This window comes from Sinohyriopsis cumingii, chromosome 1, assembly GCF_028554795.1.
Source record: "Sinohyriopsis cumingii isolate HCF-2022 chromosome 1, ASM2855479v2, whole genome shotgun sequence".
NCBI classification, from domain to species: Eukaryota; Metazoa; Mollusca; class Bivalvia; order Unionida; family Unionidae; genus Sinohyriopsis; species Sinohyriopsis cumingii.
The window spans coordinates 16,587,455-16,699,882 of NC_142961.1; the positions used below are offsets into that span (position 1 = coordinate 16,587,455).

Genomic DNA, 112,428 nt, shown 5'->3' on the forward strand with positions numbered 1-112,428 from the left:
AACATGACGTCCCTTCAGTCGCATCTTCCCGTCAAATTGATTCGTGCCTTGTATGGCATCAGTCGAGAAAAAGATCCACAAACACGAGCTCGTGTCTTAGAAGCTAGTCTCAAAGAAGTCTTACGATGGTTCACGGTGACGGCACGTCAATTACTCCAAGGACTCATTCAGATTCCTCATCAAACCAAACGCTTTTTCGATCGAAACAAAGTCGCTTTGGTCCAACTGGCCGATCCCCGCATCGACACTCAAACCAAAAAACAAATCATTTTGAAACCTGGAGGGAGCGGTACTCTAGGAGGGGTCATCATTCGTTCACTCTTAAGATGGGATCCTAATGCCTCCAAAGTTATCCCCAAGACAAAAGTCCAACGAAGCCCCAAGAAGAAAAAGACCAGGTCCCCAAGAAGAATAACTTCTCCAGTGGCAGGACCCTCCTCTTACCAGACACCACCACCCCGGAAAAAGAAAAGAAGCCCCCAGAAAAAGAAACAGAGAAAAAGTCCCCAGAAAAAGAAAAGTCCACAGAAGAAAACTAGTCGCAAGAGAGGCACTTCGGCCAGGACACAACCTTACACTCGCAAACCACGACCTGCCACGGCAGTGACTGCGTCTCCGGCATCCTCACGTTTGTCCACTTCTCCGTTGATGACAGCAGGAACTGAAGAGTACTTGGAGACGTTGATCACACCAAGAACTTCTCCGTTGATGACCCCCAAAAGAACTTCCCCAGTGGCAGGACCTTCCAATTTAGCGGCAGTGGCTGCTGCTCACAAAGTACCTTCTCCCAAAATCAAAGTCCATGAAAGATCGGGCATGTTACAAAGTTTACTGGATTTGTCCAAGCAAGAACTGGCTCGATTTAGTCCGTTACGTACCCCTGCACGACGTGTCATGCCTGTCCTCAAACTGATACGACGTAAAGACAATCAGTGGCGACGCGTTCCAGTATAAAAAGACCTGTGACCAAGTCGGGGTATCAGTGAACTTGTAAAAGATGTCACCTCCAAGAAGCCACAAAAGAAAGAGACAAAGGCAGACGCGTCATCCGACAAAGCGCTTAGCCAAGCATCGACATTACCCTAAGAAAAGACACAGTCGTTCCAAGAAAAAGAGGCGTCAACAAAATGGAGGATTCCTTGGCGATTTTCGAAAAACATTGTCACCTTTATGACAAAGCGATAGTCCCCAAAAAAAAGATAAAAGGGTGTGCGTTAAGTCATCGACGTTAGTGTCTGTTCGGTGAATGTCCCGGAACCCACAAGCAAAAAATGTCACCCTCCAGAAAACCCCAAGGAAAGAAAAGGAAAGGACTACCACCACGTTTAGCCAAACATGGGGACATGTTATCTGTCCTGTCCAAAGCTTCTCCACCCCTACGAAAGAAAAACTCATTCAAACGGCCTCCAAAGAGGTCATCGATACCGTGTGCGAATGTTGTTTGAACGTTTTGAAATGCACGATCCCTTTGTCCAAACACCAGAAACAATGCTTAGGCAAACATCGTCACGTTCTTCGGAAAATGGTTCAAAAGAAAATTCCCATTCGTCAAATAAAGAAGATGTTGGTCCAACGTGGAGGCATTTTACCTCTCTTGTTAGGCCCCATACTGAAAGGAGTCTTGGGAACCATGTTGGGAGGACTGGTGGGAGCAAGATAAAAAGGCCTCGGAAGTCCCAAGATCTCAGAATCCACCCCTGACAACCCCATGGAAGGACGAAAACTAGCTTTAGTGCCTTACAAACGATGGATGGAATACCATCGGTGGCAAGAACAACGCACCCCGCATTTACCTCCCAATCCCAATTTGAACGAGATGTCCCAGTTACAACACGAATTGCAGTCCTTGATGGATCGCCAAGATTTGTCCGAAACAGAAAAATCGCAAAAGTACGGTGAACTCTTGCAACGAATGCAACTCTTTCACCAGAAAGCTTTAGACGAAACAGCTCTACCCACTCTGAAAGATTTTAAGACTTTGATGAAAAGTCCAGCACCATCATCATTACCACCACCACCACCACTACCATGCTACCCCACGAAGGCCTGAGGAAGAAGAGATGCGAGAAGTGTTTCAAACACCGACAGCAGCTCCCATTTCGAGTAAGATTGCAGCATCCTTGTTGACCCCGTCCCCCACACCCCAACGAGAAGAAATGAAAGCTTGGGCTAAAAAGATGATGTCCACTCCTCCTTCGACAGAAGTGAAAAAGAAAGAAGGGAAACCAGAAGTGAAAAAAGAAAAGAAGACCAAAGCCATTCCATTGCCACCTCCACCTCCACCACCATTACCTTCGACTTCTACTCCCGTAGCCCATCGGACACGTAAATCCGTTTCCAAACCACCCTTTCGACCCACCCAAAGTAGCATCACCGAAGAGTGGGTGACTTATTAACACACAAAAAATGGAAAAAGTCTTAGCCAGCATTTACTACGATCCCTCCCATCCTGCAGGTTACGCAGGAGTTCAAAAATTGTATCGTGCTGCCAAAACGCGACTGAAAAGTCTCCGTTTACCTCAAGTGCAACGATGCTTACAAGAACAAGCTACCTACACTTTACACAAACACATTCGACGCAAGTTTGCCAGAAGTCGCACCCGAGTGGAAGGCATCGATCATCAATGGCAAGCCGATTTAGCCGATGTCTCTCATTTGGCCAGCTACAATCGTGGCTACAAATATTTGTTTTGTGTCATCGACGTCTTTTCCAAATTTGCTTGGGTCGTACCCTTGACTTCCAAATCGATCAGCGAGTTAGTGCGAGCCCTGCAACGAGTGCTGAAACAAAGCGGTCGTCACCCTCTTCGATGGCAAACGGACAAAGGCACCGAATTTCTGAACCAAGCTTTCCAAAAAGAATTAAAGAAACGTGACATTCATTTTTTTACCACCGAGAATCCCGAAACCAAAGCCAGCATCGTGGAACGTTTTCAACGCACTTTGAAAGAACGCATGTGGAAATATTTTACGCATCACCACACTCTGAAGTACATCGACATCTTACCGCACCTGGTGCAAGCGTACAACCAATCTTACCATCGAAGCACTGGACGTGCCCCGCAAGACGTGACTCCCGACAACGAAGTGTTGGTGTTTGAGCGTCTGTTTGGTACGTCCCCGACGAGGGCTGTCCCCGAGAAAAGTGGAATGTTGGTCGTAGGAGATTTGGTGCGCATTGGCAAAACCAAACGCACTTTCGACAAAGGTTACTTACCTAACTGGACGACCGAACTGTTTCGCGTCACTGGACGAGTGCATGGCCGTCATCCTGCCGTCTATAAATTGGAAGACATGAACGGAGAAGTGCTCAAAGGAACGTTTTATTTGCCCGAGTTACAACGTGTCACCAAAAAAGAAGACGACGTGTACGACATCGAAAGCATTCTCGAACGCAGAACCCGTAAAGTGGGCAAACGACGTGTCAAAGAAGTCAAAGTACGTTGGAAAGGATATCCACCCAGTTTCGATTCTTGGATCGACGCTTCGCAAGTCATCGACTATAAAAAGAAGAAGTGACCATCATGCCCTTTCACACAGCAGACGCAGCTACGTCGACCACTCCTTCTTCACCTAGTTCTTCTGTGCAAGATTTACAAAAACAACCCTTGTGGGTGTGGTGTGAAGAACGTGTGCCTAAAACGCAAATCGTCTTTTTCTGCCAAATCTTTGTGGTGTATTGTGTCATCGGGGCAGCCATCGCCAATTTGAGTTTGCAACAAGGAGACAAACAATTGTGGACCATTTTATTGAGCAGTTGCATCGGTTACCTGCTTCCCAATCCCTCCCTGAAATTCTCCTCGAACGGGAACGTTGTGTCAAGTGCCAGTGTCAGTCACCACTCCAACAACCACAACCAGAACCCCATTTTGGGCGGAGACACGCCTCTGACGTCCAGTAATATTCCCTCGGACAGCCACAGAACTCTGGAATTATGAGTCACCAAAACCAATTTTACTTAACCTTACCCAGTGACAGTTCCATGGAGGTGTTTCCCCACAACACGTTGTGCTGTTACACGGCCAAATTACCTCAAGCCATCCCCTTAGATCACGAAGCCCATTGGGAAGTGGCTTTAGTAGAAATCATTCACCCGACCCAAGTCCTCAATGTCTTTCCCAATCAAAATTATTTTATAGTGCAAGTTCATGACGAGCAAGTGCAAAAGTGGATTGATACCCATAGCCAATATAGCAATAAAAGCCCTAACAAAGAAAATCCAAACTGGACCGACTATAAGTTGTCCATTCCCTCAGGTTATTATTTTAGTGGTCAACATTTGGTCAACACCATAGCCACCAGGTTTAATGGTGTGTTTCTGAAAGCTTTGGAAAGTGTCAAAAAAAGTGTCACCCTGGAGTACCACAAAACAGCTCGTCGCTTCCTGATGAAATTTCCTGAGGGGTCTAAAATCATGTCTTTCTTATTTTGTCCTGAATTGTTTGACATGTTGGGCGGTGACATGGAACTGAGGAAGAAAGTAGAACAACTAAAAAAAGAATCATCAGTCATTTCTGACAACGACAGTTTTGGCAAGTTTTATCGTACCCCGCTAGAACTGAACCAAGGACTGAATTTGATGTTTGTGTATTCTGATGTGGTGGAATACAACGTGGTGGGACACACCTCCGTGCCGTTACTGCGTGTCATTCCTTTCAAAGTGGATTCTGCCACAAACGCTGACGAGTAAGGTGGAAACACTTACCACGTCCAGCGCGAATTTGTCCATCCTCACTATTTGCCTGTCAGCTAGTCGTATTTGGACACGATCAACATTACTGTAAAAGGAGATCTGGGACAAAATATTCCATTCACCAAAGGAAAAGTCACGGTGAAACTCCATTTTCGAAAACGGTTCTCTCACGACTCGTAAGTAAGTCATGTATCCAGTGTACCGAGGGGTTGCACGACAGCGAGGACACGGTTTAGGAGACATGTTAAAATCGGCCTTTCGTTCGGTGGCCCCGGTGTTGAAACCGATGGTGACACGCGGATTGCACGCCTTGAAAGATGCGGCACTGACGCAAGGCAAAGAATTTCTCCAAAATGTCATCATCGACAAACAAAATCCTAAAGAAGCCTTCATGAGGGCAGGCAAAAATGTCTTGCTGCAAACGGGTAAAGACATTTTAGGCCGATGAGACACACCTATAAATGCCGTGCACGCTACCGAGTCAGGCATTCAGCAAGGACAAGGCAGAAAGAGACGACGAAGAAAACACCCTTTCACTAGACTTCAAGCGAGAAAGATCAAGAAAAGAAGAAGAACCATTCGAGACTTAACGTTTTCGATTATTGAGAAAGAGACAAAAAAATGATGCACCGAGAGTCTTGCGCTTGTTCCAAGACGGAACTGGATCTGTTTGCCATGCCCCCCCCCCCCCCGATGATGACGATGCAAGAATCCCAATGGGTGGAATTTCTTCCTATCTCCTCATTGACCGATTCCGCTCCCATCGAGTTTGAAATCAAAGGACAGCCCGAAGATTACATCGATTTGAATAGTAGTTACCTATACTTGAAAGTGAAAGTGATCGAACCACCCAACACTAACCTAGACAATAATGATGCAGTAGCTCCCGTCAACAATTTCATGCATTCCTTGTTTAGCGAAGTGGACTTGTACTTGAATAACAAACTAGTCAGCAGCAGCATGGATACTTACCCTTACCGAGCCTACCTGGAAAATCTCTTGACGTACGGAAAAGAACCCAAGGACACTCATCTGGATGCTTGCGTGGTATGGAAACCTGACCAAGCGACTAGGTTCAACACCGTTACAATTGCTGGGGATGCTCAAAATTTATCGGGATTTGTAGAACGACGAAAGAAAATTGCTGGAAGTCGTAGTTTAGAACTGATGGATCGCTTGCATTTGGACATGTGGTTACAAGAAAAGTATTTGCTGAACGGGGTGGATGTCCGCTTGAGACTGAATCGCAGCAGTGCCACTTTCCATTTGATGTCTGGTGTTGCTGATGATATCCCTTTTTACAAAACCGTCATTCAAGAAGCCAGACTTTACGTGCGTCGTGTGGAAGTGTTGCCCAAAGTGGGAAACGACATCAGTCAGACGTTGAGCAGAACGACCGCCAAGTACCCGATCCGACGCGTAGAAGTGAAAACCTTCACCATTCCTGCTGGACAGCGATCCATGATGCAAGATCATCTGTTCCAAGGACAGTTACCCAAGCGTTTGATTGTTGGTATCGTCAAGAATTCAGCCTTCAACGGAGCCTACAACGAAAATCCTTTTGAGTTTAAGCATTACAATGTGTCCAAGATCGAAGTCAGTCGCGATGGCAAGACCTTGTGTACCCGGCCTTTCGAGCCTGACTTTGCCAACAAAAATTACTTGAGATCGTACTTGTCCCTGTACGAAGCTACCGGACAGTTAGCAACCAACACCAGTCACGGCATTACGTACGACGATTATACAGGAGGCTACGCTTTGTGGGCTTTCGATTTCACTCCTGACCAAGGCAGCGACGAGGGACATTTCCACCCTATAAAATCCGGCCAGATTCGTGTGGAAATTCAGTTTGCGAGTCCACTGGAAGCAGGGAACACAGTGAACGTCATCCTGTATGCAGAATTTGACAATACCATAGAAATCAACAGTTTGAGAGAAGTCATTCTAGATTATTAGAAGCCATGGAAGACTGTTATCCCTCTTTACCTAGTGGAGAAACTTTTTAAAGATGGAATGTGACGAGACTGTGGAAGAAGAAGTGATCATGATGAAGTCGAGATGGCCAGAACAAGAAGCCCATTTAGTCTCCTGTTTTGCCAAACACTTGGTGGAAAAAATAACGGAATTGATCAAGAAAAATTGCTATGGATGCCAAAACGATCATCCCAGTCAAATTCAACACGATAAATGCATGATGTTGAGTCAAGAAGAAAAATTGGATGAGTATCTGGACGAAGCTTGGAGTCTCATCTCGGACAAAGACGTGTTGCACCAGTGGTATAAAGACTTGCGTGAACATTCTTGTCCACCATTAACCACTCAAGAGATCCATCGTATCGAAGCTCTCCTGAATCAGAGTGAGGAAACAGAACGAATAACCGTTTATTCGTCAGACATTTTCAAGCAAAAAGTCAGGATCGAATTGACGACGTATTATTACCTGTGAAGAAGAAAAAAACCACACAAATGGATACCTGGGAACTTTATTACCTTTTGAACCACAGTTCGTATACGGCTTCTTGGAATCCTGTCGTCTGTGCTAAAGATGAACTCCCTCATCGCAAACCTAAAGACCATCAAGCTTACGTGATCAACACGGACGACAGTCATCTCCCAGGAACCCACTGGGTAGCCGTCTACTTTCCTCAAGAAGGATGTGTGGAATATTTCGATTCGTACGGATTGCCCCCTTTGGAAGACGATATCATCGACTTTATGACAAGAAATGCTCAAACCACCCGATTCAATAATGTGAAATTACAAGGCACAGATTCCTTGGTGTGTGGACAGTACTGTGTGTATTTTCTGCATCATCGCAGCCTGGGCTATTCCTTAGAACATTTAGTGACTCATTTTGATCCTCGTTCTTCTTCGAGAAACGATGTGAAAGTAGATCGATGGTTTTGTGACCATTATGCTTATCTTTTGTCTCAAGCTAGGAAACGTAGTGTCCATCAATGGCCTAATGATTTCCAACAGTGGAAATCACAATTTCATTCACAACGTTGTCAGCCCTGTTTAAAGTAGATTGTATTTGAAGGAAAATGTTGTGTTTTGAAAAAAAATTGTTTGATGTTATCATGTTGGATTATTGTTAAAAAATGTTAGAGTTGTTGTTGTTTAGTGTTAAGTGATTTTTGAATAAAAAATGTTGTGTTTTGAAAAAAATGCCTTTGTGGTTTGTTTAGCTATAAGAATGTTGGATTGATGCTCTTTGATTTCTTACTATCCCTCTCATGGCACTCACTGAACGTTGTGGCTCGAAAACCGTGTGGGGGATGTTTTCCTTCACGTCCGCGCTTTGACTTTAAGAACCGGGGTTGTTTCCAGTCTAACTATCCATTGTCGACTCATCCTCCTAAGAAGATGTGTTCCAAACTAGCTAAACTCAACGAAGCCTACGTGAATTTGCATAGGGTCAGACACAGTCTGATACCGAAGCCAGAAGAAATAGAGAATGTGAGAATGTTAAAAATCACTGAAGACCTGATAGAAGAGCTCTTCAGAGAAGAAATGAACTGGGAGAAAGAAGAATGGACAGAGAAGTACAGACTTCAGAGACAGCAGCAACAGCAGCAGCAACAACAGCAACAACAGCAGCAGCAGCAACCTGAAGCTGACAGAGGCTTTGTCGATTGCCGTATCGACACCAAAGAGTTCTTCTTCTCTTTCCGAAGAAGCAGACCTATCGCCAGAAAGTCTCTCCTCAGAGGACATCGCATTCTTAGAAACTAAAAAAGAATGCCATAGCAAACAAAAAAAAACAGCCCTTTTCAGGGCTACCCCAATACTCTAGAAAAGAAATAACGATCGATTTGCCAATGTGTGTAGGTAGAGTAGTGTGAAAATAAACACTAACTCTTTTTAAAAAAATGTAAGGGTATGTGTTTGTGTGTTAGTAAGTGCTTAAGTAAGTTGGTGTGGATAGTAGATTAAAATCATGTTTTTTTGGTGTTTGAGGTGTATATTTGGAGTTAGATTGGATTGCTTTGCATATGTAAATAGTCTATTGAAGTGATTTATAAAAAAGTTTAAAATAGTGATGGGTATCATAAAAAGTGAGTGAGTGTTTCCTTTAGGTCCGCGCGTTGTTTTTTTTTTTGGTTATGATCTAGGTAAGATCGATTTTATGTTATTAGGGGGATGTTTTCCTTCACGTCCGCGCTTTCAGAATAAATTGAAACTCGTTCGGCAGTCTAGCTACCCTTGTTGACTGATCAACACAAGAATGAATAGCAGAATTGTGAAACTGTTAGAACTCCAGATGCACCTGGAATATGCCAGGCGCATAGTAAACGAACTATCAGCGGAGGCTATCGTAGAAGAAGCAAGAATAAAGAAGGAAGAGGAGGAGAGAAGAGAGAGGGAAGAAGAGGAAAAGAAAAGAGAAGAGAGGATGTCGTTCAATATTCCCGAGACAGAGGATTGGGGTGCTGAAGCGAATCATCCCGCCTCTGCACTCTCAAGACAAAAAGTAAAAAGAGACTAGAGTCAAAGATGTGTGTGTGGCGCCAGGCCAGGAAGGTGCAACCATTAGATAGGTGCATCTGGAGTTGAAAAAAACAGCCCTTTTCAGGGCTACCCAATACTCTAGAAAAGAAATAACTATTAATTTGCCAATGTGTAGGTAGAGTAGTGTGAATATAAACACTAACTCTTTTTTCATTGTGTGAGGGTATGTGTTGGTGTGTTAGTGTTTATAAGAGATCAGGTATGTTTGTGTGAATAGTAGATTATGGGTTTATTTATTGTTTCTTAGGGTATGTGAAGAGTATAGTTAGGGTTATATTATATGAAATGAGAAAGTAGGGGGATGTTTTCCTTCACGTCCGCGCTTTCAGTATAAGAACCCACCACGTTCGTCGTTGGAACCATTCTACGGAAGAACCCAAGAAAATGAGTATTGAACTATTTAATGAGCTAAAGGATAGTTGGTACTGGATGACAGATGCAGCCTATGTGGTGGAAAGGCTAGAGAAGGAGTGGATGCATGAAGTTACTAAGGACTTTGTCAAAAGTCAAGTGACGAGTCTAAAACTTGCCAGGGATCTGATTGTGGACATGATTGAAGAGGAAGTTAAAAAGTTAAGAGGCTTCATAAAACTTGACTATGTGAAAGTAGATAAACTGAAAGAGGCCCTTGATTATGCTATTGAAGTGAGGTGTTTTTTAAAAGATATTTTGGAGTGGACAGAGTGGTCCTATGTGAAATGGGGTTTAAACCAAATGATGAAAGCAGAGGAGATGATGAGGAAAGTGATGAGAGAACAAGTCAAGATAATAAAAGAAAAGTGGTCAAAGGAAAGAAAAGAAGAAGAAAATAGAAGAAAAAAGGATGAATTCGAAAAACTGAACACAAACTGGATGAAAATCCAAGAGAAGTTCCGGGCCGTGGGTCACCCGGACTGGCTGCCGGAAAAAGAAAAGAAGAAGAAAGGAATGATGGACAAAATAAGAGGATGGTGGAAAAAGTTAAGAAGTTAAAAGAAGAAGAAGAAAAAACCCAAAGGCCCTTTTCAGGGCCAGCCATATTTCTCGAAAAGAGATAGTCTTTCCATTGCCTACCCCTTTTTTAAAAAAATTTTTAAAAAAAAAAAAATCCCATGTTCAATTCCCATTGTCCCTAAACAAGCCCAAACTCTATTCCCCATGTTAAATTCCCCTTGTACGTAGAGTGACCCACGATTTATCGCCATGTTAATTCCCCTTGTACGTAGAGTGACCCACGATTTATCGCCATGTTAATTCCCCTTGTACGTAATCTGACCCACGATTTTTCGCCATGTTAAATTTCCATTGTACGTAATCTAACCCGGGGGGGGGGGGGTCTGTAATGCTAATTCCCATTGTACGTAAAGTGCCCCCCTTCACTACTAATGTTTTATATTGTAATTGTCAAAAAAAAATTGTGTTGTCATTTATGTCAAGAAGTTTCGTTGGCAAATCATTTTCTATTTGTAGATTGCTCCTCAGAAACATTGACTGCTTGACACCAAGACTTGGGAAATAATTTACTTTTCGATCTTCTATTGTGTATTTTTTTTAAAAAAAACATTATTTCAAGTTTAATTTCACCATCAAACACTTTCCAGTTTTCTGGTAAATCATCTTAAAACTCGATTGAGTAACATCAGCCACATTCTCTGAGTGAATAAAAACCTGATACATGTACAGTAACACTGAATGAGTAACAGCAGCCACATTCTCTGAGTGAATATAAACCTGATACATGTACAGAAACACTGAATGAGTAACAGCAGCCACATTCTCTGAGTGAATATAAACCTGATACATGTACAGTAACACTGAATGAGTGACAGCAGCCACATTCTCTGAGTGAATATAAACCTGATACATGTACAGTTACACTGAATGAGTGACAGCAGCCACATTCTCTGAGTGAATATAAACCTGATACATGTACAGTAGTAGTACCACTGAATGAGTGACAGCAGCCACATTCTCTGAGTGAATATAAACCTGATACATGTACAGTAACACTGAATGAGTGACAGCAGCCACAGTCTTTGCGTGAACATAAACCACAGACAGTAACATTGAATGGGTAACTGCAGTCACATTCTTTGAGTGAGAATAAACCATATACAGTGATATTGAATTAGTAATAGCTGTCATATTATTTGAGTCAACATAAATCAGATAAAGTAACGATGAATGAGTAACGGCAGTCACATTCTTTGACTGAGTATAAACCTGATACAATAACATTGAATGAGTAACGGCAGTCACATTCCTTGAGTGAGCATAAACCAGATAGAGTGATAATGAATTAGTAACGGCAGTTATATTCTTTGAGTGAGCATAAACCAGATACCGTGATACTGAATGAGTAACGGCAGTCATATTCTTTGAGTGGGCATAAACCAGATACAGTAACATTGAATGTGTAACGGCAGTCATATTCTTTGAGTGAGTTTAAACCAGATACATTGATACTGAATTAGTAATAGCAGTCATATTCTTTGAGTGAACATAAACCAGATACATCAACATTGAATGAGTAACGGCAGTCATATTCTTTGAGTGCGCATAAACGAGATACAGTAACACTGAATGAGCAACGGCAGTCATATTCTTTGAGTGAGCATAAACCAGATACAGTAACATATTGAGCAGCGGAAGTCATATTCTTTGAGTGAGCATAAACCAGATACAGTAACATATTGAGTAGCGGAAGTCATATTCTTTGAGTGAGCATAAACCAGATACAGTAACATAATGAGTAGCGGAAGTCGCATTATTTGAGTGAGCATAAACCAGATACAGTTGCGTTATACATCTATATATGGATTATATGGAAGAAGAATTTTGAAATGGAGAAGATTCTGAATAAAAATATTACGGGAATGGGAGGGGGGGCACATACACGAGGGAGGCAACCCTTTTAGGATAAATAAATTGTGCTTATTGTTCCCCTTACTGGTATAATAATGGTGTAGGATAATGGCCTCCCTGATTTTTGTTTTTGCAACACGATGTCCTATTTTATTACAAATGTGCTTTATGATAGTGCTTCAAAAAATGCATCAGTTGCTTTCTTCAGCATTTCCTTTTTTATGTTGATAGTCCTTTTAGGCAGTTTGCGAGAGATGCAGTCTTTTTCGGGTTTTCCTGTATGTTCTTGTATGCAGATAAAAAAAGGAAAGAATAAGAAGGAAATGGGAAGTCAAAAGGTTGGTTTTCGAACCGAAGTTTTGTGGGCCACATATGGAAGTAATCTTGATTAATTAACAGGTAAATAAGGACCATGCTAAGTGTAATGACTGGTGAATAATAATAATAATAATAATAATAATAATAATAACAATTATAATGAAAAAAGAGTGACACAACTAGCTGAAGAATTAATCTACCTTGAGGCCCTCAGTTATTTTGCTGGATAACATTAACGAAAACTACTTCGCTGAGTCGGGCGTTTCGTTCGATAAGGATATTTTACTGAGTTTTACAATTTTCTAAATTAATGAAAAGGAAAGAAAGAAAATAAATTTGTTGAATACGAAGGATGGTAGGTAGGTCTTACAACTTGCTATTTTTTTCTTTCCCTATATTGAATGAATAAAGCTTTGGTGTCGGAATATATACCATCAAGACTCATAGACAAAAGAACAAGAGACACTGTCACTCTTCACCGCTAACTCATTTCTATTTTACCGCTACGGTGGTCTAGTGGTTAGAGCGTCCGCCTCGGATACGGGAGGTCGTGGGTTCTATTCCCGGCCAAGTCATATCAAAGACTTGTAAATAAAATGGTACTAAGATCTGCCTCGCTTGGCGCTCATCATTAAGAGGTTAGTGTTAGGACTGGTTGGCTTGGTGTCAGGGTAATGTGACTAGGTGGGACATCATGCTACATGTCTGCTGCACGATGCCCCAGTGCTAAACATCGCTATAAACTGCCACACTGCAGACATCGTAGCGATATGACTGAAAACTTGTTAAAGCTACTTTAAAAATCCATATCACACACGCACACATTTCTATTTTCTCAATATAGATGTTTGTGCCAAATGGATAACAGATATTCCTGTAAAGCATGAAACTGAGAGAGAGAGAGAGAGAGAGAGAGAGAGAGAGAGAGAGAGAGAGAGAGAGAAGAGAAGAGAAGAGACAGACAGAGACAGAGAGACAGACAGACAGACACAGAGGCAGAGAGAGAGAGAGCGTCAGCTCCTTGGATAAATATGACCTTCTTTGACCAACAATTTGTATCTCTCCTGCCTCCGTTCTTTTCTTTCATTCGTATCATTTTGTGAAGTCATATAGTTGGATGAATAAGACAAAATGATGACGAGGATCGGTCATGGCTTAGAAATGTTTCATACCAAACATTATCAGAAGCTTTTCTGGACGTTGTTGCCGGCCGAACGAAATAGATGTATGGGAAGCGACCATACCAAAAATCTCTTTTTCTAAGCTTCCATATACTGTACTAAACTTGTAGAGTAATTAATTTGTTTCAAAAAACATACTTATGAACGTTCACTCGCCTTTTGTATCGTATCTACTAAGAGTTTATTTTTCAATTTAATTATTTCATATTCCGAGGCGAAAGAAAATTGAGGGCATTAGCATCAGAAAAATTTGTACACCGAGAGTGTTGTAAATTAAAAGGATGTTTCCAGATAATCGTAGTATTTTATTCTTATTGCTGTTCTAAAAGACGAAAACCTTGCAGCGCGGAGGCAAAATGTTTTGCCTTTACAACTTGATTTGTGTAGACACCCTCCCTCTCCCTCCCTCCCTCCCTCCCTCTCTCTCTCTCTCTCTCTCTCTCTCTCTCACACACACACACACACACACACTAATTTTCGTGATGTTGATTATAAACATTTTAGAATTCTTGTGTCTCCTTTTCTCTTTGTTTTTTAAAAAAATACTGCAATCACATTTTGTATAGAAAGTTTGGTTGCTAGTCATCTGTGCTTTAAAAGCTACATTTGTTTGATTCCAGAAACTTCTGGTTTAACATATAGGGTAGTATCGTGATAAGAAAATGGTACAACGCAAACCTTCGGTTGAGAAAATTGTGATCCCAGTGTTTGCAGACTTTGTAAGTTAAGTGCCACTTCTGTAAACAGAAGATAGGCTTAATTCCTGACGTAGAAATATATTACCGTGTTAGAAATTAACAATAGAGCGCAAGCACTGTCAGAAATTTCTTTTCTTTCCCCTGCTTAACCTCATACATTTAAACAGTTGACAGTTATTCTTAACAAGGTACAGATTGGCAGTGTTTGTCTGTCTGTCCTTACAACCTTCCTTTTGTATGTTTGTCTCCATCTCTTCATTCATAATTTCTGTTTTCATTCTACCAGTGTAACTGTGAACGTTTACTTGTGGGACCTAAGTTTTGGCGGATTGACGGAAGTGGCTTGTATAACGTGGTTTAATTATGGTAAGATTGATTAAATTGAAAAATAATAGGTGCCCACATTTGCCAAAAGTGTCAAGTTTAGTGAATCTCTCTCTCTCTCTCTCTCTCTCTCTCTCTCTCTCTATATATATATATATATATATATATATATATATACCGAGAAACCTACATAAGTTTAAGTTCCCAAACGAAATTAGTTCTAAGGCTAATGCGAAGCCTACATATTTATGTTTGTTTCATCTAAACACCTTCCCTTTTCTATAGAGTTAAATACCAGCACTGCGTGCCATTGCAAGTATGTGTTTTATCTTCACCCTCACTTTATTCAAGCTTTACTGAGATTAAGAAAGCAATTATTCCACATACCTTGATATACTTCACCTCATTGTTGGGTTGAGACAAAAGTAAGCACGTGATATCCATTCACATATTCAAAGAGACGGGCGGTAATTCCTACATTTACTTAGGTTTCCAAACAAATGTGTGGTTATGAGAGGCCAGGGGTCTTAACCTGGCTAGAACGTAAATTTGTAACCCAACAATACTATTAAATTTAGATAAATACACAAAATAGTCTCCTTCTACTCAATTTATCCTCCCACGTGACTTTACACCTCGTGAGTGTTTATCCAAACACGCAGATATACACTATTTTTTCCCTTCCCTTCTTTTTACAAACGTGTTTAAAAGTATAAGGGAACAGTCGATATTTGCTGGGTGGATAGGTTTGGTGTAATTTCTCCGTTAAAGATTATAACACACATGTATATAAATGTGTCCATTTATTTGCAATATAATTGTTTGAAATTAATTAAAATTAATTAGCTAAGCTTTATGATTTTTACTTAACCTACTTTCCTTAGAGAAATTGTACGTATCCAGCACATCACCTATAAAGTAGGGGTTAGGGAGGTTTGGGTCAGGTTGATCGCTACATTTTCCCCGGATAAGCTGAAGTGTTTACGATCTGTCTATATGCACGGGATCAGTTATCTATGAATCAAACTAATTCGTCGAGGCATATCGATTATATATACAATATATAATGAAAAAACACTTGCTTAAGGAAAATAACGAGCTAAGATATTATGAGATTTATGAATCGTTGGAATGGTTTAAAACAACATTTCAACGTAAACACTAATGAGCTTTGTACCGACATGTGGAAACTGAAAATTTTAAATTGAAAAACTTTAATTTAGCAAGAAATACTTAAATAGTCATTATTAACATCGTTCATGTTGTCACTACTACTCTTTCTTTGTAACTGTTTTGCTCTACTGTTCACAGACGATAAGAGCTTACGAGATAGACTGTTTTCCGTAAGCCCGTTAGCACATGTTTGTTATCACTATTGCTACTAATCTACTTCGAGGATTGCCGTGAAACATCAGTCCATGGTCAAATAGGTCCTAAATTAAACCGTTTCGATATCCAACATGGCCGCCACAATGGTCATCTTGAAGTTGTTGTTATAGCCACTCCTCCCGAATGAGTGGTGAAATCTACATGGCATTTTCAGTAAATAATTTCCCATGATGTTTAGTTAGCCTAAATGAAAACAGTGATAATCTGAATTCTAATATAGCCGTTATAACGGCCATCTTGAAAATCTTATCGCTACTCCTCCTGAATGAAACGTAATATTACCGTGTTTTTTTTTTTTTTTTATTTTCTTCAGAAGGCTTCTTTTGATAACAAGTTGATCCTAAATGAAAATTTTCCCGATCTGAAGTCCAATATGGCCATGGTAGATGCCATCTTGAAACTATTGTTGTCACTACTCATCCCAAATGAATGGTTTTCTTAACGTAAGTTTTTATTACACAACTTCTAGAGATATCTGGTTGATCCTATATGAAAAATGTGCCAATCATACATCCAATATAGCCACCGCCGTGACCATCTTGAAAATCCTGCTATCACTATCTCTCCTAAATGGACGCTAATATCAACATGGGGTTTACACCAAAAAACTTCTTATAAAGACCAGTTCGTCGTAAAAGAAAACAATGCCAATTCGACTAAATATGGTTGTCTTAAAAATCCTGCTATCATTACTTCTCCTGGATAGATGTTTATGTCGGTATTGTGCTTTCACCATACTACTGCTTATGATGTATGGTTGGTACTAAATGAAAATGATGCAAATCTGATATCCAACATGGCTTCGATGGTACCCACACCATGGTACCCATAATGAAAATATTGTCATCGTCTCTACTCCAAAACGGAAAGTCACATCAATATGAGTTTTCCACTTGAAGACTTCTTATGGTAACAAAATAGTTCTTGTTGATTATTTACTCTCACATGTATCACTTATCTTCCTAAAATGCATTTAAATATATCCCTGTCTGACATCAACCTCTTTTTTTTACCTACAATTTATTGAAATCTACTAATTACATCCAAAAGAAAACTATTTTAAAAAAATGCCGTCTGAACGAGTTTTAAAGTAGTCTGAACGAGTTTTAAAGTAGTCTGAACGAGTTTTTCGTATGAAAGAAGTCTGAATCCTTTGAACGAGCTGCAAATTTATCTGAGCAATATAAAATCTCATTTAAACGATTTTAAATGTCATTTTGAATAGTCTATCAATTCTTTTATAAACGAATCTCTAAGTCTTTTTAACGAATGGGGAACTTATTTTAAGGCCTTAACATCTCGTTTGAAAGACTTTTCAAACTCGCTTGAATAAGTTCAGAATTCATTTAAACCACTTTAAATAGTTTATAACTCCTTTGAACGAGTTTTCTATAACAGTGTAATTGACGGTGTGTGTGTGTTTGCCAAAATAAATTCATTAGTAGGTTTGGACTAACGATCATTTTATAATATAACGACATTGCGCCCATTCGATATTAAAACAAATATAGAGGATGGGGTGGATGGGTGGATTACCCACAAATGACAGAGGTTTCCGAACAGTTTAGTATTTCTTAGCGTCTCAGGAAACTGTGATGTATCTTTGGTAGCTGGTAATATCTATTGTCACATTGATACCACAATACTAAATCGGTACATTAATCAACTTATTTCGGTGACATCGAGTCCCCAGATATGTAAGCACCAAATCGGTACATTCATTAAATTTCTTTTCGTGACTTTGGTATCAGTGGCGTCACGGGGGGTGGGGGTGGGGTGCGGACCGCACCGGGTGACACCATCAGAGGGGGTGACACCAAAATGACTGTCTATAAAGTATTTGAATTTTTGTGTAGGAAGGAGGTCCATGGGGGGCGACACTTTGAGCTACCGCATTGGATGACACCAACCCTAGTGACGCCACTCACTGGTATTGTAAATATATATGCACTAAATTAGTATATTCATTAAATTTATTTTAGTAACATGGATATCGCAAATATATAAAGCACCACATCATTCAATTTCTTTTAGTCTTTATGACACTGATATCTGAAATATACAAGTACTAAATCTGTGAAAGCATTCTGTTTCTTTTAGTGTTTATGACACTGATATCTGAAATATACAAGTACTAAATCAGTTTCTTAGAGCTGAAGAAGACGCACACGTTTACATTAGTTATTTTCTTCCGAATTCTCCTGTAAATATTCGTACGACAATATTTCCAGTAAAAAGTTTCTTTCACATTTAGTCTTGTACTTTATTTATCAGCGTATATTCTTATATATTCTGGCGCATAATGAGCCGGCAGATAAAACCTGGAAATTATAACTTGAGCTCGAGTTTGAGCTTAGGGATTTTGTTCGACTACTCACAAATGTCTTCATTTTTTAAAGGTCATTTCTGATTGGCTGATAGTGGAAATACAATCTCATACTCAAGCTCTGAGTTTTATGCTCTCCGTTGTGAGCTGAACAAGAGCTGGAGACCAGGTTGATATTAATAAAGGGCAGTCTACGGTCAGAGATATTCACGTCGACATTGGTAACTATCGCTTTATTGCTGTTACGACTCTATCGTCTTAAACTATGTTATAGAAAGAAGCGAAACCAACAAATTGCTTTGTAAAATCAAGAAATATTTTTTTCTTTCTAAGTGATAAAGTAGAGATCAAAGAGGACCATACAGTATTATGAATTAAGTCCCCAAAAGTCATAAATGTACTGTCACAAGTCTCAAAGTATACGATGATCAAAATGAATTATACTATTCCTGAATGTTTTGATGTATGCACAGTGATATACTCCAGAGTACGTTTAAATCCCCAAAGGAATATTTTAGTTCAAAAAGTTAATGGGCAGTTTTGTAATTCCAATAAATAATATATATATATATATATATATATATATATATATATATATATATATATATATATATATATATATATATATATATATATATGAATTTTACTTACCCTTAGGCACAATAAAAGTTCTGGAAAACCCAAATATCCGATGAAATTTTCCATCAAACAATAAACATGTTCGCTTCTAGAACATTCTAAGTTCGTAAATAAGGTTACGTCTGAACTCAGATTTGAATAAATATATTGCTTACTTTCGAAAACCAGGCAGGCAAAGCATGACAATAGTCAGTTATGCAAAAACTCTACTCTCCAAAACGGACAAAGCTCAAATACAGAAAATAAATTAAATAAACATAACAACTGAACTAGCTTTGTCTTTATTTACTCATATATGTTAGACGTCATCCAAATAATAAATACAATGTCAACTCAAAATATTGTAATTATAAATAGTTAATTATTAATCCATCCATTTTGGTGCAGTTCGTGACATTGCCGGGATCAACCGCAGTGTTTTGGTTATAAATTTGTTAATTACCGTTAAACACAAAGGCGTTAAACACGAATGTGATACATTACATTGTTACCAATGAGATGGAAGTTTAGAGACCATGGTGGGGAAATCACTTGGGTCCCAATACATGCGTTGATTATAGAGGAGAGGGGGCAAGTGAATTTGTTTTAAAAATCAAGATTAACTATGTTGATCAGATGCCACAAAGGCTTCGGTAATTTGCAAGTTCATTATGCCATGAAATCATTGATTTACATATTTAAAAAAATTATATGATGCCGAAATATATGCTAGATATGCAGTACCTGCAGCTGACGTTGGCACCGCCATCATCACTACGTCACATTTTATTAACGACATCATCATTGATTTAATGAAGTGTTTTCAAGAAATTATATATCTACTGGGTTTTTCAGCAGCGACTGGATTTATTTAAAATATGTGTTATGGGAAGATTTCTTATAACGTTTTATGAAATGTCTTTAGACCCCAGAATTCTTATTATAAAATATTTTGACTCACATGTGTCTTTCACACGTGGTCAGAAAGACTGATAGAGTTCACGTTAACTTAAGAGGCGTCACTCCAAACAGTGTACATCTTTTCCACATCATTTGGGGATGGCTGAGAGAAGTTCCGAATTGAAAGTAAAAATAGGTGGACTCTCATGAAGTCTGACGGAACGAACTTTATTAAATTTATTGATATAATCAATTACATTCTAGATATATAAATATATCTACATAACTCTACATTTTAGATAAAATAAATACATATAAAACTAAAATATTCCTTCAAGCTTACCATCTTCATACAATTCTAGAATATATGTCTTTTAGAAAACAATGTTAATAATTAAATATCGAATAAAGTAACAACAGCCGAAATGTTTGAAAATTCAATATTTTAGACTAATGCAACAATAATTTTGTAGAAAAGTATTTTACTGAACCTGACCTAAAATACCCAAAAATTATACTTTGTAACTTTAAGAATATTTTATTTGTAAATTAATTATTACTGAGCACGAGGGTGGACACGAACTCGTCTTTGCAATGGTCAATTCTATGATTACAAATAAATATAAATTCTTAATACAATTTAACTTTCCAATACATGATAATAAAAGAATATTAAAAGAACACAAAAATATTCCTTATTGGATCTTAGACTGAATTGCTACCAAAACACATCACCCTAACGTCTAAAAACATTAAAATTCCTATATTGCTACCCTAAAGAAAATCGTGAAGTCTGACGGAATAACTAATTAGGCAGAATCGCATCTCGCTTAACGTATCACGAAACAAGGATATCCCCTTTAATGCTTTGCTCATCTTATAATCGCTGACTGTGCACTTTTTCAATCTCCGCCTGATTTCAGAGTTCATAACCTTTCTAATACATGTTCTCTGGGTTTGCGTACGTCATTACAACAAAATTTCGCTGTAACATTTATTTTCCACGAAGCACGTGTACTTTAAATTACATCGTCAGCAGAAAGGAATTGTGCTTGCTCAATCAATCTTTGCATTAATGTTACTGAATCTAAATTTGCTGACTTAGAAGATAGGAGAAAATGTACAATGCGTTTATCAATGCGAGGGATTTTACAATTCCCACATACAAACCACGATCTTTATTGAAATAGTACATATTTGCATTTTTAAAAAAATGCTTTTAATACAAATTGCTATATAAAAATGTCAATCCTGACATATGAATTTATTTAAAAAGTTTACGTCATCCCACGTTTTCATGTTTTGGTTCCGTTTGTTTTCCAGTGTGACATATACCTTTTCGTGAACGAAATTTTATCCCCAGTAAGAGGCTCCGGGTGGCCGAGTCGACTAAAGTGTTTGCCTATGCCCATCACAGCCATCTTACTTCTGTCCACGTGACTTCGAGTCTCCGACTCCGTTTATGTGGGTATGTGAGAAAACTTGACAGTAGCTTCCAGAAGGTCGGCAATTCTTCTTCGGGGATATGCCGGGTTCTTCCTCCACCAGTTAAACTGGGCAAAATGTATAGGCTATCTAGTGCTGAAGAACGGTGTTAAACCCTCAAAAAAAAAAAAAAAACAAGAACAACAACAACAACAAGAAGAAGATTCAAAGTAACAATACTGTGCTCAGTGTGTTGTGTATATGTTTCATACAAGCGTTTGTATTCCTTTCCTATGATATATCCTGTTTGTTGTGTGTGTGTTTTATACATGCATCTGTATTCCATTCCCATGACATTCTGTGTCCTGTGTATGTGTGCTGTAAACTTGCATTTGTATTCATTTCCTATGACATAGTCTGTGTGCTGTGTATGTGTGTTTTATACATGCATTTTGTGTTCCAATCTCATAACATATTCTGTGTGATGTGTATGTGTTTTATACATGCATTTTTTTCCTTTCTCATGACACATTATGTGTGCTGTGTATGTGTGTTTTATACAAGCACATGTATCCTTCCCTATGACGTATTCTGTGTGCTGTGTATGTGTTTTACACATGCATTTTGTGTTCCTTTCTCATGACATATTGTGTGCTGTGTATGTGTTTTATACAAGCATTTGTTTTCCTTTCTCATGACACATTCTGTGTGCAGTGTATGTGTTTTATACATGCATTTGTTTACCTTTTTCATGACATATTCTGTGTGCTGTGTATGTGTGTTTTATACATGCACATGTATCCATTCCTATGACATATTCTGTGTGCTGTGTATGTGTGTTTTATACATGCACATGTATTCCATTCCTATGACATATTGTGTGTGCTGTGTATGTGTGTTTTATACATGCATTTGTATTCCATTCCTATGACATATTCTGTGTGCTGTGCATGTGTGTTTTATACATGCATTTTGTGTTCCTTTTTCATTACGTATTTTATGTGCTGTGTATATCTTTTCTTTATGTGTTTATGTTCCTCTCTCATGACATTTTGTGTTCTGTTTATGTGGATTGTGCTCTTTTTTCATGACATATTCCGTATGCAGTGTATGTGTCTTTTTATCTGTATCCTTCTAATGAAATGCTTCAATGTACTGTTTGTGTTTTATGCATGCATTTTGTGTTCCTTTCCTATGACATGCTGTGTGTTATGTGTGTTTTAAACATACATTTATGTTCATTTCCTGTGGCATAGTCTGTGTGCTATGTGTCTTATACATGCATTTGTGTTCTTTCCACAATTACATTATGTGTGCAGTATGTATTTTATACATGCATTTGTTCCTTTTCCATGATATATTCTGCATGCTTTGTTGGTGTCATTTATACATGCATTTGGATCCATTCCCCATTACATAATCTGCGTCCTGTGTCTGTACTTTATACATGCATTTGTGTTCCTTTCCTATAACATGTTCTGTGTGCTGTATGTGTCTAAGCATATATTTTGTTCTTTCCCATGACATATTCTGTGTGCTGCTTGTGCGTGTTATACATTTATTTGAGTTACCTTTCCATGACATATGAAATATAATGTATTGATTAAGACATTTATGGCATATCTTCCATGCCTCTATTCCTGAATGAACATTTTGTTCTAAGAATCGCCAACTATTTAAATACCAGCGAGAAATATAACATGCTTCGCATTCTGCTAATTCACAGAATTGTATAGTCTAAATATCGCACACATTGTTTAGAGATGGCTAAGTCCTTATTTCTATAGTTTGTCTTTCTTGCATCTTTTGCATTTTTCTCCTGTTGAGTAGGAAACCATGACAGCACTAGGGATGTTACCCAAATTATTTCACACCTGGGGAAAAAAAAGTCTCTTGACAAGTATGTAATAGTTCAGAAGTCTGGATGAAAATCCCTGATTCATGTGTATTGTTTATATTTTTAAAAAATCACTCTTAAACATATACAACGACCATATTGTGGGTAAATAAATCTACCTAATGGGCAACTAAGCTTTACAGCTTTAATCAACAGAAACGTCTTAAGTACTAAATTATATTTCATGACGCAATTGTTTCAAAACGTATTGTACGCCTTCAGATAGTCCATTTAGTATTAATGCATTTGATAACTAAAGCAGCTGTATTTCTTTAGTCGTCTTGTATACATGTACCATTCAATAATCAGTACATACTAACGAGACTACGGGAATAAGCCTGCATATTGTTATCACGCTTCAAAGAACACAAAGGCGCACAGCCCGATGGTTTTCAATGGTATCGCCCACTCCACTACCTGTATACACATGAGACGTATTCCACGGACAGGTAGAACAGCATTGTTGGAAGCTTTTCCGACATTAACGAGGACTACAAACAGCTGTACCGCAAGTGTTTTAGTATCCGTTGTCAAGTACCTAAAAGCCGTATCAGATGTGCAAAGGGCGGAAGATTTGCACATCAATATATCTGATGAAGCTGGATGGAAGAGTGTATTCTTAGTGATATGAGATTCTGTGTAGGAATATTCCAGACCACCTGCGGACTCTTAACTTAGTTTGCGTTCTTGCGAGCCGTTAACTCTTGACTGATTTTATTTGCGTATGATCTCAGGTGAAAACACTTAAAAGGTGTTGAAAGTGTCATGTCGATGTAAAAGGTAAAGGTTGGTGAAATACCTTTAGATATGGCTACGGCAGAGGCTGAGTCAGTTAATAGGGGCTACCAAAGGCTGTCGGTCCTTTTTCGTCCCCGTGTTTTAGATGGAGACAAATGTTTTAGATGCAAGGAACCGGTATACCATGCGGAGAAAATTGGCCCTGTACACGAGGTTGTGTTTCACAGGAACTGTTTCAGGTGCATTGAATGCGGACAACACCTGACCATTAAGAACTTTTGCGTCAATCAAGTAGAACCTAAGGATAAAGAAGTGTATTGCCAAAATCATTACCCAAGAATTGGGGCAGCAAGAATAGACGATGCATCTTTTGGGATCAGAGGAGCTGTGATGGCCCAAAACAACTATCGCAGAATGTCAAAGAAACTGGACCCACAGGTCAGGAAACCTGGAACAGTTCGAATCCCTAATATTGATGTCCAGGCCGTTGCAATAAAAAGGGTGCTTGCTACCCCTAAAGCACAAGAGTACACCAGAGCTCAGCTTGAGCAGGTGCGGGTTAGTCTGGGTCTAGAGTCAGTGAGCATACAACAAGACGTACAGGCACAGAAAATGAGAGCTAATTTTCAACCCAAGGTATGTAAATGTTTTTATTCTCTGTTCTTATGGTCCACCACGCATATGATAGGGGATTTACTCTTGTCTATACGTCCGGTCAACATTTTAAGTTGTAAGCCTTATTGTGGCTCATATCGGCATTTTTGCCTCAACATATTTACACGTCAGCATTACATTTTAGCCCCGATATTTCTAAAGACAGATTTTTTAAATATAAAGCTTAGATTCCCATTATAAACATGCTTGACCAAAACATGCATTAATCAGGAAATATCTGTCGAGCGACAAAAGTTGACAGAATAATCCACAATGGTAACTCTTTTTTGCGATATTATTGAAGGACGTACAAACATTTAAATGACAACTTATAAACAAGTTACAGGCCTTGAGTATTATTATTTGTCACGACAAAAATTGTCCGTCTTACCGAGTCGATGATTGTCCAGATGTTCGTATTTGACATGTGAGGTAACAATAATACACACGGTTACAAAAGGTATACAGCATATTCATCTTCTTTCTCTTCCTCCAATTACTTGTCACCCCTGACTCTCCACCTATTCCCTTCTTTCTCTCTTAATCCGTTATTACCCCCTCCTCTCTTAACTATGTTTATGCTGCGCCCATATTTGTTGCTACTGTTTATATCAACACTGTCGTTCATTTACAATCACCGCTACCAAAAAACCTCCAAAAAAAATAAAAATACATTATTCTTTCTCCGCGGCATGTACTCCATTTATGGCATAACATTGATTTAACTCAGATTATTTTACTCTAATTGTATATTTTTATAAAAATAACAATATTGAATTCAAGTCAGTTTTTCTTACATGGCATACACAGTTGAAAGAAGTGAAATCGACACAGCTAAGGTGAATCGATACCTATATGAATTAACGTAATAATAGATCAACAGCGTTAATTTTCGAACAGATAATAGGACAACCTACAGAAGCAGCATTTAAAACGGCTGTTGCATGGGAACATTTGTGAAAGTTTTTGTAACTTTTCACTCTCACAAAGGTAAAAAAATAGGAACATTTCAAAGACACAATCATAATTACAAAAGCAACAGAAAAGCAGTATGCAGTATACACCACTTGATAAATGATAATTTATTTTATAAAAAGTCCCATGTTTTTGGTTCATTATAAACATTTATGTGGTAATTTGTTTCTCCAAATATTAACAGAGCTTTTAGACTGAGAAAAAATGGATTGGAAGTCATAGGGACGTACTCATTGTGTTGAGATTTTTTGTTAGGTATACCTTTCTGAATGAGTGATGAGAAACAAACCAAACAATCGCAAAAATGTTAATAACCAGCCCCCTCTTTTTTAGAATAATCAGGTCCTTTTTTTTTAGAATAAACGGCCATTTTGATGTGATGTTCAGTGATACTAGCCTCTCCCTTTTCCATATTGTTTGCCACTATTGACTTGCCCTCAATTGCATATCTTCTGTGCAGCAGACCGTATGAGCTGTTTTTATGTGGAGATCACGTTAAAAAATTCTTACTAGACTATATATTTAGTGTGACATAATCAATTCAGCTGTCACGTTCTCTCCGAGTCTGTCGATTCAGTACTGCAATTAAGACCTTTTTTTACCTAAAATTTGGAACAATCAGATTTAAAATAGTATATATATAATTCGTATCAGTTATTCAATATTACAAGAAGTAGAATAAACAAAAGGAAATACATAATTACATCCAAGACTAAATAAAATAATGTGCATTTTCTGAACCTGCAATGCAGAGGGGAAAAGAAAAAAACTATCACACTTTAGTGCCAAAAACACAGTACGAGCACACAAACAACTTTTTAAATCAGTAAGAACTTGAGAATGAAAATAGTGAGAATTAGCTGGACTGTTAAAAGCAAATTACCCTCGTGTTATTTCCACTTGAAAATGTTTACATAGTAAAAACGTCTGTTTGGTTTTCTGACAGAACGATATACGTTAGTAATGGAAGAGAATTAGAAAATGAATATGACATCGACGAATACATATAACCAAACAGTAAACTCGACAATAATATTCATGAAATCCAAACACATCGAAAAAGTAAGCTCAACAGTAATGTATGTGAAATCCAAACATACACACATCGAATTAGTAAGCTCGACAATAATGTAAACATATTTCAATTAACCTATAGATGGAATCGATGCATCGGATTGCCTTGTATATACATGTATAAAGCACGCCCAGCTATATATAATGTACACCCACGTCGGCCGTCTTCTTAAACGCCAGCAGATGTGTGTCTATTATGTTTGCTGGAAAAGCACGAATATATTGTGCGACGTAGACTAAATTGATGACTGGCGGAACAGGCGACGGAATTCATAATCTACACTGTTCATGCTTTTATGCGTGCTATACATTAGCAAGTACGATATAATATCATAGATCTATCAATAATACATGGCTCCAACTAATTATGTTTCGACAATCAGATACGCTGTATCACCTGCTGGCGTTTTCAGGTTTCTAATCACCAGTAAGAAAAATTGGAACTCCATTTTATACGTTACTTATATACCTAGCTTCAGACAATTCCCAGAAGTTAACATTAGTTATAGAATGCAAACAAATGGATTCACTGGCGTAGCAAGAAATTTTTCTCTATTCCCACAAAACTTATTTCTGAGGTTACCTCCCAATTTAAAAAGAATTACTATTCAGAATAATTGTGCGTAGTTGTAATATTTGTATAGGATCAAAGGAACCACACCATCCTCGCATTTTATTGCCAAAGTTGCTCTAATTGGCAGGAAATGCCCTACACTCTTTAAACAACCTATCAGCATAGTTAACCTACCCCACACTCTTTCGACTAAGTCTATTACCATAGTTAACGCACCACACACTCTTCTGACACGTCTATTATCATAGTTAACCTACTCCACACTCTTTTGACAACCTCCATCAGCATAGTTAACATATCCCACTCTCTTTCGACAACCTCTATTACAATAGTTAACCTATCCACACTCGTTCGATAACCTCTATTAGCATAGTTAACATATCCCACTCTCTTTCGACAACCTCTATTATAATAGTTAACCTACACACACTCGTTCGATAACCTCTATTAGCATAGTTAACATACCCCACACTCTTTCGACAACCTTTATCAGCATAGTTAACCTATCAACACTCTTTCGACAACCTCTATTAGCATAGTTAACTACTCATCTGTCATGTGGAAATCTGTTATGTATATTTAATTTGAATTGTTTGTTGGGTTTTTTTTCAATGACTATATGACATGTATATCTGTATTACCCAATTCACCTTAGTCCAAAATCAAGTTAATGATCTACTTGACCAGTAACATTTATTTTGTAAACAATCTAATACATAGCTAATGTTTCTCTAATGTTTCTCTATGATTATAAATTCATTGTAACCTTGTTTTCTTCAGATCAGTATTAATTATAAACCAATTCTCTTCAGTTTGAGTTAAAGATTCAGGCTTGATTCTGACCTTAGAATGTTCCAGAAAATAAATTCTCCATTAAGTTGATATATTATTTCCAGACAATTGTAATTGCACCTTAGGGCAAGTGGAGAGATGTATAAACTTTCTTACTTGAAAAAGTACTGATTCTTGCCTTAACATCTGAAGCGGAATCAGTCTTATTGTTTTGTTGTTTTTAATTTGGGTGGATTTATTTGTTCAAATTACTACTCACTGGAATTACAAAGTGCTCAATAATATTCTTGGACAAAAATATTCATTTGGATTTATAGTGAAATCAGACAATGACATTTTTGGAGTATATTATTGTGATCCATCCAAACATCACTACATTCCAGAGCATTGACACATTAGCACGTTCGAGACTGCATGCACTTCGACACATTCAGTATTGGAATTTATTTGGAAAACCACTGGAATTCAACAGGAACTTCATACATTTGGACTTGTAGCTTTCAGGACTATTCTGGATTGAAATCACAATACTTTAAGTTCTTTTTTAATTTTTCACTTTGTCTTCTAGGTAAATAAATTATTTGTTGAATTTTACGAAACTTTGTGGTTTTCGCGCTTTTATGTTACTTAGTTTAGGACCGTAGAGCCTTAATATCACACAGACGCAGACCATCTTTGAGTTTCACAGCGTCTGCATCCAGTTTGAAAGCAGTGAATTGATTCAACATGCAAAACTGATGAACTAAAGAAACTGTCAAACACTTGCATCTAAAAATTCTCCAAATGAAAGAGAATTCAAATTACTGACACCGAGAAAATCATCCAAGACACGTGCACGAGAATATAAATGATGTGCATCCATTAATAGGACAGTATGACCACATGTCATGCGGCATCTCGTGGCATTTTAATAACTTTCTTTAAGATAGCTTTGTAATTGATCAAAATAAATGTCGCTTCAATAAGTACTTAAAATGTATATAGTTCCAGTAATTACATAAAATAAATACATGTTCTTTAAAGACATACATTAAAAGCATAATCAGTATTGGGAGAGTTTATCTTCTCTTGCGAGCTTGAAAGACCAGCGGATCCTACTCGACCTTTCTCTTCTCTCGCGATTCGCCAATATCGAGATCACATTCCAGGTAATACAGCTATAACACATACACATTCCAGGTAATACAGCTATAACACATACACATTCCAGGTAATACAGCTATAACACATACACATTCCAGGTGATACAGCTATATCACATACACATTCCAGGTGATACAGCTATAACACATACACATTCCAGGTGATACAGTTATACCACATACACATTCCAGGTGATACAGTTATACCCGATTGCATACTGTACTAATAAATGTAAGTTTTCTATCTCGTTTTTGCGGATGATCGTTTTGTCTTTCGTTTAATTTCGGTCTTTTTTCCTTGTAACAATTCTGTTAGGATATGCTTGCTCTGCCAGTAATTAAATATTCCATGACACTGGTTGAAAAGAAAATACATGTACCTTTTCACGAAACATATTCATGCTTTATAGGTATCCCAATCCTTTCTTTTCGAGTGTGCGATACCATAGGTGATCATTCGTGTACCTTAATAAAACATTCCACAAAGAGCTTTCTCTCAAATATGGGACGAAGCATAAACCGTCAGACAGGTAACAACCCAAAACTATTATATTAGTACAAAAGTCAACTAGGTATATTCATTTGCTTTAGCCGTATTCAAGATTTTCCCTTGAAAATGTATGTTGTATATCATTCAGACATATACAGTTGTGTTATTAGAGGCTTACATCATAATCATTATCTGCCTCGATTAATTCTAAAAGCTAGATCAGAAAATATTTTATAAGCAATACTGCAGTTGACATTTGAATATAAAATAATGTTAACTCTCTCTCTGTCTCTGGCATCCCCTTGATCTCGTTTCAAATTCCATGTCTTAAACTTGAAGTTAATGTCTAGCATTGGTACATCTCCGTATGTTCAACACGTTTACATGATATGATTTAACTTTCCTCTAAAAAGTGCCAGGTGCAGACACCTAAAATGCACCAAGACTGTATTTGTAATTAATGGAACTATGGAGGAAAAAAATCGATTCAGCAACTATCCGCTAGAACTAATATCTATCGTAACTGTGCTTTAGCGTATGAAATCGTTCCGGTGTTTTCTGGAAGTAGATACAAACTATCGTTATCTGCTTCATGTCCGTTGTGCTCTGCTAGAGCTAGTGGTCGTCCATACTGCTAGCTGGGCTATACTCTTGTTGTTTATTTTCTGCTAGAGCTAGTTGTTGTCCATACTGCTAGCTGGGCTATACTCTTGTCGTTTGCTCTCTGCTAGAGCTAGTAGTCGTCCATAATGCTAGCTGGGCTATACTCTTGTCGTTTGCTCTCTGCTAGAGCTAGTGGTCGTCCATAATGCTAGCTGGGCTATACTCTTGTTGCTTGCTCTCTGCTAGAGCTAGTGGTCGTCCATAATGCTAGCTGGGCTATACTCTTGTCGTTTGCTCTCTGCTAGAGCTAGTGATGGTCCATAATGCTAGCTGGGCTATACTCTTGTCGTTTGCTCTCTGCTAGAGCTAGTGATCGTCCATAATGCTAGCTGGGCTATACTCTTGTCGTTTGCTCTCTGCTAGAGCTAGTGATCGTCCATAATGCTAGCTGGGCTATACTCTTGTCGTTTGCTCTCTGATAGAGCTAGTTGTCGTCCATACTGCTAGCTGGGCTATACTCTTTTCGTTTGCTCTCTGCTAGAGCTAGTTGTCGTCCATACTGCTAGCTGGGCTATACACTTGTCGTTTATTCTCTGCTAGACCTAGTTGTCGTCCACAATGCTAGCTGGGCTATACTCTTGTTGTTTATTCTCTGCTAGAGCAAGTGGTCGTCCATAATGCTAGCTGGGCTATACTCTTGTCGTTTGCTCTCTGCTAGAGCTAGTGATGGTCCATAATGCTAGCTGGGCTATACTCTTGTCGTTTGCTCTCTGCTAGAGCTAGTGATCGTCCATAATGCTAGCTGGGCTATACTCTTGTCGTTTGCTCTCTGCTAGAGCTAGTGGTCGTCCATAATGCTAGCTGGGCTATACTCTTGTCGTTTGCTCTCTGATAGAGCTAGTTGTCGTCCATACTGCTAGCTGGGCTATACTCTTTTCGTTTGCTCTCTGCTAGAGCTAGTTGTCGTCCATACTGCTAGCTGGGCTATACTCTTGTCGTTTGCTCTCTGCTAGAGCTAGTAGTCGTCCATAATGCTAGCTGGGCTATACTCTTGTCGTTTGCTCTCTGCTAGAGCTAGTTGTCGTCCATACTGCTAGCTGGGCTATACACTTGTCGTTTGCTCTCTGCTAGAGCTAGTAGTCGTCCATAATGCTACCTGGGCTATACTCTTGTCGTTTGCTCTCTGCTAAGGTAAAAGTCATAGAGGTCAAGTATGCTCATTTACTAATCTTAAATTAAATATAAATTGTTTTAAAATCTAATCCTAATTTTATATAGCCAAAGGTTATCCGTTCTTGATTATTGAATGGTCTGCATCATAACTGTCCTAAGAAACTTCAGACGAAAATTATCGATCGCTATGGACTTCTGCAATGGTGACCAAATACTGAACCGTCGAGTCCAATCGTCAAAATATAGGGAACTACGAATTTGTTTATTAACATGCGCGGCTTTCATTGCGACATCACAGTGCGCAACATTTAGTCTCCTTTAGGTTGATATCGTCCACAAATTTCCACGAAATTTAGCACTGCTTATGCTTTATATACTTCTTGGGGAGTGTAAATAATGACCTTATTTGATGTATTGGGATCCACAGAAAGTGAATAATTACTATTTAAACTTATGTAGATACAATTCTAAAAATTGACGCTCATTACTGAAGTAATAGGTATTGAACGCTTATATGATCTATTGAAATTTTATAATAGATCTTACAGTCGTCCATAATGCTAGGCAACCTATACTCCAGGCCTGATATACCTTTTTCTTCAGTATCCGTCTTTTATCCAGAGACTTTGTTGGCCTGTACAATTGTTTGCAAGATCTATCATAACTATTTATTCTTTCGATTCTTAGTAATTAGTAATCAAAACAATGACCGATGGTATGGTGCAGGAAATTTAAATTCACCACCAAACATCTATTTGGGTTGTTGATTGGTTGATGACAATACATTAATCGAATCAAATTCATTATCATAAATCCACGTAATATTTTGGTTTCCTGCTTTCGGCTAAGCGCTCAAAAACTCGATAACCAGCCTAATGTGTAATCTGCGCCCAAATAATTACAATTTGGGAATCTGAAATCCAGAGTTTTTATTTTTAGAAATACAAATCAGAAGAGCCTGGTCGAGTCTCGGATTCGGCCAATGTGGGTATGTGAGAAAGCTTGCCAGTAGCTTCTCGTGGGTCGGTGGTTCTTTCCGGGCTTTTCCTGGGTTCCTCCTCCACCATTTATACTGGCCGCCATGTATAGCCTATCTTGTGCTGAAAAATGGCGTTAAACCCTACAACAGCAACAAGAACAGAAGAGCCTGAGACGGATCTAAAGAGCCGGAGAACCCGGTTTTCATCCGGGGATTTGGTTGGCCTGATAGTCTTGTGTGGGATATACACATGCGCTATGGTTGATTTTTATTGTTGATGACTAGCTTTATCGCCATTCTTAATGTCCATGATTATCCAGCTCTGCCCTTTCACTGTGTCCACTATGAGGTCATGACCAATGACAGGAATATGGCAGGAGTATCAGCACGTCTTGACCTTCGAAGAAATATTGAGGATCCGACCATAGAAAAGTTGAATAACTTTGTGGTCAACAATCTACTCTTCTTTGAAAGTCAACGGAACTAAAACAAGTACTAATATCACTCCTTTATATTCCAATATTTGCATGCGAATGCTCGAATAAAGGTCGATAAACACTGTATCCCACAGATTTTTAAACTGGTGTATATTTATGGACGACACAGAATCAAAATGGATATTTAGTGAGTTCCTTATAGACTTCCCTGCTACAATTAAATTTACGTCCGAGCCGTCAAATTAGCCAAATGTCACCTTGAATGCACACTCTACATTTTGTGAGGGGAACATAGAAACTTGCCACTGTTACAAATCAGCTATCACCAGCTGCCATCCGACGCAAGTAATACAAATTTTAAAAATAACAATCTTTATTAAGGCCTGTGCGTTCGATCATCGCATATATATATATATATATATATATATATATATATATATATATATATATATATATATATATATATATATATATATATATATGAACTATTTATTCTTATCGCAAAAGGGTTCTCAGTGACCTATATTTCATGATTCAATAGCTTTGTTGAAATTTTGTCTTACATGTTCATTTATTGGGTGCTGTTATATTTCCATCATGAAACTTGAAAATTAAATGCACTTGTGTTATTACTACATTCTTACAACCAAAGGTCACTGTAATCTACGTTTTATGCTTTATTCAGATGGGTTAAGTACACTTATTCGTATGTTGGTAACCACAGATTGATCCTGTGTAAATCCTAGCCTTTCTCACCAGTGTAGTAGGAAAATATGTTTATCCAGTAGAAAACATTGCTATTTATGGCCATACGTTCTACTGTCTATATTCTATGTTAACCTCAAGGCGTTGGTCATCATCATTATTTCCTTCCATAGAGGATTAGATGATACTTAAATATAATAAATAAACTACTCAGTTACAATGAGAAAACTTTAATAAAGTTACCCCCGTCCCGCAAAAAAGACAAAATAAAAGAAACACTAATGTATACATACAATAAGAAGAGTAAGTAAACTATACATCCCGACCTCATGCGGACAAGGCAAGAATACACCGACGAAGCGAAAGCAACGATTTTGTGGATAAATCATATGTGTCTTAAAATTGAACATTAAATTTGAAATGCTTATATTGTATCAATCATTATATTTTTATGATCTGGGGAAGTTGCAAGCTGCAAAACCTCAGTTTGTAGAACATAACTGCATACAGTATGTCAGTGTATGCTGCATACCGGAAAAATTACTTGGAGTTTTCTTTGTCAATTATACCCCTTGTTACCAACGAGATAGAATATATTGCATCTCATCTTCTGCGTTAAATAGCGTAGCATGTAGGCTTACTGGAATGTTATGTCAGGTAATCCAAAACGGAGTTACTGAAATTTTGCGTTCAAGAACATAAAATATAAATATGACAAATCGAGTCTGAATAAACATTCCTACGTCGAATCTCTCTCTCTCTCTCTCTCTCTCTCTCTCTCTCTCTCTCTCTCTCTCTCTCTATATATATATATATATATATATATATATATATATATATATATATATATATATATAACTCATAGTCCAGCTATATAGTAAATACTTCACCATCTTGTCTTATTTTAGCCGCCTACCCTAATGAAGAGAATCTGTCAACTTCTAATTCGTTAAACTTCCTAACTCTCCACTGGCTATGCTGAACACACCTTCTTTACATCAATGAAAGTAACCCATAGCTTGACTTGCATCAGCCAAAAATGAGGTGAAACAGTGTTACGTTAAACACAGTTTTTATGTGCATCATTACTAATGAGGTAATCTCTATAAAGAAAGAAGAAGAAAATTTTTTAAACAATTTTTTTTTTCTCCTCACAAGTGCCGACTGTGCTGATGTCCTGCCTAGCATGTCTGATCTTGTATGTGTTGGTATGTCTTATAGAGTGGCAAGTTCCAATAAAAAGATACCACTTTGTGCAAGATTACGTCATAATTTACTAGCATTCAATATTGAAGGAATCTTTCGAATCATATTTATAGCAACCAAAGGGTTTAGAGCAACCCTTAATGCCAATACCAAATAGACCGTGAAAAGAATTTGTCCCTTTCTTGTGTGCCTCGATTATTGTGTCATGTGACGTAAGTTTCGAGTTAATCTGGTGTTGCATGTGTATTGCAGAATCAAATATCGGCAAACATGATAACCCATATACCATTTTATATAGACATAATTCATGTTTTCATACTGAGAATAACAACGCACGAATAAGCTCCGGTCGCCACTTGGTACTTCAGACGATATTATCAGCGTGGGTTTGATTTCCCACAGCAATGGATCCAATCTTTGAAGACATCAAGGTCATCTGTAGTAGCCTGTCAAGGTGATTACCGATGCATGAACTATCCATATACATACTGGCTGTCACTCCAGTGCTTATCAAAGCCTGGGACTTTTACCCAGTAAACTATCCATGTACATACTGGCTGTCACTCCAGTGTTAATCAAAGCCTGGGACTTTTACCCAGTAAACTATCCATGTACATACTGGCTGTCAATCCAGTGTTAATCAAAGCCTGGGACTTACCCAGTAAACTATCCATGTACATACTGGCTGTCACTACAGTGTTAATCAAAGCCTGGAACTTACCCAGTAAACTATCCATGTACATACTGTCTGTCACTACAGTGTTAATCAAAGCCTGGAACTTACCCAGTAAACTATCCATGTACATACTGTCTGTCACCACAGTGTTAATCAAAGCCTGGGACTTTTACCCAGTAAACTATCCATGTACATACTGGCTGTCACTCCAGTGTTAATGAAAGCCTGGGACTTTTACCCAGTAAACTATCCGTGTACCTACTGGCTGTCAATCCAGTGTTAATCAAAGCCTGGTACTTTTACCCAGTAAACTATCCATGTACATATTGGCTGTCACTCCAGTGTTAATCAAAGCCTGGGACTTTTCCCAGTAAACTATCCATGTACCTACTGGCTGTCACTCCAGTGTTAATCAAAGCCTGGGACTTTTACCCTGTAAAGTCTGGGTTCTGAAAGTGGACATTGATACCAGTTTCAGAAGCACATTTTAAAGGACAAAACGGTTTAAGAAATACAAGAACAGTACTTTCAGTTTTTAATTAACTAATTATTGTACCTGTACTTTGATATCATGCAGAAGAATGCTCCTTTGGTGTATGTATGCATGTATGTATGTATGTATGTATATGTCTGTCTGTCTGTCTGCATGCATGCATGCATGCATGCATGTCTGTATGTATGTATGTATGTATGTATGTATGTATGTATGTATGTATGTGTGTCTGTATGTCTGCATGCATGCATGGATGTATGTATGTCTGTCTGCATGCATGCATGCATGTATGTATATATGTATGTATGTACGCACGCACGATTATATATGATCCTCGAATTACCGTCAGACATACGATTAACAAAATGAATAAATTATCTATTATTAAGCCATCTTTTATGTAAATACTTTACTCTGACATTCTTGTATGATTATACGTAAAAGAAAAATTACACTTGTTCAATTTTAAACCATTCTTTTTACAATATGGCTAATTAAAATTAACAAAATTTTCCATTGCTAAGTTCCGACTGGAACGTCGAGATCTAATGAGTGGTTTTGTAGGTTTAAAAAAAAGTAATGGAATTCATATAGATGCAAAGGTGTAAAATCTTAAGAAAGATTCGAAGCAGCTGCAACTTCTTCGCGTTGAACCAATTCCTTCACTAGGCCATTGACTCCAGATCTGTACTATGTCATTGAATCCAGATCTTTGTTATACCATTGAGTCCGGATCTTTGTTATGTCATTTAATCCAGATCTTTACTATGCCATTTAATCCAGATCTTTAGCATGCCGTTGAATCCAGATATTTACTATGTCATTCAATCCAGGTCTTTACTATGCCATTTAAATCCAGATGTTCACTATGCCATTGAATCCAGATATTTACTATGTCATTGAATCACGATCTTCACTATGCCATTGAACCCATATCTTCACTATGCCATTGACTGCAGATCTTCACTATGCCATTGAATACATACCTGTACTATGCCACTGACTCCAGATCTTCACTATGCCATTGAATCCAGATCTTAACTATGCCACTGAATACATACCTTCACCACTGAATTGAATCAAGACCTTCACTCTTCTTTTCAACCAATACCATCACAATCCCATTGAACAGATACCTCGAAGGGAAGGTGTTTTAATCAACAGTATTACACCTTGTTTACATTGATAACAGTTTACTAGAATTACAGGAGTCAAATTTAGGGTACTTGTTGGGTCCACTTTCATCGAGAAATCAAACGCAAACATACCAACACATTTGCAAACGATGCTTGATATATGTAACAGATACTCCCACAAATGGAACTTTATATTTAGATATTATTTAAAGTTTTGTTAGAATTCAAATATTTCCAGGAAAATAAAATGAAAACAATTTATAAAACATAGCCATACAAACCTGTGCCATACTGACATGTCTTCCAAACATTCAAAACTGTTCCTACTTCTGTAAAATCGTCAATTTTATGGCGAACTCCAAAAACAACAAGAGAATTACTGTGTAACAGTTGATTACATTCTTTGAAAACATTCCGAGCACTGTTCCAATTCATACCATACAAGTTTCTAAACACTGCAGTGCAGTTATTCTTGATCATGTTTACAATCCATGCATTTATTTTGTCAAAGCATTGTGCGACAAAGAGAAATATTTTGGACACATATTACAGATACTTTTAACATAGGTGTTGGTGAGTTCAATCATATGGTGAGTTCAGTCATAATAAATCAGACTTGGAATTTATTCTACATCCCCTGGGTAGGGGATTTCCCAACGGTATCGGCTTAGAGAAGCCCAAAATAATAACAAATGTTATGTCTGCTTCAGTTTTCTCTGTGTCTGTACAACATGGATTTTTGTCTTAGTAATACGATTGGCTTTCAGATGATCTAGGTTTGGAAGACATGTTTCGTAGAAATCGTGATACTCGTGTCTTCTTATGACATGCCATCTAAAATATTAATTACTGTACAAAACTAATGACCATGTGTACAATAATTAAGTGTGTTATAACAGCTGCCTCGCTTGGCGTTCAGCATTAAGAGGTTATGTGTTAGGAGTGGTCGGCCTGGTGTCACGATAATTTGACTGGGTGGTACATCATGCTACACGTCTGCGGCAGGCTTTCTCACATACCCACATTGGCCGATTCCGAGACTCGAACAAACGCAGACAGAGGTGAGATGGCAGTGATCCGTAACGGAGAGCGCTTTAGACCACTCGGCCACTCGGGGCCCCATGCAAAGTCATTTAACTCGTACCTTCATCATACCAATGAACCCATACCTTCATCATACCAATGAACCCATACCTTCATTATGCAATTTTTGCAGTATACAATCTTTAACTCTTAAAAAAAAAACATCATTATGAACGAAATAATATATCATCACTTTGCTTAACTGAGTCTAAACCCGGACCGCTCCGGTAACCTAGTGGTTAGAGCGTCCGTCTCGGATGCAGGAGTTCGTGGGTTCGATCCCCGGCCGAGTCATACCAAAGACTTACAAAAATGGTACTAACAGCTGCCTCGCTTGGTGCTCAGCATTAAGAGGTTAGTGTTAGGACTGGTCGGCTTAGTGTCAGGATAATGTGACTGGGTGGGACATCATGCTACATGATTTCCCAGTGCTAGACATCACTATAAACTGCCGTAGCGATATGACTGAAAAATTGTTAAAGTTACATTAAAAATCCAAGTTTCACTCACACACACACACACACACACACGAGTCTAAACAAACCCATGTGAGTATAGTTATTTTATTCATGTGTTGCCCATGTAATACGATTATTTTTTTTATGAAGAGGCTTTCACATCAAAAAACAGTTATTAGGTAACCCATACTGGGTATATAACACAGTCTTTTATGCGGCATACGTATTGTTGACATTGCGTTTGTCATTACGTATTGTTGACATTACGTATTGTTGGTTCAGAGTGCAATATTCAGGCACCCTTTACAAAATTTGTATTTTTATCACTTATTACGTCTGAATAATTATATTCGCAGTTTTCTGAACCATATCATAAAATTATTTTGACCATGCTATCCAAGAATTAAAAAGTATAAAAACTTATGAAGTTTTTTTGACAGTCACTGCATGTCTGTCTGTACTCCACGTCATTTTTGGGGCCGAAACTAAATCCATATATTTATACAAGAAGACTTTTCAGTCAGCTGACCTTCAAAGTGTCTCCTACCATTCTCTCAGCATTCCACCATTCCCATATAAAATTATTTTGTTTATATCTAAATTGGTCTTCTTATCCTATTTTGATAATATTCATCTAAAATGTCCATTTGTTTCTGCTATAGGAACACGTTTTAAGCACAATTTGCAACATCATTGGCACCCAAAATAGTATGTATAGCCTCTATGTTTTCATTATCAAGACACCATGAGGGCAAGTTTAAACATATCTCTCAATAAGATCACTAAGGAATAAAGAGCCTCCCCCCTCCAAAAAAAAAAAAAAAAAAAGACTGTAGACAATCTAATCTCGCGCCTACTTGACAGGAAACATAATCCATTGAACCTTTAGTAGTTTTAACATAAGGCTTCAAGGTAGCATTGATTGCTAGTAAATACATGAATCTATCACGAATACCTTTGCAGAGAATGAGGTCCAGATTGTCATATAGTATCAAAAGCTTTAGAAAAACCAGCAACTAATCAATCAATTATACTAGCACTTCTTTGACAACTGCTGCCATGCAAATGATTATAGAATAAATTGTCTGCTGTGGAGTATCTTGTACAAAAGCAGTGACTCGGGATTGATGATCGTCAGACCACCTTCTTATTAATGATTATAATTACTAGAATTTTCATAGCAGTGATATATGTAATCGTTGAGTACACTCTGGTTACCCGTGTAAATACTCACCAGTTCTTTCCAGGAATTATTATTATTATTATTATTATTATTAATTTTAGTATCACGCTCAAATAGTCTAATATTCTTTTGGCATATTTTCTTGACTACCTTCTCCACGGATAACTTGACCGGAATATGATATTTGTTTAAACTACATATTTTAGTTCCAGGTTTAAAATGGAGGGATTTTTATTGTTTTTTTTTTTTAAATTCTGCTCTGTATGGTTTCCGTTCCTTGCTCTTTAACTTGAAATTAGTTCCAATCAATTTGGTTTCACCCACGGATGACACGCATTTACGCTGATTACCTCACCTGATTATATCCGTTAAAACTTTTTCTATTACGACCTAAACCCAAAATAGAAGTGTAGTATATACATCATAATAGTTTTCTTCTCGATTTACAATGTTACTCAAACTGGATTTACAATGCTATTCAAACATGTACATGTATATAGGAAGTTTTCTCTTGTTTTTTATGTTAAAGTTTTGTTTTCTTTGCAGTTTGTTTCTTCCTCTGACGATGAGCTTCTTGGCTCGAAAAGCTGGGAAACTGATTCACACACACACACACACACACACACATACACACAGAGTGTGTGTAGATCCCCTTCACTATTCCCTTTTTAAAGTGAACGGGACATGATATTCCTGCTAATGATATTGTACATAGTAATAACACAGTTGTGTGCGTTTTGAAATAAGAGAAAGTGATACACGTACTGCGTTGTAGAGAAATACATTATTCATGCCTTTTTCATTTGGTTCCACTGCCGTCTTTTCTTACAAGTATGGGATACTACTTATAAATTATGTTTTATACGTCATCAGTCATACAAAATGGGAAATATGTTTTACATAGAATCTATCAGTGTTCAAATTCTGAAGAAAATTCCACATGAGTAATTAAGATAGGACTTCAAAAGCTACGTGTTATGACCTATTGGAGTGAAGTGGCAGCAATCTTTAGTCACTTCATTATTCAATAACGGGGTATCTTTTGAAATGATTGGATCAACAAAACATGCTTACTGCTCTAGACAAGACATGCATCTTAATGGCAGCGTACAAAATAAGTAGAAAAGAACTGCCATGAAACTACTTATTTTGGCCGTGACGGTTTATTTCTGTCAAGATGATTCGTTCCTTTTTATGCTCAGAGTCAAACTCAGCATTTCAAATATTCTTACTTGGCCAATGAATATTGGTGTAAATAAATCTAAAATATAGCTTTTTATTTTTAGCTTTTCTGGCCATAGACCAGACGAAATGTTGGCCTGTTGTATCGTTCGTTCGTCATTTAGCAAAATGTTATCGCGTCACCACAGAAACTGCTAGGTGGATTGCCATGAAAACTTTACACACCTTCATCCTAAAGGTCTAGTTTAGTCCTAAATGAAAATGGGGCTTCTTGGATATCCAATAAATATGTTATTTTATTATTGCTGTTCTTCCTAAACTACTTTGAGGAATGCCATGAAACTTTGAACACATATTAAGCCTAAGGGTCAAGTTAGCCCTAAATGAAAACGATGCTGTCCGGACATCCATTGCATGTTATTATTGCTGATTCTTCTCAGTGGACATTAAACTGGGCTTTGCCCTAAAACATATTTTATGGTGTCTAGTTGGCATTGACCGCCATCTGCACAATCTTTTTTATCAGTTCCTCTTCTATATGGAGATCGTATTAAAATGAGATTTTCACTAACAGTCTTCTTAAGAAATCTATATGATCCTATGTGAACATGCTGCGCATCAGATATCCAATCTGTATGTTACAGTAGCCATCTTAAAATATATTTATCGCATCTCGAGCCGAACGGAAAGTCATATGAACACCAGAATGTACTTAGCTGGTCCCAAATGAAACTTTACTGATCTGACATCCAATATGCTTGCCACATCGGCCTTAATGAACGTCTTGTTCTGGATTCTTATAAATAGAAAATCATATCGACATTAGGCTGTCACCAGAAGTTTTCTTATCATATATTGTTTGTTCCAAACTAAAATGGCGAGAAACTGACATCTAGTATGGCCAGCAATCATAAAAATCTTGTTATCAGTACTCGTTAAAAATGGAAATAAATAGTGACATGGAGTTTTCATCAGAAAATGTCTTATGGTGTCTGGTGGATTCTAAATGAAACTGATGTCGATTTGACATCAATATGTTACCATAGCGACAGCCATTAGAATCTCGTTACATCTGCTCCTCCAAAATTGATAATCATATTGACATAGATTTTATGTCATATCTAGTTTGTTCTAAATGAAACTGGTACAGTCTTTCAACAAACATGTCTACTACTTTGTCCATCTGAGGATCTTGTTATTGCTACTGTTCCTGAAATTATTGGCATGGAGTTTTCCCCAAAATTCGTCTAACGATGTCTGGTTTGTCCTAAATGGCAATGGTGCCGATCCAACAGTCAAGATCGCCTCCATAGCCACTAATTTGGAATCTTATCACTTAATAATAACTCAGCAGTTAAAAATAAGAAATCGTCTTGTAATTAATTCAAAGAAATGCTTCGTAGAGTATAGCGTCATTCTGTTTCGCGAGACTCTTGTTTTGAATTTGAAACGTAAGAGCGCTGCGCACTTCCTCAAGAATTGCAGAATCCGTCTATCAATCAGTCATTCAATCCATCTATATATCTGTATTATTTGCAGTGGACCTAAGTTATGTTTGATTATTTCCAGACTTCACAGTGTTTATGAGTAATGCAAGAAGAATTATTTTTTTGTCTCTGTACTTTTAGAATAAACGACAGCCACTGTATGCAGCTAGCGCTCTGCGCATGCTTTTGGATGAGTTGCAATTTTCGTAGATGCAATAATAGTTTCATCTGTTTAGATCCATCCCTTGGTGGTGAAAAAAAAGTAGATGTGGTGATATTGGGCATGTTTAACAGAGAACAGAGTGAAACTTTTCTACTATAATGTATAGTTTCAACAGAAAACACACATGTAATAGTGCGTACCTGCTTGCTTAATGCGGATCTTCGTACACTGTTCAAGATGGGGACTTAACAAATTTTGCATGTGATCGGGGATGGTCCTTGTATGTATACAACGGTTTTAGAACTCAGTGTCGCTTAGAAAGTGGGGTTACGGGCATTTTGACATAAATGGGAAATAGTTTGTAAATATGAGACTAAATATAACATGCATGAGAAAGAATGTGTTCGATATATTTTGAATCTTTGGTCTTAAACTAAGTAACAGAAAAGAGCGAAAACCAACAAGTATTGTGAAATTTAATAAATAATTATTTCCCTAGAATTCAGAAGAACATTTAAAGAGAACTTACAGTAGTGAGAATTACAACCCAAATAGTCATCAACACTTTATCCAAATTCCAACTAAATTACAGTAGTATTCCAAATAATTTTGAATATTGAATGGCGTTGACGTGAATGTAGTCTCTGATATGCTAATGTGCCAGTGGCCTGTAGTGTGGGGATGTGCTAAAGTCTTTGATGTATCACAAAATATAACTCAGATATGTTCTTGTCTGAATTCTCTATGGTTTCAAATTAATGTTCCAGTCTGAAAATATTAATAAGCACTTTGTTTTTCCAGTGAATAATGATTTGAATAAATTATTTTACCCAGATGAAATACTGAATACAAAAATAATTTGCTTCTGCTAATGATGTTAATGCAAGAATGAGTAATTTCCCAAGTAAACAACATTATATAAAAAGCTAAGACACAAAAACAGAACCAGGATGAGGGTCAAAAGTTCATTTTTAGAATATTATATGTCGTCAAAAAGACAATATCTGTTATTAAAATTATAATAAAATCAAATGAAACATCAGGTACACCAGATGTATCATGGTGGAATCCAGTGTTCTAGACTCAGATTAAGATAAACATGTTTAGTTCCATTGATACTGATCCTAATGTTCAATCCACAATCATAGAGAAATATCTAGCCATGTATTCTGTTGTTTAAAAATAAAATTTGCTAGTCAGGCACACAAAGAACTTAGTTTTTGACAAGGTCAAGTCCAAATACAATCATACATAACATACTCATGGATGAAATAACAAATACAAATTAAATACACGTTACAGATCACTGACCCAAGTGACAACAAAGATCAGATTGAATGAGAATCCTAGGCTGTGTTCAGGATGTCTAGTTTCAGCCCTTGGGACATAACTAGGAAATAGTTGATATTTTCCCTATGGGTCATAACATATGGATTATGTTGTTTCTGCTTGGTCATAGCTTCGAAAATGTTAAAATCCATAACCCAAACTAGATTTACATATAGTCGAGGGGCCCCGAGTGGCCGAGTGGTGTAACGCGCTCTCCGTTCACTGCCATCTCACCTCTGTCTGCGTGGGTTCGAGTCTTGGATTCGGCCAATGTTGGTATGTGAGAAAGCTTGCCAGTAGCTTCTTGCGGGTCGGTGGTTCTTTCCGAGGTTTTCCCGGGTTCTTCCTCCACCAATAATACTGGCCGCCATGTATAGCCTATCGTGTGCTGAAAAATGGCGTTAAACCCCACAACAACAACAGCATATAGTCGACATAAAAGATGTGTGCACACTGTGTCATAACTCAAGTGTCGACGTGTTGTTCTTATGTCATAGTCTAGAAATTGTCGAGACCCCCCATACAGTTAATTGGTATGAAAATTGATATATGTGTGGACATGTGATTGGTCCTTGAGGAATAACATGGAAGTATGTGTATTGCCTTAGGATCTGCAAATTGTTGAGATCACTATAATACACATACACAAACAGGGCGGATCATTAATTTTTCAGACAAATTCACTAATCCCACCCACATTTTCACTGGTCTTAAAATGTCACTATCTTGCCATGATTTGCTGAGATGTATGTATTTTAATCGACAGTAAAAAGAAAGAAACTGAATGATGTACAACTATTTATTTCTTCAAAAGGCTTAACGTTTATTGTCAGGCATTTTATATGCACTGTTTCTTGGTCCGATACTGTTGCATCCGTACTTCTATCAGCCAAGAATGGAAATAAATTTACTGTAATTGAGACCTCCCAAACTTCGTCTCTCAAGACTTCATCAATTGACAGAGATTAGTCTCATGCCCCGGGTCTGTTGTTATAATTTTCAGCAAAATATACCACAGTTTTGTTCATGGAGCACGTACAGCAGCATTTCCATATCAGATAATGATTTTCTGTATTAGAGCACTCGTTTTGTTTTATTTCACATTTCATTGTCATTTAATTACATATTGGGGGCCCCGAGTAGCCGAGTGGTCTACAGCGCTCTCCGTTACGGATCACTGCCATCTCACCACTGTCTCCGTGGGTTCGAGTCTCGGATTCAGCCAATGTGGGTATGTGAGAAAGCTTGCCAGTAGTGGGTCGGTGGTTCTTTCTGGGGGTTTTCCCGGGTTCTTCCTCCGCCATTAATACTGACCACCATGTATAGCATATCGTCTGCTGAAAGACGGCGTTTAAACCCCACAACAACAACAACAATAACACTGGTCAACAGTGAAATCATTACTGACTTGAAAAGGCCCTAATCTGTAGTATTTTGGTGTGCCGAACACGATTATAACCGTGAAAAATTTGTATTGGCTCTCGTTTTGAAGATATTCATATACCTCATTTTCTATGTTTCACTGTGTAAATTTCTCCAGTAGGACTGCAGCAACATCCGGAATAATGATGTAACATTGCATAATACCATCATGCTCACATCATCCACAGTTGATTGCATCATTTTCTGATGCAATGCAATACTAATGCCATGCGGCTGCTGAAGTAAGTTGACGTCAGCAGTGTACTATACATGTGTAGGCCTATTATACTAATGCCAGGCGGCTGCTGAAGCTGACGTAAGCAGTGTACTATATAAAGCCCAATCAGATAGGTTCAGCATTTAAAATATTTTAGACGTTGTGCGAGACAGTTCAAGCTACTGTTACATAAAACTTATTATTTTATCCATTTACGTACAATAAAGAACAGTAATGCCTCGAAAGTGTGTTAATACCGCGGACAATTTTTGCTATATTTGTGGGGAAGTGACATTTGCCAACCAGAAGAAAAGTATCAATTCTCAAGTGAAGAAGGCATATCATCTTTACTTCGGATGCAAGGTTGGTGACCAAGACAAGCCTTGGGCTCCGCATATATGCTGTGCTACATGTACAACACAGCTTTCACAGTGGTTGAATTGCAAAAGGTCATCAATGCCGTTTGCAGTCCCAATGGTGTGGAGAGAGCCAAGCAACCACCTAAATGACTGTTACTTCTGCTTGGTTCCTCCTCTTTCCGGCGGAATAACGAAGCGAAAGAAGTCGAGAATAGTCTACCCAAACATTCAGTCTGCATTGAGACCAGTTCCACATGGTGAGGGACTTCCTATTCCAGAACCTCCAGCAGAATATTCTCTTGATTCATCTGACGAAGACAAAGGTGAGTCGACCTGTTCTTCTCCTGGTCCATCAGCATGCAGTGATCCAGATTTTCACTGTGGTGCATCATCAACCCCACACAGAATAACACAGGAAGAACTAAATGACCTGATTCGTGATTTGGACTTATCAAAGAACAAGGCAGAATTGCTAGGATCAAGACTCCAACAATGGAATCTTCTAGAAGAAGATGTCACAATTACTGCATATCGAAAGCGCCACCAGCAATTGGAGCCTTTCTTCAGAAAGGAAAGTAATCTGATATTCTGTTCCGATATTGAGGGCCTCATGAATGCTTTAAAAATCACTCATGACCCACAAGAATGGAGACTATTTGTGGACTCTTCGAAACTGAGTCTCAAGGCTGTGCTTTTGCGCAATGGAAACATTCTTCCATCTATTCCAGTAGCGTATGCTGTCCACATGAAAGAGACATACGATAACTTAAGGCAGCTACTGAATTCCATTGAGTATAACAAGTACAGCTGGCACCTCTGTGGTGATTTGAAGGTAGTTGCCCTTTTAATGGGACTGCAGCAAGGATATACAAAATACATGTGTTTCTTATGCGAGTGGGATAGCCGAGCAAGGGAAATGCACTACATGAGGAAGGAATGGACTCACAGGCAGAATGTAGCCATTGGAGAGAAGAATATCCAACACCCAGCTCTGGTTGAGGCTCAGAAAATCTTGCTACCACCCCTTCACATCAAACTAGGTTTGATGAAGAACTTCGTGAAAGCCATTGACCGGACTTTGCCAGCATTCCGATACCTGCATGAAAAATTCCCTCGACTCAGCGAAGCAAAGATTAAAGAGGGAGTTTTTGTGGGTCCTCAGATTCGAGAGCTTTTCAAAGATGACCGGTTCAACAACTTGCTGGAAGGTGACGCGAAACAAGCATGGAATGCTTTTCGCCTAGTTTCTACAAACTTCCTCGGAAATGTTAGGGCAGAAAACTATAAGGAACTAGTAGAAGACATGTTGATGAAGTATAAGAAACTTGGCTGCAATATGTCTCTAAAGATTCACTTCCTTCATTCCCATTTGGATTTCTTTCCTAGCAACTGTGGTATTGTTAGTGATGAACACGGCGAACGTTTTCATCAAGATATCGCAACAATGGAACAAAGATACCAGGGAAAATGGTCCACTACAATGCTGGCTGACTACTGCTGGACACTCCTCAGAGATGCTCCCGAACAGCTGTACAAGAGACAGGCGAAGAAATCTAAGATGTAGTCAATGACTTGATTTTTTATAGGTAGGCTATTACAGTTGACCTTTTACTATTGGAATGCATTTCGTTATGTAAACATTAATTTCTTGCAGATTACAAAAAAACTAGAGCCAATTTTGCAATTTGACTGTCATATTCGTGTTCAGCACATAAAAATTGATAAGAATTGACTAATTTTATTTCAGTAACATGACTTTTGTAAAAATTTGTTGTCCAGTGTAATTACACATTTTTTCTAGTGCAGTGTTAGCAACTCTAACTATATGCATTTTCTCCACGTGCTGGCTAGTGTCATTCATATACCGCGATGGACGTGCTGGCTAGTGTCATTCATACATCGTGATGGACGTGCTGGCTAGTGTCATTCATACACCGCGATGGACGTGCTGGCTAGTGTCATTCATACATCGTGGTGGACATACACCGTGAAGCAATGTACATACCGTGATACACTTGCTGGCTAGTGACATTCATACATCGTGATGGACATACACCGTGAAGCAATGCACATACCGTGATACACTTGCTGGCTGGTGGCATTCATACACCGTGATGGACATGCTAGTTTGTGTTATGCATGCATCGTAATCTACATGCTGGCTAGTGTCCTGCATATACGGTGATACACGTGCTGGCTAGTGTCATACATATACTTTGATGGACATGCTGGCTAGTGTCATACATACACCGTGATGGACATGCTGGCTAGTGTAAAGCATATACTGCGATGCATAGTCTGACCAGTGTCATGCACATACTGTGATGCATATGCTGGCTAGTGTCATGCATACACCGTGATGGACATATTAGTTTGTGTTATGCATGCATAGTAATCTACATGCTGGCTAGTGTCCTGCATATACGGTGATACACATACTGGCTAGTGTCATGTATATGCTGCTATGCATATGCTGGCTAGTGTCATGCATATACTGTGATGCATATGCTGGCTAGTGTCATGCATATACCGTGATAGATATGCAGACTAGTGTCATGAATATACGGTGATACACATGATGGCTAGTGTCATGCATATACTGTGATGCATATGCTGGCTAGTGTCATGCATATACTGTGATGCATATGCTGGCTAGTGTCATGCATACACCGTGATAGATATGCAGACTAGTGTCATGAATATACGGTGATACACATGATGGCTAGTGTCATGCATATAATGTGATGCATATACTGGCTAGTGTCATGCATATACTGTGATGCATAGGCTTTATGAGGTTCAAAACCGGTATGAGACTGAAACCTGAATATGTCTCTTACATTGACTGGTTCAGGATCCAACCCATATCAATCTGAAATTTTCTTTACTAGTTGCAAAAAATATTTCCTTTCGAGTCGGTGAATTCAAACCAGGGCTACTTATCAACCCAATGTGATTGAAATTTCTTTGCCTCTTAGTTGTGTCTTATTTTTTATTTCTTTTGCTGCCATAGAGTATGTTCTATATCTCTTTGGAGAAATAGTTATCTCAGACTCTTTGGCATCCTTATGTATTATCCGTCTACTTTTACGTGAACCTTCCTTATTTATGACTGTCATTGCGAAACTAATTTAGTAAACTCGTTTTATACAAAATGGAAAAACATTTAATTTGACAACAACTTCTAATAAAGTGATCATTTTATATATATATATATATATATATATATATATATATATATATATATATATATATATATATATACAAACATCGATCTTTCCTTAATTAATGTAAACACTTCAAACGCAATATCGGACATCGAATTAGATCATCTGTTTAATGAATGAAACGAAAATTTAAGCCTCGTTACTGTCGGTAAATTGCCTGTCAATAATTTCAGTGCAGTTGACTCGGTGGATTGAAACCAAAATGTGTTCCGCTCGCGTGTATCTGGATTGAGTAGGTCGTTTAAAACACATACCGAATTTGTGTTTTATGAAGTGTTTTGATTGATCCATAACTTGGCTGCTTGAGCAGTAATATACTAGACAGTTTTCAATGGCCATTTGTAGTATCACAGAATGTGAATGAATAAATGAAGCGAGGTTAGATTCAATCATTCAGAAAGCCCGGAGTGCATGAATGGCCAGATAAACGTAGATAATGTGATTACAGTAAGAAAATTAGCGCTTGCTCGAGTTGTTTTGAAATGGAAATGAGAGAGATTGATTTAATCAGCATGAAAATACGATGGACTATAGAACTATGTAATGGCTGTGCGTGGTAGACATATAGTAACATTTTCCTTGTGTTAACATGTATATTGTACAGTCTTAGGTTTTCACAGCATTAGTTTTTGAAGTTCAGGACATACTAGTTTTGAAAGTCCATTCAGTTATATTTGTCATAATGCGTGGTAATAAAACTCATTGGTTTGTATGGATCAAACCAGGCGGAAATCGACCGAATTTCATGCCCTATGCTTTATTATAGGTATGGACTCTGATTACAATGATCTTCTCTTTATAGTCTCTACATTTGTTTCTCATTACTGAACTTTCCACTGTGTCCAGATCATAATATATCAATTGTTAATCTAACAAGATGAGCTCACGGTAAAATTCTTGTTACATTGATTATCTGTGATTTTTTTTTATAGACTACACTGTAAACAAAGCAGCGTGTAATGGGTCACATATCTCACTTCCGGATCAGCATCAGTGCCTGATTACTCACTGTGTACTGTCGTCAAAATACACATAGACAACAATACAATAATGCTTTATTCTAAAGAATAAACAATTACCTTAAATCAATACCATGAATGTCACAATCTAATTATTGTGTCACTAGCAAAATGGGGTGGGGGGGTGGGGGGGTGGGGGTGGGGGTGGGGGAAGTACTACAAATAGACTGGGCACTCGTGGGTACTGAACTGGAAGCAATAACTGTGACTTAATTCCGTCGCTAAAATAACTGGTTTCAACAACATAATATCATTTCTGCATCACAGACGTGAACCAAGCTATTCTAGTGGCTTGCACTTGGGGTAAGAGAAATGCCTGTTGATGACGGCGTCAATTAATCAAAAGTCAGAGTCTGTGTGCTTGAAAGAAAGAAAATGCTTTCAAACCAGAAACATCAGTTCTTCATCACAAACCTGGACCAAAAATAATGCTAGTGGATCTTGCTACTCCTGGCGCTTCTAATGGTGGGTGTGGTACACACAAACACTGTACATAATAAGACAGAAAGAACAATGCGAACAGAAAGCAGACGCAAAAGAATAGGAGATTTATACCACAAAAAAGGAGCAGATAACTGAAGAGTTTCTAGAGGCTAAAAGACTAAAAGAATCATATATACAACACTGCATGGAAATGAAGTTGATGATGAGAGAGTAGCACAAAGGGAAAGCCAAATGTCACGCATGCTGAGATTTCGATTTTCCAGTTTTTATAAAGAGAAAGACCGTGCGCGGGGACATCATATACTAGGGAGAAATTTACATTGTGAAGTAAATATGTGGGAAAAGGTCGTGTTAGACCTGCAGCCGCCATGAAGAAACTGCGAGCACCCAGTCAGTACCAAGCCAGTACCAAGAAGATGAAGCAGAACATTAGTCGCAAAGAAGAGATTGAGACTACCAAGTTCATACATCGATAGAGAGATAGAGATCGAAGTATAATAGCAGCCACTATGAACAGTGTATCATGCCTATTTTGTCCTATGTTAGTAAAAGAGAAAGACATATGGAAGACCAAAGTAACCGAATAATAGTGCAAAAAAATGACAGTACCAGAAAAACCACGAATAAAGTAGGAAATGTTTTTCTAAGTTATGGAAAACAGAGTGTGCAAGAGATTTTGTATTCGTCGGAAGCACTGCTCAAGGCAAATAGTATTTATGAACACTGAGTCTTATATGAGAAAATTCGAATATTCAATCTTCCCAGACGCCCTTAGCAGTACCACCAGAATCGGATAACTTCCGCGAACACAGAACGATAGATCGATATGATAAAAGACCAGATTAACTAGAGAATTATTTATCGTGAATACATCGCATAGCCAGAAAGTGTATTTCATGCTGTTGCAGCTGCTGATAAAGACGATAAATCATGTGTTCATATTGGCGAAGCTGCCTATGTTGGAAGGAGAAATCACCATGAAAAACAGTCCTGTTGCTTTAAAGAGGAGGGCGTTGTGCGTTTCATTCACCAAGAATTTTCAATATTACCAAAGAGATAGTGTCACTTAGTTCTGATTCTGTACATGATAATCTTAGTGGGAATTTCGCTACATACGAAGAACATGTTCATGCCGTCATTGATACATCGACGCAGAATATGAATACATTTAAGAAAAACATAGATAAACTTGATCTTGCACTTCAGAATGTTTGGCCATAAAAATATTTGGGCTTACAGCTGGTGCTCAGAAAGAAAAATGTATGAACAAGCAGAAAGAACATACGAGTGCCACATGAGGATCAACAAGTAGAAAGAACATACGAGTGCCACATGACGATCAACAAGCAGAAAGAACATACAAGTGCCACATGACGATCAACAAGCAGAAAGAACATACGAGTGATACATGAGGATCAAAAAGCAGAAAGAACATACGAGTGCCACATGACGATCAACAAGCAGAAAGAACATACGAGTGCCACATGACGATCAACAAGCAGAAAGAACATACGAGTGCCACATGACGATCAACAAGCAGATGGACACTTGAATAATCTTTCACATTTTCTAGACATGGTCTCCTGTCAAAATGTCAGAAACGATTACGCTATAGAACAGAGAGCATAGGAAATCACACCATACTGCTACAGTGTACAGTCACTCAGGCATGATCAAGATAAACACTTAAGGCTCCAATGCCGCCGTTACGTGCAAAAGGTTATATATGCCAAATATATGAATAATAATATTGCGTCGTGAACGATATTGGTCCTAAACATCATTGGTTGCATTTAAACCAGATAATATGGACGTTTCATCACATTGTGATCCATGTAATTTCTCCCTTACGAATTAATCCGATGTTGATCGGCGACATCAGTGGGTCAACCGATTTCATTCGAAAGCTGGAAAACAAGATTTGATGACGTCACTGTTTTAAACATAAGAATTATCCATGTTATGTCGTATTGTCTTCAACCCAAATTCACATCACTACTTTTTAAGTACTACGAAAATGAACGGAATTACGATTGCCTTCGTTGATTGAATTTAAGGGTGGCACCACTTAATTTAAAACTGAATATTTGAACGTCGTTTAAACCTAACGTATCGATTATTTCAAAGAACTGTTTATGTCAGATAATTTTTTTAACAAATGTTTTTCTTCCACAGCGAAGGAGATAGGTAACTTTATTATAGTTGGTGCTCACTTATTCACCGAATAGTGATGATAAAACTGGCACTAAAATAAAAACAAAACTAGTTAGTCAAAGATAGTTACAATAGATCACGTTATTACAGCATTTCCAACTGATGCCAGACAAACCTCAGATACAACACGTCTCTTTCTTGAATATTAGCATCAGTTCTGACGGGCAAAGATGCCGTTATTAGATTTACGGTAAGAAATTTATGGCAAACGGCGGTATTGAGGCTTTAATGAATTCTTTGCTTGGTGCAGGGAAGGATCTCAGATGAGACAACCAAAATCCTTTTACAGCTTTCTTACTGATGGAGTAAACACTTCGGCAAACATATTGGTTAGAACTATCTTCGAGATGGTATAAAGAGTGTTATGCTTTTTTATGACACACCAGAGAAGCGTTGCATATTCTTGACAGCACCAGCTTGGTAGTCTGCAAAACACATTGATGACATCAGCACACTAGTGCTTCTCCATCTCTGTGTAGTCCTTAACTAAGGATATCCAAAAACTGAGTCAGTACATGTTGTCGCCATTGTGCATGACCCCACGTTACGTATCATACAGAAAAATGGGAGTCTGTCTAGAAATGAGTGAATATAAAATAGAGCATATATGGTTTTGACTGACCAGGATTGGTTGATAATGAAAGTAAGATTGTAATAAAAAATAAACGTTTGAGACCTTATCCTAGTTGTAACTTTAAAAAACAAACATTGTTTTATTGATGGAATTTCAGTTCTTTTAAAACTTGAATTTGGAGACCTCATTATTGAAGTTGCGGTTCGGCATTGAAAGCGCACATTTCAAACACATGTAGTCCACAAAAAGCCACGACGTTTATGGTTTCAACACAGAAGCAGCTGTCATTAATTAGGTTAGGTCATGGGCATTCAGAAATTTCAAGTTATTAAATTATTGATAGCATGGTGATTGCATAGGTTTACTATGGGAGCGAATTAGTACCGTGAGTCCAGAATTAGAACATCTGAATCTTACTTCTCTTCATAGTTTGCAAGACGAATGAAATGTCACGGGTTCAGAAGTTGTATTTTGGAGGAAAAAGCAAATCAGCAATTGTAGATTTAAACCAAATAAAATATATTAAAAGTCTTTTCATGTCATGTCATCATATCCCTACCACAAACAGAATCCATCCAATTCGAGGAAAGATAATTGTTTTGAATTGCTTAGAGAATCAACGAGGCAGACAAATGAACAGCCAGAACCGTACAAAAATAATTTCAGTTGACATTTCAACCAGTCTCACAGGCGAAGTTGCCGGTAAGGATAAAAAAAAAAAAAACAAACTACCGCGTCAGTGAACTACATGTCTCTACTACAAAATAAATCATAGAAAAGCTTATCCTTTCCTTGAAAGATGAGGAGAAATCTTGACCTTAAAAAGACTTGCATGGAGATGATCAGACAGTAATACAGAAGATGATACATTGCGACTTGAAGGAGGGCTGATTACACATAGTCTTGTGTACAGAAATCAGCGAAGGGTTGAATTTGAAGGAAAACAAATTGTGACGACAGTGTTTGTAAAATTTCATAAAGAGACAACTTGACTTGCACTGAAGAAGATACGAAAGCTGTCCTTATCAGGTACAGTTCCCTCAAGAAAGTCGTTTCGGTTTACACAAAAGAGACCCATATAATTTGCAATAATTAGTTTCCTTTTAACGTTCGTTTCTGCAAGCACTATTTCTAGTGTTTAGAGCCTATCTTTGGATGAAATAGTCGTCATTTGAAGGATCATTAGCAGGTATAAGTTGTACTCAGCTGAACACGATCGCTGAAAGAACTGCGCTCATTAAATCAAGATGACTGAAAGGACAATACTCTGTAGAGCACGATCACTGAAAGGACTGCACGTAGTCAGCTTTTGATTCAGGCAAATAAAATGCAGCAGGTCTGCTGAACATGAAATGAAAGGAATTAAACACTGATGGATATTGACATTCAACTGTTAGAATCTCTTTCTTCCAAATAAAATGATATGGCCAAAAAAGTGTGCCATATCAGAATCCGATTATTGACAGTCAGCATCCAGGATATACAGACGACATACAAAGCATATTTATGCAGACATAATTTGTGTGAGGGAGACCCAGGATTTACATTCTTGGCTAAATTTAGCACAAGACTTTGTATACTATCTGAGATTGTCGAATATTTTTACTGGAAACAGAACTCGAACGCAAATGCTGATTAGCTGAACTTGGAAATCTCATAAGGTATAGAAATGAACCCAGTTTTGTAGTCCACTGTTATGCCTTAGCTTGTACCATACATAGTTTTTAAAAGACCTAATTATTCGTTGTTTACTTTTACAACCGAACGTTTTAACAATTGCTTCTATATTCACATATTTTGTATCACATTCAAGCTATACAGCAGATAAGGTCGTCAAATCTTAGCTCGGTTAAGGTTCGGTATTGGAGCTAATGCTTAGACTTGATCAATTTAGTTAGTTTGCTATCACAAATCCCATAATTTTTATGATATAATGCTATCGAGAAAACTTTCCAAACCCCGAAATAGACTCGTGGGTCATAATCCCAAATCCGTTACACAAACGATGTGTCACACACACACACACACACACACACACACACACACACACACACTGTCAGTAGTATTAATATAGGGACATTTGTTCACCTAAATATCTACCCTAATGGTAAAGGATGTCACACCTTTGTTGTTGTTGTTGTAGGGTTTAACGCCATTTTTGAGCACACGATATGGCGGCCAGTTATAATGGTGGAGGAAGAATCCGGGAAAACCCTGGAAAGAACCACCGACCCTCGAGAAGCTGCTGGCAAGCTTTCTCACATACCCACATTGGCCGAATCCGAGACTCGAACCTACGCAGACAGAGGTGAGATCCCAGTGATCCGTAACGGAGAGCGCTTTAGACCACTCGGCCACTCGGGGCCCCTATGTCACACCTTTAGCAAACTCTCCATAACACACTTAAGATACTGTCTACAATAAAGTTTGCTCACTACGCATCCACCCACCCTCTCTACTGCAATAACCTACAACACCTATCCACCCATCTCTATCCAGTACCCCTTTATTACGTCTGGGGAAGAGTTAGTGGGCAGGAGGTAGGCGGCAATCGTGTGGTGAATGAATAGACAAGTTTGTCAGTGGAGAACTTGACGCTATATTTATGCTAATAATATATATTAATATCTCTGTAATTTAAATGTTGTGCACATTTGACTTTTGACTCAATCCCTGAGACCACAAGAGAGAGAACCAAGAATAATACCCTTTCTCTCGACGAAATAAATACTAAATTTCGTCGCTTTCGATAAAACTGATTAGGAGATGTGGTGACGACTGACAAAGACAAAGACAATGATGATCAGAAGGACGAACAAAAGGAGATTAACACAATCTCAGGAGATCACCTCGGATGACTGTGCATTTCGGATTAGGATTTCTAAATTAAGCGCTCAATGGCTATATAACATTGCATGTTATATATACATTTCAAGCCATCTCCTGCTCAACAAATTTTGCTTTATTTTTAATATGCCATATATTAGTTCCGACATAGTTGTTTCTTGCTTAATATCATCGGTTTCGCCAACGCGATTTCCCACCCTTGTTACGCTTACCTTTCTGGCACTATTTGGATAGAAAATTATGTTTTTACTATTTGTTTCTCAGGTTTGTTATCACTCAAACCAACTACGTGACACGCGAGGTTTTTCACTTAAAGCCAATACGAGTCACATAAGGTAAATGCTATGTGTCAGAGGGTTAAGTGACGCATGCATGTAAAGTAAGCTACATCTATATACATTACTCGGAATAGTGACGCATACATGCAAAGTAAGCTACATCTTTATACATTACTCGGAATAGTGAAGCATGCATGCAAAGTAATCTACATATATATACATTACTCGGAATAGTGACGCATGCATGCGAAGTAAGCTACATCTATATACATTACTCGGAATAGTGACGCATGTGCAAAGTAAACTACATCTATATACATTACTCGGAATAGTGAAGCATGCATGCAAAATAATCTACATATATATATATATATATATATATATATATATATATATATATATATATATATATATATATATATATATATTATATACATTACTCGGAATAGTGACGCATGTGCAAAGTAAGCTACATATAAATACATTACTCAGAATAGTGACGCATGCATGCAAAGTAAGCTTCATCTATATACATTACTCGGAATAGTGATGCATGCATGCAAAGTATTAAACGGGGGGAGTGAATTGTCCCTCCAAATTTGGTTTTCGTTATCTAGGGGTTGACCGCCTTCGATGTTATTGCCCGGTTCGAGTAATTGTAAATATAAGTGGTGAAACTTATAGGTGAAATAGATAGAGATCTGAGCAGGTATATAGAACAAACCAACACGAGCCCCCGTACATGTAAACAAACAATTCAATCAATTACATACAAACACTGTGAAAATTCATTACATCAGGAATGTACTCTGCTTTTAGAAACTTAACTTTCACCGTAATACAAAGAAAACGCAAATAGATTTAAATAAAATAGCCGATCTGTTTACTGATAGATATAGTTCATCATAGGATCGAGTGGACAATCGAAGTCAACGTCTTGTACGATTTCATAACCTGTTCATCCCCAGTCTGTTTTGCTTCCTCTGTAGCTGTTCAGACCCTTGGATCTCAGGATGATACGTCCCACCATCCGTCTCAGGATACTCTCAGTATACGTCTGAGAAATTAATACGTCGTAGGATTGCGTCACAGGATAATACGTCTCACTGCACTTCTCTCTATACTTACATTGCGGTACATTAATACGCGCAAATGTCAACACGTTTAAGACCGTCGTTATACATTTTATAGTCGCTATCGTTTCAAATGTGTTATCAGGTTATATAGTTTGAATATGTGAATTCATAATAATACCAAAGGAATGTTTTAGTCCATAAAGTAAATGAGCACTTACTAATTCCTATGAATATATTAAATAACTGATTCATCTGAAGTTTCATCTAAATACAACAGTAAATGATTGAACTTTAAAACAGGACTGAAGATTTTGTTCGCAAAACTATATATACTAGTTCACTTGACCTAAGACACAATAGAATTTCGCAGTGAAAACTCAGGTCTTGAACTCAAATAAGTTAATATCTTTTAAAAGGTGACAAAAGACAGGTAGGCCCAAATTCTACTCTCATTCACGGACAAAGGTCAAGTACGCATTATAAATTAAACATATATGAAATATAAAAATACATAAAGAGCCTCAATTTAGCAACGAAATAACAATTATTCAAATAAAAAACAAAGATTAAGAATAGGAAACAAAACAGACTTACACTACGCGATTTGCACTTAATTTTTCCCCTACTATCTCCATCATGGTTCCATCTCAAGGCATACGTAAGCACAGAAACCATCGGACCATAAAAATGATCTCAGACTTAAAAAAACCAAAATAGAAAATGAAACTTGGAGTTATGCAGTATCGCTCGATTTGTACATGCATGCAAAGATGTATATAAAAGAAACAATTAGATAACCTTGAAGTTTTGAGATTCTAACCTCACTTGGAACAAAGTTGTTAAAATATATTTATTTCTGTTGTTTTATTTTTAAATTGGAACATGATATACATTGTGTGCCCATGTGTCACAATTCCACAACTATTCTGTACACCAATTTTTTTCTCCACCGCTCCGGTGGCCTAGTGGTTAGAGCGTCCGCCTCGGAAGCGGGAGGTCGTGGGTTCAAACCCCGGCCGAGTCATACCAAAGACTTACAAAAATAGTACTAACAGCTGCCTCGCTTGAGGCTCAGCATTAAGAGGTTAGTGTTAGGACTGGTGGGCCTGGTGTCAGGATAATGTGACTGGGAGGGACATGATGCTACATAGTCGACATATACACGGACACACACCCAGTATATTCATGCTGGGTTACTTAATATTCTCTTTTTCCGAAAACCTGCGAGATAAGATACGTGATAACACTAGCCCGTTCATTTCACCATGATTAATCCCTTCCAGCGTCTTGTATGTTTCGCTGGATGGCTTGTGCGGATTACGTTGTCAAAGAGGAAGGGGACGACCGTTTTATTTTTGTTTTTGTTTGTTTGTTTGTTTGTGGTGGGGTGGTGTCCGTCTGGGTTGTTGTTATGTAACGTTTTTTCACGATAATTAAAATGTATTTTTTTTTTATGGTTGTGTTAAATTTCTTAAATTGATTTTGGAGAAGTAACTCTATAAATAGGTGATGAGATCTCTGTTATGCTTTTGAAATGGTCTTCATCAGTTCTGATATTTCTACACCAAACGGTTGTCTAGTTTCTCATGCGTAAATAAAAGTGTTTAGCACAACAAAACTCCACCAAAACTAGCACGCTAAGTCAGTGAGTGTAGCTAACGGTTAATATCAACAAGAAACTGTACAGTTAGAGGAAACGCTTTCATGGAAAGTCACCTAGCATCGTGTAACACGTATTCCATAAGTCTGGTAATACACTTCCAACATGCAGCAGCTATGGCAACATAAAAAAAATGTCTTGAGCATATTAAACTTTCAACCTGCGAACATACATCATTTTTAGACAGATTTGACCTACAAAGACACGTCAGTTGGACTCTTTGTGGATAGATTCGACCTGCAATCAAACACCAGTTTGACCCTTTGTACATAGATTTGGCCTGCAAACATACATCAGTTTAACCCTTTGAACATAGATTTGTCCTGGAAACATACACCAGTTGGACCATCGGTACATAGTTTTCAACGTCAAAATTATGAATAGTTTTCAGCGTCAAAATTATGAAACTTTACATTTGCTGGTTGCTTAGTAAATCGAAAAGACCTCATTTAAAACTTGTGATCTAATTATATGACTTGACTGGAGAAGTTTGCTTCATCTGGCCACATCATAATATGCATGTACAGTATGTGTGTTCGGTAGTGGGTACTTTGACCACTGGTGTAGACATATCTCGAAGGCATGTCTTGATCTGACATGGATGAATCTGTCTTGGTAGAGGAATCGCCCACATGCAGAAACTTACCGCTGTATGTATCATCATAACAGAACAGACGTATATAGATTTTGATGCATGCGAAAATGCATATAGTCAGTACAATACATAATGGTTATAAAATACATTGTTCTATAACAGAATGAATAATAGCGATAAAAATATCAGTGAACACATAAACCTGGGATGGGTGGGGTGGAACGAGAGAACTAGGGAGAAGATGATTTAAGTTGGAATGTATTATATATATATTTACCAAGGTATTTTACATTTGTTTACCTGGGTAGCCTTGGTAGCTCAGTGGACTGCGTGCCGGACTTAACGAACAAAAGGATGCGGGTTTGAATCTTATCATTTTACTGATCTGTGTTAGCTACCGTTGTGTGTTCTTGGGCATGGCTTACTCCAATTGCCTCGGGACTAGATAACATACTTGTGTTGCAATGCCGTAAAACACCACAAGAAACGAAAACATTTGTTAAACCATCAATTTTGAGCAATTGTAGTAGTTCATACTTGCATGTTTTCTACCAATAATAACAACGATCAGTATAATACTCTCTAAGGGAGATGAAAGATTAAGGCGAAATAATACTAATCGTCGATATTATTTATACAAAGTTTACATTTCTTACCATAATTCATGTCGTTTGTTTTCTGCATGTCTATCAGTCTGGATATTTAACGAGTGAGACGAAACCCTTTATTTGCATAAAGCACGAAACCCTTAATTTACATAAAGCATCTAGCATTATCAATTACTCTGAGATAGGTAATGATGTCGACGATATCGTTTATATCTTTATACATATACGAAGTTTTCGAAGCTACTGCTTAACTGCAGTCAGAATGAAATATGTATTTTAGTCTTTGGTTAAAAAGCGATAAAAGGATGACCAGATCCTTTTACATTAAACGGAGAAGTGTTTTTATCTTTCTTGTATTTTTCTACGGGGGGGGGAGGGGGTAAGCCATGGGATTCAGATTTGTCTAAGATTTAGGTAAGTTGTACGTAGAAGAACGCCAGTAAAACTTGATTGTGTGTATTTCAAGCTGTATATTAAAGAGTGTATGGACCATGTTGTTTACACAAGTCTTATATTAAAGTTTGTGGCATGTGTTTACACAAGTTATATATATATATATATATATATATATATATATATATATATATATATATATATATATATATATATATATATATAAGTGATACATTTGTTTTGTATCTCCAATTTTGACACATGACATTGAAACTTGCTGATTTTTGAAGTGGAGAATATTGTACTGGTACATAGAAAATTTTGTAAGTGGTTACTAGATGTAAGATATTCTGTTACAATATCGATATGGTGAGCTGCACCGATATCCTATATATATATATATATATATATATATATATATATATATATATATATATATATATATATATATATATATATATATGTAGGTAGGTGTGTGTGTATCATTAAGTACTGGTTCAAAATTGCTAAACACAAATTATATTCTTATGTTCTTTAAACAAATCTACCATTTAATGCTTACTGATTTCGAGAGAAATGATTATAAAAATAACTCGGTTTTTAATGTGTTAACTATTCTATTGAGCTCACGATTCAGAAAAAGCTGGTATTACCCTAATTCTGTCTTGTATTGCCCTAATTCAGACATTACCTTAATTCAGTCTGGTATTACCCTAATTCTGTCTTGCATTACCCTAATTCAGTCTGGTATTGCCCTAATTCTGTCTTGTATTATCCTAATTCAGTCTGGTATTAAATTATTTCAGTCTTGTATACCCTACTTCAGTCTGGTATTACCCTAATTCAGTCTGCTATTACCCTAATTCAGTCTGGTATTAAATTATTTCAGTCTTGTATACCCTACTTCAGTCTGGTATTACCCTAATTCAGTCTGCTATTACCCTAATTCAGTCTGGTATTAAATTATTTCAGTCTTGTATACCCTACTTCAGTCTGGTATTACCCTAATTCAGTCCATATATCTTTCTTTTTATGGCTTTTTTATCCAAAGTCTCAACGACACATTTTATTCTGACTGGAGTTTAGCAGTTGCTTCGAACACTTCATATAGATATAAAAGATATCTTCGAAACGATTTCTTAGCTTAGAATAATTGTTAATGCCAGCCACAGAACGACTTTTTGAAATAAAAGGTTTCGTCACACCCGTTAAATATCGAGTCTGGTAGACATGTAGGGAAAGAACTGCATGAAATGACGTGAACGACGTGTAAATAATAAGACTGAAGATTTTGTCTTAATCTGTCCTGGATTACCTTTCATTACAAAAATCTTATATTGTACCTTACCATTGGCAACAACCAAGCATGTACCAATTACTGAAATTAAAAAAAAATGAAGATTTAACAACTGTAAAACACCTAGGTATATATGTGCATAACGCATTCCAGCACAGAAACTAACTCTCTCTTTCTCTCTCCCTCTCTCACAAACTCCATCTGTAGCCTATCAATGACTGAAAATGGCGGTAAACCCCACAAAACAAAGCACAATAATCCCTCTTCTAAAGCTGTCATATTTCACATTGTAATTCTATAGAAGCCGACATCATGGACAGTATACGATACTGTATAGAACGGTATAGGCATAGTCCAACTTCTGCAAAAATAAAGGATTTGAAGAGTATTGTTGCTAAAGTGCACAATCCTACGATAAGCCACTTTTTAAAGTTGATATAACGACCGATCAGTGAATTTCTGCCAGTTGATTCAATTATAAATTGATTGATGGTCTGTTTTCCTTGATTAATACCGCATTAAGTTGCAACACTGAAGTATTACATGGTGAGAGATGATTAACCAATCAAATGACAACTTGCGAATGAAGTGTATGTCATCGATATTTAAACCAATCAGGGCCCTTTTATTTTTGTTTATTTGTTAATCAACAAAAAGCAATTTGGCCTAGCACTGAAAAATTGTGACTTGAGTGATGTGAAAGATGAAAGAAATTTAACGTCGTGAGGAAAGACTTCTAATAAGTCAACTTTGCAAGTAAATATTAGAGACCACCATAGATGTAGCGCCAATAAAATGTAAAGCACTATAGGCTAATATAGAATAAAATACTAAAAATAAAGAGTATGCAAGTAACAATATGTTAGTAATTGTACTGTATACATAATAAGTCTAACAGTGGGAACAATTGCATTCAAACCTCGCAATTTAAGAAAAAGTTTTCGAACATGATCAGGAAAAATTACGAATAAGTTCCCAAGCATGGTTAGCAAAAATGATTGTCGACAATGGTTCATACATTCTCACTGGTAAATGGTGTACTAGGCTCAATAGTTAAAGTTGAATATTTACAGATTTCGTCATGTGTGATTGGTTGATTAAGCCAAACATTTTCATTATGGCAAAGAAAGATAGAGAACAAGAAGAAAGAAAATAAACTGCGAAGTGCAGATGAGAAAAACGAATAGCAAAAAGAAATGAATAGAAAAACAAGAAAATAATTATGACAAAAAGAAATAAAGATGAACAGATTTCTTTAAGATATCAGTTAAGAACAGTGTTTTCTCTTTTTAGCGAGGGCACATAGGCCATCTATTGTTTTCAGGTTATATTATATACGGCTTCAAAATTACATATCAGTTACATTTTATATAGTATGTACGTCGTCGTATCGATTTTTTTTTTTTTTTGCAATATATGCTGGTCCAGCGAATTACAGTTTGTCCCAAATCAATAATGACATAGCTGGAGTTTTCTTGTGCTTATTAATAGTGTTTGGGAATCTGATTATCATTACTATTATTATTATTATTATTATTATTATTATTATTATTAAAATTCAGTATCTAACAAAATAGCTGCTAATAGAGAAATTTTGAAAAGTTCCAATCTGGAATGAAAGAAGGTAAAATATGATTATAGGCCCATTACAGTGTGCATTATAGGCCCATTACAGTGTGCATTATAGGCCCATTACAGTGTGCAGTATAGGCCCATTAAAGTGTGATGTATAGGCCCATTACCGTGTGCACTATAGGCCCATTACAGTGTGCATTATAGGCCAATTACAGTTTGCATTATAGGCCCACTACAGTGTGCATTATATGCCCATTAACGTGTGCAGTATAGGCCAATTACAGTGTGCATTATAGGTCCATTACAGTGTGCATTATAGGCCCATTACAGTGTGCATTATAGACCCATTGCAGTGTGCATTATAGGCCCATTAACGTGTGCATTATAGGCTAATTACAGTGTGCATTATAGGTCCATTACAGTGTGCATTATAGGCCCATTACAGTGTGCAGTATAGACCCATTACAGTGTGCAGCATAGGCTCATTACAGTGTGCAGTATAGGCCCATTACAGTGTGCAGTATAGGCCCATTACAGTGTGTATTATAGGCCCATTACAGTGTACATTATAGGCCCATTACAGTGTGCATTATAGGCCCATTACAGTGTGCATTATAGACCCATTACAGTGTGCAGTATAGGCCCATTACAGTGTACATTATAGGCCCATTACAGTGTGCATTATAGGCCCATTACAGTGTGCATTATAGGCCCATTACAGTGTGCAGTATAGACCCATTACAGTGTGCATTATAGACCCATTACAGTGTGCATTATAGGCCAATTACAATGTGCATTATAGGCTAATTACAGTGTGCATTATAGTCCCATTACAGTGTGCATTATAGGCCCATTACAGTGTGTATTATAGTCCCATTACAGTGTGCATTATAGTCCCATTACAGTGTGTATTATAGTCCCATTACAGTGTACATTATAGGCCCATTACAGTGTGCATTATAGGCTCATTACAGTGTGCATTATAGGCCCATTACAGTGTGCATTATAGGCCCATTACAGTGTGCATTATAGGCCCATTACAGTGTGCATTATAGACCCATTACAGTGTGTATTATAGTCCCATTACAGTGTGCATTATAGGTCCATTGCAGTGTGCATTATAGGCCCATTACAGTGTACAGTATAGACCCATTACAGTGTGCATTACAGGCCAATTACAGTGTGCATTATAGGCCAATTACAGTGTGCATTATAGGATAATTACAGTGTGCATTATAGGCCCATTACAGTGTGCATTATAGGCCCATTACAGTGTGTATTATAGTCCCATTACAGTGTGTATTATAGTCCCATTACAGTGTGCATTATAGGCCCATTACAGTGTGCATTATAGGTCCATTACAGTGTGCATTATAGACCCATTACAGTGTGCATTACAGGCCAATTACAGTGTGCATTATAGGCCCATTACAGTGTGCATTATAGGCTAATTACAGAGTGCATTATAGGCCCATTACAGTGTGCATTATAGGCCCATTACAGTGTGCATTATAGGCCCATTACAGTGTGCAGTATAGACCCATTACAGTGTGCATTATAGGCCAATTACAGTGTGCATTATAGGCCAATTAGTGTGCATTATAGGCTAATTACAGTGTGCATTATAGGCCCATTACAGTGTGCATTATAGGCCCATTACAGTGTGTATTATAGTCCCATTACAGTGTGTATTATAGTCCCATTACAGTGTGCATTATAGGCTCATTACAGTGTGCATTATAGACCCATTACAGTGTGCATTATAGGCCCATTACAGTGTGCATTATAGGCCCATTACAGTGTGCATTATAGACCCATTACAGTGTGTATTATAGTCCCATTACAGTGTGCATTGTTTGTTAGTTATTTTTTGTGCATTATAACACACAATATCAACGGACGAAGCAGAGATGGAATCATTTGTTATTTTATAAACGATTATAAAGCTGGAGAAGGGGGGTAGTGGTGTCAAAATGAGTTCAGAGGGTTGCAATCCTATTTTTCGAAATAACTCCAAAAATTATTATTATTAACTGTTAGAGTCTGGCATAGATGGGGAGGTTATATTACCGGTACTTATTTTAATCGGAGGTGGGATATGGTGTTAGGAGGGTATCAAAACAGGTCTGTTCTGAGTTTGTGACATGATCAAATAAATGATAACTTACACACTGCACTATTATTACATGTTTTATTTTATGTATTAAACACTGATATGAACATAATTTCTCATTATATGCAGTATATGAGCGTAGGATAATGTCCATACTAGACCATCAGTGTAGACTGTCATTGCATAGGCTGCGCCTGTGTAGGTAGATTTCGTTTTCAGGATTATCAATCATCATATAAAAAGCACCGTATAATTTATTTACAGTACGTACCGGATGTTCATTTAATCATACGCACAGCTAGTCATGTCGTGATGAGTCAGCTTGAATAAGTAAGTTGTCCCCGTAGGCAGCGGCAGTTTTCGGGCTGTGCTGGCCCGGTGCGAAATGAAGACAATGCCCCCCAACCCAACCCAACTAATTTTCTATATCATTGAAGAAACTATGTAAAATATTCAAAGAAAAATGCAGGTTTATTTTCGAAATCAGATTTTATTTTTAAATAATATGCTTTAATTATAAGCTGTTTTAAACAACCACCAAAGTGTACGCCGCCACGTAACCCCCCTTCCCTGTAGCTTGCAGGCCCGGTGCGATTGCACCTTTCGTACCACACTATTGGCCGCTATTGCCATAGGCATATCGTTTGGTAATTACGGAATTTGTTTAAATATTTTACACAAAAGACCTTTTAAAAAAAGTGGCTGTTGAGGAGTGGTGAATGCTAAAAGAGAGAGGCTCACTGAAACTAAGTGGTAAGGTGCTGAAAAGCAAATGGAGCCGTTCTATCGTGCCATGGAAATTATACAAATTTTGGGACGGTAGTGCCTTGGCTGCTGGGAATATATCACTTAACAGGATCATATATTACAACAACCACTTTTGAAACTTGTTCTTGAATATCGGGTATATTAGTGCAAATAAAATACAATATTATGGCCTTGCATCGAGATGGCAAGCCCGATAGCAATCATCCTTTCCGTCCGACCATCTGTTCGTCAGTCATTCTTTCAAGCTTGTAACCACCAAAGTTCTGCAACCCTTGTACATAATCAGATACCTTCTTGTAGGCTAATTGACGATTCACGTAGATGTGATTTTTTAAAGTTTCTTTTTTTCAGGTCTTATTTCTATGGAGTTATTGCCAATTGTGCATCAATTATAAATACCACTACAACAGACAGTTGTACTCAGCTTAGCTTATAAACTATACTGCATATTCTGATGCAGTCTCGTGTCCTCTTCGTCTCGTAGAACTGTTATGCACTTGTATGCGTTTTGTCTCGCACACTTTATTTTGGATAGATTTATTACCCTTGACTTTCACATAGGATGCTGATTGTAACCAGTAATGCTCAACAATCATTGAACATATTCTGATGCAATTTAGTACATGCATCGTTTCGTATTTTTCATAGACCTATATGTGATTTTTATGGCCTATGCTAAATAAATGCATATCCCACACAAGGGATGTTTCATGTAACCGAGGTAGCTAAAGAACAATTCAACATATTTTGATGCAGTTAGCTATGAACATGGTCTCGTGGTCATTAACTGTTTATGCGCTTTGTTTCGCCTACTCCATTATTAAAAGAGGTATACCTCATGTCAAGCGAGCTTTCGTCTTCACGTGCAGACTTTGAATGTCAGCATAGTTCAAGAAATATTCAACATACTCTGATACATATATGAACGTTTTATGGATGTTATCTCGTCTACGTCATTTTAGTGAGAGTAATAGATCGTCAGTTAATTTCAAGCTGTTACATGGGATATTGTGTGTAATCAGAATAGCTCAAGAACCACTTAACATGTTATCAAACAATTAGATATCAACATTGTTTAATAGGCTTCGAGTTGTTATTTTCTTGGTTGGTGTTGATGTTGGTGTTGTCTATTTCATTTTGGACAGAGTTTTGCCCACTATCGATCACCTCCAAATCTTTACGAGGAGATGGTGTGGATGTTGCTTGTAATACGGAGTCCTCAAAGGAGGTGTATTTCATGCATTCCACGTAAAAATTTAAAGTTGTTCGGTGCTATGAAAGTACATTTGTTTCCGAACTCGGTTTCCCCACAAAAGTTAATTAGTTTAAGGTCCTACCGTCCAACTGTAGTAAGCGGGGACCTTTGCGACGTGTTCAATTTCAATAACTCATGTTTACCATTATTATTGTTTTTATATACCTTTTAAAGACTTCTTGAAATCTTAACGTTTTAACGTGTATGACTGTAAGTTTATGTATTTTAGATAAATATATTTTCCTTTAAATTTTTCAAACTCAGTATATAACAGGCGACAAATAGCATGGATTGTGCTGACGTACCGTCAAACCCAACCATTCATCCATCTGAACGTAGAGACATACTAGTACATGTTTTTGGAAAAGATTCTGCAGAAATTTCATTATGTATTCAAAATGCTACAGTTTGGTGTTATCAGATGCACAGCTTGGAGTTTTCTTTTCTTGCTTTAATTTGATAAATCAATAGTTAGGTACAGTGATTCACACTGGAATTCACGCGAGATGCACTGTATAGAATTCCCTTTCAACGGCGCAGCGCGAGTTTCTTTTCCCAGTATGTAATGATTGATGCTAGTGATTTCGCCAGCTTCCTCTGATCGCAAGACTCATCATTTTTTAAACGTGAACAGACCAGTTTAATGTTGCACGGATTTTTATGCATTTGAACTGATTAAATTAGTATACAACGATCGATATTTCCTTTCATTAAGTAATACACTTTTGGATCGTTGAATTTACCCAAAATTGTGTCTATGTACATTTTGACAAAGTTAGACAAGTACTGAAATTAAATGGCTTTCCTGATTTGTGTATTACAGATGATGAAAAATCGATATCTCCTTAAAATCGTAAATTTATGAGATTAATAATTTATTTTATCTTCAAATCTTTAATTTAATGTTTGCTGTCTCTACAACGGCTTGATTGAAAAGCTGGAAAAAAAACCTGTAAAACCTGTCGTAGAAAGGCTTTCCAATACTAGCTAAATATACATTTTCCTAAGTTTCTTTCGAAATTATGAGATAAAAAGCCAGTAAATTTGCTCAATGCCTAATTCTTGCTAACGTTTTCCGAAAGCTATCTGAATGATGTTAAATTGCATAATGTAAAATAGGGTCTTCAAAATCTGCCATTGCAGACGAATATGAATAATTACTTGCCCGTATAATGCCGGTGTAAGTGTGATTTCGTGACGCTTACAAGGACGGAATCATGTAGCCAATTATCTATCAACATTGCCGTTAAAACCACGAAATATAAATAAATCGAAATACAAAATTTAGAGGGAAATAGCTGTTAAACAATATTTGTAAGAATCATTACTCTTTTAACTCATGGAAAATCACCGTTGGTAACAATCCTTTTGCTCGTACACTAGTGTCAGAATCATAATTCAAATAGCAGACATAATCGATAAAGTTTTAGCATCGTGTTTTCATCTTTTAGTTTGACAATAAGTCACTTCCAATTGATTTTCCAGATTGATATACTAACTGATTACTCATTTGGTTCCACCGTTAATCGATTGAAAGAATGCTTTCTCCGATAAATTGCGCATTAAGTGTTTCCAACGGTGTATCCCACAGGAAGGAATTAGTAGCCAATCAAATATGCGCTTGCATTATTCATATGATATTTGGGTCGCCCAATATTTTTACTAGTCGAAATTCCTTATTTGTCTGGTTTGGGCAGGTGGATTTATATTAGCATGGTTTTCTAATGACTTATACATTAATCATCTAATTGATCTACATATAAAAAGTATTCTATTTAAAGAAACATTTAAGACACAATATCAGAATATTTTTGTAGTAATTACACGCATCAAAGACCATCATCGACAAGATTCGCATATAATACTGAAGACTTCTTAAGAAATCTACGGTAATTTGAAATAAAGTAAAAGGTAAAACTTATTATCTATGCAATGTCTTTGGTTAGTCTTGAATTGTAAAGTCTGACAAGCGGGAAGCCTCGCCTTAAACGATTCCAACGTCAGAGAAATCACGGTTACTTGAGATTTTGGCATGCCATCACAACATTGTAGGTGTAGATATAATTGTCACTTGTTAAGATTTTAAGAACAAATTTCTTAATAAAACCAAAGCAGTGTACTTTGTTCTGCTTCACTGCTCACGAGACTAATTTAGATCTCATATTTCATTTGCAAAATTCACTGTCACACCCGAGTGTCAAGGGCTATTGATAAGGCAAATAGGCTTCATGGGATAGGTAGGTGTGGTATAACCAGATATCACGTAAAGCACGTAACAAGTAGAAAATTATAAATTAATAACTTTTGAAAACGACATTAAATTGTACAGGTACAATTTGTTTTGAGGACCATGTAATTTATCTGAGTAAAAGTAGACAATTTGGCATTGTATTTTATGCACATTAGATCACGAAACTGAGGCAGAGCTCAGCTCTTGCATTGTAATTATCGTGTTATTATACGTGTGTGTGTGTGTGTGTGTGTGTGTGTGTGTGTGTGTGTGTGAGAGAGAGAGAGAGAGAGAGAGAGAGAGAGAGAGAGAGAGAGAGCGTGTGTGTGTGATTTAGATTGTTAATGTTGTTGGCATCCGTTAGTCTCGAGAGACGATGGAACTGCGCCCATGAGAGATGTCCCGGTTGGTGGTTGTGCAGCGTCTGCTGTGGCTAAGTAGTCCAATGCGAGAGTGGCAGTCCTTGCTGCACTTGAAGGTTGCGTCAGGTGTTGGTTGGAGCTGCTTCTTCTTCCTCTGCGATCGTCTTTCATCAGCTAGCAAGCGTTGCTTGTCCTCTCCGGCTTTCAGACCAGTGATCAGAGCATGTCGCCAGCTTGATCTGTCTAGAGCGAGCTCTTCCCAGGTGTTGACATCGATATCAAGGGCTTTCATGTCGTGCTTACAGACATCCTTGAAGCGGAGATGTGGCCGTCCGATTGACCTTTTGCCAGAGGCGAGTTCCGAATAATGAATGTCTTTGGGGATCCGTCCGTCATCCATCCGACGTACATGGCCCAGCCATCTGATGCGGCGATGGCGGAGGAGTGTGATCATGCTGGCAATCTTGGCACGCTCGAGCACCTCGTTGTTTGTTACTCGATCGCTCCAGGTGATCCTGAGTATGCGTCGGAGGCATCGCATGTGAAAGGCGCTCAGTCTTTTCTCTTGTGAGGCGTACAGAGTCCAGGTTTCATTGGCGTACATGCAAGTGCTTAGCACGCATGCACGGTACACGGTGATCTTAGTGTTCATGGTCAGCATGCTGTTGTTCCACACTCTCTGCGACAACCTGGAGAGAGTTGTTGATGCCTTTCCAATCCGCTTGTTGAGCTCAGCATCGAATGAGAGGTTGTTGGTGATGGTAGAGCCGAGGTACATGAACTGACTCACCACCTCAAGTTCGTAGTTGTTGATGATGATGCTGGGGGGGGGGGGGTCTGCGTCCTGAACCATCACGTTTGTTTTCTTTAGACTTATGGTTAACCCAAACTCATCGCATGCTTTAGCAAAGTAGTCCATCAGGCGCTGAAGCTCAGCTTCTGTGTGGGTGGCTAGAGCAGCATCGTCTGCGAAGAGCATGTCCCTGATGGTTACTTCACGTACTTTGCTCTTTGCCTTCAGTCGTGCCAGGTTGAACAGTCTGCCGTCTGGTCGTGTGTGCAGGTAAATCCCTTCTGTGGACGTCCCAAAGGCGTGCTTGAGCAGGACTGCGAAGAAGATGCCTAAGAGCGTGGGGGCAAGGACACAGCCCTGTTTAACTCCACTGCGGATGTCAAATGGGTCGGATGTTGAGCCATCGTACTGCACTGTGCCTTTTATGTCATCGTGGAAGGACTGGATCATGCTTAGCAGCTTTGGAGAGCAACCAGTTTTCGCCAGGATTGTGAAGAGTCCGTCTCTGCTGATCAGATCGAATGCCTTGGTGAGGTCTATAAAGGTCAGGAAGAGGGGTCTGTGTTGTTCTCTGCATGTTTCCTGCAGTTGCCTGACAGAGAAGATCATGTTGATTGTGGACCTCTCTGCGCGGAACCCGCACTGCGACTCTGGGTAAACTCTGTCAGCAAGCGTCTGCAGTCTGTTTAGGATGAGGCGTGCGAAAACTTTATCCACGATGCTGAGAAGTGATATGCCCCTGTAGTTGTTGCAGTCGCTTCTGTCGCCCTTGTTCTTGTACAGGGTTATGATGTTAGGGTCTCTCATGTCCTGAGGCACTGCACCTTCGTCCCAGCACTGGCAGAGGAGGTCGTGCAGGTGTGTGAGCAGCACGCTACATCCGCACTTGATGAGTTCTGCTGTGATGCCATCCTTCCCTGGGGCTTTACCTAGGGACAGTTTCTCTAAGGCCTTCTTTAGTTCGTCTACAGTAGGTTTCTCGTCCAGTTCGGCCATGAGAGGGAGGTTTTCAATGGCGTTGAGGGCATCATTGGTCACGTGGTTCTCTTTGGAGTACAGTTCGGAGTAGTATTCCACCCAACGCTCCATCTGCTTGCCCTTGTTGTGGATGGTATCGCCTGTGGCAGACTTCACTGGTGCTGTCAGTTTCCTCGTGGGACCCATTGCTTTCTTTATGCCATCGTATATGCCTCTGATGTTTCCAATATCTGCTGATGACTGGATACTCTGACAGAGCTGAAGCCAGTTTTCTTTGGCACACTGTCGTGCTAATCTCTGTACTTTGCTTCTGGTAGACCTGTATGCCTGTAATGTCTTCTGGCATGGGGATCGCTTGTATTGCAGGTGAGCACTGCGACGCTCTTCTATGGCTCGCATGAGTGTGGCAGAGTTAGCCTCAAACCAGTCATTGTTCTTTGATTGCTTCTTACCAAAGATCCGTGTGGCTGTGCTGTATACAGTCTCTCTGATGTGATCCCATCTTTCTTTGGCACTGCCGTTGAGGGGTTCTGAGTCAAACGTCTTGGAAAGAGCATAGGTGAATTCCTTAGCCTTGTCTGGATATGATGACTTGCTCACATCAATGCGTGGTTGACCCTCTTGCCTAGAGCGGTGGATATTCTTTGGCTGAAGCTTCATTTTGCAGCACACCAGCGAGTGGTCGGTGTCGCAGTCAGCACTGTGGAAGATACGGGTAAGAAGCACACCCTTCATGGCTGATCGTCTTGTAATGATCAAGTCCATCTGGTGCCAGTGTTTAGACCGACGATGCCTCCAAGACACTTTGTGCTGTGGCTTTGTCTGAAAGAATGAATTGGCGATGCATAGTTCGTGGTAAGAGCACATCTCTAGAAGGCGCTGCCCATTCTCATTCATCTTCCCAACGCCAAACTTGCCAAGACAGGAAGGCCAAAAGTCATGATCGGCACCCACCCTAGCATTGAAGTCGCCCAGCAAAATCAAGTTCTCTTCCTTGGGAATTTTGTCGATGAGCGAGTTTAACTCATCATAAAACTCATCCTTGGTATCTGTGGAGGATCTTAGTGTGGGAGCGTAAACGCTGATCAGGTTGACAGGCCCGTTTGTGGTGTGGAGGCGGAGGGATAGCAGTCTTCCATTTCCTTGTTGGTAGGGTTCTATCATCCCCAGCAGAGTGTTCCTGACAGTGAATCCAACACCAAACTCTCTGGCTTCATCTGCGCTCTTTCCTTGCCAGAAGAATGTGTAGTTCTTTTCTCTGAGGGACCCAGAATCTGGTAGTCGTGTCTCCTGTAGTAAGGCGATGTCGACCTGGAGTCGTGCAAGTTCGTCTCTGATTGTCTGGAGATCATCTGAAAGCCCAGTCAGCATGGTCCGGACATTCCAGATACCTAGCTTGAGGATTGAAGTCTTAAGCGAAGCTGGAGTATCCTCTCCAGGGCGCAAGCCTGGGCAGGGTAGGATTGTTAATACTTGTGAAATAAATACAAGTTGCCAGATGGGTTTTTAACGTAAATACCACGGTACTTGTGTAGTAAATTCCAACCGTGATATATTTGCGCGCATCTTAATAGAGAAAGGCGCATTTATTTTAAAACAAAGCTCACGGGGCACAGTTGTGGCCGAGTGGTCTAAGGGGACCCGGGTGGGCAAGTGGTCTAAACGCTCGCATTTACATATTGCTCGCACATCTGACCTCTGTCCACGTGAGTTCGAGTCTCATCTCGACCAGCGTAGTATGTGAGAAAGCTTGCCAGGGTCGGTAGTTCTTCCCTGTGCTGTGCTTCAGCCACCAAAAATACTGGCCGCCATATACAGCCTATCATGTGATGAAAAGGGCATTAAACCCCACAACAGAATAGCGCATATACTAAGGAGCGAATAAGATCTCAGACATCTATTTTATTATACAACTATACATTATACAGTATGTATTTTAATCTATTTTATTATACAACTATACATTATACAATATGTATTTTAATCTAGAGAATGCAGTTCAAATTCAAAAGATAATAGTTATAGAAATAACAACAACCTTCTTCTTCGATGGTACTTAGTTCTATTATCCTTATTGTCGACTTAAATAACCTCCTGAATATTACTATCACTTTTGATGTTCTTTTTCGTTTGTTTTTTATTTACTTTTTTATCTACTTTTATTGATTTATTCCAATTTTATTCACGCTATCTTTATATTCAATTTTATTGTCAGTTTAGCGATTTAAGCGCTCAAAGAACCCAGAAATTTAAAAAAAAATTACTGTGAATTAAAATACCGTATAATCAAATGTGAAAATTGTCACGCTAAACATATTTTTGCATCTGTCCTTTGCAAACGAATAGGATGTCAACATTTTGAATGTTTCCTTTAGAAATCAATGTATTTCCTTATAAGGAAATTTAACTTTTTATTTTCTTTTTTATGTTGTTTTATCAGTGTGATTGGTAGGGAAAGAGGGAAAAGTCAGAACTGCCAACTTGTGTAGAAATCACTTTGAGTGTTTATTGTCCAAAAACATTAGTCTAGTGAGGGCTCAGCGGGACCTTGACTTGAGTGCATTTCTCTGACATGCATTTGGCCTCTACTAAATATAAAGGAGGCACACGATGTGTGTGTGTGCGTGTGTGTACAAAATTTAAAGGTTGCAAAAAGTTTATCAACTAAGATTTGTCAGGGATGGGGAGTGATCAGAGAAATATGGAAAATAATGGCCTTAGGATTTAAATTGCATTAGACTATACTTTCACTGGTTTAGTTTGCTGTTTTACAGACCAGCAGTAAGAATACGTTATTTAGTGGCGCGGCAATCGGTTTGTTTGTGTTTTGTGGGTTGACGCCATTTTCAGGTTATACGTTGCGCCCAGCATAATCGGTGGAGGAAGACATTGGGAAGAAAAACCGTTCAACGAGAAGCTACTGGCAAGCTTTCTCGCATAGCCACGTTGGTGTAGCACTGACTCGACCCTACGCGAGATGTGAATGATCTGTAAAGGCGAGCGCCTTCGACCACGCGGTTAGCCGGTGACCCGACTGAGGCAACTGGAATAACGTGACTTACACAGGGACGCACCACAGTTGCCGATCGTGGATGATCCCATGACACGACTCTTACCCAGGCCTTTTTGATTGCGAATCCGGCAGGCAAAGCACTGAGCCACCGTGGCTTCTTCCCCACTACTACTAGAACGTACGTGTATAAACATTTTCCATTAGCAGATACGCCTCTAAATAGTATCTGGGTACAACTGTAAACACTCTCCACTAGTTGGTAAGTCTCTAACTTTATCAGCTAGCAGGTATGTCTCCAAATATTAACTTCTAGCAGGTAAGCCTCTAAACAGCATTCACTAGTAGGTACGTGTCTATAATTCTTCGCTAGGATGCACTTGAAATATTCTCACTAGTAGGTTATCTCCACTAGTAGGTACGCCTCTAAATACAAAGCACTAGCAGGTACGCCTGTAAACATTCTCCACTAGTACGCCCCCTCCACCGTACTTGTCCTCACCCCCTATTTGTCTTTCATTGACGTATCAATGAAAAAAAAATGTCAAGTCTGTTTTTGTCGAACCGATTTAGACATTTGATTGTCGATCATGAAAGTACACAAGAAAAACAGAAAAAATACGTATGCAGAAGTTATTACCCATTTCGAAAGCGTGACTGATCATGACCTTAAATTCACAGATTAATGTACATACACTGTATTAAGAAAATTTTATCACACTTTGATTGAAATAATCTATCCTGGGATATGTTTCAGCCATTAAAAAGTATCGACACGCAACCGAGTCGGCCCCTTACAAAATCCAGAATAAAGTCTGTACCAGTCCGTTTTATTTTAAGACGTAAAAAATTGGTGTGTGCTCGAGAAGACAAGGAGTAAAAGTCAACGATCATAGAATATCGTGATCATCCAGTTTAACATAGATACAGAAGAAGGTATAATTGGATGAAAAGTATGACATTCTCTTTTTGTGTAACTCCGATAAAGACCTTGAATTTCAAGCAACAAATCTGGCAAGAATCACGGTGGGTATGTGAGAAAGCTTGCCAGTAGCTTCCTGAGGGTCGGTGGTTCTTTCCGGGCATTTCCCGGGTTCTTCTTCCACCATTAATACTGGCCGCCATATATAGCCTATCGTGTGCTGAAAAATGGCGTTAAACCCTACAACAACAACAAGAATCACGACACTATGTCATCACATTGTTGCATACGGTAAATTTCTGGAACATACACAAAGAAAACTACGCAATATGTTTACGGGCTCTTTTCCTGGAGTGATAAATTGTTGGAATGATTATTTTCACCTCTTTCTGAAACATTAATTGGGATTTAAAGACCAGTTAGAGAAGGCTACACCCTATCAAATAAAGTGGGCAGAAGTAAGAATCATTCGTTCCTCGTTATTATTTGTCATATGCACCTTGTTAAGCCCTTACCTTACGTGGTGTTTTAAGCCATTACATATCGTTGAACAACGTATAAGTACTATTCACTCTATCTTGCCTATACAACTAACAATGGTGTATTCTTGTTTGACTTTTTTTTAAATAAAAGAAACGTCATAACACAAATTCGTCATGTTTACTCCGTCGCCGGAGGACGGTATTATTAATTTAACGCTGTCAGCAAATGCACACAAAGGGGTTAAGTTAGAGTAAATGAAAAATATGATAATCATTGAAATTTTGGCTCACCTGTACACATTTAAAATTATATATTATGTCCATATGTTTATTTGTTTTGTAATTGTCCTGCGGTACGTTAAAGATGGTGTTCCCATTTAGGTCACTACGCCATGCATTTGGCAACTATTGCATAGAAGATTGTGGCATTGTATTGTTGATGATGTATTTCAAGTTTTTCTAGTCATATCATGGACTAGAAATTCTATTGGTCATATCATGGACTAGAAGTTCTATTGGTCATATCATGGACTAGAAGTTCTATTGGTCATATCATGGGCTACAAGTTCTATTGGTCATATCATGGGATACAAGTTCTATTGGTCATATCATGGACTAGACGTTCTATTGGTCATATCATGGCCTAGAAGTTATATTGGTCCTATCATGGGATACAAGTTCTATTGGTCCTATCATGGATTAGAAGTTCTATTGGTCATATCATGGACTAGAAGTTCTATTGGTCATATCATGGGCTACAAGTTCTATTGGTCATATCATGGGCTACAAGTTCTATTGGTCATATCATGGACTAGACGTTCTATTGGTCATATCATGGCCTAGAAGTTATATTGGTCCTATCATGGGATACAAGTTCTATTGGTCCTATCATGGACTAGAAGTTCTATTGGTCGTATCATGGACTAGAAGTTATATTGATCATATCATGGACTACAAGTTATATTGGTCATATCATGGACTAGAAGTTCTATTGGTCATATCATGGACTAGAAGTTATATTGGTCATATCATGGTCTACAAGTTCTATTGGTCATATCATGGACTAGACGTTCTATTGATCATATCATGGCCTAGAAGTTATATTGGTCCTATCATGGGATACAAGTTCTATTGGTCCTATCATGGACTAGAAGTTCTATTGGTCATATCATGGACTAGAAGTTCTGTTGGTCATATCATGGGCTACAAGTTCTATTGGTCATATCATGGGATACAATTTCTATTGGTCATATCATGGACTAGACGTTCTATTTGTCATATCATGGGCTACAAGTTCTATTGGTCATATCATGGACTAGAAGTTATATTGATCATATCATGGACTACAAGTTATATTGGTCATATCATGGACTAGAAGTTCTATTGGTCATATCATGGGCTACAAGTTCTATTGGTCATATCATGGACTAGACGTTCTATTGGTCATATCATGGCCTAGAAGTTCTATTTGTCATATCATGGACTAGAAGTTCTATTGGTCCTATCATGGGATACAAGTTCTATTGGTCCTATCATGGACTAGAAGTTCTATTGGTCATATCATGGACTACAAGTTCTATTGGTCATATCATGGGCTACAAGTTCTATTGGTCATATCATGGGATACAAGTTCTATTGGTCATATCATGGACTAGAAGTTATATTGGTCATATGGACTACAAGTTCTATTGGTCATATCATGGGATACAAGTTCTATTGGTCCTATCATGGACTACAAGTTATATTGGTCATATCATGGACTACAAGTTCTATTGGTCATATCATGGGCTACAAATTCTATTGGTCATATCATGGACTAGACGTTCTATTGGTCCTATCATGGACTAGAAGTTCTATTGGTCATATCATGGACTAGAAGTTCTATTGGTCATATCATGGACTAGAAGTTCTTTTGGTCATATCATGGACTAGAAGTTATATTGGTCATATCATAGACCTGAAATTATACTAGTTATATCATGGGCTAGAAGTTCTACTGGTCATATTATAGACTAGAAGAACATAGGGGATATCCTGTTGACTGTCGTCCGTTCGTTAGCACAGTTTGTTATCGCAACTCCTTTTAAATTACTGCATTGCCATGAAATTTTACACACATATGCATCTCATGGTCAAGTTGGTCCTAAATAAAAATGGTTCTGCTCAGACATCCAGTATGGCTGCCGCAACAACAATGTTAAAAAATAAACCTTGTTGTCGAGTCTCCTCTTGAACATAAAAGCCATATCGAACTTGGGTTTTTACCAGGAAACCTCTTACGATGACTCTTGAACGGAAAGCCATATTGATATGGTCTTTTTGCCAGAAGGCATTCGTTGATATCGAGTTAATAATTGGTGAAAATGGTACCGATTTGACATCCAGTATGGCCATAACAGCATCCAGCTGGAAACTGTTGTTATTGCTACTCCTCTTTAATTAAAAGTCTCATCGACATAGGGTTTTAACTAGAAGACTAATTATGACGTGTAGCTGGCTATTAATAAAAATGGTGATGATTTGACCTCAAATATGGCTGCCACAATGAACATATTGAACATATTGTCACTAATTCTCACGAATCAATAGTCATATCAGCATGGAGTTTCATCAGATGCTTATAATGGTGTTAGTTTGTCCTGAATGAAAATGGTTCCGATCTTAGCATCCATAATGGCTGCCATGGTGCTTGATTTTAAAATATTATCGCTCAAGATCATCACAGATGGCTTAAACACTCATCATATATAAAGGAAAATATGTCTTCTTTTTAATTCATGGAAATTCGTTTCGGACGGTACAATAACAATTTCATTGAAGGACTCGTGTTGTTTAGACGTGATCGTGAAAAAAAGAGAAAATCTCTGCGCAAGCAGCAACGGATGAGAAAGGAGAGTAGCCGATTGTGTCCCGTGACTTGCATCAATTTCGTAGCATCAGTGATTTGACTATATAACTACTTGGATTTTCAGACATCTGTGCACATATTGTCATGTACATTTACAGGGGTTGTTTGAAAAGAATTTAAATTTGTTTTGGATTTTTGCTTTTTTTCTTTTGTCTTCGTCGTTGTTGTCAGCTCCGGGAAAGCGACAAATGTGTATTTGGATTTGTTTAGTCAGAGGGGAAAATATAAATTGCAGTGTTTTGAATCATAAAGATGGGAGCTGATAAACTAAAACATATATGTTGTATGGTGTATTTGGACAAAAGGAAGACCCACCATATTTAATTAAAGAACACGAACTGTTCATAATTCACGTGCAGAGACAGAAAATAATTCTGCTTATTTTTTTTCTTAGTTGCTTGAACACGTCTGGAACAAAGCTGTTCTGGACATGGATATGCCATTTTATGAAACAAACTTTGAGCTAAATTATATTTATTTTCTTCTGACCAAACTCCGTCTTATCTGTCTGTCTGTATGTCTGTCTGTCTGTCTGTCTCTCTTTGGCAGGATAAGATCTAAGATAATTTGCAGTGAAATGCATAATATTTTGATTTGAAAATAATTTTTTGCCGAACTTCTAAATCCTCGACTGTAAAACATAAGATAAATCGACGTCTGAGCGAGAAGTTAACGGTATCCGTATCGCGCATAGCTTTTGGACACGATCGTTATTATGTTCAATATACAAAACGCATATCGCTTAGTAATATGCTTTGGGAAAATCTGCTTAATATTTTAACCACGGGGTATTTGTTATTGGCCAGTGTTTAAAAGCAGGGCGCAAATTGAATGAGCGGGATGTTTCGGTTGAGATACCTTCTTTATCCCAAACAACAATAAATGTAGGTTAACAGTAGTCTATCAGGTAAAGCCAAATACCAAGTTGTGCATTAATCGCCCGATACATTCCATTATTGGTTATTCAAATTCCATCAGAAACTGGGCTGAAACTGGACCCTGGCTAGTGAAATATCACTCATTTTTAAGTCTTCTAAGTAATATATCTAACTTTGGTAATCCGAGCTTGATTTTCATACACACAAAGCTTGTTATCCTCCAACGATTAAACCGTGCTTGAATTATATGCCTTCAACGATTAAATCATGCATGAATTCAGGTCACGTACATACCAATAACTTTGTATTCTAAGTTTTAGGCATCTGTGATGATACTTGTTTAATCTGTTGCCTAACTGAATATTGTCAACGCATGACATATGAATGTATGCAGAGAGAGCGAGCGAGAGAGAATGTATGTGTGTGTGATTAAGATTTTTAACGTAGCTTTAACAATGTTTCAGTCATATCGCTACGATGTCTGCAGTGTGGCAGTTTATAGCACTGGGACATCATGCCGCAGACATGTAGCATGATGTCCCACCCAGTCACATTATTCTTACACCAGTCCGACCAGTCCAAACTCTAACCTCTTAATGCTGAGCGCCTAGAGAGAGAGAGAGAGAGAGAATTGCATAGAATGACATTTGCTTGAATCAGACCATTTCACCGTTGACAAGGACAATTCCATATTGATGATTAATATAGTTAGTACCAGTTATCTTTTCAACAAGCAATAATTAACAAAAGCATTATTTACTGTAGTACATTGGTGCTATTTCTGCTAGTATATTTCACGTCATTCAAGCCAGGTTAATTAATTATAATTATAAATGACAAGTAATTAAATGCACATGTTGGTCATGTAAACTTTTCAAATCAAATTATACCAATTAAATGGCTTGCACTATTTTCATTATTTTGTTTTTCGTAAATTTACAATTACATTTTTCACACTATCGCAATAATACGTCCTTCCCATTTGTCACATGAAGAATGACTTGTATTACAACTTAAGGAGGGGTACCTGATGTCACGAAAACTTAAGTATCAGAAAAAGGAATTAAAATAATGAAATTACTAGCACACAAGTCATGCATGCAATTTGTTCATTGTATTTTGAGAACCTATATTTAAATGTGTTATTTTCAATTCCAAATAGGTACATGTAACGAGTGCGAACAGATCCTATATTTAAATGTGTTATTTTCAATTCCAAATAGGTACATGTAACGAGTGCGAACATGCATCTCGACGTTCAGAGGGATTTACTAATATAATGGATATATACGGATATAACAGAGCTGTCAGACATCAGTATGAGGGCCATGTTATACTCACACTTTGATTCGCTAAGGGGGCGGGGACCAGTTTTTATGTACAAACTTAATGCCGCAATCAGCAACCTAGTATAACAAAAATCATTTTAAAAAATCAAATACACAAGTGAGGTCAAAAAGGTCCATATTTTTAGATACCTATATTAAAACAAAGCATAAGAATATTGTCCACTTGACCAGAGAAGTCAATGGCAGTTGATAGCAGAAGTTTATGCACCCCAACCCCTATTTTATACATGCATTTTTCACATCCCAAGGTCATTTTTGACACCATGTGGTGCTCACAGTGCAAACGTAAGCCCTTTCCCTGGATTAAAATTTTGAAAAACAGTTGCTAAATAACTTGATGCAATTCAGAATAGTTGTCATTCAAGCCGTTATTGAGATATTCTACTTGCCTTGAACCCACATGTCTACTGCTATGGGTGGCTAGCTCTTCTTCCTAGCCAACTATTGGTATTTCACTATCAACATACTGCAGAGCAACTATGGAAGGTGTACATGCATGACATCAATTTCAAGAACAACACAAGCCCAAAACACCTAGTTCACAGATATATCCATATTTATAAATAGTAAACAATACTAGCTGAAAAAGTCACACCATAGCCTAAGTTAAGAAATGTGCCAGGGGCCAATTTACGAAACTGGACCCTGCCACCTAATCGGAGTACAGCTTTCACATTAATGAAAGTGGAAATTATCATTTGGAACATGTTGCTAGTACCCAGCCTAAATTGGAAAGCCAGTAGCACAGGCCGGAAACTATTTAATCTATCTTCTGATAGGTTAGTCAGTGATGTAACCCCCAATAGTGTCATGCATATTTAATTTATAGTGTGTGCATGACCATTGTAAGCGATGCATGACTTGTATTTTTTTTTCTTCAAATGTTTACTTCAGGGCCTGACCTTGTTTACGAATCAGTGAAATGTTTCTTATTAGTAATCATTAGTTTCCCAAGACATTCTGTTGTGTTATATGTCAGGTGACAACTTGTATTTGAGGCAGTTTCAGTGAACATTTATTTACTCATCCCTGTTTCATATCAATCTTTGGTAATCTATGATCAGAGTTTTTGGGGTTTTTCTTCTCAGATATAATTTGAGACGAATCATTTGTTTAAATTGTTCATTGGAATCAAAAATTGCACATCGACTTTTTCGACTAAACACTACTTTGGGATTATTGTGAATTCATTCATAAACATTCTGAATTATATCGTTGTGATACATCATGAATATATGTAATTCAACACATTCAAGACTGTTGGTACATCAACACTTTCAAGGCCATAGGCACATTATAACATTCAAGCCTACTTGAGTTCATACGAAACTTTCTGTACTTTCATATTTGTGATTGAACGTAGGATTCTTTCGGATTTGATTCATAATATTGTAAGTTCCTCTTAAAGTTTCACTTTGTATGCTGTGGAAATAAGTTTTGTTTTATTTTACTAAACTTGCTGGTTTTGCTTCTTGCTACTATTTAGTTTAAGAACCTAGATTCGTAGGCAATCACAGTTGTGGGAGTTATATCAGGGTTGTGTAAGAAACATTAATGATCAATCAGGAGACAAATTGTACTGGCTCGTGATATTAGCTTGAAAATTTAAGGCTGGGCACAAAAGAAATTATGGTACATCGTCGAACAATCAGTTTTGGCGGAAATCCTGCACGAGAAGGTGACTACAAAAAAGCCCCCCAAAAATTATAAGTCTTGCTTCAACCCGACTTACGCGGGAATCCAAGACAACTAGGGCAAGCGAGGATCTGGTAAAGGTCTCGAAAAGCGATTGTAACACCCATAATGAGTCTTGCCAGTAGTTTGGTTAAGTCATAGCTATTTTGTCAGGCTTATCGGCATTGTTAAGAATTTTCTAGATCACACACACATTAAATTTCAAAAAAGCTTGAAGGCTCTGCTATATTTAATTCACTGAATGGTTGTAAAGAGAGAATTGAGAACAAATTTACTGGCGGAAGGATCAATGGTTATATGTAATCTATCACAAACATGAATATATCTGTAATTGTTGATCAGGTATGAAACTCTGCTTTAGGATGACTTATTGGTATCAAAAGGAGGAGAAATCTTTACCTAATTTTCATGCTTTAGTTATCGTGGTACACGTTTCACACTCAGATACATGCAGATGCTAGACAGAGTATAGTTTTCTGGAACACTCTTCAGTTTGTGTCCCTGTCTAGATCCGACTACTTAAGCATAGTACGTTATTTGGTTGAGCTGTGTCGTCTCAAGTTTGTATATAATACTGACGGATCTCGAGAGAAGCGAAGCATTGAGAGTGACCCACGGTTGTCATATACTCACGAGAGATGATATAGGTCTCTAGATCCATGTATTATACTGGATTATACTTTTATAAAATTGAACAACACAACATTTATTTTTAATTTCCTGAGTCACATTTTGCAGCGCAAGACGGTTATTGGTTAATGATGAGAGGTGCTCCAATAAAGCGTGCGGTTATGCCGTCCTGTTTCTGAATTATTATCATAAAAAATGCGGATTTCACATGCTACACATGTCAGTTATTTAAAGCCCTTCTTCGTGCTGGAGATTTTCCTTGATACATATCGTTGATGGCGATGTTGCAGTTCATCACATTTTGGTTACCGAAGTATTTCAGCGACTTCCTATTTAAAATCGATTCAGATGGATCAAACTCGACAATGGTCTGCAGTCTCCCTATAAGAACTGTTCATTATCGATGGTCTGCTGTCTCCCTGTGAGAACTGTTCAGTATCGATGGTCTGCGGTCTCCCTATGAGAGCTGTTCAGTATCGATGGTCTGCAATCTCCCTGGGAGAACTTTCAGTATCGATGGTTTGCGGTCTCCCTGTGAGAACTGTTCAGTATCGATGGTCTGCGGTCTCCCTATGAGAACTGTTAAGTATGCATTTCAGCATGGCTCAAAAGACTGTCACATTATTTGCTGGTTGGATTTTGAAACAATGCATACAATGCATGTATTTGAAAAGTGCTGAATTTCTTGTTACAAACAGTTTCTTTGAACCTGTCTGTAAAGGCAACGTCAGTGATAGACACAATAACGATCTATAAAATGACAGTGACCTAGATATGTTGAAGTAGGAGAATAGTCCTGCTACTGAACAAAGAGCATTCTGTAAAACTAGGGCGCTCTGTTTACCATCTGATATTATGGCCGACTTGAATATAGCGTTCGGATGTAACTCTCAGTTATATCCTACAAATTTGAGGTGGTTGGATCGTACTGAAAGATTGTCGTGAACCCATGGAAAATGGCCCACTTTCTGGAAGACCACCGCAGTTCATGAGTGGGAAATGGTTTCTGGGAAGGAGCAAATTGCTGAAGATGTTTCATGCACAGCGAAAGATATTTTCGTTATCACGTTATTCGTCAACTGTTTTTAATATACTCAATGGTCATTTTTAATATACTCATTGGTAATTTGAAGCCAAGTAAGCTTTTTAAAGATGATTAGCGCATTTTGTACGGCTGATATAAAGCAACTCGGGCTGAAATCGCAAAACAGCTGCAAAGCCAGAGCTGAAAAAGTAACCAGCGACGTTTGAATGAAATTTTTTCGGCCGATGAAACGTGGATTTACTTTCTTGAACACGACTCAGTAGAAAAAATGTTTGGATGAGATAAAGCAAACACAGAAACCACGAATCGCTCAGCACATTCGGGTTGTCAAGATTTTTATATGCATTATTTGTCGATGGCAACGGTCTTGTCGTACAGATACATGTGCCTGACTCTGCTAGTGTCGCTGTCTCCAGTGTTGCCAAACCAGAGGGATCCATTTTCTCCATGGATCAATAACTACGTTCTGCTGCATAAATCTGTCGTGATAGGCTTACTGAATGAATGCATCATCCAAACTTTGCCATATTGTCCATACAGTCCTGATTTAGCTCCAAGTGACTTTTTGCTTAATCCAGTAACCAAAAATTCGCAGAGGGGCAAACAAAATTGAGAGACACGATGCGGTTTAAAGTGCAACTTTCCAGTATACGAGCAACATACAAAAAAGCGAATCAAATAGCATTTAATTATTGGATTATAAGACTCAGAATGTGTAGAGCTGTATCGCGAGTACTTTGAGGGGATTCGCTGTTATGTACACCAGTAACGAACTTATTAAACAGAACACCAATACTCTGAACGTGTTAAATACCGTAGATATAAAATATAGACCGAAAGATGAATGGATCAGAGTTTAAGACTTGTTCGTTATCCTTGTGCGACTTTAGTGAACACAAGTAACTCTTACATCGAGGTTTATTTCTTTTCATATCATTATGATCTTCAATTAGCACAGCTCATTCAATATCTATCATTCACAGTTGGTAACATTTTGCCTTCAGCATACCTGTTTGCGTGCTAGACTAACCATACAAAATAGACCGATCTGCATAACTTCTTGTATAATCCTTGATATACCAACAACAATTTTTCTCTGACCAATTTTAATGAGTATAGTTACGTCATGTCAGTGGGTCAAACTTCTCTATCTCGCTGTTCGTGATATTGAAGGAAAATTTTATTAGTATGTCTCGCGCATCGCTTGGACTCAGGGGGTTAAAAATAACAAATTGCGAGAGTTTTTGCAAAAGTATATGTTAATATGTAAGCAACGGCCCACATTTAATAGGCACATTCACATCAAGTAATTTGGGTACCGTACCTCAATAATATACAGTTCTCGTTGTGTGGAAACATTGTGATGATAATAACTAATACCGGTCGCTGTAACCTGCTTTTGTAGAAATGTGGGCCAAACCAAGCGTTTGATGGAACCACTGGCAACTGTTTATATCAGTGAAAAGGACGAAACTAATGATAATATCTTCCCTTACCGTTTATTAATTCAAGGCAAGTAACTCTTGCAGTTCATAATCGGACCCTTCGATGATTCTGTCCGTATTTTTTCTTACACAGTCTGTTTCCTCGCTTCGTATATTCCCTGAGTTGCACTCCGCTATACGAAGGCAGGTGAACGCCGACGTTATATTGCCACGTGATAACAACAAACAGCCTCATATAGAGAGATCTAGTTAATCTAACCGTGGCACATTTATTCCTTTAATATTTTGTTTGTTAGAGATACAGTGTGTACTTTACTAATACTTTCGATTTGAACTATAGCAGTTACTATCTTGTGGTCAAGCTCAACCACCAATTCGGTCATATAATTATTTTTACAAATATTTTTATTAGTAGGCGAGATGTAGGAAAATGATATATAATCAGATCAGCATATTGCTTTATAGTCAGATCAGCCTATTGCTATATAGTCAGATCAGCCTATTGCTATACAGTCAGATCAGCCTGTTTGTATATAGTCAGATCAGCCTATTGCTATATAGTCGGATCAGCCTATTGCTATAATGTCAGATCAGCCCATTGCTATACGGTCAGATCAGTCTATTGCTATACAGTCTAATCAGCCGAATCAGTCAATTACTAGTCCATTACTATACAGTCAAATCCGCCCATTGTCAGATCAACCCACTGCGTATAGTTAAATCAGATGGTTACTATATATAGCAAAATCAGTCTATTGCTGTATAATCAATCAGCCTATCGCTATATAGTCATATCAGCCTATTGATATTTAGTCAGCTCAATCTATTGCTGTATAGTCAAATAAACCTATTAATATAAAGTCAGATCAAAGTATTGATATTGTTTGGGTTCTACCTACACGTTTGGTTCCGATTCCGTCAATATATTCATTAGTAATCGTAACGCGAAAGCCACTCCAAAAACTTGCTTATAATTTTTTAAGGGATTAGAATGCGTCTGGTTGCCCAAATCCTAATTGAAAAAAGCTGAAAAATCAAAATCTAAATCAGATCGAAATTTCATTGTTTGAATTAATTTTTATTTTAATAATGACAAAAACCCACTGTAATTTAGACATTTGATTAGGTGACCTCACTTTTGAATGATTTTTCAGGTGGATAGTCTCATTCAACCAGACCCTCGCGAGACTATAGTTTACCTGGGGTTGTATAAGTATTGTGTAATAAAACATTAACAATGCAAAGGAAAATGCAAATACGCACACAAGATTTAAGTATGCAACGTGTTGTAAGTGGTCAAGGCGGCTGATTCCGGTAAAATACGACGCTTTTTTTCTAACCATGCAATCAATACCCAACGTATAGTAGCGAAGGCTTAGTTTCCCACCGTGTTTTCGTCGTCTTTCTTGTGAAATATAATTTGCAAATTCATTACTAAACACTGTATTGCATAGACATGCTTGGTATTCGCTAACGTGTATGTCTGCTTGTGACATTTTGCGAGCTCTTCGTGTCCGGTATACTTCAACTCACCATATCTCTTGTGACCAGTCTGTACGCCTCCTTTTTCAGTATGATGGAACTCTTGTGGCACATTCCAGTACCACTAGGTGGTTTTTGTTTGACCAGGGTTTGTTGACACTGATTTGACACACCATGCGGAATTTGTTAAGTTTCTAAGGCCGCTGATTTTTCCTTATCACTACCCATGTGTGCAGTTTGCATCTAGTCCAGGTGCAAAATCCATCGGTGGTAGGGTGTTACCCCAGATTACAGATCTCAAAATATCAGTGAAAATGAAAACATAATACCTCAATTAGTACAGCTGGTATTTTAATGAGGCCCCACTTCCTCCATTTGGTCTGAAATGTTTTGTTGGTATTTTGCAAAAGTGACCATATTTGCGACGAATTGCATGCTTATATGTGTGTGTGTGTTTACCTTAAGTTGACTAGGCTTGCGTTGGCGCCTACATTAGCACAAACAAATGGGTACAAAAAAGTATAGTACATGGTTCCCTTGGATCTGGAAAAAGTAAGGGAATTTAAAATTTTATGGAGGGTCTGGAAAAGTTCAGGGATTGTATAATAAGTGAGGGGCAGTCATGGTTATAAGGAAAATTTGAACTCTTTGGTCAGTGAAATGTTACCTGGATTAGAGCGCCGGGCAATAAGTGTTGAGTGATGTCCATGATTGGGGCTATTTTCTTATCAGTGATTTCAAATTTGCCTCAGTATTTTGTTAACTAAAAGCGTTAAATAAAAGGTGATATGCAATTAGTTGAAGCAGATATGGAGGACAACTAATATGACACGGGTTTCATTTGTTTTGTACTGTTCTGTTTTTATTTTTGGTGGTTTTATTGGCGCTTTGAACACATTATTGGATATATCATGCCGAGAAAATGGGAGATAAGTGCTCTCCCACGACACACTGAGGTAAAAAGCCACAGCTGGCCTTGGCGTGTGTGTGTGTGTGTGTGTGTGTGTGAGAGAGAGAGAGAGAGAGAGAGAGAGAGAGTGTGTTTGTGTGTGTGTGTGTGTTTGTGTGTGCGTGTCAAGTCTGGATAATTTGCCTTTGGTTATGGAAAAGTCAAGGAATGTTTACTCAATTAAGCAGTCGAAATGATGATAGCAATCGTTGTCACTATTTAAGCTAGTGTAAAATACACAGACTCGTTTGCATTATCTGATACAACGTCATCAGCATATACTGTTTGGCTTTGTGCCATAAGATTACCGCTATTTGGGTGAAATGTTAGGAATAGGTACAACTTGCATGAACAGTTCTGAATCCGGTAGTCAAAGGATCAGACTCCTGACATCAATGATATTATTTTTCCGTGCTTATCAACAAGATCAACAGTGATCAAAACAACAACAAAAACAGCAAGAAGAAAAATCTTTGGTTCTCTAAGACCCACTGGATCGCAGGCAAATGGCAACCATTGCGCCTTATAATAATGTAGGAAATAGAATAGCGGGATGTTGTATTGCATGTAAGTGTTCATATTTTGCTTAGTAAGGCTTATTGGTGAATCATACAAAATGTGAAACAGAACAATCCTGCAAATGTAAAATTAATTTCGAGATATATAGTTATTAGGTGATTAGAGAAAACTTTATGTTGGATTTGAGTGTTTAAGAACCTTTCAGTTGACAGTGACTGTTGTCTTAAGGTCCATAGAAGTAGGGAAAACATGGACCATAAAACCACGCACACGCTGGTGTTTGATTCGCCCTGTAGAAAGACTCTTGTGCGTAACAGCATACAAAGTTTGTGCATACTATGCATATCAAAAGAAATTAGTTCGAAAAGTCGTGAAAATGTACATCTTTTACTCTGCTTTCAATTCACGAATATCCAGGAGCTGTTTCAAAGCTCGTAGAACTGCAAGACAATTTGTCTACACAGTTATATCTTTAACAGAGGAGTCTTCTGAGTTAAAATGTGGAACAGGTTAAAACAGGAGTGTTCAAAGAAATTTCTTTGCAAACTCCTGGACTTTGGCATTTGGTCAGTTGAAGGTTGCCTCAAATAATATGCATCATTATTATCGACGTCATGCCTGATATTAGCCAATCAGATGTCAACTTTTGTTCCTTTGAAGAGGTAGCTTACTTTTTGATTATTATTATATTTCCATCCAGTTGTTAAGTATAAACAATCCGGATAAAGCTATTCTCCCTGTCTGTGAGATAGTAATGAATCAAAGACACGTATTATTTCCTTGCCTTTCTGAGATTCAGTTCCATCTATTCTTAACTTACAAATGTTATAGTGAGAATTACTAATGTTCTACTGAGAATTACCAATGTTTACGGTGACAGTTTAATACATGAAGCTGGACAATGCTTGAATCAACTTAAACGTTTACATACCGGAAAAAATACTCCTTTTGCATACACGAAAAAAAACCCCAATGTTTTAAGCAGAGGACATATCAGCTGAAAATTGGACATGGGTATAAAGACATCGAAGGACCACGCAACCCATGTTCATTTTATGGGTTTTAACTGCAGCAACACATGAGAGGGTTCAAATATCTTACGGCCGGCCTTTTACACAAATTACCAACGTAGGAGATTAAAGGATCATATCGATTGAGTATCACGGCCAGCGAAGTATGAAATCCAGTAAATACGTTTCTCAGCGTTAGAGTAGATCATGCGAGAATGAAAGGTCTCTGTCACTTTCTTATTACTATCAGTTATTTTCGACAGTGACCCAAATATTATTGACATTTAGCACCACCCACTGGAATATTTTTATGCCCGACAGCGTATATAAAGCTTGGGATGGATGGATGAATGAATGGATGGGTATGTATGTATGTATGTATGTATGTATGTATGCCATATCAGCACAATCATGAATATATATAGTACCATGTAAAGTTTGGTATAAAAGTACACAGAGATAAAGCCCAAAATGGTATAATCTTTAAAAGATAAACTTTATTATATAACAGGACGCGTACTTGGGAAATAAGGCTGACGTCATTAGTACGACATGCATCTTGAAACCCCTGGGTTGAATAACTGAATAACTATGTGAATCGTACGAGTGGCCTGGTCGCTGAGAGCAACAACAACAACAAAAAACCCAAACGACTTTAGATGGGAAATTGGTCAGCAATTCGTTGACAAGGCCACTTTGATCTTAATTTTAAGTTTTGCACGTATTTACTGGCTGCTAGAGACTACCGAAAGCTTTGTATATGTGAGCTATGAATTCGTTGACTACAATCTGGTTTTGGGGTTGACAAAATTGTCTCACAAGGTGGAAGTCGATACAGGCGACAGCGTGATCCATTGTCCGGTGATATAAATTGTTAAAACTAAATAAATACTTACTAGATTGTTTATGTTGATCATCTAGCGTATTGCAAGACAAATCACCTAGCATATAGCAATATAAATCATCTAACTTATAGCAAGACAAATATCACATTTCTGAAGGCACAATCAACGTTAAGCTTCAGAGTTTTTAAATACCAATAAATTCTACATTATTTGGTGTACTAATCTAAAAAAGACCAGATTTTAAATAGTCCGAGTTTCATCTGACCCTTGCCACCTCATTTTTTAAATATTTGGACGTTTATGTTGGGGTCTAGGGTCAGAGTCAACTCCCTATCGAAAAGTTGGAATTCTCCGACACACTTTGGTGTCGGCATGGGGTAGTCACTTACTAGCCGGCCTAGCAAGTCTGAATTTATTGTCTGGATGATAAATGTTTGCAATGGCTACTGGAGACTATACTAGTGTTGTTGTTGTTATAGGGCTTAACGTCATTTTTCGGCACAAGATAGACTGACTATACATGGCGGCTAGTATAAATGGTGGAGGAAGAACCCGATAAAACCCCGGAAAGAACCACCGACCCACGAGAAGCTACCGGCAATATATATATGCGTGTGTGTGTACTTTATTGAACATGACTATTAGTTATTTTCCGATTAGTTTTCAGTATTCAGTCTGAAAAGAAGCTGTGCAACAACCGGTTCAGATCAATAAGTATATACAGGGGTTTAAGTTTGCCTGTCCTTTCTTCCGATACGCACAAGTCCTTATACATTCGACACATATCTTCCTACAGCCCAATGTTTATCAGTATGCATCTAATTTAAATTGTTCCAAGGTGGTCCTTTTTAGAACGCCATATATATGGGTACCATGACATTTAAATATGGTTCAATTACCCCATTTGCTGTCTTTTTATTTTATTAATGTAGTATCAGTTTGCACTTTGTGAAATTGTATCAAATTACAGTTAATGTTTTCTGAAACCATGTTACAGAAATTGGGCCGCCATAAGTTCATCGGCTTCGAGACATTGTTTTAGTGGTCTTTCCCTGATCACGTATATATTTTTCAGAAGTAACACATTTTATTTAGGCATTGTTGTTATTTCTATTAACGAACTCTGACCAAATCTCAAATGTATGTTGCAGTACAAGAAGAAGCTTGAAGATGCCCAGAGGAGGTTGGAAGAAGAATTGCGGAAAGAAGAGGATGAGCTTTTCAAGACTTTCAAGCAAGAAAGAGAACGAGAAAAAAGAAAACTATCTGCTGAGATGAATAAAGAATGGGAAGTTCAACTGAAGGAACTGACCAGCATGTATGAAAAGGAAGAGAAGAAGAAACATCCGGAGGAGAAACAGGTATTAAAGAACCTTAATGACCATTCGTATCGCACAATATCATGTATATTGGATTCATAAACCCAATTTATACTGTCAGATATGTGTTTTTATCATAAAACGACATTATAAATGATGTAATATCATTCGAGATAAATGCATAATGCTTGAGGAATCAGAAATGTAATTCAGTTGTTTTTGCGCTATGTTGTGGTCTTTGAATAACCACTTTTTTTGTATGATCAATATAATATCACAATTGTGCCTTGTTGGTGTATCAGTTTATGAAACTTGTCAAATAATTATATCTTTTGAGAGCTTGAGATATTATTCAGTTCATGAATTTAATATGAAACTTAATATAACACATGCACAGATATCAAGATTAATAAACAATTTTAAAAAGAGCATTTAATCCCGACCTTTCCAATATACATTTTATAGTGAACAGTGATATCTGAACTGATTAATATTTTATAGTGAACAGTGATATCTGAACTGATTCATATTTTATAGTGAAAAGTGATATCTGAGCTGATTAATAGCAAACATAGGAATCATAAAACTGTAATCTGGGTTTGAGATTTTATTTCAATTATCATCCAATCAGAAATAATTATTTTGACGTTATGTGTTCTTGTTCTAAAACAAAATCTTGGGCTCAGATTCCAGGCTTAAAATAGCTTAGACTCGGATCTCAAGGTCAATTAGCTTTACTAATTACCAGGTCAAACTTATACTCAGATCTCAAGGTCAAATAGTCCTATGATTTCCAGGTCAGATCCTGAATTCAAATCTCAGGCTTAAACAGTTTATGTTTTCCAGGCCAGATTACTTTTGGAAGATTATCTTTTTTATGTAGCTCGAGCTTATACCCACCAATTTTATTTTATTTTAAATTTCAGCAACTTACGATTCATTTCGAGAATAAAAAGAAAGACCTTGAGCGTTCTTTGAAAATGAAAAAGATTAAGAAGGAGATGTATGCAACCCTGCGACTCAAGCAGAAAGAACAGGAGGCCACTGCTAGCCTCGTGGAAAAACAGAGCCAGCAAATGTTGGAGCTTCTGGCAGCAAAAAAGCAGGAGCTCAAAAAGGAGCTTGAGAAGGAACTTCAGACACAGGTATGGCTCTGGAACAGTCATTACGGATTCATTTAAATGTCAATGGGGTAGCAACAAATTATGCGCACCCTCCCCCAAGCAACTTAATTTTGTGATTCCGTCACAAGAAAACAAAGTCGTTTCATACGAATTGTTCGTCCCCACTTAAACTAGTTATTGCTTTGGACGAGCCGAGTACATGACTACTGAAACGTAAAATAAAGGTTTGTTTTGCACCGACATATATTGGTACAATCGCAAAACATAACATGAAGTTTCCAATGGGCACGGAATTTTTATTAAAAGACTGCTTAGAATATTTGTTGATCCTGAATTAAAAGTTTGCTTCCTAGACATTCAGTATTTAGTCATCCTTTTAAGGCTTGTAGTAGCTGTTCCTCTTATATTATTTCGACATAGGGTTTTCATGAGAACAGTTCTTATAGTGCCTTATTGGTCCTAAATGGAAATGAATTACCCTCAGTATGACTACCATGGTGGCTATCTTGAAAATATTGGTATCTCATCTCCTTCCAAATGGCTGGCTGTATCAACATGAGGTTTTTAAGTTAGGCTTCGTATGTGAAATGAAAACGGTGCCAATCGTAAATCCAATAATGGCTGCCTTGAGAATCTTATTGCTATTATTCCCCCCTGAATGGATGGGTGTTATAACGGGGTTTTCACTAAAATACATGTAATGATATTTATTTTGTCCCAAATGAAAATGGTGCCAATCTCACATCCAATATGTCAACCGCATCAGCTAATGAATATCTTATCAATGAAAAATATCAGACATGGATTCAACACCGCAATTAGAATGAAGAAATGGTGTTATCATACCTTTTTGGAACTTCTTTTTGCTCAGTAGACTGTCTGCCACTTCGAGGGAATCTTGTTTTGTAATGACATTGATGGAAAAAAGTATGAACATCATGGAGAAATAATAATAAAGCGAATAAACAATGGACTCAATGGACCATTAGAAAAGGACTCAAGGGACCATTAGCAATGGACCTGTAGATAAGCAAACAGTTGGTTACGTGTATGAAACATTTACATACAAAAGTTGTTTTCCCGATTATCAGGTGAAAACAAACTAGAGTAGCAATGGTTCATCATTCTTTATTATAACAGATCAATTTTAAAATAAGTTTAATAAACTACTTCTTCCATGAGATGTTTACGTTTACACCTTTACTGACGAGTAATTGTTGAAGTTTTCCAAAAATAATTCTACAAGTAAAGACAATCTTCAAAAACATCACGATCCGTTTCTATATTCAAAGCACAAACATCACGTAACACAGTACTAGTCATTTCACGTCAATAGGTGCAAATGACAATATCGACAGATGTTGCTTTTGAATAAGTTCAGTGTTTTAAAAACGACTTCAGTGTTTGTGATAAGAGTGTTTTGACGAAACAATAAAGCAAGCTGTTATCTTGGTGTTTCATCTATATTTTCATACACAGGTTTTCACACATGTTTTCATACACAAGTTTTCACACGTTTTCATACACAAGTTTTCACATGTTTTCACATACAGGACACTTTCAGCATAGTTGATAAATTCACTAGTCTTCCCTTTTTGGAGGTCTTGAAAACATTTGTTCAAATCAGTGGTGAAAAATAAAAAATATGAATGTGATTTATCGTTTCTGGAATCAGCTTTTGTAAAATACTTTTCAGCGTTTAAAATTTCTCCCAAGGAAGTATTTCCTTCCCTTCTGTCTCAATTTTTTCAATGACATTGTTTATAAAGTAACATTTTTATTGATATTTGCGAAATATTTTGTATTTTACTTCCCACCCACAACCCAACGAGGGTCGACCATTTTAATATTATTCGTCGTACTTTTCCGTCATAAATTTTATTTCAATGGAACTTGTTGCTATTACGAAAGTCCTTTAGAAGACTGTTACTCTTGTACTAGATGAATAGTTACACTGAAGAAATCTTCGTTTCTCCATTCATCACTACAGCTGTTTGTGGTCAGACAAGTTTGTTATGAAAAAAACATATTGATATTTTAGTTCCTTGTTCCACCATTTTGTCTCCTTTCCAAATGTGACAAAGCCCTAGACATTTTATATGCATGTTTTAAGAGCCATATGTTTGTACATACATAATCTTATCGAAGCAGCCAGCTGTGGTGTATTGAATCAGTCGAGAAAACGGAGAGCAGAATTAAACGCAGAGTTAAAAATAATAATATGGAAAACTGTAAAATTACAGAGGTATGAAAACATAATAAATGGAGAAAAAAATTGTAACAAAAGTACATCTTCCCACAGGCAAAGACTAGTTGAAAAAAAACTTTTCACTGATTTCTAAAATGGTGAGGATGATATTTATCTTGTGTATATGTCATAGAGGAATCTAAATACGTTCTTTAGAAATGACAGCAAGTCTCGATTTATATGTTGTGTAAAAAAGGGATTTTAGCTGAGTGTAGTAACATATCTACTTCACTTCTCGATTTATATGTTGTGCACAATAGATTTTTTTTAGCTGAGTGCAGTAACTGAAATCTGCTTCACTTCTCGATTTATATGTTATATAGAATAGGGGTTTTAGCTGAGTGCAGTAACTGACATCTACTTCACGTCTAAGGCGAGTACATGAGGTTCTAATGAAAATAAAATATACCCTTAATAGCCTTATCAAGTATGTTAATTACATCCAGTATATGTAGGGAATAATATATATACCAAACCAAACAGATTAGTTACGTCAAATAGATGTAGAAAATACCATAGATACAAAACCAAACAGGTTAATTACTTACAATACAATTAAGAAATACTATAGATACAAAATTAAAGAGGTCAATTATATCCAATATATGTAGGAAATACTATAGACAGGTCATTTACACAGACCACATGTAAGGAATACTATAGATACAAAACCAAATAGGTTAAATAAATTGTGTACATGTAGACAAATACTTTATATACAAAACCAGACAGGTTAATTACATTGAGTACGACGTGTAGGTCGTGATGTGGGATAATATTTCTTGTGTACTTTCTGTGAATTGAGTTTTAGGTCTTGATGTGGGACAAGGTTTGCTGTGTACTTTCCGTGAATGGAGATATAGGTCTTAATTTGGGACAACGTTTCTTGTGCACGTTACGTTAATTGAGATTTAGGTCTTGATGTGAAACAAGGTTTCTTGTGTACATTACGTGAATTGAGTTTTAGGTCTTATGTGGGACGAGGTTTCTTGTGTACATTCCTAGAATTGAGTTTTAGGTCTTGATGTGGGACAAGGTTTTATGTGTACATATGTGAATTGAGTGTTAAGGCTTGATGAGGGACGAGGTTTCTTGTGTACATTACTTGAACTGAGTTTTAGGTCTTGATGAGGGACAACTAGGTTTTATGTGTTCATTCCTAGAATTGAGTTTTAGGTCTTGATGAGGGACAACTAGGTTTCTTCTATACCTTCTGTGGATTGATTTTTAGGTCATAATGTGGGATAAGGAGGTTTCTTGTGTACAGCCTTTGGTTAGATTTGCATATTGCCTCTACATATATGATGTTTTGTGAGATCCATACACACACATACCCGCATTTTTTTTTGTGTATATCTAGTTCAAAGCAAAAATCCACAGAAATAATTGAATGGGTTACCGATCATGACTAAGACTTGCCTTTATGCAATCCGGGGACTTTCATTTGTAGGCATGAATATTTTAGATAATACGAAAAGAAAGACTTTATTATTATTATTATTATTATTATTTGGTGAGATATATCCATATACTTTGTTCTGTTAAGTGGTAGTTGCATTTATGCTCCTGTATGGCATGGTCAGTATCGCCAGTGAGGTTTCACTTCTCTTCGCATGGATTCTTTAATAACCATAACGATTTTTTCCGAGACGTTTTCGGGATATCTTGTTTGGTTTTTTGGTTCTCAGCCCTTAAGTTTTATTTTTTTCTCAAGCTCAGGCTCACTTCTCAAGACTGTCGCACTTATTTATGGATCAAGATTCAAACCAACTTTCTCCGTGACATCTATATAGTATGTTGTTTGTTTTATTCTCGGCCTCTGAAGTTAATTTTTCTTCTCAGCTTCATATTCATTTCTCAATAATCTCGCACTTGTTTTCTACGTCAAGATCTCTTTCATTAACAGCTTTCGTGAGTTCATAAATGCACTCCCCTAGGCTTGCTTTTATACCAGCAAGTTTATTATCTTGCATTTGTTCCAGACGCCTGGAATATTGTATTATCACGTCATTGCCGCTCTGGTTCCCGTCAATACTCTGTGTGGCCCAACCTGCATTGCGCTTTTCGTCTTAGTAATTTCCCTTTAACTAACCTTAGTTTCTTCAAATGGGTAGCTATTGCAGTCATAATTGTTGCTGCAGGCTTGGTGTATTGCAGTGTGCTGAAACAATGCACGAGCAGAACAGAGTCTTGCACTGTATGTTAAAAAAGGGTTATTTATAGCAAGTGCTACTGTTGTAAGTCTCCTCTTAACACTTAACATTGACTAACCATCTAGTCGTATCAACACGAATCTCTAACATCGAATAACCATCTAGTCGTATCAACACGAGTCTCTAACATTGAATAACCATCTAGTCGTATCAACACGAATCTCTAGCGTTAACACATCATATGATTGTCCCAGTATAACTGCTGTGATTCTTACACAACAAATGAAACTTCCCACCTCGATCAAATGCCCTTTTAGGTCAGAACTATGTCCAGAACTCGCAAATATTTACAAAATCAAAACGAAATTCAAAAGATGGCAAACATAAATCCGGAATAGACGGCAAAGAAAGGCAAGATAAAGGATTTAAAGCCAATATTGCAGCCATGGGAAAGGAGCAGTTGATTTCAAGACGTACGAAATATAACATGTTCAATAAAAAGACATTCAAAGAAAGATCTGTACATATTTATAACGACTCATCAGGCGGTATAGCTCCTGTCATGCTCATCCCATAAAAACACAGATGGGTAGAAGACGCGATAGCATAAACACGTATAATGTAAATATGTGTATGATACATGGGAAGATGATTAAAGATCCCATAAAAATTAAAACAGAGATATGCAATTTCCAAGGAAGGGCAGATAGACTCTCCTCGAACTATGCAGCTCAGCAGGTCAACAATATATTTAATTTTGTCATAAACAAGAAATTTAAATTACTTTTGTTGATTTAGCTGCATACCAAATAACGTCCCTGAAACCTGTAAATAATACAGCAGCTATTCATAGACGATATGACATGCAAGTGTATCGTAATTCCTTTGTCAAATAAGCAGTTTGTTAGGACTTTGGACTCATTCTGGGGTGGGGTGGGTGTAGATGTCCATGAGATTGTACAAACATTAACTTTTTGGCATTTTCTTGTGACAGACGAATATGCATCACATTGAGCAAAATGATGATGCCGTAAAGGAGATCGTGGAAACACTAGAGGTTTTGGAGGGACAGCCTGTTCAGCTACCAGCTCCTCACCCACCTACCTGGAGGAAAACCGAGATATACACAGACCCGCATATATTTGACGAGATCGATAACAGAGTGGTTGAGGTAAGCTTCATTTTCAAACCTTAATATTTGTCAGACACTCAGACAGGCAGACCTTAATATTTGACAGACACTCAGACAGGTAGACCCTAATATTTGACAGACACTCAAACCTTAATATTTAACATACAGGTAGACCTTAATATTTGACAGACACTCAGACCTTAATATTTAACAGACAGGTAGACCTTAATATTTGACAGATAGGTAGACCTTGTTTTATTATTTTCCACCCATCCCTTAGATGAAGGGGAACATAAACTATAAAGATTTGTAAGGTAAAACCTTTTCCTTGTTTGGCTCGAAGACATTTCACGATGGTCGTGGGTACATAATTTTCATAAATTCAGACTTAACAAATCTGTAATTTTGTCTACGTTTGAAGTTATATATTCTATAAATTATACATGGAATGAGTTATTTTCACGTAATGATAATTGTTCCCCCCCACCAAAAAAAAATGTTTTTTTTTAAATATAAATAATTCTATAAAATACTTACTGATACTGAGAGTAAATGGTTTTAAACATAAATCTCAAGATAGTAAACGACGAATCTGCCGCATGTTATTCTTATTGCTAAGCATATGCTACCGGATCTCACAAACTTAGAATACTTAGTAATTTCACAGGTAGCCCAAAAGGTACTGATTTCCTTTACAGACTTTGTACACAATACTTTATCATTACACAGGTAGCCCAAAAGGTACTGATTTCCTTTACAGACTTTGTACACAATACTTTATCATTACACAGGTAGCCCAAAAGGTACTGATTCCCTTTACAGACTTTGTACACAATACTTTATCATTACACAGGTAGCCCAAAAGGTACTGATTCCCTTTACAGACTTTGTACACAATACTTTATCATTACACAGGTAGCCCAAAAGGTACTGATTTCCTTTACAGACTTTGTACACAATACTTTATCATTACACAGGTAGCCCAAAACGAACACATTTCCTTTACAGACTTTGTATACAATACTTTATCATTACACAGGTAGCCCAAAACGAACACATTTCCTTTACAGACTTTGTACACAATACTTTATCATTACACAGGTAGCCCAAAACGAACACATTTCCTTTACAGACTTTGTATACAATACTTTATCATTACACAGGTAGCCCAAAAGGTAATGATTTCCTTTACAGACTTTGTACACAATACTTTATCATTACACAGGTAGCCCAAAAGGTACTGATTTCCTTTACAGACTTTGTACACAATACTTTATCATTACACAGGTAGCCCAAAACGAACACATTTCCTTTACAGACTTTGTATACAATACTTTATCATTACACAGGTAGCCCAAAAGGTAATTATTTCCTTTACAGACTTTGTATACAATACTTTATCATTACACAGGTAGCCCAAAACGAACAAATTTCCTACACTGACTTGGTCAACCAGCTCACAGATGGTCTTCTTAGTGACCTCGAGAAAGTCAGGTAATACAATTATTTTATCCTTTTCTAAATAATTTTACACAATGTCTTGTGCGATGCTTGTGCTGTGTTGCTAAAGATCATTCATGTGTTTATAAATAGGTAACTACATTTTATGGTAATTGTTAATACCTATGGCGATGATAAGTGCAGCTGATGCTAGTTGTTAATACCCATGCCGACAATAAGTACAGCTGATGTTAATTGTTAATACCCATGCCGATGATAAGTGCAGCTGATGTTAATTGTTAATACCCATGCCGTCAATAAGTGCAGCTTATGTTAGTTGTTAATACCCATGCCGAAAATTAGTACAGCTTATGTTAATTGTTAATACCCATGCCGACAATAAGTACAGCTGATGTTAGTTGTTAATACCCTAGTACTAATATTAGTACCCTTACTCGTACCTCGTGGACAGGGTACTAACATGAGCATATACGTGTTAATGGAGCAAGCCGGGTGTGATTCACACCCGGCGCTCCTTTAGCCTAATAATAAAACTTTAAACATATTCCTTGCATGTAATCCAATAAATTGAGTAGTCCTCTTATTTTATACCGGAAGTATCGAAAATCATTGTAGAAATAGTTGTAAAATCTCGTTTACCTTTTTTAGCCGATATTTTCGTTTAGATCGTCCACCATATTATTTCAAATAATGATTACTTCCGTTCTCAGCCTCGTTTGTTTGTGTGCCATATAAGGACATTGGCGCCTTTTTTGGAAATGTAAACAAATCGTAGTAAAATTTTGGCACCGTTTGGGTCAGAAATTCTGCGCATTAAAAGTAAATACGGTTTATCGGCAACTTTGAAATTCCACCAAGAAGCGATTATTCGCACTTAATTGATAATAATATAGCGTAGAAAATCCAAAATATGGTCTGGCAAGACTTACGTAGAAAAGGGGTCACGGCGAGAGTCTCGCGTTATCTGTCATGGCGGACAGGATAAGGTTAGAGTAACCATGCCAATTTATTTTATCGCGTAAGGGCTTAATGAATTCAAAATAAGCCAAATTTCTTTCACAATATGATTATACTTATGTATTTGATTTCTACACTGTTTGTTTTTCTGACTTTAGTGACGATTTTTTTGCTCCATTACATGATATGGGATCAGTTCGTAGCCTCAACCACAACAAATCAGGTTGAGGCTACGACATCGTAGCTATTAATACCCATGCCGACAATAAGTACAGCTGACGTTAGTTGTTAATACCCATGCCGACAATAAGTACAGTTGATGTTAATTGTTAATACCCATGCCGACAATAAATACAGCTAATGCTATTTGTCAGTTCTCATACCAACAATAAGTACAGCCGATGCTATTTTTTAATACACATACCGACGTAAAGTACGCAGATGGTACCAAAGAAGCCTAAAACACTGTTTTAACATGGACCCTTGGAAAGGCAATGAACTTAATTTTTTTTAATAAAGCTTGATATATGAACTTTTACAGAGCTATTTACCGTTGGTTGACAGTGAAGGATCTAAATCAAATGCAATTTGAGGACGAACTACAAGCTGACACGCCCATGGGACTTCTGAGAGGAATTAAATATGGGACCGAGACTTATCACGTACTTTTTATGAGACTCTGCAGGTAATATTGTATCCAATATACTTAAAAACGTGTGATATTAAGTCACTTGTTTTGTAGCTGTAGACCAAACTCAAATTACTAAGGACAGAAACAAAATAGTTTGAATTCAGAACGTTTTGAAGGAAATGCAGCCCGTTTCTTTACAAAATGCTGCATTATTGTGTTAGTCCTCGACAAAATAAACAAAGAAACGAAATACACGAAAACGTTTCTTGGTTTCAAAGCCACGTTGCTGATTATTCTCGTCTCTACTATTTTGAATTTAGGCATATACATTACTGAGAAGGCAGCGTGTTTTGAATTCTTCTGACCGTTTGGTTTCAACTTCATATTCCTTGTTTATTTATCCATTTTGAATGTTTTCTTATCAGTCGTTTCATGTATGTTTAGACAATGTCTTGTGATTCGAATGCATCAAAATTTCAACGGTCACGGTTCTCAGAATCTTTTGTTTCTGCATCATGTATATTTTGAATGACCAGTAACTGCTCCAAGTCGCATTGCTCACACCATGAAATATTTAAGGATCCAATTAGATTACACAAGACTTCCTTTATTCAGTCATTATTGGCAGAAAAATATCAAAAGCAAATACATTTTTTAAAAGGCGTGTAGAACACAAGATCATGTAAAGAAAAGGTTCACAGATGCATGTGAAATATACAGACTTATTAATCTAAATAAATTTACCGTTGTCTTGTATTTCTGATACCTGATATATTAATTGCTTTCTCTAGCTATGCCGGAATGCACTGCAAGGAGATCAAAGGCCATTCCAAAAGTGTTGGGTATGAGCCAGGAATGAAGATTGAGCCAGACAAGTTCCAAAATACTTGGAATGCTGTCCTCATTGATGATGACTGGAGATTTGTACAGTGTAACTGGGGCGCCAGGTAATCTCTCTCCCTCTCTCTCTCTCTCTCTCTCTCTATCCATACTATAAATACCAATGTAAGGTGACATCCTTAATTTGACATATATGCAGACATTTCGAGATATAATCATTCATTCATCACCAGTATTTTAAAAAAAAATAACATAGTTGATTCAATTTGAATTGAGTTCAATGTTTGTTAAACAATCGCACCGAGATACACTTTAAACAGTTGTAATAATTAGCTACGTTTAGTATCGGACTTTTTCATATGTGGGAAGTTTTTGTTTAAAATGATACATTCATGAATATATATCTTATAGGACTCACGGTACTAATTCAACTCCAATGGTAAACATATGGAAACACTATCATATTCAAAATTCAATAACTTAAAATTTCTGGGTGCTGATAATGAGACCTATAATTCTTCATGCACATCTAACCTTGGTGCAAGCTTATGTGTGGAGAACACCATATGACCCGCGGCATTTTGTTTACATATATGTGCATGAAACACGTGTTATTGATTCTGCACCAAATGAATCAGGTGCTACTTTCAATATTGAGTACTCCTGAGTCAAGCCTGTAAAAATGCTAAAATTGCATCAGTAGAAATTTCTCAATATTTTTTTTTACATTACATATAGGATAAGCTCTCAAAAGATATTTTTCCTAAAATTTTAATTTTCATTATTAACCAATTATGGACCACCAAACCTGTAAATACTCTATTATTTCTTCACCCATTTCTAGACTGGTTCACAGTTCTTCCGTATAATTAGTACCGTGTGTCCTATATGCACTGACGTGTTTTAGATACAAATTACGCTCCTGCTGTAAAGCAACTGTTTTAAATATATAACTAAAACATTTTGGAATGTACTCTAAAACTCTAACGTGAATCCCCGCACACGTCCATTTTATTTACATACTATTACGTTCTTTTTACAGACATTTGGTTCTGAATAAGGATAGAAAGAAAGAAGGTAAAAGGGATGAATCTTCAAAGGACAAGATTCGCTATCAGTACGATGAGCATTATTTTCTTACTGACCCGGACGAGTTCATCCAGGAATTCTGGCCTTTAGAAAAGGAATGGCAGCTTCTAGAAGCCCCTATCACACTGGAAGAGTTTGAGGCCTTGCCATTCGTGCGATCTGTTTTCTTTCACTATGGTATGCAGTTCGATCGAGCGCTGACAGGAGTTCTGGAAGCAGATGATAAAGGTGGCGCGACTGTGAGGATCAAAGTTCCGGAGAAATTCGAAAACGAACTGGTATTCTTCTATCAGCTTCGTTTTGCGGACAAAGAGAGACAACTCGAAAGCACATACAAAGGTGTAAGTTTGGAACGCTTTGTGTTCCAAACGATGATGGATAATATGGTTATATTCGGTGTACATGTACCAACATCGGGTGATTTCTTTTTCGAGATATTCGCCAACAAAATCGAAGAGAGTAATAAAATCACCGAAGATAGCGATGGTGTCCTCTCTCCCTTCCGACTGAAATGCGCATGCAAATTCAAAATTACGTGTAGAACGATGAATGGCAAGATGCACCCACTTCCAGATTGTGCCTCGGGAGAATGGGGTCCTAAAAAAGCTTTCCGCCATTTTGGAATTACACCAATTCTCAACAATGAGCCAGACAATCTATCTGATTCCGGAAGTACTAGCAGCAGTGAAACTCCGGAAAATGCAAAGGCCGGAATCGTGAATGTGGAAAATTCCATAGATCTGAAATTTAAAATTCCAATACCACTCCAATTTGTAGCCAAACTGAAATTTAATAATGTAGAGACAAAAACATTAGATCCTTTTGTGATGTTGACAGTTCAAAATGGTATCCTGACTGTGTCTATTACAGTACCTCAAGTAGGGCAGTTTGGACTGGATATTTATGCAAAACCTAAAGATGCCAAAGAGTCTAATACACTTTCACACGCCTGTAAGTACCTCCTAAATGCTATAAAGGTGGACTCACCTGTTGAACTGCCCAAAGTTGACCAAAAGATTTTCGCAAGGCGAGGAAGTGCAACGGTCGGACCATTGCCTATTTTCAGCGAACTCGGATTAAAAGCCGTATCACACAAAGATCCCCAAATCCTCTGCCAAGATACCAACAAGCTTACAGTGGAGCTCTTTGCCCCAACTACCTTAGAAGTCTCGTACCAATTCATACGAGAACCAGATGAAGATTGCCGCCAATTTGTGACTATGGTGCGTGAAGGCAAAGACAATACAACTGTCAAATTTTTCATCAACATGGAGAAGAGAGGCTGTTTCCTGCTGTCCGTCTACGCCAGGAACAGAGAGGCGCCAGGCAGGGAAATGCCAAACGTTTTCAACTATATGATCAATCACAAGGTGAAAGCCACAAACATGGGATTTCCAGTCAAAATTGAAGAGAAGAAGTTGTCAGGGGGACTTTTCAAAAAGTCGTTCTTTGGTAGTAAAAAGGACAAGTCAAAGGAAAAGGACAAGCAAAAGGAAAAGAAATGACTGAACAACAAAACTTCGTAGGAGATAGCATTTAGAAAAGGTGTGTTAAGTGTAATAGATAAAATAATATATATATATAGACATAGTAAGACGAAAACAAAACTGATTATTAGAGTGGGATAGTGGACATTTGCCCCATTACAAAGATTACACTATTTCAACAGAAAAATCAAAAACAGTACACAGGATGTTAATGATATTTTTAAGAACCAAATCATTTTACAGGTCCATCTTAATTACCTGGCAGTTTACTTGTTATGAGAATGTTGAAGTGGGCTTTGTCCACTTGAGAAATAGGAAAGGCTCAGGTTGTGTGCATGCTTGGTATAAACAACATAGCGCATCTGAACCAAAGTGCAATACCCTTTCCCCGAAGTGAACAAAGTCTTAATATATATTCTAATGAAACATAGAGCACGAAAGTCATTCTGGTCACGCTACACATGCTTGTTTTAGGAACACAGATTGGTGATCGAAACAAGGGATGAGAAGAGAAATAATTCATAGCATTCATGACAGTAATGCTTAATCGCATCTAAATCAGAACTGCTCAAAAGAAATTAAGTACTGTTTTGAGCCGTTCAGGCCTTCTTTCTTGTCTAGAAATTCATATCTTTTTGGACTTGTTCCAGCCTATTCTTTCCCCTAGAAAGTAAGGATTATGTTGAGCTGTCCAATCCTCCTCTCTCGCATTGAAATTAAGGTCTATTTTGGGCTGTCCAACCTCCTCTCTGGCCTAGAAATTAAGGTCTATTTTGAGCTGTCCAACCTCCTCTCTGGCCTAGAAATTAAGGTCTATTTTGAGTTGTCCAAGTCTACTCTCTTGCGTAGAAATTAAGGTCGATTTTGAGCTGTTCAAGCCTCTCTCTCTCTTACAAATTAATTTATTACATTTAGTTACATTATTACGTTATATAAAATAAGGTCATGACCCGAGTCAACAAAATTCGGGACTTGTTATCACCGATATCCACAGCGTTTGTCAACATTTACAGACCAGCAAGCATTTGGACTTTTGGCAAAACTGGGAAAATAACGGGTAAACGTTTCTTGTTCTCGAGGTACGAGTATGCGAACTCTTGAAATCCATCAGGTCATACCGTTCAATTATATGACCCCTGTAATGCGCGAAATCGATCTCCATTACGTGCAGTCAACTTCTCTATCACGCGGAAATGAAACTTTCCACTTTGCGTAATCGAATCATTTTGGCAAGCCAGCGGAGTCCTAACGTGGGAACATTTCGCATTCTCAAAGCTCTAATGCTCGTATTTGAAACTTTATTGTGAGAACCAATTGGAAAAGTCATTTCAATCATATGATCACGTATTGGAGACAATATGCATATTCTCAAAGCCCGAGAACGTGATATGAAGAGAGTTAGAGAACTATTTTAATCATATAAACCTGATCGTTTATTCTAATCGCAGTCCACCTTTTCGAGGCGCGAAAACGTGGTCTTGAGTTTCAAAATCACTTATTGGTGCCTCAAGAAAGCGTATTTTTCTTGTCTGGAATATGTGAGCATGTAATTAAACAATTTTTGGAATGGCTCTCTTGAGATAGCGTATTCGAGCATTGAGAAAACACATTCCTGTTGTCTCGAATACGTGATTGAAACCATTGTTTGATGGACTGTAGCAAGCTTCGAATAGGCTTATTCGAGCTTCTAGAACGCGAAATGTTTTCACGTTATGGCACTGTTGGCTTGCCAGGTAGTTCTATAACGAGAGGGACCGCTCCATTGGCCTAGTGGTTAGAGCGTAAGTTTCGGATGCGGGAGGTCGTTGGTTCGATCCCCGGCCGAGTCATACCAAAGACTTACAAAAATGGTCCTAACAGTTGCCTCGCTTGGCGTTCAGCATTAAGAGGTTAGTGTTAGAACTGGTCGGCCTGGTGTCAGGATAATGTGACTGGGTGGGACATCATGCTACATGTCTGCGGCATGATGTCCCAGTGCTATAAACTGCCACACTGCAGACATCGTAGCGATATGACTGAAAAATTGTTAAAGCTACGTTAAAATATCCAAATCACACAAACACGCTATAACGAGAGGTGAAGGTTAGATAATGCAGACTCGAGAGAGTAATGAAAAAGATACGCCCATGCATCCATCCCCTCTGTCCAGGTTGTAGTTCTTGTACATTTGTTGACACCAAACATGCCAAGTTGGAGGCTGTTTTAATGGGCATGCGTCCGAAACCAACCGTCGTTGATTTTTAAACGTTGTTGAAGAATTACGCCTGGATACTAACTCCAACACCTTTTCGTTGATGACCTCCAAAATGGATGAATACGTTGAGTCATACTGGGTCACAGCGACTTTTTTTACTTGCGCTTAATCGTTATAAAAGTACCCAAGAATAATGAATGACAAGCGTTAGACACAGGGAGTATTCGATCGATCTGATCAATATTGTTTTAATGTAAAACTTCCATTTTTTTAAAGAAGACTTGTGTATGAAACTATATTTTCAACATACTTCTTTTTTATTTTAAAGGTTTTAGGAATCTTACAGTAATGTATAATTCCGATTGTTTCTTTGATATTATAACGAAACGGCTTTATTTCTTCTGTTTCCATTTGGAGAAAAAAAATCATGAAGTATTTTTGTTCCTGAACAGAAGTGCGTATACCCCGTTCTTTTCCTTCAGATTCTTTCAGTGTATGTTTTACATAATGCTGTTAGGATGCATAACGAGGTACTCTGCCAAAATCTGTCATGAATGTTTACAATCTATATTGATTTTTTTTTAAATCAATGGGGGCAATATTCATATGATCCTTGCTAATACTTGTCTTATCTTACATGCGCCAGTTGAGCTCGTATCAAAACCATACACTCAGGCAGATACGCGTATTTATAATGTGTTCTTACTTTCAAGACTTTGTTTTGTCAGCTTTAAGTGAAACTATTTCCGACAGTGTCACATTATTTCAATACAGGCCAAAAAACGCTACAATTACTTAATGGTCTTTCTTTCCATCATATGATTGTCACTCTGTCTTCTGATTATTGTCGACATGTCTTTATGTATTAGGACAGATTTTCATTACGTTTCAATGAAATATTTTGCTGTAAGTGTACAAGAAATTTTCGCTGGTGAACCATTGCAGATTTTTTATCTGACTGTGACGTGTAGCTTATTTATGACCAAATTCTTCAGTCGAATGGTGAATGTGAACTTTTGTGCTTTTTTGAAGGTCGTTACTCTGTAAGCCAGTTGTCACAGATAGCTGAATAAAAATACAGAAGAATCGGCGACAAATATTCTTAAAGTGGATTCTGTTTTTTTAAATATTGTTGAACCTTGAGAGGACACCTATTGTTACATCATATGGAATGCCGACAATGTTCACATAGGATTTTGGCTTTTTTGAAATTTTAGCTATATATTATAACACATAGTTCAACCTAACTCTACCTGACATCTTCAGCAATTTATTCTAGATCGGATCAAGAGAGAAGAAAAACAATACAGAAATAAAACATAATATATGGGTAGCCTTATGATAAAATCTTTTACAATGAAGAAGGTTAATCAGGAACTTCTGAATTCACTGTGTGCTAATCTAATGGATTTAACTTTAAATGATCATATATTATGCATTTACAAGTTTCAGAGGATATTATATGCTTGGGCATTCTCTTATGCAAATACATTACGGGTAAAGTACACATAATTGAAAGTCTCTGGAACTTGGCTTTTTTATCTTACTGTATGCATGTTTATACATTGGGGTTTCAAACGTTCTATATTCACAGACGGTGAAAAGAGTGCCACACTCCAGCAACTAGTATACCCTACCAACATAAATAAGCATTTATATAGTCCTTGTAGGTAGGGAAACTCGTAAAATAATCGCCGCCATTAGCCAATATATACATTTTCAAAAGTTGGAAAATTAGACCGTGTATATACAGCGATATTCAGTGTGGCTAAAATACATGTATGCTTTTTTAAACTCAACTAATTACAGAATTTACCAAGTGCTCACACATACTAAAATATACACTTTTATTCTCATTACATACAACCCATCACTATCACTTTGATATATGTTTGTTATTTCTGAATTATAATAATATAGTAGTATCACATTTCAACCTAAACACAGAGGCTGTACTGGATCATTTACATCAATTACAAAAGCTCACCAGAAACTGAGCATAGTAGCCTATTTTCATCCAATTGAAAGTTGTTTTTTTTTCCGAGTCAGTGGAGGGAACGAGTTTGATATGGCATATGCATAAACTGAGGTCGTCAGACCGAGACATATTCGTATGCCGTATCAAACGAGTTCTTTCCCCGACTCGGTACAAAACACGAATGCGGGTTTGTATTCATTACATGCCACCCTTCTGTACAATTTGTCAATTTTTAACTTTACTGTATGAATGAAATTCAAAACGAACTGGGATTTATACAAGTTCGATTCACTGTGTGTAAAAAGATCTACGCGCGGACGTCAAAGAAGGCAAGCAAGTAGTTCGAATCTGGGTGTGTGATATGAAAATACGGACTGAACATCTGTATTGAACACCAAATCGAACATATGAGCATAGTGGGTATGTAATAAATAACTGAAAGTTTTGTATTGATATTTTACTTTTTAAGTACTTGCATAGAATTGGCTGTAAATAAACTAATACAGGCGTTTTAATGCGATAAAAGTGTATTTGAAATATCTGCTTACTAATGTACACGTTCATGTATAACACTATTTACAAACGAATAACTTGAAAAAGTTGGGCTTAATAGGACCACATCATGGTTCTTGTAGTCAATGAGAAAAGCATGACGATAGATCCCATCGTTTTTGGACTATAAAGGGTGTTATCTTGACACCGCGCGCACTGTGACCTGTTCTTGGTCTCTCCATTTACTGAACACCCTCTCAAGCAGCACACACTCTCTGACCTGGCCACCATTTTTGTTTCTGCGTCCATGAAAAAAATCTAAATATTTCGTAGAATGGACCTTCATCTCAGGTAAAAGTCATTCCATAAATATTAAATTAAAGGTCTGTACCATTTATTTCATTAGTACCATTTATATTGGAATTATGACGGTGATAAAATTAGAAACGAAGGAAAACGAAACGTTTTATAAGCTCAGTCTTGTGAGAACTATAGATTTCTTTGCAAATAATTAACAGCGGACAACTCTACACTAAGTGACGAACGGTGTTGAGGAGAATCGATCTTATTATTATTCAGATGTTTTGATGTATTTAAAAATCGTTAAGATTTTCATTCATTGTGTATATTTACAAATGGAAGTTTCTGCCAGTTTGGTTGCTTTCATATTTTCATTATACAAAAGTGCATTGCAGCTATACAGCAAACTCGTATTCATTTCCATAATATTATCTGGGACATAATCAAAAACATACATTCATAAATGATTGCTTTTTTGTTCTCTGATATTCTAAAAATAAGCCGCCACATCTTCAATAAACTCAATTGCATATGTCCGTCTTCGTACTTTTCATCATTGCGCCCTGAGTGATTTTTGATTCAACATATTACTTCAGACATGTGCAAATGATGGTAGTAGAATGGAGCAAGTAATGGAGATAAAACAGACATGTAAATGTTGCAAGACCATTTTTACCGCTAATAACATATTTTATCAAAAGTGTGGTAACGTTGCTGATTGGCTGATAGGTTAGCCTTCGCTTGGGATAGAGTGCTAATTGAGCAAGCTCATTACAGTCGGGGTAGAGTGCTAATTGAGCGAGACTCTCATTACAGTCGGGGTAGAGTGCTAATTGAGCGAGACTCTCATTGCAGTTGGGATAGAGTGCTAATTGAGAGAGACTCTCATTATAGGAGCTTGGGGCAGAGTGCTAATTGAGCGAGACTCATTACAGGAGCTTGGGGCAGAGTGCTAATTGAGCGAGACTCATTACAGGAGCTTGGAGTAGAGTGCTAATTGAGCGAGACTCATTACAGGAGCTTGGGGTAGAGTGCTAACTGAGCGAGACTCTCATTACACTATTACAAGATGGCCGCTATCGCTTAGCCGGCTTGAAGCAGCTGTTCCGTTTTTTTAGTGCCCTTTTCATGATATTTGTGCTTGTTGCATGTTTTCGTCTTCGTTATTGTGTTCATTATGTATTGGCTGTTAAATTCGTATGTGTTTCTTCATCTCCTTGTTTTGGAAACGAGAACAATTAGACTTTTTCTCAGCTGTCTTGCTCCACTGTTTTTGAACAAACCGCCATCACGTAATACTCGCCAGTTAACCCGTTTATGCTAAGATGGACCCTCATTAATTGCGTTAAATGATCACTCCTTGGCTCTCCACACTACATTGTGCTCTAGACTAAACGAACTGGGACTACATTCATCATTATCTAAATGTAAACAGAAGCGAAAAAAGAAACGTTCTTTTCAAAGCTGGCCGGCGTAGAACAGGAAGAAGAATCCCAGTTATCTCCCTTATTTCGGCACAACCATTTAAAAAAATTCGACCGTTAATTTAGATAATCTAATTCAAATCCCTATTAATTCGTCAACCTTTGTGTCAACTATCCAAGAGATACCTCTGCACACTGCATTATTCAATGCCCAGTCAGTAGGACCACCGAAAAGCGCACAGAAATAGTTAATTTTATCAACGACCAAA

General features: G+C 37.6%; 1 protein-coding gene across 1 annotated transcript; it reads left to right on the forward strand.

Moving 5' to 3' along the window:
* The first annotated feature begins 23,498 nt into the window (after positions 1-23,498).
* LOC149806485 (hillarin-like) lies at positions 23,499-111,267 on the forward strand. Its single transcript, XM_089953729.1, has 8 exons — positions 23,499-24,499; positions 92,482-92,691; positions 93,576-93,794; positions 99,169-99,345; positions 100,718-100,800; positions 102,266-102,409; positions 103,147-103,302; positions 104,238-111,267. Exons 1-8 carry the CDS (start codon positions 23,933-23,935, stop codon positions 105,787-105,789), a joined length of 3,108 nt encoding a protein of 1,035 aa, XP_089809855.1. The 5' UTR covers positions 23,499-23,932; the 3' UTR covers positions 105,790-111,267.
* Positions 111,268-112,428: the final 1,161 nt, after the last annotated feature.

Bases quoted from the DNA above. Each gene is read 5' to 3' on its own strand.
- LOC149806485 (XM_089953729.1), top strand. From the start codon at position 23,933: ATGGCTACGGCAGAGGCTGAGTCAGTTAATAGGGGCTACCAAAGGCTG. The intron at 24,500-92,481 runs GTATGTAAATGT...TGTATGTTGCAG, and splicing joins GAGCTAATTTTCAACCCAAG to TACAAGAAGAAGCTTGAAGA. The intron at 102,410-103,146 runs GTAATATTGTAT...TGCTTTCTCTAG, and splicing joins CTTTTTATGAGACTCTGCAG to CTATGCCGGAATGCACTGCA.